Source organism: Pistacia vera, unplaced genomic scaffold (genome assembly GCF_008641045.1).
Source record: "Pistacia vera cultivar Batoury unplaced genomic scaffold, PisVer_v2 Contig171, whole genome shotgun sequence".
In the NCBI taxonomy this organism is placed as follows: domain Eukaryota; kingdom Viridiplantae; phylum Streptophyta; class Magnoliopsida; order Sapindales; family Anacardiaceae; genus Pistacia; species Pistacia vera.
Window position 1 is genome coordinate 308,658 of NW_022195801.1, and position 144,179 is coordinate 452,836.

Here is a 144,179-nt window from a genome sequence, read left to right on the forward strand (position 1 = left end):
GATCTGATAAGTCAAGAGATCATATTTCTTTCATGAAGGGATTATCTCCCAAAATAGCTTAGTGTCCTACTAAGATTCCAAATCTTATTTAAACTATTAAACTTAATCTGATAAGGTCAAGAAATCATATCTCTTTCATGATAGGGATTTACTCCCAAAATAGGACTTAGTGTCCTGCTAAGATTCCAACCCCTTGGGTTCACTATAAAAACAGAGCTTACCCTCCATTAGGGGGCAATCTCCCATAGTCAATCTACACTACTCAAACCATCTATTTGCTCCTAAGTTCTTGCTCCCAAGAACCCGATGCCTCCGCCGTAGTCCTAGCCTCTGACAAATTCTTGGTAATTCTTCATCTCCTTAATTCTTATCAAATAATCTCTTTCAACTTTGCTGACTTGAGCGTGAGTGCCTACAGCAAACCCCACCCGTTGTTTTTTGGAAGCTTCACATTTGCCTTTTTATGTGTGCAGGTCTAGCGGATTGTCAGTGGCCTCAACCTCACGAGATCACCCTATTTTCATGACAGTGATTTTTTGCATCTACAGTTTGGCACCCACTGTGGGCCCTTGTCAATCATCTGCCAACGACGACTTACAACATGGGAGGCGACACGAAACTCCTTTGGACTGACAATGTTGATCAAAATCCCACACACAATAAGAATTTTTTCTTTCTTTATTTGTTCGTTTGTTTTATCTATTCACATGTCATATTATATCTTTCGGCATATCGTAATATTATATCCATTCAGTGAGTAGTATAAGACCTTGAAGCTCATATTATGTCTAAATTAATATAGCTTCATATTATCGTTCTAAACTAATAATAGAATAATAATGTGTCAGAGTTTAAATGGTGTTCCTAAACCACTTGATTCATTGACTTGCTTCAACAATCTACTTCTCTAATTTTTGTTCAAATAAGGCAATAGCTTATGTCTCTAACCTCTCTACACGTGCCTTTTCACTTCAATCATCAAACCACCAGGTGGTCCGCCCCGTCATCAGAGTTTTGCAATGCATTACCCGCCACAAAACTAGTCAATTTGTTTTCATCAGAGATGACGCAATATGCCAGCCTCTCCAGGACCTCCGTCCATTAGAAGGTAACTCAAACTCAACCAGCCTTGATCCAATCCCAATTCAACTTCATGGAGATTTGCCACCACTTTAAACCCAAACCCGTCCATCTGCTCTCCTAAACGCCCTAACAGCTTCTCCATCATACAGTGAAATCCTAAAAACACAGCAGTAATCCTCTCAAAACACCTATAGTCATCTACTAAACACGAAGAGAAACCCCCCAACAAAACTTGCTTAGTGACACCACCCCACTCTCGCCTAATCTCCTTACCCCACCGTATTTTGAAACTCCAAACTCGAACCATTGCCCCTTCCCAACCATACATATCAACTCAAACCACCTTCACATCACAATCTCCACACACCTGTCACAAAAGCCCTCACGCTCCCCGCTATTTACAACTTTCCACTCCCCACTACAACTCAGTACCATTAAAACAACAAGAGTAGTCCAGTCAATGATCTTTGGGTCTCACATACGATATTACGTGCCCATTCAGATCAGCCCAAAAGTGAATCACGTGCCCACTCAATTTCAACTGGTTCAGCCCAACATAGAAAGTAATACCCCTCTCTCCACTCGGTCCAGCAAGCATGGGTGGCAGCACTTGAAGGGGAAGGATGTGTTCATTGTCTCCTTTTAACTACCACTCTATTTGGTTAAATCTTTCTCTATTCGGCCCTTACTTAAATACATGCAGCCCATTTTTTCATTTAGCTCACTCTTTATTCAGTCCATAAACACTGCATATTAACTCTCCATTCGACTATTGCTTAAAACATGTGTCACTGCTCCAGCTTCATCAAAGTTTTCAACTACAAAATCGGTCACGCCGACTGGGCCACTAGCCCTCAAGGTTTCAACTACAAGTCGATCAACTAACTCGACTGCAAGCTCCATACAAGCTCTACTTGGCATACACCATCGGATCGTGCCCGATTCACGATTTACACATTCGGATCGACCGCTCTATCCACTGATTTACACTTTTGGATCAGCCTTGCCCGATCCCAATTTACACCTTCGGATCGCCCTGCTCGATTCATGGATTTACACCTTCTGATCGACCCTGCTCTATCCACAGATTTACACCTTCGGTACGGATTTCACCTTCAGATCGGCCTTGCCCAATTCTGGATTTACACCTTCGGATCGCCCCTACTCGATCCACGAATTTACACCTTTGGATCGACCCTACTCGATCAATGGATTTATACCTTCGGATCGACCCTGCTCGATCCATGGATTTACACTTCGGATCGACCCTGCCCATCCACAGATTTACACCTTCGTTCGGCCCACTTGATCCACGGATTTACACCTTCGGATCGACCCTACCCGATTCACGAGTTTACACCTTCAATCGACTCTGTCCGATTCACGAGTTTACACCTCGGATCGGCCCTACCGATTCACGAGTTTACACCTTCAGATCGGCCTAGCCCTTCACGAGTTTACAGCTTCGATCGGCCCAGACGCTGAAGGACTTGCACCTCAAATCGACAAGTCATCGACCCAATCCACACAACGATCCATCCGACCTAATGCTGCTATCACTAATCCGCTCAGTCTACACTCATTCGATTAATCTACTCTCTAAGCTAAATACTCTTTAACTTAGAGAGTAGAGAGCTACCTGTTAGGGCCAAAAATCGTCTTGGGCTTGACGATGCCCAATAATGAAATAAAACATGTCACGGCCCAAGGCCTCAGCCCAATCCCGATTGGGCCTACGCTTAAAACCACCTTGCGAACTACCCACTCTATGAGTTGGGTTATCCTATAAGTTATGCTAAACTAGGTTTCAGTCCATTAGCCTGCAACAGTCTATAAATAGGAAATCGAATCTCATTCTATTTCCTCTTCTACTAAGATTCCAATAACTCAACTATTAACTGATCTGATAAGGTCAAGAAATCATATCTCTTTCATGATTGGGATTATCTCCAAAATAGACTTAGTATCTAACTAAGATTCCAATCTTATTTAAACTATTAAACTTAATCTGATAAGGTCAAGAAATCATATCTCTTTCATGATAAGGATTATCTCCCAAAATAGAACTTAGTGTCCTTCTAAGATTCCAACCCCTTGGGTTCACTATAAAAACAGAGACTTGCCCTCTCATTAGGGGGCAATCTCCCATAGTCAATCTATACTACTCAAAACCATCTATTTGCTCCTAAAGTTCTTGCTCCCAATAACCCGACGCCTCCGCCGTAGTCCTAGCCTCTGACAAGATTCCTGGTAATTCTTCATCTCCTTAATTCTTATCAAATAATCTCTTTCAGCCTCGCTGACTTGAGCGTCGGAGTGCCTACAGCAAACACCACCCCGGTGTTTTCTGGAAGCTTCACGCTTGCCCTTTCATGTGTGCAGGTCTAACAAATTGTCGGTGGCCTCAACCTTACAGGATCAAACCCTATTTCACGACGGTAGATTTTTTGCATATATATATATATGACTAGTTTTTTTACTTGTAATCTTACTTCATGGAATATTAGATGATGTAGTAGCTTATAAAGAATGAGATAAAATCAAAATGGATCCAAAGATTTGACTTTTTCTTTATTAAGAATAACATAATAACTTGATTAATTAAATGCTAAGTGGGTAATTAAAATATGTAATCCGTAACTCTTCGTTGTACATTATATGTACCTCCAGAAGTACAGTGATTAATTTAATGATTCCCTTGAACATGACTGATTAATTAGTAGAGCTGGGCAAGGGACCGGTCCCTTGCGGGCCCAAGCCTGGGCCCGTTTGGGACTGGTCCCAAATGGGACCAGTCACTCATGGGCCTAGGACCGGTCCCAGGCCCATGAGAAAAACCAGGACCCGGACCAGGCCTTAGGCCTGGTCGGGACTGGTCCCATGGGACCAGGACCGGTCCCATGGGCTTTAGACAATTTTATTTTCCCCCCTCAATTTTTTTATATTTTGGGGGCAAAACAAAATTTTATAGGGGGTTTTTAGTATTTTTTAGGGGTAAAATTTATAAATTTTATAAATTTTTTAGACCTGGAAGATTTTTTTTATAAAATTTCATTTTAGCCCTCGTAATTTATATCTATTTAAAATTAATAGGGGGTTTTATGTAATTTGGTAGGAGACTACATTGAAAAAATACAAATTTTTTTGGGCCTAGATCTGGGACCGGTCCCAGGCCCTGGCCTTGGGGGAGGGCCCAGTGGAGGGCCCGGGCCCTCCTCCTTAGGCCTGGTCCCGTTTTGGGACCAGGCCTCCTAGGTCCGGTCCTCTCAAGGACCGGTCCTAGGACCGGGCTTTAGAGCTGGGCTTTTGGGCCCGGTCCCAAATGCCCAGCTCTATTAATTAGCATATAATTAAAATTTTCTAACTGGTTCAATACCAAAATAATATTAACATCCTTATCCATAATCCACACTTATCAAACAATAAATTTAAATAAAAATTCTTATATGTTAATTAAAAATAAGAAATTACTTCTAAAATAAAATCAAACAAACAGGATGAATATTGCCGTTATTTATTTTTATTTTTCCAATTCTTACGTATGAATATTTGACTATTTTCATTTATAATCCAATATCTTCTCCTTGACAAATTCAAACAGGATTTTTTAACTAAATTGTAATTACTACTTCAATTAATAAGCATCATTTTTATTCTTTGCATATTCTTAAAGTGACTTTTTGCTCTAAGAAATATTATCACTATCTCGTATATTATTCAGTTTCTCTTACAAGCATCTTGAATTTTATAAAATTATGCATTTTAAGTTTACACTTGAGAATTTTTGTTTGTATATTAACTTTGTAGAATTTGTCTTGGTATTATTGTTTTGGTTCCGTACTTAATATTCTCTATAGTCGCTTTTAATTATATTATTAATATCGACTATATGTAGTTTGATTATTTGTTCAAAAATAAGTACATATAATGAAAAAGAAAGAGAAATTTTCTTATTTTGATTCATAAATTTCAATATTGCATAGTTAATAATATATATACGTAATTTGATAATTTGATACATAATAATTTGATTTAAATATCTTTTATTAATATACAGTATTATTTTATTTTTCTTTTTTCTTTAAGAGTACAAAATGCCAAGTTAGTACCACTAGTTCCATTTATTCCAGATTTCCACCCTTAAAGTAACAGTGTTATAAATTTTTAGGGTTTAGAGGGTGCAATTACCATAATGCCCTTTACCCTAAATTAATAAATTATGTTTTAACCCCTAAATTAGTAGAATTACAAACTTACCATTTTATTTTCAAATTATATCAAAAACACCCTCGGTCACTATACACCCTCGCCGGAAACAGCCCGATCTGGGCTGTTTCCGACGACGTCGAACCCCCTAATCACCTCCATCACCTTCCCCGTAGTCCGTCGTCCAAAACTCCTCTGGTTCCCGACTCATTTGCCCCTCCAATCGTCGGCACCGTTAGGCTTAGGGTTTCGGTGTTCTTCACCGGATTTCGGTTGATTTCGGTGGTCAAAATCCAATTGGACGCCACCAAAGCAACCATCGTCCCCAAATCTATAAAACCCCTATGTCCCCAGCAACCGTTTCGTCGTCATTCGCCAACCAAGAGTTCGTGTTCATCGGCCGTTTTTCATTGTCGTGGCTGGAGATCGGCGAGTGATGAGGGGTTGTGAATGGTATGGTTTTGTAGAGGGGAGGATGGGGGTTCAAATGATGGTGACAAGGGTGATTTTGGGTGGAAGAATTGCCGGAAAAGAGTGAAAAACATCAAGAACGACAGCTGCTAATGTGCGCCAGAGGACTGTTAGAGGCGGTGGTCTACTAAGGTGCGCCGCCCATGTAAAATGACCAATTTATCCCTTTACCGTTACATCAAATGTTTTTCCATCACTTTAAGGGTGGGAATCTGGAATAAATGGAACCAGGGACTAACTTGGGATTTCATCAAACCTTGGGTGGGAACATGTCGTTTACTCTTTCTTTAATCCGTATTTACTTGATGTACTTATGAGAGTACAGGCTGAATTTACTGAAAATGACTAATCAAAATATATATTTATTTACTGGTGTAATATGCCAAAATAATATGTCAAACAAAATAGCAGGATGAATATTGCTATTCTGTGTTTTTTTTCTATTGTTTTTTTGTTTTTTATTTTCTGTCTTTTTCCTGCATTGCTGTCTAAAGAAAATGATATATGATCAAATGGAATCCTTCGGAATAAATAGATTTTGGCTCACAATTTTGTTGGTTTATGATCAAAATTAAAAAGATACATCACACAAAATATGTAGAATAATATTACCATTCTCAAATGATATCTCAAATTTCCTATCATAAGTGATACGTTCTCTTATGTGACTTTAATGTGTAAATAAGTTGAGGTGTTAAATAATTATTGTCAATAAATAAATTTGAATTAATTAAATTGAAAGTAGTTAGTTAATATTAACTTGCCATCTTAATTTTCTTGTTACTGGCCCCTAAGTTTGAAAAAAAAAAAAATACCAAGATAATTTTGCTAAGAAAAGTAATTAAGGTTCATAAGTAGTTAAATATAAAGTAATTAAAACATTGAAAGTTTTCAATTAGTTGCCTAATAATTAGATCTAGCAAAACGGGTTTAGACTCGCAGGTCAGCCCGTACCTGGATAAAAAATATACGATACAGGTCCAATATATTAAACCCGTTTTTTTATACCCGTACCTGTACCCAGCCCGTATACTAACGGGTTATATGGGTGAACCCGTGGGCACCCGCGAGTACCCGTTTTTCAAATCCCTAACCCTAACCCCCCTAAGTCTAACTCAGTAACTCTCTATGCCGCCTCTCATCTCTCTCAATCTTCAACATAACAATTCGTCCTCTCAATCTCAATCTCTTTGCCATCTTCTTCATACCTCCCTCTTTGCCATCTTCTTCGTGCCTCAACTCCCTCTTCGATTAATCGTCACTCGTCAGTCATCTGTACCTCACCTGATTCATTCATCCAGTCTGTCATTCCCATTCCCAGTACCACAGTCGCCGGTCACCCTCGCTCATCCTCGTCGGCTGGTCATCTCCTCTCTCTCACGTCGTCGGGACTGGGGCATCGGCTCGTCTTCTCCTAAACTCCAGTTCTTGGAGCTCCTATTACCTTAGTAAGCTCATTTTCTCTTGAATGTGTTTCAGCTCGTAGATCTGTGACGGAGAATGTGTTTCTACACATTTCTTGTATTTTGCCTTGGTTTTTCCGTTTTTTCTTTCAAATTTTATGTGTTTGTTTTTGTTTTTTTGACACATTTTGTGTTTTCTTTTTTGTTTGAACGATTAATGTAGGTTACTGCATATTTTTGCTCTCATTTGATTTTGTATTTATTGAAGAATTGGATGCTAAAAGTTGAAGAATTATTCTATTTATTGATTTTGTATTTTAATTTTTGTTTGTGAGATTAAAATTGTTTACACTTATATTGTTGTTTGGTTGAGCTTTCCCTGTACATCGATCTGTGTAGAGTTGTTTTCGTTGAGTGTGTTTGTGTTGGGTTGCATTTGCAGGTGTGGAATACCGGTGTGCATTCGTTGAGTTTCTTGAATGTGTTTCAGCTCGTAGATCTGTGTAATGATTATCTGATAGCAATTTTTTTCCCAGCTCATGATATTTTATTATGCCTGTTTTGGTAAAATCATGAAATAATTTCCTCAAAGAATTTGCTAAGATAGTATGATATTTTATTATATAAGTTTGCTTATTTTAAGTCTGCTAGAGTGGAAATACTATGTTAAGAACTTAAAGCTTACATTTTTGTCTTTCTTCAAACCAATGTGCTAGTATAGCAAAGGGTAGTTTCATGTTTGCTTAGCTTATTATTATATCATGCTTTCTTACTTAAAATTAGCAAGTTCGTTTTTCCCTGTTAAGTTGTTTTAATGTGCAATAATCCGATTTGTTTTTCTACCAGCATTGGCGGGACTTCTTTGCTGTCATGTGTAGCAGGTTCAGATGAAATTGTGTCCTGCTTTAGTCTGTGACCAAAAACTCTTCATTAGCATGTAATTGCCTGCAAAAGCTATGAGCCTAAAGCAATAGGCAAATTATACTGTATGAGGTATGTTGTACACGTTTCATCAGGTTTTTCTCCAAGTTCTGCTTATCCTGAAGCTCAGTCTCTTGATTTGTAAATTATTTGTTTTTAAATTGCATTATTGATTGACTACTGAATGTTTATCAATATATAAAGCCTGCAAGTTTATCTCGAGCGACCTTAATTCCTCCATATTTTTATTGGTTCTGAATATATTTGAAGTTAGATCAGGAACATCATATTTCCTCACATTATCAAGTATACTTGTACTGTTTGATTGCAATATAATAATAACAATGTGCCCATCTTTTACATCCTTTTTTTTGCCTACATTTTTACAAGTATACTTGTATTGTATCTGACCGTGATGTTTGCGGATCTATTATGATTCTTTGGTGTATTTCTTCTTTAGCAGTAATGATTATCTGATAGCAAATTTTTCTCAGCTCATGATATTTATTATGCTTGTTTTGGTAAAATCATGAAATAATTTCCTCTAAAGAACTTGCTGAGATAGTATGATTTATTGCTGTTTTTCAGATTTCGTGACAAAAATTAAAGCTGAGAATTAGGACCAACTCCAAATAGCATGGGATTTGCTGTTTTTTTCCTGCGATTCGAGCATGTAACAACAGCTGTTTTTGGTGGCAAAAATTTGAATTAATGCGAGAGTTTAAAACAAATGACAAATCTCCTTTGAAGCAGAGTAGTGAAAATTTTGCAGAGGCGATTTTTGTTGTTATGTTGAGTGTACATACGTCATCGCTCCATTTGGCAGATCTACGTTTCATTTGATTTGTGTATGACATAAGGTACACTACCCACAAGAACAAGAAAAACAGTAGAAAAAGCTTGGCATATCTGGGTGTGGTGGGGATGGAATTTTGTGCACATGTGCAGAGAAAAAGCCAAAGAGGAAGTTGCCTTATCTTGTTTTCTCTTTTGACATTTACTATTCCAATGTAAACATTTAATCTCATTTCCTAGTTGATCACAATGTAATTATCAACATCCATCTCATAGCTTGTGTAAATATTTATGTACAGTACATTGGTTTTTATACAGAAGGAAACAAGCAACCCTTTGGTTGTAGTTGTACCTTCTAGTAAGCTGCTTTGGAGGTAAAGGCTGTATCAGATTCATGTTCCTCGCCACCATCTCATTTGGCCTAGAGGCTACCGTTTCTAATTTATTTGAAAACTGTTTTGCAGCAACAAGATTACTATTATTCTGGCTTGCTGAAGGTGGCAAATTCAATTCAACTTGCTTTGAGACCTTATTTTGTATTTTGTATTCAATTCAATTGATTAGTGATTTTATATTTGTTTATTTTGGTTGGTATTTGTAGTTTTGTATTATATGTTATTGTTTGTTTATGTGTTATTTGTTTGTTTTGGTTCTTATTTGTTTATATTTAAATTGAATTAAATTTAGAGTACTTGATTTAGCGGGTGTAAATGTAAAAAATTAAAACTGCAGGAATTTTGGGGGTGTAACTGTTATAATTGAAAACTGTTATGGGTGAAAGTAAAAACTAAAATCTGGAGAGAGAAAAAACGGGTCCACCCATACCCGTATAAGGTAAGGCACGGGTCCAATATTTTAGACCTGTATAAGGACTCGTATCCGTTTGGTCCGGCCCGTACCCGGCCCACCCACCCGTTTTGCCAGGTCTCCTAATAATCCTATGAATTGATTAAGTATAGCACAAAGTCTATAAGACCTATTACATATTTTTGTGTGTTTTATTTTTATAAATGAAGAATTGTACAACAATTATCATACGTGAACATCGACGATATATATTTTTATTTAAATGTAAATATTACTTAAGCACCACTAAAAAGGGTTGGTTTAGGTTGCTTTGAACCGTAGCATATATGTCATATTCGATGCGATGGTAAACATAGTTACATATTTGATTTCCAACACAATTAAAAAAAAATTTACGACTTGCATTGACGTTCTGCATTAGTGTAACAACATATCCTAACGTTATTACACTGTATCAATGAAAGTGGCATCGATAGAACTCAATTTTCCTGTAGTGAAATAATTGTTTATTATCATTTGTAAACAATATCCGTACTTTTTTTTCAAACAAACAAATCTACATTCACAACAAAGACAAACACATAAAGAGCTAAATACCTTATGATCCATGTAAATAAGTCAATTAATTGTTTATCATGTTATAAATTAATGTTATAGTGTCTAAATACACCCCTGACTAGGTTTTTTTTTTTTTTTTTTTTTTTTTTTTTTTTTTTTTTTTTTTTTTTTTTTTTTTTTTTTTTTTTACTTATAATCTTACTTCTTGGAATATTAGATGATGTATAGTAGTTTATTAAGAATGAGATAAAATCAAAATGGATCCAAAGATTTGACTTTTTGTTTATTAAGAATGACATAATAACTTGATTAATTAAGATCTAGATAAATTAATTAAATGCTAAGTGGGTATTTAAAATATGTAATCCGTAACTGTACTCGTTGTACAATATATGTAAATCCAGAAGTGCAGTAATACATTTAATGATTCCATTGAAAATGACTAATTAATTATCATATAATTAATTTTAAATAAAAGTTCTAAAATAAGGTAATCCATAATCCACTCTTATCATACATTAAAATTAAATAAAAGTTCTAAAATAAAGTCAAACAGACAGGACGATTATTGCCGTTACTTATTTATTTATTTTTATTTTTATAATTCTTACGTATGAATATTTGATTATAAAATGTTTTCGCCTTGACAAATTCAAACAGGATTATTTAATTAAATTGTAATTAATATTTCAATTAATAAGCATCGTTTTTATTCTTAGCACATTCTTAAAGAAACTTTTTGCTCCAAGAAATATTGTCACTTTATAGGATATCAGTCAGTTTTTCTTACAAACATCTTGAATTTCATAAAATCTAAAATTAAAGTCCGCATTTTAAGTTTACATTTAAGAATTTTTGTTCGTATATTAACTTTGTATAATTTGTCTTGGTATTATAGTTTTGGTTACATACTTAATTTTCTCTATAGTCACTTTTAATTATATTATTAATATCGACTACATGTAGTTTGATTATTTGTTTAAAAGTAAATATATATAAAAAAAAGGGAGAGAATTTTACTAGTTTTGATTCATGAATTTCAATATTGTATAGTTAATAATATATATAATTTTATAATTTTATACATAATAATGTGATTTAAATATCTTTTAGTAATATATATTTTTTTTCTTTAGTAATATTGTATAGTAATATTCTGATCCATTCTATCTTTGTAATTTAATATACAAAGTTGTTGGGTTAATTAAAAATTAAAATAATAAGTCAAACAAAATAGCAGGATGAATATTGCTATTCTGTATTTTTTTATGTTGTTTTTGGCTTTTATTTTCTGTCTTTTTCCTACATTGCTATCTAGAAGAAAATGCTATATGATCAAATGGAATCCTTCGGAATAAATAGATTTTGGCTCACAATTTCCTATGTTTATGATCAAAATTAAAAAGATACATCACACAAAATAGGTAGAATAATATTGCTATTCTCAAATGATATCTCAAATTTCTCATCACAAAATGATGCGTTCTCTTATGTGACTTTAATGTGTAAATAAGTTGAGATGTTAAATGATATGTTAGCATCACATGCGATTTGGGAATTATTTAGGATACATATTAAATTTTCTGAAGTGTTGAAGGTTGCATTTTTTTTTTTTTTTTTTTTCATATCCAAATTCTAGTTAAATAGCGTCAGAAAATATTAAACACAAAATTTGGTAGTATTCAATAAGAACAAATTTTAATGGATTTCTGTTTTTTTTTTTTTTAATGTTCTCTAAAGTTAATAAATACATGAAATATATATAGAATAAGGACAATACTTTATATATAAACTAGTTCACTCATACGGTCATACCAATTGATTTTTTTTCAAGACAATTAGGTGATTTTAAAGTAAAAATAAATTAAATTAATAAAGAAGATTACATAGCAAATATGCAGAGTTGGCAGATCAATTTGTAGGGAATAATTTTATTTTGTAACATTATACATCAAATAATTCTCTAATTAGAATTTTTTCATATTAATTTGTTAAAACCATATATATATAATTGGATTAATCAAAAAATAAATTTTAACTAACATTCCATATTTTTATTATAATTATACGTGTAAGGTACCATTAAATGGTTATGCTTAGATAAATTCATTGACTTACAAGTTGCTGAGATTTCAAATTCCTCTTAAAATTTAATAATACATAAAAAAATATTTAGTGTCCCAATCAAAATTAAATATTTAAATTACTTTAATTTGTATATTAACAAAAAAATAATAATAATAATCTAATAATCACTGAAAAATAAATAGAAGTTTTTGTACGGTAAGTACTCAATAGGACATTTGTGAGTGTCTTAATTAGATATTGAATAATGTGACCTCAAAGATAATGAAATTAATAAGCAAAGTCACATCTACATAATTAATTAAAACTGAAGCCAATTGCATGGAGCCACAAGCATTACACACTTGGCGAGCAATTATCAATCTTGGTTATGGCATGTAAAAGAGAGGTCACATATTTCAATTACAATAATGTTACGGACACCGATATTTTTACACCGAAATCTTGTATCGGTCTACATATCCTGTGATTCACACCAGCAAATCAGACATGTTTCATGTTATTAAATTTTTTTCCATTAAACGGCCGTTCATCAAATATGGAAGGTCGTTCACTTACATGGACTCCCATCCATATTATATGGACGGGGGTCTATTTACTACGGACGAACGTCCCCATTTAAAGGACGTCCGTTCATCAGTAAAATGAAATAAAAAAATATAAACAAAATTAAAAGACGGTCGTTCATAATTTGGGGACAATCGTCCCAAAAAATGGATGCGCATCCACATATAATGGACGGACGTTCATATGGTAATGGACGTCCGTCCATTAACAATGCTTTTAAAAAAATATATATATATTTGGACGCGAGTCCATAAGGAATGGACGGTAGTCCCTCATGTGCCATCAGTTTGATACAACAAAGAGAGTCAGAATTCCTAAGGATTTTTGACAGCATCTAGGGAAGTAAGGTCGTTTCTGACAGCATTTTTGAGACAGAAATTGATAAAAGAAAAATTACAGATTTTTGACAACATCTAGGGGATGAGGCGAGTGCTGAGGTGGTAGAGTTGAAGAAGAGTCTGGGAGAGAAGTGAGTGAAATTGGAGGGATTAGAGAAAGAAATTGATGGGTTGAAGAGTGAGAAAGTTGATAGTGAGAGGAAAGTGAGGGAGTTGGAAAGAAAAGTTGGGACTTTGGAAGTGGGGGAATTGGAAGAGAAGAGTAAAAGCGTGAGAGTTGAAGAGGAAATGAGAGAAAAAATTAATGACAAAGAGAAGGAAATTAGTGGGTTTAAGAAGAAAGTTAATGTTATGGAGTCTGAATTGGATAAGTGGATAGCTGAGAAGAAGTCAGTGGAGGGAAGTTTGAAGGAATCAGAGAGCAAATCCAAGGAAATGGAGGCCAAGATTACTGAGTTGGAGAAAGAGATTGATGAGGCGAAGACGTGATTAGTGGACTCAAGGAGAAGATAATTTCCAATTTTGATTAACGGACGGCCGTCCAAAAATGGTGAACGACTGTCCCTTTATTTTATTTAAAATTTTATTTTTTTAAGTATGGACGCCAGTTCACACGTTAGGGACGCCCGTCCACAAGTTATGGATGAGCGTCCAATTTTTTTTTTTTTTTTATATTTACATTATGGATGAGCGTCCTTTAAATAACAATGTCCGTCCGTAGTAAATAGACCCCCATCCATATAATATGGACCGGAGTCTATAGTAAGTGAACGGCCGTCCATAGTTGATGAACAGCCGCTCACTAGAAAAAAAATTAATAACGTGAAACGTGTCTGATTTACTTGTGTGAATCACAAAACGCGTAAGCCGGTATAACATTTCGATGTAAAAATGCCGGTGTCTATAGCATAATTGTTTCAAATAAGAGTCAAAGGAATAATTTATAATTGATGCCCCAAAAATTGGGAGTTGTTTAAGAAGAAGAGGAAGAAATAAAACATTGTCATTCATTTACTTTGGAAATTTTATCTTTGGATTTTATCCCGATTTCAAACAGAAGTCTTCTACATCCATTGAAAACTCAGAATACAAGTTTAGGGTTGATCTCAATAAAAAAAAATTATATATCTATAACAGTTAACCGTATTTCGTTAAGAACGATGTTTATAGATTAAGACAACATGATTTCTATCAATGTAATAGTGTTGGGTGTTAAGAGATTGTGAGTTAATATTAAATACGTAAATTGATCTACATACTAATGAGTGGGGGCTGGTGACCCCACTCAAATCATTTAAGTTAAAAATTTAAAGTACAACATATGGATCCTATAAAATAAAATCTTATTTCTAATAAGCACTTGTTAGATAACAAATGTCTCTTGCATCTACTTGAAAGTAATATAAGTTTAACGTAATTATATGGCATGTAAAATGAAGGTGCCATATTTCAATAAGGGAAACGAATAATTTACAATTAATGACCAAAAAGATTGGAAGTTGTATAATAAAGTGAAAGAGAAAGGATGAACATATTTTGAATAATGAGAATTGACTTCCTACAACACTATTTTAGTAATTCACTATAACACCAACCTAAAAGTAAAGGTAAATATCTATAAATATATTATAAAATAAAATAGTTTTTAAAAAATACAATTAAACAACGAGGAAAGTAAAAGCAAGAGGCGTTCTAGATCATATGCCTCTGATTTAACACCTAATTATCAAATAAACTTGAATTAATGTAAGGATGCATATTAAGATAATTAATATTAAAAAAATACATAGTATCTTTTTTCTTTTACATATTTATTAAACCATGAAAAAGATTTCCAAATAATTATGGTTTTTAATATAACCCTCGATATACAAAATTTTACTAGATATTAATAATAACAGCCATATTTTTATAAAATAAAATAAAAATTCTAAGTAGGATTTAATAGAGATTTTCTCGAGGAAAAAATTACGGTTTTGAACAAATAAAATAAAATAAAACGTATGTAAATATTTACTTGAGGTTTGCCTTAATGACACTTTTATACTCAAAAAGTTCCAAAATACCATTTTTCCACCAAAAATTTATATTCCATTAATATCTAAAATACACTTTACTTTCTCAATCGATGTTCGACAAGTTATAAGGAGTCAGGACAAGAGGGTTTTGTAGAGTGAAGGCCGATAGATCTAATAGTGGTGACCTGTCAGAATCATTCAAAAATTATCTAAGAACAGGAAATCCTAGCTTTATGGTGGCCAATAATCGATGAGAAATCAAGTGTTTGGGTAAGAGAGTTTTTGTAGAAAAGAAACCGAAGGTTCAAATGGTGGTAGTGAAGAGGATTTTTATCGTCAGAATCGGTTTTAGGTGTTAGCAGAATATAAACTTTGGGTGAAAAAATGGTATTTTAAAATTTTTTGAGTGAAAAAGTACAAAGGCAAATCTTGGGTGGGAAAGAGTTTTATCATATTTAATAGGATAAAACATCCACTTGTGCAATAAAAAATCCATCCCCGAAACACATATAATAAAATAATAATACTGCCATGTGAGAAAGATTTTGATATATATATATATATAGTTGGATCAATCACAAAATAAATTTTAACTAACATTCAATATTTTTATTATAATCAATAATCATACGTGTAAGGTACCATTAAATGGTTATGCTTAGATCAATTCGTTGACTTACAAGTTGCTGAAATTTCAAATTCCTCTTAAAATTTAATAATACATAAAAAATATATTTATTACGTTTGTTTTATTATTTTAAAAATATCCTACTCCTATCCTTAAAAAAAAAAAAAAAAAAAAGCATATTTGTTTCCCTATTTTCAAAATCCTATCCAATACTATTTAATTATTTTTGAACCCCCATAAGTATGTTAATTTAACTAAACACTCCAATTAAAAAGTTTTATAAATTATAAAAACACCCCCACCCACCCACGATTGCCAGATTCCAACCACTATCATCGAAATTTGGCCAAAATCTGGTGTCATTGTGCACAACCAACCAAATTTGGCTAGTCGTGCGTTGTTATAGCCTTTTTCAATCAAATCCACCACGAATCTGATCATAAAATGCCCGATCAACGGCCAAAGATCTGGCTGTTGACGTAACAGATCTGATCGATGTGCGCAATGACACCAAATTCTGGCCAGATTCTTGCAGTGATTGCCAGAATCTGATAATTGTGGGTGGATGGGAGTATTTTTGTCAATTTATAATTTTTTTATTATTGAGTGTGTTTAGTTAAATTAAAAAATCTATGGGTTTTTTTTAATTAATTTTTATATTCTACTTCGTAATAATAATCCAACCCGATTTAAGTTAATAATAATATTTCAAAAATACAACTCAAAATAATAACACAATTACATTAGTGTCCCAATCAAAATTAAATATTTAAATACTTTAATTTGTATATACTAATCACTGAAAAATAAGTAGAAGTTTTTGTACGATAAGCACTCGAGAGGACATTTGTGAGTGTCATAATTAAATATTGAAAAATGTGACCTCACAAATAATGAAATCAATTAGCAAAGTCAAGCCAATTGCATGGAGCCACAAGCATGATACACTTGGCAGGCAATTATTAAACTTGGTTATGGCAGGTAAAATGGAGATCTGATGTTTCAAATAAGCGTCAAAGTAATAATTTTAACTTGATGCCCCAAAAAATTCGAAGTTGAGAAATAAGCATCTATATGTCATTCATTTACTTTGGAAATTTATCTCGATTTCAAACAGAAGTCTTATTTCTAATAAGCACTTGTTTATAACAACGAGGAAAGTAAACGTAAGAGGCGTTCTAGATCATATGCCTTGGATTTAACACCTAATTATCAAATAAACTTGTATTAATGTAAGGATGCATATTAAGATAATTAATATTAAAAAAAATACATAATATCGTTTTGCAAATATTTTTTAAACAATGACAAAGATTTCCAAATAATAATGGTTTTTAATATAACCCTTGATATAAACAAAATTTTACTGGAAATTAATAATAACAGCATATTTTTATATAAAAAAAAAATTGTAAATAGGATTTAATAGAGATTTTCTCAGGAAAAAATTACGGTTTTAAACAAATAAAATAAAATAAAACATATGTAAATATTTACTTTAGGTTTGCCTTAATGACACTTTTCTACCCAAAAAGTTTCAAAATATCATTTTTCTATCAAAAAATTATATTCCGCTAATATCTAAAATACGTTTTACTTTCTCAATCGATGATCAGCGAGTTACAAGGAGTCAGGATAAGAGGGGTTTTGTAGAGTAGAGGCCAGTGGACCAATTGAATATTCACCGTCAGAATCATTCGAAAATTATCTAAGAATAGGAAATCCTAGCTTTGTAGTGGTCGAGAATCAACAAGAAATCAAATGCCTAGATGAGAGGGTTTTTGTAGAGAAGAAACCAGAGGTTCAAATGGTGATAACAAAGAGAATTTTCGCAGCCAAAATCGATCGGAATCGGCTTTAGGTATTAACAGAATATAAACTTTGGGTGAAAAAGTGGTATTTTGAAACTTTTTAGGTGGAAAAATTCATTAAGGCAAACCTTGGGATGGAAAAAGTTGTTTGCTCATATTTAATAAGATAAAACTTACACTCGTGCCATAAAAAATCAATCTCCACAACACTTATAATAAAGTAATAATACTGCCATGTGAGAAAGATTATATATATATATATATATATATATATATTATATATATATATATATACGATAGGTCATTGTCTGTATCGATTATTATAAGTCTAATTTCTATACTGTTTATAAAGATATCTCTACCATCTATTTGAAATTAACAATTACATTAGAAGTCTACACAACCTTCGTCATAGAAAATATTAAGAAAACATAATCTCACAACACCAAATTCCTATATAAGAAGATACACATCAAAAATGGATCTCCAAAACACAATCAAACTTGAATCAAAAATAAATTAATTAACACTCTAAAAATGGCCCCAGGCCCACCACACCCTCATCTCCAATAATTTTCATCTCTCTCTCCTATCCTCTCCATCTTCACTTCCCAAGCTCTTTCTCAATCAAACGATGAATGCACCACTGCCTCCTCTCCTGCAACGACAAAGCTGCAGCTTTGCCGCTCAAGATCATCGCCATCGTTACAATTTAATCACCAGCTTGATCGGCGTTTCTGCGCCGCTTTTCACTCGTTCGGTCAAAGCTCTCCACCCTGATCGGAATTTGTTCGTTGTTGTGAAGTCTTTTGCCGCCGGGATCATTCTGGCGACCGGGTTCATGCACGTGCTGCCAGACTCTTTTGACATGTTGTCGTCAAGTTGTTTGGAGGATAATCCATGGCATAAGTTTCCTTTTACGGGGTTCGTGGCGATGTTGTCTGCGATTGTGACGCTCATGGTGGACTCTTTGGCAACGAGTATTTATAGCCAGAAGTGTATTGCTGGTGGTGGTGGTGTTGTTATTCCGGAGGGTGAAAGGGACGAAGAGCTGGCTGCAGCACCTCCGAGCTTCGGACATATGCATGGCCACAGCCACCATCTCGATCAAACAAAGACAGCAGGGAGTGGTGGTTCCCAGCTGATGCGGTATCGTGTTATTGCTATGGTAATGTTTGACCTTTTTTAGTAGACATGTCAAAATAAAATATGTTAAATTATCTCTTTTGGTCAAACAAATAGTGGAATATAGAATTAAAACTTAAATACAATTTTTTATTTTTGAAAACAAATTTAGTAGAAATGAGTTAAAATGCTTTTTAAATTTGGACTGAATTTTAGTTTCTCAAAATTATTTTTAAATCACAAATCCATCAAACCTAAAAAACTATCGCAAATTTGTTTTATCATCGGTAAATAAGGATGTAGTCAATTGTTTTATTTTGTTGAATTGATTTGATTAATAGTGAAGATGACATATGTTACATTGCTTATATATTTAGGTATTAGAATTGGGAATTGTAGTACATTCAATTGTGATAGGGCTTTCTGTTGGAGCCTCAAACAATACTTGCAGCATCAAAGGTCTTATTGCAGCTCTTTGCTTCCACCAAATGTTTGAAGGAATGGGCCTCGGTGGTTGCATTCTCCAGGTATAATTTCTTTTAAAATACAAATCTTGTTTACCGACCTTAGATGACAGTTTCCTATCATCAAAAAATTGTGAAAATGAAAAATTAATCAAACTTTTCGTATTAAAAATTTTGTGGTTTACAACTAACCAATGCTCGTCAAGTCTGTCTAACAATAAAAGATAAAAATCCCAGTTGAACTTTCAAACATTTAAAAAATCATTGAACACCATCTAATTATTATTTTTTTTTTTTTTAAATGTAGACATACTTGAAAATTTTCGTGTACATAAATATATAGCCCATCTCTTGCGAAGGTCAATATATCACTAAAATACGAATCTCATTAGATAGTGTTATTAGTAACGGTTTACAAACACTAACACTAAAAAAAATATCTAAGTTTTTATGACATTGAATAACCGAAGCCCAAATTTTGAAACAAATACTTATATCAAAACCTAAGAATTTTTTTCATATATATTTATATAGGCTTTGACTATCATACAACACAGTACAAATGGAAATTATAAGTTCTACATTACGAGTTTAAAAATTTTACATTAATATCTTGATACAGCGTTGTACTATAACAAAACCCTAGTTATATATTTCTTTTTACAAATTTCCACTTTCTCTACTATGTATCAACCAGGCCGAGTACAAGCTATTCAAGAAGATGGTAATGGTGTTCTTCTTCGCCGTAACGACGCCGTTCGGCATTGCCCTAGGGATCGCATTGTCAAACACATACAAAGAGAACAGTCCAACAGCATTGATCTCAGTAGGGTTGTTGAATGCTTCATCAGCCGGGCTTCTAATCTACATGGCTCTAGTTGATCTTCTTGCTGCTGACTTCATGGGCCAAAAGTTGCAGGGAAGCATCAAGCTTCAGCTTAAATCTTATGCTGCTGTTCTTCTTGGTGCTGGTGGCATGTCCCTAATGGCAAAATGGGCTTGAGATTTTGATTGTATCATAATGTAATAAATTTTGTTTTTCTTGTGTTTTTGTCGTCGTTGTACAATACTATTAAACTTAAATCTTAATGTTGAACCTTTGCACATCGTACAATGTTGTTAAAGTTAAATCTTAACATTGAACCTTTAAATCGAATAGTTTTGTTAAACTTAAATCTTAATATATATTTATTTCCTGGTGAGTGTGTTTGTTTTAGTATTTTGGATAGTATTTTGGAATATGGAATTAGAACTTAAATACAATTTTTTTATTTTTGAAAACAAATAATGCTTTTTGAATAGTTTCAAGATAAAATACTAAAAAGTAATATTATCTTGTTATTGCCATGGTATATTTTTTTAAGTAGACAAATAGAATGAACTATGTATTAACAAGTTAGTTATACTCATACATATAGTAAGTATAGATAAGGTTAGAGTATAAAAAGAAGGAATAAAATGGTCTAATGTCGAATATAAAATACAGTTTTTTGTTTTTCAAAATAAGAGATTCAACAAATCTCATGAAAACATGTTTGACAGAAATGAATCATTTTCAAAAACTGTATTCGGATACAATCTTTAAAAATTAATATAAAATAAAAAAACCATTAAAAATCAGTTTCTTAATTCTTTATACTTTTTAATTTGAAAAAAGAATATTATATAAACACATTTAACATACAACTATAAAATTTGGACTGAATTTTACTTTCTCAATTTTTTTTTTTAAATCACAAATCCATCTAACATAAATAACTATCACAGTTTTTTATTTTATTTTATTTTTTTATCATCAATAAACAAGAATGTGATTAGAAATTATGGCACTTGTATTTAGTCAATTGTTTTGTTTTGTTGAATTGATTTGATTAGGAGTAAATGACATATTCCCACCCAAGGTTTGACGAAATCTCAAGTTGGTATCCCATGTTACATTTATTCCAGATTCTCACCCTTAAAGTGATGGAAAAACATTTGATATAACGATAAAGGGGTAAATTGGTCATTTTATATGGGCGGTGCACGTTAGCAGACCACCGCCTCTAACAGTCCTCCAGCGCACGTTAGCAGACGGCATCCCCGACGTTTTTTGCTCTTTTTCTAGCAATTCTTCCACCCAAAATCACCCTTGTCACCACCATTAGACCCCCATCCTCCCCTCTACAAAACCATACCCTTCACAACCCTTCATCACTAGTCGATCGCCGCCCACGGTAGTAGCGGCAGGGCACTGGTTTTTGTCGGTTTCCAACTGTTTTGAAAGGCGACAACCCCAACCACCACCACAATTTGACTCTTCGCATCCTCTCATACAAAACCCCTAACCTTTCTAGCCATAACAGCTCAATGTTTGCTGTCCATCACTTCACCAAAAAACGGCAGATGAACACAAACTCTCAGCTGACGAATGGCGACGAAACGGTTGCTGGGGACATAGCGGCTTTCTAGATTTGGAGATGGTGGTTGCAATGGTGGTGTCCAATTGGATTTTCGCCGCCGGAATCGATTGGAATTCGGCGAAGAACACCAAAACCCTAAGCCTAATGGCACCGGTGATTGGAGGGGCCAATGAGTCGGGAACCAGAGGGATTTTGGACAGCGGACTATAGGGAAGGTGATGGAGGTGACTCGGGGGTTAGACGTCTTCGAAAACAGCCCAGATCGGGCTGTTTTCGACGAGGGTGTGTAGTGACCGTGGGTGTTTTTGACATAATTTGAAAATAAAATGGTAAGTTTTATAATTCCACTAATTTAGGGGTTAAAACATAATTTATTAATTTAGGGTTAAGGGCATTATGGTAATTGCACTCTTTAAACCCTAAAAATTGATAACACTGTTATTTTAAGGGTGGGAATCTGGAATAAATATAACCTGGGGTACTAACTTAGTATTTCGTCAAACCTTGCGTGGGAATATGTTGTTTACTCTTTGATTAATAGTAAAGTTAAACCAAATTTGTTGGATGCAGGAATTAGAATTGGGAATTGGAGTACATTCAATTGTGATAAGGCCTTCTGTTGGAACCTTAAACAATACTTGCAGCATCAAAGGTCTTATTGCAGCTCTTTGCTTCCACCAAATGTTTGAAGGAATGGGCCTCGATGGTTGCATTCTCTAGGTATAATTTCTTTTAAAATACAAATCTTGTTTACCGACCTTAGATGATAGTTTCCTATCATCAAAAGATTGTGAAAATGAAAAATTAATCAAACTTTTTCGTATTAAAAACTATAAATTTTGTGGTTTACAGCTAACCAATACTCGTCAAGTCTGTCTAACAATAAAAGATAAAAATCCCAGTTGAACTTTCAAATATTTAAAAAATCATTGAACACCATCTAATTATTTCTTTTATTTTTTAAATGTAGACATACTTGAAAATTTTCGTGTACATAAATATATAGCCCATCTCTTGCGAAGGTCAATGTATCACTAAAATACAAATCTCATTAGATGGTGTTATTAATAACGGTTTACAAACACTGACACTAAAAAAAATATCCAAGTTTTTATGATGTTGAATAACCGAAGCCCAAATTTTGAAACAAATACTTATATCAAAACCTAAGAACTTTTTTTCATATATATTTATATAGGCTTTGACTATCATACAACACAGTACAAATGGAAATTATATGGTGTGTTTGTTTTGTTATTTTGGGAATAATATTGGGCAGTTGAATAGGGTGAGTATTACGAGGTAAAATTTACAAATTAACAAAAAAAACCCCTAGGTTTGCTAATTTAACTAAACACCCCAATATATAAAAATTTTGTAAAATGACAAAAACACTCCCCCTCACCCACAATGCCAGATTCCTGCCACCACCACCTGAATCTAGCTGAAAAATAGTGTTACGATGCAGACCAGTCAGATCTAGCCGATAGGGCGTCAATATGGCCTTTTTCGGCCAGATCCACCACAGATCTGGCCGGAAAAAGCCAGATCTACAGCCAGATTTGGTCGTCAGCAATGGCTAAAGATATGGTCATCATTGTTGGTCAACGATGGCCATGATTTGGCCGTCGTTGACTGTCAACGACGGCCATTTCTTTGGCCACCATTTGGCCTTTTCCGGCCAGATCTACTGTGGATCTGACTGGAAAAGGCCATATCATCAAACTATTTGTTGTTTCTATGCTGTTGTGATAGATTTCGGCAACCTTTGGCAACTATGGGTGGGTGGGGGTGTTTTTATTAATTTTTAAACTTTTTTTGTTAGGGTGTTTAATTAAATTAATAAACTTAAGGGGTCTAAAAGTAATTAAAAAATAGAATAGTATTTCCCAAATATTTAAACAAACAAGTGTTTTGGGAATAGGATAGGGAATAGGGTATGAAATAATAAAACAAACGGACCCATAAGTTTTACTTTACGAGTTTACAAATTTTACATTGTACTATAGCAAAAGCCTAGTTATATATTTCTTCTTACAAATTTCCACTTTCTCTACTATGTATCAACCAGGCTGAGTACAAGCTATCCAAGAAGATGGTAATGGTGTTCTTCTTCTCTGTAACGACGCTGTTTGGCATTGCCCTAGGGATTGCATTGTCAAACACATACAAAGAGAACAGTCCAACGGCATTGATCTCAGTAGGGTTGTTGAATGCTTCATCAGCCGGGCTTCTAATCTACATCGCTCTAGTTGATCTTCTTGCTGCTGACTTCATGGGCCAAAAGTTGCAGGGAAGCATTAAGCTTCAGCTTAAATCTTATGCTGCTGTTCTTCTTGGTGCTGGTGGCATGTCCCTCATGGCAAAATGGGCTTGAGATTTTGATTGTCATAAATATTCGATGTATCATAATGTAATAAATTTTGTTTTGCTTGTGTTTTTGTCGTCGTACAATACTATTAAACTTAAATCTTGTAGATGTAAAAATCTACTTGTATGGAAGGGGGGGTCTGATCAAGTGAGGTTGAGGCTACTAGCGATCTGCTGCACCTGCACACGTAGAGAAATAAGTGCGTGAAGAGAACGAAAAACACCAGGGTGGTGTTTGCTATAGGCACTGTGACGCTCAAGTCAGCAAGGCTGAAAGAGGCTAATTTAGTGAGGGCTAAGGAGTAGAAAGGTTACCGGAAGTCTAGTCGGGGACTGTGACTACGGCAGTGATGTATAGCTCTCAAGTAGGAGCTTCGGGTGAGAAGATGTAATGTAATCTGTCTTCTGAGAGTGCTAGTCACTGCTTATATAGTGACTGTCTAGTCTCCCAATCCTGGTAGGAGTAGGAGTCCTAGTGTGACTCTGATATGAACCCTAGAGGAGTTAGGGCGGTGGTGAGCTGTCTTACCAGTGTTTGAATAGGAAGGTGATCTCGAACAGGAAAGTAACTTCGAGTAGGAAAGTAATCTGAACAGGAAAGTGACCTCGAATAGGAGGTTGATTTGGAATAAGAAAGTGATCTGTGGGGGCCGTGGGCTCTGAACTCGCTCATAGGTCCAGGAAGTGAGCTGGGATTGGGAGGCTTGTGCCTAGATGATTTTGGCCGGCTGTATCTTGAATCAAATGGGCCTGCACCGGGATTGGATTTGGGCTCTTCCACACAATCAAGCCTATTTTCCTATTTGGGCCAAGGGCGATTTTTGGCCTTAACGGTTTGCCCCCCACTCTCTGAGTTAAGAATTTTTTAAGTCAGAGAGTAGGAAGCGAATGAGGCATGCTCGGTCTCCCTTCCTAGATGACCGATCGTCGGTGTAACTAAAGAGTTTAAGGTAGCTGGTTTGTAGTCCTGCGTCGTTTTACCGAGCCGAAGTATGCCATCATCCTAAGAGGGTGTGCTCAATCGGCGTGAAGGGCCGAAGGGATTGAGAACGATTTCTGGGACTCATGTGCTCGTTTGGTGTGTCTTGTCGACTGGAGGAGTGAGTTAGCATCCCATGGTGGGGGTGTCCGCTCGGTATGCCGAATTGAGTAATGTAGAGATAGTATCGGGCTGAAGGCTCATTCGGTCGGGGAGCTCAGGTGGTCGAGTGGGTGAGATGCGAGAGCTTCGACCTTTGGTTGTCCATTCGTCCACTATGGATGACCAAAAGAGCGAGGCATCCTGGTTTGATCGTCTGGAGAGTGAGCGCGAGCTAGGCTATTCCAAGCTGATCGACCAGTCGGGAGGACCTCCTGGGCTTGTGAAGCCTGGGAGCATGTCGGGTCCAGTTCGGAAGTCACGAGCTGAGTCAGTTGGGAGGACAGGATGGCTGAGCCGTAGCTTTCGTACTGTGCTACGGTTTCCTAGGTACCCTGGATCGCTGCCACGTGTACGATAGCGATTGACCCGTCATTTTGAGAGCGGGAAAATGAAAAGATGCCCTGATCATTGACCAATTGCAAGCTGCCACATGTCTACTTTTTTCTTATAAAATTTGAGGAACGGATTGTTCATCTTCCATTTGCATTTTCCTTCTATTTTCCTAAAAATAATTTCTTTCCTTTTCCTTCCTTCCTTTTCGTTCCAGTTTCTTGAGCGAAAGAGGTTTCTCTTTCTGCAGTCTTTTGAGGTAAACATTCTTCTCTTTGGGCTGATTTTCTGCTTTATTTTGGTTGTTTGCTAAATTTTTGGAAGATAGGATGAAGTTTTTGAAGTTTTGAGTAGGTTTTGGTTGGGTTTTGAAGTGTTTTAGAATAAGGTTTCTTAGAATAGGCATAGATTTGGGTTTTCCGGTGGATTTCCAACAAGTTGCCAGCAGTTTTGGTATTTTCAGGTTTTTGGACGGCACAGGGGAGATGCCGGGTTACGTAACACTTTGGCTCGATTGGTCTATCCGACAAATCGAGTGACGGGCTGACAGTTGTAATCTAAGTGGTCTAGGTCGGTCGTCTGTCCCATCCGACCGAGTAGGAAAGATATCGTATGATTGATTCAGTCGAACAGGGCTCGGTTGGTCTGAATGATCGAATAGTAGGATAACCTGAGGGTTTAGTAGGACAGGTAGGTCGTTCGGTCCATCCGACCAAGTGGCGAGTTGATTGTGGGAAGGGTCGACTTGGACAAGGGATCAGTAACCTAGGTCAAGTAGGTGGTACGGTGAGTGTTTGGATTGGCGAGTCGGTGACCAAGGACGGGTTGATTCAGGGGTAAGCCTAAAGATAGGTCGATTGCTTGGGGTGAGCGAGAAAAAGCTTTGCTGAATCTGGGACACAGTCGGTCGGTAGAGAAGGTCAAGCAAAGTTTAGGAGTTGACAATTTTGTCGATGACAGGTTGACCGGTTCTGAAGGACGAGTAATTACTGGGTGTTGTAGACTTACTCGGTCGGTAGGTCGGGGCGAGTGGTCGCTTGATACTTTAGGTTTTAGAGTTTTGGAACTGGGATCGAGTCAGTCGGGTCGGACGAGTAGGTCGATATGTCCGACTCTAAGTCGGCTAGTTATAGCAGGGTTGTGGCAGATACTGGTGACAAGTACGAATGTGCCCCTACCATAGTGATGATGCCCGAGGGGGGCGTTCCGATGGGAGTACCGACTGGAGTTAGTGTAGCTGCCCCAGGGACGAGTGCTGCCGGCCCGAGCGGTTTGGGCAGGCATGGGGAAGTGGGGAAGACTCTGGAGTGGCTGGCAGTCCGTCTTCATCTAGTAGTGGCTCTGAGGAAGAGCCGAGCCAACAAGGCAGTGGGATCTTGACCAAGGATTATCCTCCCGTGCTTAAAGACAGCGATGTTTGGCGCATCCAGACTTTGTATCACATTCCGACTTTGATTGAGATTTGGGCACCACGGTCGTACGAGCGGGTCGACTGGGAGGCACAAGGCTGGGTTAATGTTTACGAGAAGTGGTTTCACGATGGGTTGAGGTTGCATGTTCCTCACCTCGTCTGGGAGGTGTTGAACCACTTCATGATTGCCCCATCTTAGCTCATGTCGAATGGTTGGAGGTTGCTTATGGCCTTGAAGGACCTCTGTATCTGCACCAGGTGATGTTTGGGCTACACGAGTTGTTGTACTCATACTTTCTGAAGGAGAATGATAAAGAGAAAGGCAGATATCTGATTAACCTGAGGCATGACCGGTCTCACTTGGTGACCGACCTGCGGTCCAGCGACAAGAACTAGAAGGACCGATACTTCTTTGTGAAGGGTCAAACTGTTTTTGGGGAGAGAGGACAGGGCGACATCCCGAGCAGTTGGCGAGCTACTAGTGAGAACTTTGTTGTTTTTTGCACTTTGATTACTAAATCTTGATTGTGTTTTTTTGCTTGCAGAACTTGAGTACAATTAGGCTAGGCAGAGCGGAGACGGCATGGATGCAGTGACCCAGCGAGTGCTAGCCATTCCAAAGGTGCAGAGGGATTGGCAGGTAGTATTGGCAGAGTCCAACTTCAGGACCAGCCATCTTTAGGCCGGAGTAGAGGCGATTCAGCGAGGTATTCCCTTTCCTTCGTTGAAGCAGACTTGGGACGTGCTTCTAGCTCGGTACTGCAATCATATCATTTTTGGTGAGTCAAGGCTGAACCCACTAACCGTTGGAGAGTTTGTGCTTGCAGAGACACTAATAAAGAAGTTGTCTGTCCCTAGTGTAAGTGAGTCCATCATCCGGCATCGAGAGAAGAGGAGGAGGGAATCCTCGACCAGGGAGGATAGGAGAGTGGAGGATGTGTTGGAGACACTGCCGAGTTAGCAGCCCGCGGCCGGAGCTGGAGCGTCCTAAACGGTGGTCATGGATGAGGAGGCCGAGACAATTACTTTCAAGATTTTGGCTACCGCATCGACCTATTCTGACGCGACTTCCATGAGTAAGCTGCCGACTCGTTCTTATTCCCAAAAGATGAGGCGCATTTAAACCAGATGGGCGCAGTTGCCGCTGCTGACTGGGGGGTATCCCACGCCTTTCAGGTATGGCAGGACTTTTGTTTCATTTTGCTTCTAACTTTGGTATTGATGACGGTGTATTATTGTGCAGGCCTTCACAAGCAGTCTTCATCTGAGGAAGTCTGTGGTGGCGCAGGAGAAGAGGATACAAGATGTGTCCAAGGCGAATACTAACTTGCGCCAGAGAGAGGCAGCAGCCCAAAAGGCTGAGCAAGAGAGTTAGCAACATCTGAGGGATTACGAGCAGCGGCTGCAGGATTACGAGCAGCGGCTGTAGGATTACGAGCGTGAGTTGGAGAGAGTAAGGGGTGAGTTGGCCGAGAGGACCGCAGAGGTCGAGTCTCTCAGGGAGCAATGCCTTTCCATTGCAGATGATACTATTATCAAGGCCCGGGGAGAACTCATGCTTGAATTCAAGGAAAGGAAGACCTCTCACTGGGATCCGGACGAAGACATCCAGCTAATGCGAGAGTTGCTGGAAGAGGGAGACGGTCATCCGGGGGGATAGGTCGAGGAGTAGATGCTTGACGTTGCTGGTCTGCCAGGGCCGTCGAGTGAAGGGGATACGAGCGACCAGGCTGCGGGGACGGGTGGTGCAGACAGGGCGACCGAATCGGAGATGGAGGAGACGACTCGTACTGAAGATACTTAGCTTAGCTTTTTTTGTTTATGTATTTTAGGGCCTGTGATGCCCTTTTCATTGGCGTGTGTGCCCCCTCTTTTATGTTTTTCGTACTCTGAACTGAGCCGTTTGAGGCTATATGTATTACACTTGACTGTTTTAACTTTTGATCCTTTCTTCATGGATGAATGAGTTTTTGATTGCTTCTCTACTTGTTGATGTTTTATGTAGTTTTTGTGGTTTTAGTGCGGCCTAATGACTAAGGCATGTAGGCCTTTTGTTGGGCTCTGTTGGTTATATTTCCTGATCGAGGGTATATGAATATAAAGCTCGGTCTGGCCGACCGAGTATGTGGCTTCGTGGATTGAGCGGGGTCGACCCAACGGTATGGGTTTTTAGATTGGGTAGGACTGATCCAAAAGTATAACTTCGTGGATCAAGGTCTATCTGAGCGCGTGATTTCGTGAATCGAGTAGGGTCGATTCGAAGGTGTTTTCGTGAACCAAGCAGGGTCGATTCGAAGGTGTTATCATGAATCGAGCAGGGTCAATTCGAAGGTGTTATCGTGAACCGAGCAGGGTCAATTCAAAGGTGTTATCGTGAATCATGTGGGGTTGATTCTAAAGTGGTTTCGTGAACCGAGCAGGGTCAATTTGAAGGTGTTTGTAGTGAATCGAGCAGGGTCGATTCGAAGGTGTTTTCGTGAACCGAGCAAGGTCGATTCGAAGGTGTGACAAACCATTGATCGAACAAAGTCGATACGAAGATGGCAAAATTTTCTGAATAATACTTCATTAATACTTAGCCATGAGGCCGACTATTTGTGAGGAGGTGGATAGGCCCACTCATCCTTTTTAAATGAAAACAAGGGAAAACAGAGAAACCAAAAAGAAACAAGTTCACCTAGAAGTAATAGCGTTTGAGGTGAACGACATTCCAGGTGTTGCTGATGTCTTTGCCCTCGGGGGTTTGGAGTTTATAAGCGCCCTTCCCTGCTTCTTTGGTAATCTTGTATGGACCTACCCAGGTGGGGCCGAGTTTGCCAGAGTTGATCTCCTTGGTGTTTTGGAAGACCTTGCGGAGGACCCAGTCACCTATCTTGAAAGTTCGGATCCTCACGTTGCGATTGTAGTGTCAGGCGACCTGTTGCTGATAGACTGCGTTGCGGATGCTTGCCCATTCACATAGCTCGTCGAGGGTGTCCAAGTTCTGGAAAAGGTTCTGGTTATTCTTTTCTTCCTCTGACCATTGGAGCCTGGTGGACGAGACTAATACTTCAGCTGGGATAACTGCTTCAGAACCGTATGTGAGGGAGAAGGGGGTCTCGCCTGTTGACGAGCGAGTTGTGGTTCGATATGACCATAGGACTCCCGGTAGTTCATCTGCCCATGCGCCCTTCGCTTTCTGTAATCACTTCTTTAAAGTCTGAATGATGGTCTTGTTGGACGAATCGGCCTAGCCGTTAGACTGGGGGTTGCGGCGGGTTGAGAAGCTCAGTTTTATTCCCCACATGTCACAGAAATCCCTGAAACCTGAACTGATGAACTGGGATCCATTGTCGGTGACGATTTCTTTCGGTATCCGAACCTGCAGATGACATTCTTCCACGTGAAAGCTTTTACCTCTCGGTCTCTGACTTGAGCAAAGGCTTCAGCTTCGATCCATTTAGTAAAGTAGTCTGTCACAGCTAACATGAAGACTCGTTACCTGAGTGCAGTAGGTAGTTTTCCCACTATGTCTATTCCCCACTTCATAAAGGGCTAGGGTGTGAGGATGGAATGGAGTCGCTCCGGTGGGAGGTGTGAGATATGAGCAAACCTCTGACAACTATCACACTTCTTCACATAAGCGGCCGAATCGGTGCGCATTCGGCCAGTAATACCTAGCAGTGATCACCCGATGTGCGAGGCTGCGTCCCCCAGCATGGTTTCCACATTCGCCTTCATGTAATTCAGCGAGTACACGTTAGGCCTCTTCTGGGCTTGTACACTTGAGATAAGGACCTGAGAATGATTTTCTTAGGAGTTGGCCCTCATATATGGTGAATCTGGCAGCTCTTGCCTTCAGTCAACGTGCTTCGTTCTTGTCAGCTGGGAGTTCATTGTGTTCCATGTATCTCACTATCGGTGTCATCCAGCAGTCGGCTAGTTCAACACCCATGGCTTCCCCAGGCGACTTGTTTGGTGGTTGCTCCTTCTAGTTGGCCGGCCACTGCATGAATAATAGAGGGATGGATGACTGGGAAGAACATTTGAGCGCTAAGCCAAGGTTGGCAAGGGCGTCAGCGTGAGAGTTCTTCGCTCTGGGGACTTGGACAATAGAGAACTCCTCGAATTGGGCCTGCAGCTCTTTGACCATGTTCAAGTAGGATGTCATCTTCAAGTCATGTGCTTGATATGTGCCTTGCAGTTGATTGACCACGAGTTGGGAATCGGACTTTAATTTCAGTCTCTTTGCTCCAATTTCTTTAGCTAAGGAAAGTCCAGCGATGAGGGCCTCGTATTCGGCTTCGTTGTTCATGCACTTGAACCCGCACCATATTGCTCATTGGTTGATGTTTCCCTCTGGCACAATCAATACTAAACCAAGTCCGCTTCCATTCACGTTACTCGAGCCATCCACTAAAAGAGTCCATTTGGAGGGTGGTCAGCCGTTCATGCATAACAGCTCTTTTTCTGCATGGGTGGTGCTACTCGGGGTGAAGTCAACAATGAAGTCTGCTAGTGCTTGGGACTTGATGGCGGTGCGAGGTTGGTATGATATGTCGAACTCTCTGAGCTCTACTGTCCATTGCATGAGTTGGCCTGATAGCTCTGGTTTGTGCAGTATTTTCTTGAGTGGGAAGGAGGTGAGTACAACTATGGAGTGACACTAAAAGTACAACTTGAGCTTCCTAGATGCATGGATGAGGGCGAGAGCCAGTTTCTCCAACTGACTGTATCGTGTTTCGGCGTCGAGGAGTGACTTGCTAACATAATAGACCGGTAGCTGCTTCGTCTCTTCTTCCCAAACTAGCACTGTTAAGATTGCTGTCTCTAAGACCGTCAGATAAGAGTAAAGCTTCTCCCCGTCCACAAGCTTGGAAAGGAGCGGAGGAGAGGTCAGGTATCTTTTCAACTGTTTTAGGGCTTCCTCGCAGGAGGTGGTCCACTCGAACTTCTTGGATTTCTTGAGGGCATGAAAGAAGAGATGGCACTTATCGGCAGATCTGGAGATGAAGCGGCTCAAGGCAGCTACCCGTCCTGCTAGGCAATGGACGTCTTTGATGCAAGCTGGAGATGGTATGCTGAGGATTGCTCTGATCTGGTCAGGGTTGGTTTCTATCCCTCGCTGAGTCACCATGTATCCCAAGAACTTACCTGATGAGACACTGAATGAGCATTTGGCTAGGTTCAGCTTCATATTATACTTTCTGAGGACGGCGAACGTCTGGCTGAGGTGGTCAATATGTTGTTCGGCCATCAAGGACTTGACGAGCATGTCATCTATGTAAACTTCCATAGTGTCCCCGAGGTGCTCGGCAAACATCTTGTTGACTAGCCGCTGGTAGGTGGCCCCGGCGTTCTTGAGACCGAATGGCATCACCTTGTAGCAATAGGTTCCCTTTTCTGTGATGAAAGCTATCTTCTCTTGGTCGTCCGGGTGCATCAAGATCTAGTTATACCCTGAGAAGGCGTCCATGAAACTAAGGAGCTCGTGGCCTGCGGTCGCATCAACCATCATGTCAATATGCGAGAGTGGGAAGGAGTCTTTGGGGTAGGCTTTGTTCAAGTCCGTGAAGTCGATGCATACTCTCCATTTCCCATTCTTCTTCTTTACCACCACGACGTTTGCCAACCTTTAGGGGTAGTGGACTTCTCTGATCATTCCATTGCTCAAGAGCTTTTCTATCTCTTCATTGATGATCCGATTACGCTCTGGTGCAAATTTCCTTCTCCTCTGCTTCACTAGTGGGTGATCCAGATCTACCTTGAGTTGGTGGACCATTGTCTCTGGACTGACTCCGGTCATGTCGGCGTGGGACCAGGCGAAACAGTCTTGGTTCTGCCTGAGAAATTCTATCAGCTTCTCTCTTGTATCGGGCTTGAGGCGGGAACCTATGTGGGTCTTTCTCTCGGGGTCGTCCAGATGTATCTGCACTTCATCCAACTCCTCCATAAATGGTTGGTCCGGCTCTGTCGGAAGGGTTGGATGGGACTGTAATTGCTATGAAGTGTTACCTTTACCCTTGAAGGCATTCTTGTAACAGTCTCTGGAAGCTTTAGGGCCGCCCTTGATCTCTCATACTCCCCATTTGGTAGGAAACCTGATCGTCTGATGGAAAGTTGATAGGATCGCTCACATGTCATGGATCCAAAGTCGGCCCAAGATGACATTGTACGGTGAAGGGCAGTCGATCACCATGAAGACGATCTATTTGTTCACTCCGCTAGCGCAAATAGGGAGGATGATCTCTCCGATGGTGTACTTCTGCTCTGAACTAAAACCAACCAGCAGTGTCGGCAGTATGTTGATGTTTGCTTCTTTTAGACCCGTAGCCTTCACTACTTCAAGGAATAGGATGTTTGCTGAGGAGCCTCCATCTATGAATACCCTCTTCACTAAGATGTTGGCGATCTGCAGGGAGACGACTAGAGCATCGTGATGAGGAGCGGCCAAGGTGACTGGCTGATCATCTTCAAACTAAATTACCTGATGGGTATGGGATCTTGAAACTAGATGGATGGACTGGACTTGATGGTGGCGGTTGGCTCTAGCATATCGCTTGGCTGACGAGTAACTGACCCCGCTGATCTCTGATCCCCCGGAGATGAGCGAACAGAGTCCTTTCGGTATGGGTTCCCGCTGAGGTGGTGATGTTTCTTTAGAGGTTCACTGGCTAATGGTGTTCTTCCCCTTATCTGTCAGTAGAACTCGGAGATGTCCCCTCTTCAGAAGTGCAGCGACCTCTAGCCGCAAGGCGATGCAGTCTGCGATATTGTGCCCATGATTGCCGTGAAACTCGCACCACTTGGTGGTATCTCTCCTTGCCTCGGGGTTGAGCTTATCTGGCCACTTAACAGTGGATCCCATTCATTTTATTATTACGACGACTTGGGTCGGTTTGATATTGAGGTTATACTCTGGTATTTTATACCGGTTCAATTTCAACTGTCTGTTGTCCGTTCTCGTTGGTTGGCGATCATACGGCTTCCTAACTCTACTCGTATTACGCGTTGGGGGTTGGTAGCGGTGTTCCACCGATCTGTACTCTGGCTTCCTGTCATTTCGTCTCACGTCGTATCTAGCGTGAGTTGCTCGGTTTATCTTATCTTCCTTCTATCTTATCTGAATCACTGCTCGAGCCAGAGCATCCTCCATCGTGGTGCAACCCAGCTTTGTAAGTTCTTTGTAAAGTTCTCCGTCCAGGAGGAGGCCTTTCACGAAGGCGTCCACAGTTGTCTCAGGGTTGCACGAAGGGATGGAGATCTTCTCTTTGTTGAACCTGCTGACATACTCTCTCAATGGCTCTCTCTTTCTCTGGTATACTCTGTATAGGTCGGCCGACAGCTTCTCAAGCTTTTTGCTGCTAGCGAACTACTCTACAAAGGTGTCAGTAAGTTAGGCAAATAAGTCGATGGATCTGTTCGAAAGATTCGTGTACCATTGGAGTGTTGGACCAGACAAGCTTGAACCAAAACTCTTGCATATGCAGACTTCCCTTAGCGATCGGGATATTAAGACGATGAACATCCGCTGCTTCTACGAGGCTATGTGATCATTTGGGTCGGTCGTGTCATTATAGGGTTTCATGCTAGGGATAGTAAACTTCTGGGGCATGTTGGCGAGGGCGATCTCCTCCACAAAGGGTGAATCCGCGTAACAGTAATGTCTGCTCTTCCTAGTTGGGACCGGCATTCCTAGGATGCGTCTCATCACTGCTTCTACATCAGCCAACCTCTTTGCCAGTACCTATTCCATAGGGGAGGGGGATACCACTAGGTCATCCCGTGTGGCTGGATCAGCCATCCTATTCGTCCTCAGCATATTCTGTTGGCTCATGCTGCGCGGTGTAGTCTGGTGGATTATTCCTTCGTGTATACCCTGGTAGCCTGGTTCTCCATCCATTCCCTCTAGTCGGATGACTCCTATGGTTACTGATCTGGTGTTTTGCCCTACATGGATGGTCAAGGGAGTTGTTTGATAGTCATTCGATCCGTCAGGATGGGTGGGCTCGATTGTTGTAGTCAGGTTGGGTTGGTCGAGCCGAATGGCGTTTGTGTGGGGATGGTTGACTGGAGGTGAGACTGGATGGTAAGAAGGGATTGGTCTTGCGGGTGCGGGCTTTCTGTCACTAGGGCGCCTTGATCCCGAGACTGAGATGGATCAACTGAATAGGGTTCTGTTGGCATATCTTTTTCTCTATGAGTCAAGACCGAATCGTCGACCACCGATGAACTTAATGGACGCGACCTTTTACCAGAGGCCGAGGGTCTATGTTCTGGGGTTTGGAGAGGCTACATGGATGGAACTGGGGCGCGGAAACAATTGGGAGGTACTGGCTAGGAAAAAGCTCCAGATCGTAAAACTGACTCACCTTCTCTTTTAGAGACTGATTCTTGGCCTTGATGGAGGCGTTTTCGGTCCGGATTGCATTGTTCTCGGCTTCCAGTGCAGTCACCTTGTCTGAATTCTGTTGCATGAGAGCGGTCAGAGCCTCCAGTCTGGCCTCGAGGCCGGAGTTAGCGTTGTCCGAATTGTCAGCCATGGAATGTTCCTCTACGTAGCAAGGTTCGTCAAGCCAAATAATTGCTAGAGGTCCCACAGTGGGTGTCAAACTGTAGACGTAAAAATCTACCTGTACGGAAGGGGGGTCTAATCTCGTGAGGTTGAGGCCACTAGCGATCCGCTGCACCTGCACACGTAGAGAAACAAGCACGTGAAGCGAACAGAAAACACCGGGGTGGTGATTGTTGTAGGCACTCCGATGCTCAACTCAGCAAGGCTAAAAGAGGCTAATTTAGTGAGGGCTAGGGAGTAGAGAGGTTACTGGAAGTCTAGTCGGGGACTGTGACTACGGCAGTGATGTATAGCTCTCAAGTAGGAGCTTCAAGTGAGAAGGTGTAATGTAATCTGTCTTCTGAGAGGTTTGGCCCCTTTTTATATATTGATTGTCTGGTCTCCCCATCCTGGTGGGAGTAGGAGTCCTAGTGTGACTCTGATACGAACCCTAGAGGAGTTACGGCGGTGGTGAGCTATCTTACCAGCGTTCGAATAGGAAGGTGATCTCGAACAGGAAAGTAACTTCGAGTAGGAAAGTGATCTGAACAGGAAAGTGACCTCGAATAGGAGGTTGATTTGGAATAGGAAAGTGATCTGTGGAGGTTGTGGGCTCTGAACTCGCTCATAGGTCCAGGAAGTGAGCTGTGATTGAGAGGCTTGTGCCCAAATGATTTGGGCCGGCTATATCTCGAATCAAATGGGCTTGCACCGGGATTGGGTCTGGCCTCTTCCACACAATCAAGCCCATTTTCTTATTTGGGCCAAGGGCGATTTTTGGCCCTAACAAATCTTAATGTTGAAACTTTACACATCGTACAATGTTGTTAAAGTTAAATCTTAACATTGAACCTTTAAATCGAATAGTTTTGTTAAACTTAAATCTTAATATATATTTATCTACTGGTGTAATATGCCAAAATAATATGAATATTCTTATCCACTGTATCTTTCAAATTAAAAGTTAAAATAATAAGTTAAACAAAATAGCAGGATGAACACTGTATTTTTTATGTTATTTTTTGTTTTTTATTTTCCGTCTTTTTCCTACATTGCCGTCTAAAAGAAAATGACAAATGATCAAATAGAATTCTTCGGAACTCAATAGATTTTGACTCACAATTTCCACGATTAAACCCTTGTACGTTTGGCAAGTTTATGATAAAAAAATAAAAAGATACATCACACAAAATATGTAGAATAATACTCTTCTCAAATGACATCCCAAGTTTACTATTCTAATTGATGTGTGTTCTTTTATGTGATTTTAATGTGTAATAAGGAGTTGAGGTATTAAATGATATGTCACCGCCACATGCAACGACACATCATTTAGGAATTCATTTGGGATACATATTAAATCTCCTAATTGTTGAAAGCTGCATTTTTCTCATATCCAAATTCTCGTTATATAACATCAGAAAATATTAAAGACAAAATTTCATAGTATTCAATAAGAACAAATTTAAATGGGTTTTTTTATGTATATATACCTGTTATGTAAAGGTGATAAATACGTAAAATATATATAGAATAAGGATAATACTTCATTTACAAACTAACTTTCTCATACAAACTGATGGATTTCAAGATAATTAAATCGTTTTAAATTAAAAATAAATTAAATGAATAAATGAGACTACATGGCAAGCATGTAGGGTTGTCATATCAGTTTATGGGAATAATTTATATATGTAGAATTACAAGAATAATTCTCTAGTCAAAACATTTTAATATTAATTTGTTAGAACCATGTATATATACCATTGGATCAATAAAAAAATTAAATTATAGCATAATTGTAACTAAACATTCAATATATCTATCATAACGGTCATGCTCAAGGACGTAACCAGAATTCTGAGTCAATAGGTTCAAAATATCAAAGTTGATAAATTCATAATAAAATATATACTGAAATAATAAGCATAAAAATATAATTTTAAAAATTATACATACCAAATTATCAATTCTATAATTGTTCTTCATGATTTTTTATATTCTGAAAACGTTATATAATCTCCAAATCTCTACAACTTAGGGTTACATCAATTCTTTAAACCATTCAAAATAAATTCAATAACTAACCAAAATTTATCAAACCCAATTTAAAACAACAACTAATTAACACATACCTCAACATGAACAAAATTAAATAAAAACCCACATAAAAATATAGTAATTTAATCTTCCAATTTCAAACTTATTTATTAAACTCAACAAAAACTTATGGCTTATGATCTTTCATCAATTAAGAAAGCTAAAAGAAAAGAATTTTAAGTCAAAAAAATAAAAATAAAATAAGCATCATTTTACCTTATAATCCAAAAAAGTAGTCTTTCTTGAATATCCAACCAAAATGAAAAATATAATTTGAGAGAAAATGAGAGGAAACGAAAAGAAGAGAAAAGTTAAAAAAATGTTAATTAATAATTTATTTTGTGGGGTCAACATGAAATTAACTGGAGATTGAAATTGTAAAATCTATAAAATATTAATATTGTTTTAATGCTTTTTAAAAGTTGAGTGGGTTCAATTGAATCCACAAATCTCTATGTGGCTACGTGCCTTATTATGCTTATATCAATTCATTGACTTACATAATACACACTCATAATTAATTAAAACTCAAGCCAAATGCATGGAGCCACAAGCATTACACACTCGGCAAACAATTATTAATATATGTTTAAATCCCTCTAAAATTGCAAAAAGATATGGTTATCAGCAAAATTGATGATAAATATGAATTAAAAATAAAGGGAAGATGGTGATTGGCTAATAATGTTCATAAATTGTTGGACACGAAGAAACAATTATTAATAATATATGTTTAAATCCCTCTAAAATAGCAAAAAGATATGGTTATCAGCAAAATTCATGATAAATATTAATTAAAAATAAAGGGAAAATGGTGATTGGTTAATGTTCATAAATTGTTGGATAGGAAGAAAGTACGTATTCAAGATTTAGTGGTTGGTAATTAACTTGGTATTAGATGCGCTTGGCCAATTTCTTGTGATAAAGTATAGTATTACTCTATCTCTATCATCTACTTCAGATTAAAAATTACATTAAAACTATACTTGAATCTCACAAAATTCCTATATTAAACCAATCTCACAACATTCGCCATAAAAAAATATTAAGAAAACATTAATCTCACAACACAAAATTCTTATATAAGAAGATCACATCAAAAATGAATCTCCAAAACATGATCAAACGTGAATCAAAAATAAATTCACACTCTCAAAAATGGCCACCACCACCCCTTCATTTCTCAATCTTTTCTCCATCTCCTTCTTCCTCATCCTCTCCATCTTCACTCCCCAAGCTCTTTCTCAATCAAACAATGAATGCACCACCGCCTCCTCCTCCTCCTGCAACGACAAAGCTGCAGCTTTGCCGCTCAAGATCATCGCCATCGTTACAATCTAAATCACCAGCTTGATCGGCGTTTCTGCGCCGCTTTTCACTCGTTCGGTCAAAGCTCTGCACCCTGATCGGAATTTGTTCGTTGTTGTGAAGTCTTTTGCCGCCGGGATCATTCTGGCGACCGGGTTCATGCACGTGCTGCCAGACTCTTTTGACATGTTGTCGTCAAGTTGTTTGGAGGATAATCCATGGCATAAGTTTCCTTTTACGGGATTCGTGGCGATGTTGTCTGCGATTGTGACGCTCATGGTGGACTCTTTGGCGACGAGTATTTATAGAGTGTAATGCTGGTGGTGGTGTCCTTATTCCTGAGGGGGGTGAAAGGGACGAAGAGCTGGCGGCAGCACCTCAGAGCTTCGGACATATGCATGGCAAGATACAATACTAAAAAAGTAACATTATTTTGTTATTGCCATGGTACATTTTTTTAAGTAAACAAATAGAATGAACTATGTATTAACAAGTTAGTCATATGTATAGTATGTATAAATAAGGTTAGAATATAAAAAGAAGGAATAAAATGGTCTAATGTCAAATATCAAATACAGTTTTTTGTTTTTCAAAATAAGAGATTAAAAAAAAAATCCTATGAAAACATGTTTGATAGAAATAAATTAAAATATTTGTTTCTTAATTCTTTATGCTTTTTAATTCGAAAAAAAAAGAAAAAAAGTGAAGTATTATATCAAACACATTTTAAAATATCAAAAATTTAACATACAACTAAAAAATTTGGACTGAATTTTAGTTTCTCAAAATTATTTTTAAATCACAGATCCATCAAACCTAAAAAACTATCACAATTTTGTTTTATCATCGGTAAATAAGGATGTAGTCAATTGATTTGATTAATGGTGAAGATGACATGTGTTACATTGCTTATATATTTAGGTATTAGAATTGGGAATTGTAGTACATTCAATTGTGATAGGGCTTTCTGTTGGAGCCTCAAACAATACTTGCAGCATCAAAGGTTTTATTGCAGCTCTTTGCTTCCTCAAATGTTTGAAGGAATGGGCCTCGGTGGTTGTATTCTCCAGGTATAATTTCTTTTAAAATACAAATCTTGTTTACGGACCTTAGATGATAGTTTCCTATCATCAAAAAATTGTGACAATGAAAAATTAATCAAACTTCTTCGTATTAAAAACTATAAATTTTGTGGTTTACAGCTAACCAATACTCGTCAAGTCCGTCTAACAATAAAAGATATTTAAGTTTTTATGACGTTGAATAATCGAAGCCCAAATTTTGAAACAAATACTTATATCAAAACCTAAGAATTTTTTTCATATACATTTATGTAGGCTTTGACTATCATACAACACAGTACAAATGGAAATTATAAGTTTTACATTATGAGTTTACAAATTTTACATTAATGTCTTGATACAGGGTTGTACTATGACAAAACCCTAGTTATATATTTCTTCTTACAAATTTCCACTTTCTCTACTATGTAACAACCAGGTTGAGTACAAGCTATTCAAGGAGATGGTAATGGTGTTCTTCTTTGCCGTAACGACGCCTTTCGGCATTGCCCTAGGAATCGCATTGTCAAACACATACAAAGAGAATAGTCCAACAGCATTGATCTCAGTAGGGTTGTTGAATGCTTCATCAGCCGGGCTTCTAATCTACATGGCTCTAGTTGATCTTCTTGCTGCTGACTTCATGGGCCAAAAGTTGCAGGGAAGCATCAGGCTTCAGCTTAAATCTTATGTTGCTGTTCTTCTTAGGACTGGTGGCATGTCTCTTAAGGCAAAATGGGCTTGAAATTTTTGGTTTTTTTTTTTTTTTTTTATATATGATAAATACGTGGAATATACATAGAATAGGGATAATATTTCATATATAAACTAACTGGTTGACACAAACTAATGCGTCACAAGATAGTTAGGTGATTTTAAATTAAAAATAAATTAAATGAATAAAGAAGATTATGTGGCAAACATACAATGTTGCTACAACAGTTTATAGGAAATAGTTTGTAAACTTTATATATGTAGTATTACACTGAATAATTCTCTAATCAAAACATTTCGATATTAATTTATTAGAACCATATACATATATATATATATATACACACCATTAGATCAATTATTGATATATGTTTAACTTGGTTATAACATGTAAAATGGAGGTCTCATATTTCAATGGGAAACAAAGAAATAATTTTGGTGAATTTTTAAATCTTATGCTGTTGTTAAACTTAAATCTTAACATTGAACCGTTACTTGAAAGCTTAAGCTTTATTTTTATTTTATTTTTTCTGCATAACGTTAAAGTTTTAGCAATGAATTTTCGGTTTTCTTTTTTCATTTTTCCGATTCTTAATTAACTACTATAATTAATCTCAAAAATCATAATTATAATGCATCTATTTCTTATTTTATAAGTTATCGAAAGTTATTATTTTATATTATTGGTTTACAAAATAGGAGTTATGGAGTATTCTTAGAGTAAATGAAGAATTCAAATAGCAATCCAAAAACTCAATTGTCCTACAAAAACTCTTATTTATTTGTTTTTTTCGAATAGGGATCAAGATCATTTTCTCATCTTATTTTTCTTTATATTTTTATTATAATTCACCATATTTTTTTTTTTTTCTAATTAGCCATAAATCTCATTTCCTTTCTATTTTTGAGTTGGAGAAGAATAATTATGACAAATATATGTATTTTATTTTTATTTGTTTTTTAAAAGGCAAATGGAAAGTAATTGAACTCGTTTTTTGGGCTTCCCAAATAATAAAAGCCCAATTTCCCTTTTATCAATTTCGGCCCAATAGTTGGTAAAAACAATTCCAATTTTTTAATTTGCCAATCATTTAATCTGACATCTACCATAATAGAAGATGCACATGGCCTCTACAACTTACACATTTCTCAATCATTATTTAATTGCTTCATCTAACTCTAATTTAATTATTTTAATTAGTTGTGCCACCTGCCTACTTATGAAAATGACAAAATTTCCCAATTGGTGCATTATTTTAGGTCATGGAAGGTGCATCTCTTTTGACCTTTTGTGACTATATAATTAATAGATAATTAAGTTAATATAAATGTCGATTAGGTTGTGGATACTAAAATTATCTGGGAAAAAAAACTAGCAAAAATAACAAAAACCCCTTAGTTGGAGGTATATAATGTATCTAATGATATATGTGGATATTAAAAAAAAAAAAAAAAAAAATTACCCTTGTGGTAAGATGGAAAACCCTTGAATTATTAGGGTTAGCTATATCAAGGGTCTTATCTTCTAATAGTGGGAGAGGTAATTACCGGGTTTACCTAAAAAAAAAAAATTTGAAAAATAATATTTATCTAATTAGAAATAGAGATTTCTCATTAAAGAAGGTTTAAAAAATGTCTATAAATTATAAAAATGTTCTCAAAGTGAACAAACAAATGTTAAGAAAGATTTATTATGATTTTCAAGATTTTAGAGTTGATTTTGTTTGTTAAAAAATAAAATCAATAACACATCTATCTATAGTTTAACCAAATTCTAGAAAAGATTAATGCAATTTTCTTTTTTCAATAATTTATCTTTTAACCTTTGAAAAGTAAAATAACAAGATAAAATTTCTCTATCCCTTGAATGTGAAGATTTTATTTTGCTTTTTTTTTTTTTTTTCAAAAAAAATTGCATTTATTTTTCTAAATACATTTGGTTGGGGAATGCAATTGTGGGAGCCTTGTCTCCATCTTCAATACTTTGTTTTGTGTTGAATGTTGTAACTAATTAAACTACCAACCATACCCACTCTACCAAAAAAATATTTATTCACAAATTAGGCCATCTATATCAACAAAAACATTTTTATAATTTTTATTTTAAGAAAGCATATATCAATATTAAAAAATGGTTAGTTAATTCAATATAAAAAGTGTTAAATGGTTGAAGGAATATGCAAAGTTAACAACCTATAAAAATATACTTTCATGAAGAAAAAAATTTGGTTTTTGGTTAAATAAATGTTTTTTTTTTTTTTAAGTTTTAAATTACCAAAAATGTTATAATATATAAGACAAAATCGAAAGAAAATTATTAAATAGAACGATGATATTTTTAAAATTTTAACACTTTAAATAAACTCAAATTTTAAGCTTCTCAATGAAGACGTAAAACAACTTATTAAATAACTCATAAACTCTTTTCTCCATTGCTACCAAACAATACAAAATTTTTGAAAAAGAGTTTGTGATATTGAAAAAGTAAATTTTAAGTAATAAAATTATAATACTTTTTTAAATAACATTACTATAAATATTAATTAATTAATGTCAATTATATAAATGACAAATTAATTGTCTTGATAATGTAATTAATAATTAATTAATTGGAACTTTTTAAATGAAGAAATAAAACGTTTAATTTGGTGTCAATGTGAAGAATACCTACCACCGAATTGGTGATTGAGACATCTCAATTATTTGGAATAAAAACAAAGACTGGATGAAAATCATTTCCAACCCATTCCATTAAAAAATAACATCCCCACCCGCCCCCCCGCACCCACCCCACCATCCCCCCGGCGCACCAAAGTTTTAGAAACATCTATATTATCCCCATTTTTTGAAATTTAGACGTTAAAATTTAATCATGAATTTGTAATAATATTAGATTAGGTTTTTGGTCTCCATAATATTTATACTTGTGAGGTGAAAGGACAGGATTGCCCTTTTCATAATTAAGTTTTAATGATTGAATTGGAAAAGAGTAATGAGGGTAATATAGACATTTCTCTAATCAAGGGGTCAAAATGTGATTCCGCCCGAAAACAAATCATAAGTCAAATTATAATAAAGTAATTGCACCACATATTCACATTCATAAGTTATTAAAAAATCTGATCAACTCTCAACGGTAGAAAGTGTCTTATTACCTCTCTAGTCTCAGTGAACACTTTCTCTTAATGTTATTTGTTGTCTAGTAAACTACATGATGTTTGGTTTGAAAAATGAAAACTTGTATTGTCTGTTGTTTCAATGAATGACTTTCTCTTATTGTCGGTTAGTAATCTATTGATATTAGGGCGTTTGACTCAGGAATATTAGATTACTGAGAATGTTAGATTACTAGAAAGATAGATTACCTTGGAAGATTATTGAGAATTTTTAGAAAAATATGTTTGGTTAGTTGGTGGATATGTTATATTAATATATTTGGTTATCGTGGGTATGTTATTTAAATTACTAAATTGTCCCCTTTTCAAATATTAATATAATATTATTTTTATTATTAATTTTTGAATAATTTTTTTAACCCCCAATATTTCAAATTTAGTTAAAACACCCCCGCTTATATAAAACTTTAATTTATTACGAAATCACCCCCACCACCTACCGCCACAGCAGACCACCGTCGGAAGTCTCCAAAAGTCCCCATCAACAGCTGAACGTGACCAAGAGACTTTGATATGGCCGTTTCTGACCATATTGATGGCAGAAAACGGCCAAATCAGGCCATATCTATTCTGGCATTTCCGGCCAAATCTGGCCTGATATGGCCGTTTTCGGCCATCAATATGGCCAGAAACGGCCATATCGAAGCCTCCCGGAGTCTCCCACCGAGTCTCGTTCTTTTTTAGGGACTCCGGTGATTTTCCGGTGACGGCCCATGGTGGTTGGCCCACTGTCGGCGGTGGTGACTAGGTGGCAGTGGAGGTGGTGGTTGGGTGGCAGTGATGGTCTGTAAATTATTTTAAATATAAAGGCATTATTGTCCAAAATTTTAATTAAACAAGTGTAAAATTGAAATAGGATATTATTGTAAATTTGTTTTAAAGTAGGGGTATTATTGTCCAAGATTTTTATTAATAAGAGATAAAATTGTAACAAAAAAAGATAACCCTAGTAATCTCAGAATACCTAAGAAAATGAAGGTAATCAGATTACCTCCGATATTATCTATAATAACTGCTATTGGTATTTGAAGATTACCGATATCTTATATTACTTGACAACCAAACATGGTAATCAAGTAATATAAGATGACATTACCCTAATAATCTTATATAACCCCCAACCAAACGCCCCCTTATTTGTAAAAGGGGTTAATTCTAAGGACAATATTATATTTCCAACCTAAACTCATAATTTTTTTTTTTATAATTCTAACATGATATCTTGCAATTAATTTCTTATGAATTTTTCCATCTAACCAATTGTGAATTGTTACGTCGAGAGTTATGAAAGAAAGTTTGTGAGATTGAGTTATGAATCAATTTTTATTGTAATTCTAATAGATTGATAATAGAAATTAAAGGATTTTATATTAATATAGACTTATTATTTTTAGTTGAATTTGTGATATTTACAAAATATGAGTTTTTTTTTTTTTTTTGTATGGTAATGCTCTCTAATATTAGAGACTTTTAAATATATAAAAAATTGAGAGATATTCTCCAATATCCCATCATCTTTTTATTTTTTAAATGCAAAGGAAAAGAGAATAATTTATATATTATTTTATTTAATTGGTAACAAAAGCCAAAGCCAAAAATTTTGTGATATCAATTTGTAGAAATTAGAATTGTTGGCATCATCCTCACCAAAAAAAAAAAAAAATCCTAATTAATAAAAAATAAAATATTATCTCGAAAAAGATGAAAAGTGAAGATGAAAGATGGTAATCATTATTGTCTCATTTATCAACTCTAATCTAGTACAAATTTGCAGAGTATTTTATATTATTTCAATAAAATTATTAATTAATTAATTAAATTGTAGTGGCTTTGAAAAAGTCAAAGAGAGACAAATACCCATGTGCATAGGTTTCTTAAACCAGGCTTTCTGTTCAGAATCTTGATTACTGTTTTAATGCCCTTTTTTTTTTTTTTTTTTTTCCTTAGGATTAAAGAAGAAGTTTTATATGTATTTTAGTATTTATCATTGAATATATAATGTTTATCTACAAATTAAAAATAGATTTTATTTAAATTAAGAATAATTCTTATTTGATACAAATTAAAAAGATGAAGAATCAATTTTGATGGGTTTCAATTTTCTGCTCAAATAATTCCAATTTAAGAGCAAATAAAAATACCTAATTTTTATTTTTTTGTGAATGACGTGTTCAAGCCTGCTCGCATACATCTCAATTAATCCTCGAAGTTTATTGACCACCCTAAAAATTTAATATTTTAGGGTAAACCACAAATTTGATAAGTGACTTTAAGGTTGTTCGAACCCAAAAAGTTAATAAATTGAACAAACCTTCTTGACCACCATACCGATGCCTTAAGGTTAAATACCTAATATTATTGATACTACCATTTCTAATCAAGAAAACTAATTTGATAATGAAGTAGAGCTTATATTAACCATAAATAATTCAAGAAATTTCCTTAAAAATTGGGTGACAAATCTGATATCTATATTGAATAATGCTACATTATATTTATAAAATTTATGAAAGTAAGATTATGAATCATGTTGTAATACAATCAAAGCCCGTCATAAAAAATTAAGTGTGTTTCTCTTGTTCTAATATAACATTCTCCCGATGATGGGTTATGATATTTATAATGACATATTGATATTAATTTTGTCACGATCGTACTTAAATACCATTAGATTTATCATTATTAAACTATATTGATATTTTATGGTTGAATTCAATAATATTTAAGTATCTTCTAATAAAATTAATGTCACCTTGTTCTATCTTGAATTTCTATTTATTCCAAATAATGTTATTATGTTATGTAAATAAACTATTAACATAGGTTAGTTTTTATTAATTTTGAAATTCGGGCATACTTGATATAGAATTTAAATATAGTTTTTAGTTTATAAGAACAAGGGATACAACAAAATCTTATGAAAATATATTTAGTAGAAATGAATTAAAATGTTTCTAAAACTAATGTTTAGATACAGTTGTAAAAACTAGTGTAAAATCATAAAATATATAAAAATCAATTTTATAGTGTTCTATAATCTTTAATTTGAAAATAGTTTTAAATATCATATGAAATAAAAAACAAAACAAAACAAAATTTAAAAATTTGAATCGTATTTTATTTTTTAAAATTATTTTTAGATTATAAATCAAACCGATTAATACAATAACATCTTGTACTCGTAATGTATGCAAATAAATAAATAACATTTAAGACAACAAATACCTTGTACAGAAATGGAATTTTCTTTAATTATTTAATATTATTACATTATAGTAAAGTGAAGTGCTTCAGAAAAGCCAAGCTTGAACAAGTTAAACGAAGCAAGCAACAAGCCAGAATGAATGCCAGCACATCCAAAGTTCCAAATCCGAACCCCAAAAGTTGCTTCCTTTAATCTTACGCCATATCCCAATCCCATTGACAGCAAATAGTAACTGATCTTCCTCTCTCTCCACATCACCTTCTCCCTCTAATCTTAGTAAATTTTTATTCTTTTTCCCCTGTCAGACGCGCGCCTCCGTCATTAGGGTTTTCTCTCACCTTCACCCCCCTAAATTCCCTCCACTTCCAGGCCTAACTACCACTTCATCCCATGGAACCTTCACTTCTGCTCTCTCTGTTCATACCCTTTTCTTCTTTTTTGTTCTCCCTTGGAGGTTTCTGAAATCTTGGCTTGGTTTGGAGGGTTCAAGGTCATATTTTTACTGATTGTGGCTCCTGAATTTTTTCTCTTTTTGGAGGTTTTTGAATTGATCTGTTGGTGGGTATTTGTTAAATTTTGGTTTTAGATTAGGAGGTGAAAGATCAGATTTTGGGGGTGTTGTTTCTCTTTTGGTCTTTGTTTGCATAGTTGTGTGTTGGTTTTGTTTGAGGAATTGGTGTGAAAAATGGAGGATCAAGAGGCAGTTGGTGTGGAATCTTGTGTGAATACAGTGAGGGAAGTGAGATTAGAGGAAGATGAGGAGGAATTCAGGAGCTGTTGTGAGGATGATGAGGTGTGGAAGGAGAGTGAAGAAGTGGTGGTGGTGGTGGTGAAGGAAGAAGAAGCAAAGGAAGATCTTGATGAATTTTCAGTGAAGATGTTCTTCAAAGGCATGTCAATAGCTCACGCTGGAGAGTCTAGTTCTGGCTTCTCTGGAATTGGTGTTGTGATGGAGAGATCGATTAATCTTCCTGTTATTCAGGTGCAGAAAAAGCTTGATTTCTATGTGGAGGAATCTGTGGCTGATTATTTAGCTTTAATGGATGGTCTGGCTGAGGCTATGCAGAATAAAGTTCGCAGTGTGTATGCTTTTACCGATTCCGAGTTGTTGTATGAGCAGGTTTATGTCTTTATCCTTTAAGTTTTGTGATTCAAAGTTGTGCTGAAGCTTTTTAGAATGTCAAAACTTAGAACTCTGCGATGGAATTTTGTTGCGAGAGCTTTCGTTATTGTTTCTGCATTTGTAGCTTATATAAACTTGGAAGTGTACTAAAATTCGATATTGAGATTCTTGTGAGTTTAATATTGGTTCGAATTAAAATTGGACACAGTTTCACTGGTTTGAATGTTTAGTTCTGATGGAAAAGAATAAAAGCTTGCTTTATGTTATGCGTTTTTGAATTGTCTGTAATAACAAGGAGTAGATCTATTTTGATTTTCTGATGAGCGTTTCAATTTTTTTGGTTAAGGAAAACATGGAATCTAATGAAGAATTTTTGGAAAATGGGTGATGTGGTGTTAAATAATGTATAATGTATTGAATGCTGTCTTTAACATATGAATTTTTGGCAGATTACAAATGAGGAGAGACTTGACATTCCGCTTCTTGTGGCTCTGAGGCAAAGAATCCTAGAACATACAAGCAATCTTGAAACGTTTGTTTTAACACTTGTTCCGAGTGTTGATCTTGAGAGGCCATTGCGACTAGCACAAATAGCTATCGGGGTTGTCTCTTCTCCTGCCAAAGGAGATAAATCAGTTGAAAACTGTTCTATCTGCTGCGAGGACAAGCTGTCTCCGATGATGATTACAATGAAATGCTCCCACAAGTTCTGTTCGCATTGTATGAGGACCTACGTCGATGGGAAAGTGCACTCGTCTCAGGTTCCAATCAGATGTCCACAGTTGAAATGCAAATATTGCATCTCTACTGCAGAGTGCAAATCATTTCTTCCACTTATTTCGTATGAATCACTGGAGAGAGCCCTTGAAGAAGCAAATGTTCTCCACTCGGATAGAATCTACTGCCCGTTTCCAAATTGTTCAGTCCTGCTTGATCCTCAGGAATCTTTGTCAGCTAGGGCAAGTTCATCAAGTCAGTCTGATAACAGCTGTGTTGAGTGCCCGGTTTGTCAAAGATTTATTTGTGTGGATTGTGGGGTTCCTTGGCATTCTTCAATGAACTGTGAGGAGTACCAGAATCTTCCCTTGGAGGAGAGAGATGCGTCAGACATTTCCTTGCATCAGTTAGCACAAAATAAAAGATGGAGGCGTTGCCAGCAATGTCGTAGGATGATTGAACTCAGTCAAGGTTGCTATCACATGACTTGCCGGTAAGATATATCTTTCTCTGCATAAATAATTGTGTTGCTTTTCATAAATTAAGTGGATTGGATGGATTTTAAAGTAAAGAAGCCATATTGTATCCCTCTCACCTTTTAAATTTTAATTTCCATTGTAAATAATTATGTGGAAGCAACGATCTTCCAGTTCAGAGCAGTCAGCATTCATGAGAATTTGGGTGATATAGGTCCTTGAATTTTGTATCAAATTGTTTTAGGACTTTGAGGTTTTAGGAATTATAAATCCAAGAATTTACAGTCCATGAAATTTAAAGTTCCTTGCTCGCTTTGCTCTTGAAATGCAATTAATTCTCTTTCTAATTTTGTAATGAAATTCTGGTCTGTTAGATTCAAATATGTGTGAAATGAGAGTAATGAAAATGGAAGCTGCAACTGTTAAGATGGCCATTGTCATGACAAATTGTTGTGGTGGGGAAACTCTGGGTGGCAATGTTAGTAATGGTAGGCTGGTAGCTCTATGGCTACTTTGATAGTGATGGTGGGGACGGTAACATTCATGATGGAATTAGTTATGGTGAGGAGGTGGTATGTTTGTAGAGCTGCCAGCGTTAAAGCTTGTGGTGGTGGTGGCAGTGATGATGATGGTAATAATTGATAGTTTGAATGGTGGTTGCCACCGTGTGGAAGTCCTGGTGGTGGTTCTAGAAAGTGAAAAAAGGAATACTTTCAGGTAAAAAATCAATTAAGGTGTTGAAATAAAAGGTGCTAGATCTTTTATTGTAAAAGAACGGTATTGATCTTTTCAGAGCAGGTGGCATGCAGGTGGTCCTATTGAGGTGGGTTTCTTTGTCTAGACAAAAATGTCGGGAAGAATTCCTGAGTTGAAGATTTAAGGAGAAATAATTTTTTTTATCACTCGGCATTTCTCTTGTCAATGCTTTTTCCAGTTGCTCATGAACATATGTCTTTTATCCTTTCCCGTTTGAACATGGTTTTATGGCCAGAACTGGAAAGATACGAAAAGACATCTGTGCTTAAGATATAATGTAGTATGTGTCTAGCTATTGTTGAATGGTGAGAAAATGTCCATTTAATGAGTGTAATTGGTTAGAACTGAGGATTGTTGAATTAGTTGTAATTTTGAGTCTAGTTAACACTTGACAAAATGCAATAGAAAGATCCAAGCTCTATTGAAGCATAGTCTAACTATTATTATGTCAAGGCCGTAGCATGGAACCATTTTTTATTTCATCATTTGACATTCTTGTTTCATGCACTTGTTGTCCATGTGTGAATTAGTCTTATTTAACTTTCTTATATTGCCATGGTTTAAAGTTTGTGAAACTAAACCTGCTTCCATGTCTGATTTCCAGGTGCGGACACGAGTTTTGTTATTCTTGTGGTGCCGAATATAGAGAAAGCCAGCAGACTTGCCAATGTGCCTTCTGGGATGAAGACAATTCCGACGACTTAGTCTCCCAATCTGCCCAGGAATCAGATCAATGGGCTTGGGAAACTTTCAATTCTCTCCCCATGATCATGGATGCATACTCCGACCAAGAGAGATCTCAGCTGGCCCTCATCCAAAGATTCCTTGCTGGGGGTTTCAGCCTGAGTGATCACCATCCATACCAATCGCCGCCACGCTGTACAGACTCTTATGTAGATGCTATGAAGGATCTTCATCAACTGCCTTGGCTCGAAAGGTTTGTCTCAGTCATAAGCGACAATTACTATGAAGATTATATGCAGTGATGCCGATATAAAGACTAGTCTCTGATACTTGGAATAAGTTGATATGATAAGCAATATGCAACAATGCGTTCAGGGAAAGTGTTGAGTTTCTCGCTCTATTCACTCCATAATTTTTTTCTTTATAGGGGCATGTAAAAACAAAAACGCTCTTCATTACAATGTGTAATTTTCTTGATCATTATATGCTGGAAAATTTGTGGCCCAGATGATCCTTTCCTTGCATAAGATGATGGTTGCTTCTTCTTGAAAGAAACTGAGAGAAAAGAAAAAAAAAAAAAAAAAAAAAAAATCCCCGGACAGAGAAACACTCTTATGTTTATTGAACTTCAAACAACACATCAAGGAAATCATTTTCATTTTCCTATTCTATTTGTTTCTCTTCTTAATAGAGATGAGCTATGCTGCGTAAAATATACATGTTTGTGTGTAATTATCATATGGCTTTGCATATGCTTAAAAGGGTATAATCGATTGAGATTGATTAGTATTAAACGTGCTTACAATTATGAAAGAGTATTATATTATTTTATCAATTTTTTTCAAAATCCTTTTGATATTATTAAAATCTCTCCTGTAAAATTATCAAGCTTGTTTCGCAAATTATTTGAAAAATGTTATTATGAAAAAGTATTTTAGGTTGAGTTGAGTGGAATTAAATCGAATTAGATCAAATTACAAAAATATCTTTGGTAAAATATTTGAAAAGTATATTCGGAGTTTGATAAAATATTGAATAGTTGTTTGGTACATTTTTTTAAAAAAAAATTAGATTTGTTTTTTCAACACCTCTATATTTGTTAATTTAACTAAACACTTTTACAATAAAAGTTTAAAAATTAACGAATGCATCCCAACCATCCAAAAGGACAGTCAGCCACCGTCACCAGACGATAACTGGTAGTCATCAAAACCACGCATGATTGGCTAGATCTAGTCGATTGTTCGCCAATATGACCATTTTTGCCAGATCTACAGTCAGTTAGATTTGACCGTTTATAATTGGATCTCGCTAGAATCTGGCTGTCAATAGTTATATCTTTGGTCGTAGTTCTGTTCAGAAAGGACAAGATCGGCTACATTCAATCGATTGTGCGTTGTTTTGGCCACGATAGCCTGCGACGGTTGCTAGCAAACAGTAGTTGTCTTGGGTGGATTAATTTTCAAATTAGAATGAGTGAAAGATAACTGTTTTTAGTTGAATAAAGTTGAAAAAATATTTTGAACCGAATAGAGTAAGATAATAGAAAACAAGTTTCACCTATTTTTCATTTTGAGATAAAAAATCTTATTTGAGTTGGATTAATTTTTTGAATGAATTTGACAAAATAAACAAATAAACACATATTCTGTTTTTTATTCTAAATAGGACAATAGAATAATGATTCAAATTAATATAGGGAACAAGGGCATAAAATATTCAAAATTTCGTAATAGGGATTTTAATACTTTTCAACAATTTTGTGATGCTTTTTGATAATTGTTTGATCATATAATAATATGAATATTGATGATTTGGAGGGAATAGTGGGGAAGAGAAGCTCCATTGTCAACGTTTCGGCCTGGATCTTAGGCTTTATCTGTATTGACAGTCAAGTCAATGAGTTCCCACCATCATTTAAAATTTTTCTTTCCAAAAATCACACGCGATTGAGTAGCTGGCCTCCCCACCTACCGGCCGGAGTATTCATGTGAAAGGAAACTACTCTGATAATGATGTCGGTGAGAGACACCGATCGATCACTTCCGTCGACGACAGACTATCGGTTTCCAAAATCGTTCTATTAAAAAGAAAATTCCTGATTGATAACATTATCTGTTCAATATAATAGGACTCATATTTTGAGCGACAGTCGAGGTTTATTGGGCGACAAAAAGAGTAATACTATACGTATACCATTTTTATATAACATTTCTCATACAATATTATATAACAAGATATGATTGGCTAATTTAAAATTAAAATTAAACTTTCACCCAATCACATTTTGTCACATAATATTGTATGAAAAAAGCTGTATGAGAATGATATATGTGTAATATTATTCTGACAAAAAACATATAGCCTAAAACGTTCTTCCAACTAACAATGGGTTTGTCAAGTGGTAAAGGCCTGGAGCCAAAAAATTTGCTCCCTCTATGATCTCAAGTCCGAATAACAAAAATAAATGCTAATATTATTGGCCACAGACTATAGAATTTATCCTCTTTCGAAACCTTTGTTTGAGATCGAAGAACTAATTGAGGTGTTTGTAAGCTACCATCAACACCCTTGATAACAAAAATAAAAAATCAAAACTAAGCAAGTGTTGCACTCGTGTTGACGTACCATACTCCGGTTGTCGTTGGCTTATTATATTACATCAGATGTTAAAAAACTCCTACAAATCAGAGTGAAAGAACATATATAATGCAAAGCAGTCTAGCTGTAAAGGGGAAAACACATAAGAGTGCAGTCAACTTTAAGAAATGGTAATCTTTTCCTGTTCCTTTTTACTTTTCCCTGAAACAATAGGTGAGGATTCTGAAATTGTTTTCTGAAAACACTTTCAATTAAAATTGGAAAAGGGAATCCCCATCAGGCCTAGAATTAGGACCACAAAGGGGCCAAAAAAAGATTCCTGGATTGTTTTGGAGGCAATAAAATGAAAGAAACTTGAGTGTGGATGATCCTTGAATTGCGGAAACAGCTGTTTGAGAAGAGCTTTAGTTTTTGACAAAATGCAAAAGATAGGATCAAAAAGAGGATAAAGCAAAATATGGAATATGAAAAATAAGCTACATGTGAAGCTCAACTTATCTTGACCAAACAAACAACTTCACCAGAGCTCCACCGAACCCTACAATCTTTCATAAGCAAGAAGCATGAAACTTACAGACCGTCCATGTGGGCGCAAACCATTGTGGACCACTCAACTAATCCCTAAGGGGTTAGAAATACTTCATTGTCAAGCAGACATATGGGATGCGATATTAAAGTGAGACTAAAGACTGTTGAGTCTGCGATAGGATTGGGGTCTAATGGCATGGAAAGAGTTCAAGCTTCTCATTACCATGGACCAATTGAGGACATGGTCAGGTCCTCACAGAGATTTAAGATTCCTGAAGACAACTGTAACAAATACTAAAGAGAAGAAGTACAACTTTCGGAAAATTGAAAATCCAGACATTTTATAATTCATTTCAAGGGAATAAACAAATGAACTAATGAAGGCACTAAAGCGAATGTTATCTATAAATACATGATATGAACAAAATGAGAGAGTTCAAAAGCTGCAAAATTGAAAACTGTACCTATTCTGGTATTGACTGCTATCTTGTCTTTACAAAATATTCATATTGTGAATTGGAGGAACCGGAACCGTGTGTCACGACGTTGAGCACGAGATTGCATTAGAGCCATAGCTAATGGCTTGAAGGCTCGAATCAGACATATTTGTCATCCATCTCTTGGGACCATTTGACTCTCCTAATATGTTATATGCATAAGAAGGCCACATTACATTTCTCCCACATGAATTAGCCATGCCGGTTCTGATCATCTTTTGTGTTCTCTCAAGAACAATGAGGTTTGAAAATGTGGAGAAACTGTTCCCCACGAAGACATCAGCCCTCAAGCACACTTCATAGTCTATCGCCGATTGAATGAGATACGGGTACTTCTTGTAAATACCATCAACACCTAATTTCTGTTTCTCAAATGGAACTAAGCCTTCTTTCCAGCCACTAAGTATAGAAGAGTTTCCAAGCAGTTTATCAGCCACCGCGAGATAAACAATTGACGGTGTTTTTAGGCCTTCAATGTTCCCCACTCTCTCCATAATCTCCTCCTTGCTACTACAAATCTCACTTATCTTCGATCTCTGCTCTAACTTTTTACAATGAATCATCCAGTCTATCTCTATCCTCATGTGGACTGCTACATAAGGAACCTGTTTCAACGATGAGCCGTCTGAATCCACGCCATTTTGGGTACTTCTAATGTCTCTTCCTACCTCCCTAATTCTAGACACAACTTTATCGGCTTCTTTCGTGAATTCATCAACTAAGACTAAACATTCAAGCACTCTTGCATAGTCCTTAACAGGCCAATGATCATGCCACAAAAAGGGATTCTTCCCAACAATTCGGACCACCTCAAACTCATCCGTCAACGGTTTCTCTCTAGCCTCCCTCAACTGATCCAAATCTCTCTCAATTGTCCACCTCCTTCCACTTCCTTTATGAACCTCAAAAACTCTGCTCCGATTCGAAACATCCAAATACCGACCCAATTGAACAAACCCTTTACAAAGTGAATTAAACTTTTCAAATTGAAACACCTTATCAAATGAAATAGGCTGCAAGAGATCAATTTCCTTGTAGAACAAAGAAGCACTTAAACTAGGCATCAAAAGAGTCCTATTAAGCAATCTAGCAGTTAAACAAGCCCTTGCAAATGCAATTTTTTGATTGTTTAATCCCCACGCAATTTGAGGAACCTGCAAAAACTTATCTCTCCTAATTCCATAATCAGAATCCAAATCCAAAGATTGGCTTTGAATCAAATCAATCTTTGTCTCTTCAACACTAACCCCTCCATATCCAGAAATTGAAGGCATACAAACAGTTCTAAAAACCAGAAAAATAGCAACCAAAACAAGACATTTACATGCCAAAGAACTCAAATGGAACCCAAACAATCTGGAACTCTTACAATTCAAAGAAAAGTCCATCTCAAAAAAGATAAAAAAAAAAAAAACTAACACATACCCAGATGGATAATCTCTTCAAAGATGAAAACTTTCAAGCAGAAAATCTGCATGGCTGAGAAAACAAAGCCGCCGCCACCAACATCCTCATCAAAGAACCATTAAAGGTAATTATCCAATTTTTAGAGGGAATTCTGTGAGCAAAGAGACATCACAAAATTCAAAAAGAAATTATTTATGTTGTTTATATTAGAGTAGAGGAAGAAGACAAAAGGAAAGAGTGAGAAAATCTGAATATGAATCCAAATTGTGATTATGATGAAAGGAATCTGAATTCTGACGCAAAACCAGAAGGCAAAAGAACAAGAAAGTGCTGACTATGCATGACAAAAAAAGGAATCCAGAACAAGAGAAAGAGCCAGAAGGCTTCACGTAAGCCAAAAGCAAAACAACTGAAGATGATGATGATGATGATGATGGTGATGGCAAGGAAGAAAAACTTAAAACTTCTATAATGAAGAAAGAGAGATGATGAAAAACCAGTTGAATTATGGGTTTAAAAATTTTCCTCCTCAAGGTTTGAGGGAAAGGAGTTTGAGAAAGTAACAAATACACCCAAATGATTGATTACTGTTCATTATAAAGACTATAATACCCTTTATCTATTCTTTTTTATTTTTTTATTTCATCTATATAAAAATTTGAAGAAATAAAAGCAAAAAAAAAAAAAAAAAGGATCTAAAACTTTGCTTCGAAAAGACTTCAATATCCATTATCTTATTATTCTTCTCTCTTCTAGTTTATTTAATTCATTTTTTTAAGTATGTAATTTATTTAAAACTAGTTAATAATTTAACTATTTATATGTTTATTTTTAATTATAATTTATTCTATAAAATTGGTTAATAAATATTATTATTTCTATAGTTAAAATAAAAAATGAAGGAATAAAAATTGAAAAGAACATAAACTTAAACAAAGGGTATTAGTTTTTATATAGTAAGCTCTTTAATTTTTTTAGGTGTATTTGTCACTTTCCGAAACCTTTGGGGTGTCTTGACTTTACTCAAATCTTGAGGAAAAAATTGTTATAAACCCATTGAATTATATGACATTGAATAGGCGAAGATTGGTGGACAGGGGTATTATTGGAAATTCATGAAAGGACTGAAGCAGGAAGCGAAAAGGAGTCAGAGATGAATGTCTTTTTATGATGAAGGAGGCTTTAACTGTCAAACTAGGGGATAATATAAAGGACAAATAAGATCTCTTTGTTCGGAGTCAGAACTCTGTTCCATCCCAAACCAAAGTAGAGTGAGTAATGGTATGTTATCCAATTTATTTACCGTAACAAAATCTTAATAATAAATTATAATTATAAAAGAATGTATTTTGATTATTGATTAATTATTAATTAATATTAATTGATCATCAAGATTATATTACGTTATTTGATGTATAAATTTAGTATATCATTTGATAACTATATTATTTTTTAAGTAGAATAGCCTTAAACTCAGGGTGAATTATTTAAAATCATTGAAAATAATTGTAAAGTTAGATGGGATGAATAACTGAACATTATTTAAAATAATTATAAGGTGAATGGACTTAAAACAATTTATAAAAATGTATGATAAGTTGATTCATTACAATTTAAAGATTTTCTCTTAAATTTTTATCAATAAAATGTCGTACCTTACTTGATTTTAAATAGGTGGATAGATCGTTACGAAAAGATTTTGTCGGTATTATTGATGTTGTTTAACGAACTAATACTAGATAAACTGATAAATTGATAAATTGATAAACTAATGCACTGACATTGAATTTTAGTGACTTTGATGATTTTTTAAAATTTATTATAGGTTGATTTCTTAACAATCTGAGGATTACTACTCGTTTTTAATATGTGTAGATATTTCATCAATGATCTTATAGTTATTGTTAATGTTACTCAGTGAGTTGATGCTACGTTAATGACATATAGATTATCAGAAGACAATTTTGTTCATTTCGTTAGACGTTTTGGCGTTGAATTTAGAAAATTTTGTTAATTTCTTTTAGTAATAATTATTTTTTATGTGAATTAAGTTTTTGAAATATAAATGTTTATGAAATACTAAATATTTATCAAAACCCTTAAAACGTATAAAATTACATTCTTACCCTTGCATAAAATTAAATGCAAATTGGTATTAAAGAAAATTAAAAGTTGTAAAATGAGACAAATTTAGAAAAAGTACTTTTCCGACAGTGAGGAGCTGGGGCAGGTAAGTCAGGGCTTCTCGTGAGCTGGCGAAGCACTTTTTTCAAATGTAGATTATTTTAATACCTAAAATACCCCTGGTGGCACTACATTTGCCTATCCCCACTCTACCCTTTTTGTAATTAATAAGTAGGGTTTGTTGCGTGTTTCTTTTTAGGTTGTCAAGTTGGGATTTATTAATTAATTAATTATTTATTTATTTTTCTTTAAATTACAACTTTAATCAGGCTAAATTATTATATAATTACCAACTTGATTAGTGACACTACAGCTTGGATTTCAAATAAATTAATAATTATGTCTTTATTTTATTAATTAAATCATTACATGTTCTTCCCTTTTTCTTTTAAGTTGTTCTTTTTTTATAGATTTTCTTAGAGATATCATCATTTAGAGAATACTTATTTTAAAACATAAATAAAAGAAGACATAAACCATTTTTTTTTATCAATAAATAGATAATTTATCGATCAATAGAAACTTTTTTTTTGAAAAAAAATATATTTTTTATCGTAAGTTTTAATATAAGTGTCCTTCAAATGATAATATCCTATTTTTTACTGAGATCGTGGATTAGTGTGAGATTACTCCTCCTAATAATTAGTGTGGGCATGAACTGACCCATACATTTCAGTTATAAAATAATAATAAAAAAAATATATCCCCTTTTTTATAAAATATGTAAGAATTAAGTTATATAAAATGTTTTATCTAATTTGCTCATAAATAAGTGTTTTATTATATTTTTTTTCTATTTTTAAAGGATATTATTTGTTTAATTAGTAAAATGGGGTTATAAATAGCATTTTTTAACTTAATAAATAGGACTTTATAAACATAATTTACGGAAATTAGTTAAAGTTTAACTAATTTCATCAACTAAATCTTTCCATTTAAATCTTACAATTTAATGCTAATTAAATCCACATTGATTATGAGCAAAATAGAAAAAGCATCAAGGGTTATATATAGTTTAAATTTCTTATTTATTTTATTTCATTAAATTAAGTCTAAATAAATAAATAAAACCTAGAAGAATTAATTAATTATATCCAAATTCTCCATTTTCTATGCAAACATTCTTGTCTCGTAAGTCATTTTCACCTCAAAATGTTAACCATTTCAACTCATCATATTTCAAACAAATCTCAAGAAATATAACAAACGTGGATTAATTTCAACTCATAATAATAATAATATTATATATAAACAAGGATTATTTTTATCCAAAGAATAATAAATCTCAACCATTTTCTCAAAGATTTTTTTATAATATATAAAAATTTCAACCATTATTGAGCATAACAAGGTACATATTAAGTACCCCACCACCAACAGAAGAGGTGAGTAAATGTTGAAAGGGTAGATGCTTTAGGGGTGAAGACACATGAATGAAATGGGCATATTCATTTTTGGTAAAGGTTTCAAGTGCCCACGTGTGAATAGAATAAGGAAAGTTGTAGGGTATGTTCCTGTTAATTTCTGACACAATGAATCCCATTTGTTACTTCCTGATAAGGTTTAACTCTGTTTTGAATAATGGCCCCAAAAATTGGCTCATTTTCCTATGCTATTACTTGCGTTTTCCTTTGGTGTTTTTTGCACTAGATGTGGGTAGAAGTGAGCACGGGTAATGGATAGAACCAGAACTGGAGGATAGAATCAGAATCAAAATCAGAATCAAAATCAGAATCTACCTAGAGTCGATATTGTATGTTTCTGATTCCGGTTCTTGTGTGTAGAGAAACCGGAACTGGAATCGGAACCTGTAAAAAGGGTATCCTGTTTGGAACCTGTAAGGGGNCACAAATACTGAAGATAAAACTACTGAAGAAGCAACACAAATACACAGGAAGGAGAGACCACTTTGATGATGACCAATCCATTTTTTTTATTTTTATTTTGGATTTAATTTATATATAATATTATCCCATGCAGATGCTTAGAAATGTCTTAGAGGAGAGAGCTTTAACGTGACTAGTGTCTGATCCTCTATTGGATATTGATAATTTGTTCAGATATTCATTTGAGTTCAGAATGTGCATGCAATGATAAACAAGGAAGTAGCTGCTGGAACAGATCCAAAAAATGTGTTTGTATGTGGATTTAGTCAAGGAGGTCTCTCTCTCTCTCTTTCTTCCAGACGTTCACAGAGACACACATAAATAAGACATTACTGGTTTTGCTATTTTTTGTGCAACTTGATCATGGCGTTGAAGAATCCGTGCTATTTCAACCATGGAGATTTCAGAGCATGTTTGGTATCTGAGCTGGTAGACTGCTGCAGAGAGTTGGAAAAAGGGCATCGTGCTTGGGCAGCACAGAAGAAGGAAGCAGCATGGAGGTTGAGAAGGGTTGAGTTGCAGCTGGAATCGGAGAAGGCATCGTCCAAAGTTTTTCTTTAATTTGTAGAAACCAAAATAATGGACTAATGGGCGCCCGTCCAAACATTTTTTTTGTTTTTTTTTTAAGTATGGACGGGCGTCCATTAGGAATGGACGCCCGTCCAAACGTAAGGGACGGCCGTCCATAATTTATGGATTGTCGTCCCCAAAGTTTTACAAATTTTTTAATTTTATTTTAATAGGGACGGGCCATATGAGTGAACGGCTGTCCAAATTTGATGGACGGCCATTCACTAGAAAAAAATTGTAAAAAAATGAAAAGACGTATCACACGTAGGCCGGTACAGAAATTCGGTGCTAATATTTCGGTGTCCGTAGTGTTATTGAGGATCTAATAGCCAAATCAAACACCAAGTTGATAAAAATAAGGAAGAGGATTTACCAGAAGAAACAATATTCAATTCTTAATTAAATATATAGGGATTGTTGACTTACAATCCAGATATAATTCTTTGTAGAAAACAAGAGACACAGAAAGTTAAGAAAATATGTTTAGTTGAAAGTTTTCAAAAATGGCTTTCAAATAAAATCCTAAAAATTAGTTATAATTTTAAAACAAACCAAAGTTGTCTTTGCTGTTCTTTTGTGAACCCTGCTTCGGGAAATGGGAAATAATAGCCTTCGGCCTTATAGTTGCCCATGAGGGAGCTTGAATCCCAGACATTGTGGGAGCAAACCACAACCCTGACATCTGGCTAAATCCTTATGGGTATTCTAATTTTTAAAATATTGTTCATGAAATTTGTTTACTAAATGCCCTTTATTCTTCTCGAGATCAAAATTTATATTATATGAAAGACTTTCTAGTACATCACAATGAAAACAAAATGCAAGACCCCTAATATGATTTTGTTTCTCTAATAAGTAAAATCTGGTTTTTATAAAAACCAATGTTTTCTGCCCCATTTTTATTGTTTCAACCTTCTGAGGGATAGGGCTGGATTAGGAGAAGCAGCTAAAAAGTTGTTTTTCACATGCGGATGCAGAAATACAAAATCATCACTTACAAGGTTGCACCTTATAGTCCCCTACCATGCATTAATTAGTCCTGATTTTTCTATTATATAAGAACATAGAATTCGAATCCATGTCTCCAATAAAGGGGAATCATATCAACTATGCAACACAGTTAACTGATTAACCAATAAATAAATTTATGATATCCAGGTCACATACTTGATAAATGAAAAAATAGAAAAAGGGAAAAAGTTAAGCACAAAGAAAAAAGTCCACACGGACATGTCTCAGAATATGAATTTTACCAGTTTATCACTCCACCAAGAATTAGGGTGTGGTTTTGCTCCACTACCTCACTTCTTCCTTTCCTTAGTGAGTCAAGCTTCTCAGATATTGAATCAGAAACAAGCCCAAGCATCGTTGCAAATATAATCATCCCGCCGAAACTTATGGAAACTGAAACTAGTCTTGGACCAATACCTTCTGAGCTCGCATGGCTGCCAGAATCAGCAACGTACGTCCAAGACAACCAAAGACAATCTGCTAAGCCGTCATCTGTCACAAAAGAGAGTGCCAAACCACCAAAACAAATAAGTAGTAGAGATGCAAGCAACAATGCCAGTGGCTTAGCATATGAATAGATTGATAAAACTATGTCCAGCCGATAAGCAAGCTGCTTAGTTAGAGAAAATTCTTCTGGAATGTTATCCGATGATCTTGATCTGGAGACATAGTCAGTGTACTTCAAAATAAGAACCGGGATTGATAAAAGTGTCAGTAAGAGAATTATAGCCAAGTTTTTTAGGCCTTTTCTCGGGAGCTGGTCACTCGCATCTGATATGGAGCTACTGACATCGATGGAATCCGACAAATTGCAAGCTTGTAATCTAGTATTCAGCTTCGACACATGCTCCTGCAAATGCAAAACAATTACCGCGACAGATGATTAAAAAAATATCCATTTTCAGCAAAAGAATTATACAAAAAATACATGATTTAATCACTCAACCATTAAAAGCCAGAAAACATCTCACTTTTATCTTATAGATTAACCATGAATGGCGCAAAAGGTTAATCAACTTTAAAAATATTATTTGGTTCTATCTCGAATGTTGTTTTTCCCTTTTGAAAATAAAAAGGCAACATTTTGTTACACAATCAAAGCAAAAATACCTTTGTTTTGAAAAATAAAAGCAGAATTCTTACTTTCTGAACCATCGTAGAAACATTCATGAAACTATTAAACATCATAAAAAAACAAATCCAAAACAACCAATGGCCAATCAAATTAACCCCCGGCAAATTTGATTCATAAATATAACCAAATCATTTATTCATTATTACGTTAAACGTAAAGAATTATATTAACACGTGTCCGTCGAGAATCTTGAAATATTATGAGTATTCCTTATGAATCTTAAAAAATGAATAAATAAATCTTACCTGTAAAGAGAAATTCTTGTGCACCAAAGAACTAAAAGATGCGATCACAATCTGCACTACATCAAGCAACATTAATTCAACCTAAATATTTCATCTTTCAACAGAACTACCAAAACGCCCTAAACTTTCAATAGTTTACAAACCGAGCCCACACCTACCGCCAAGGAAATCACCACAAGCCACCGGACCTTGACCCGTGGACCCGAAAACCAAGCATTCTCCTCACCGGTTTTTTCACCCGAAATGCCAGCGTTTCCATCCGAAACAGCACCGATTTCTTCACGTTTCGGCGGCTCCGCGGGGCGCTCGGAATACGACGCTCTTTTTCGAAGCCCGGCATAGTTGGAGTGCATGAAGGAAGAGTCGGAGGAAGAAACGGAACGAAAAAGTGACGCCGTTTTTGGGGGGTTTCAAATGAGGTTGACCGTAACAGTGACAGTCTAGGATTTGTGGAGAGTCCACAAGGGCATTTTTGGTATTTCGGTGAGGAGTGAATGAAGGAGTTGTGAAGGGAAGAATATTACGTCATAACTAGAATTTGTTAGTTTATTAGTTAGTTTTCTGTAATTGTTATGTGTTAGCTGGTCAGTTATAACTAACTCACCTAACTAACTCAGCTATGTATAGCCGGTACCTTTTGTATTCTGACTGGACTTTCAGGAAAATGTTATACCCACGATTCAAGGTGGGCATTTGCAACTAGGTTCAAAAACCTAATTTTAGGATCGGTTTTAGAAAGTTTGGTCCTAAAACGGGACTAGGCTTGAGGAGGAGGGCTCGGTCCCTCCACTGGGCCCTCCTTCAAGACCCAGGCCTGGACCCAAATTTTTTATAAATTTTTGTTTTAGTCCTTTATATAATTACATAAAACCTCTTATAAATTTTAAAATAAACATAAATTATAGGGGTTAAAAGAAAAGTTTACAAAATTTATTAAAAAAAAATCTGCCAGGCCCAAAATAATTTATAAATTTTACCCCTGAAAAATAGTAAAAACTCCTTGCAAAATTTCTTTCGCCCTAAATTATAGGGGTTAAAAGAAAATTTTACAAACGGGACCAAGCCTGCTTGAGACTAGATCAACACTACCCACAACCTCTTCTCACAACCCAGATATAGCAATTCGTAATTGGTCAAGTCATAATAGATCTTACCTGATAAATTATGATTGATCAATTATTATCTGTCATATCAGGATTGTATATTGTCTAGGTTTTTAGGAAAAAATTATATACACATTCTCTTCTCATAAACATTCTCTCACAACCCCAATATGATAGTTTATAATTGGTCAACTCGTAATGGATCCCACTTAAATCTCATCTAATAAATTATGATTGACTAATTATAAACTGTTACGTCAAAGTTATAAGAGAAAATTTATAAGACGAGATTGTGAGTTTAGTATTACTATTTGTTTTTTCATCCCATGAATGAAAAAGTATCTTTCACTCAATTACAAACAAACAATCCCGGCCGGTTGAGGAAGAAGGAGACTAGCGGCGGGTTCTGAACCGAACGGCATCGTTTTGAAACTTTTTTCAAAACTTCAGGGTGAGAGAGTTCAACATAAAAAGCTTCAAAATTGGATAAATCAATAGAAAACCCATGTGGCCATGCAGAGAAGAAGCTTAAAGTATTCTTCATGTAAATAAAAAAAGAGGACATGAATAGAAAGAAAGAAATGTGACACTTCATTTATATTCAAGATTTGTAATACAACATGATCAATCTATATTCACAATACGAACAAAAAAGGCAGTAATTCAGTAATCGGAAAGGAGCTGCTTTCCAATGTGCTTTTGAGATCGATTTCTGGCGTAAGTGATCGGGAAGGTGGTGCTCGTTGTTTGGATTAAATTCAGTCAGATCGAGATGGTGATGTTATTTATATCTTACAGAGTAAACCATGATTGACAAAAAAGCTTAATCAACGGTGAAAATGCTTTTTGGTTGTATCTAAACATTAAATTTTCGCTTTTGAAAACAAAAGAGCAACAATTTGTTATGAGTGATGCTATGGGTACTAACGGATGGGTACTAATCTGTGTACTAACTAAAGCATAGTACCCGTACTATGTGTATAGTACCCGTACTATGCTTTAGTTAGTACACAGATTAGTACCCATCCGTTAGTACCCAAAGTATTATTCATTTGTTATACATTCAAATCAAAAGTACCATTGTTGAAAGAATAATACTTTGGGTACTAATGGATGAGTACTAATTTGTGTACTAACTAAAGCATAGTACCTGTACTATGGTACTAATGGATGAGTACTAATTTGTGTACTAACTAAAGCATAGTACCTGTACTATGCGCATAGTACGGATACTATACTTTAGTTAGTACACAAATTAGTACTCATCCATTAGTACCCATAGCATCACTCTTGTTGAAATAGCAAAAGCAAAACTTTATCATTGCTTTCAAAAGCAGAGTTTTTACTTTCTAAAATGTAGTGGCAAAATTCATCAAACGTTGCACAACTAAATTAACCGCCATAACTTTGATTCATAAATTCAACCAAATTTAAAATTAAAAATAAACAAAAATAAATAAATATTTTTTTCCTGCAATTTATTTACTTAAACTCAAAGCTGTGAGCACAGCCTGCAATTATTTCAAACAATATTATTTCAACCTAAAAATTTTCATCTTTCAAACAAAATTAGAGGAAGGCCCAAAACTTTGAAGAATTATACACACAAAACCCACGCCTACCGCTAAGCAAATCGCCAAATGCCATCGGACCTTCACCCGTTGACCCGAAAACCCAACATTCTTCTCGCCGGTTTTTTCGTCCAAAATGCCGGCATTTCGGTCCAATTCGGCGCCGATTTCTTCGGGTTTCGGAGGTTGCTCCGCGCGGCGCGTGGAGTACAACGCTCTTTTTCTAAACCTGCATAGTTGGAGTCTCTGAAGTAGTTGGAGGATGAAACAGAGCGAAACGAGGGTCTTCTGGGGGGTTTCGAATCGGGCTGACGTGGCTGGGATAGTCTAGTATTCTTGGAGAACTGACGAGGGTGTTTTTGGTATTTCGGCGTGGACTGATGAGAGGAGTGAACGAAGGAGTGTGAAGGGAAGAACCAATCGCGGCTGCGTCGGGAAGAAGGGGAAGGTTCTGGGTCGAGGGACATGATTTGAATGTTTGAAATGTGTTGGGGTTTGTTAATGATAACGTAAAACTTTAGGGTTTTATGAGTTGTTTGTAATTTAGAGGTAGAATAAATGAGTCGGGTTAAACAGGTCAACCCTAACCCGGCCCGTCTCAGCCTATGTTCAACTCGACCCAAGTATACCCCGTCGAATAGGCTAGGCTTTCATAGGCCAACTCGATGACCCAGCAAGTTATTTAATTTTTTTTCAAAACCCGTCCAACCCGTCGGGTTGGGGGTTTTCAACCCAACGGCCAACTTGTCGGGTTGACCCGCGAGTTGAAAACCCCCAACTCAGTGGGTTGGGGGTTTAAAAAAAAGGCTATTATATATATAGAAATAAAAATAAAAACACAAATCCGTAAATTTGTGTTTTAAGTTGTTTTGACAGCAAATATATATCATTTTCACTAAGGTCTTGGTTAGTATCGTTATTGACATATAAAAAAAGAACCATACTATACTTACTCACCATCTTACTAACCATCTTACTATCCTTTGTAAATATAACGCATAGTACTGGTACTATATGCATAGTACGGGTACTATGTAAAATTTTAACACAGGTTGTATGACAGTTAGTACAAGTGGTGAGTAAGCATAGTGTTTTTCATAAAAAAAGGCTTAATATCCCTTGTGTCCCTTAAGGTTTGGGTTTCAGTCGCTCACACCTCCAAAGGGATAAATAACTATCTCTCACCTCCCTTCACATTTCAAAAACTGTCACTTACCTCCTTAAAGAGAATTTGTTAAACAAATTTAATTAGAAATGTTAAAAGACATAAAATACCTCTTTTTAAATAATTAATATTAAGGGTAATTTGGATATTTTGAAAAGTGCATTAGATGATGTTTTATATGATTTTATGAAGGGAAAAAATCAAATAAGGACATTTGTTCATGAAAACAATTAAAGGGACACAAGTTTATTAAAAGACAAAAATAGGACAATAAACGGTATAAGACCGTTTAACTTTATAGATGGTATAAATGTAAATCTATTTTATTACTAACATAAAAGTCAAAAGAGACATTAAAAATATAAATAGCCATTGAGAGATAAACATGTGTCAAATGACTCAAATGCCCAAACACATAAGGACAAAACAAAAAACGTGAAAAAATAAAATAAAATAAAAAAATCAAGAGATAACCTAAGCCTAACCTTTTATATTTGCCTAATTTTTTTTCCATGTTCTTTGGTTAAAAAATGATTTTGTTTTTACTTTGATAATAAAATATTAATTATATGATAATAATAAAATATAAAATCTCACAATGTCTTACTAAAAAGGAAATAAGGAGCCATTAGCCATGCTAGAATACAAATCAAAGTAAAATCAATTAATTTTAATAGATTTTAATTTATTTTTTGAAATTTTATTATTTTATATATTTTCAAACCATGTCATAATAATCAATATCACAGAAAATAATATATGAGGGTATAATTGACTTTTCTCATATCATTATTGATTTTGATAAATGAATAAATCTAATTTTTTCTTATATTACAATTTAATTGCATTAAAATTGAATTAATATTTGAAATGTTAACAAAAAAATTAATTTAATTTAATTATAGATATTTGAAAAGTTAACTAAAAAATATTACACAAAAGAAAAATAGAAAAAACAAAAATAAATTTGGGCCGGCCTGCAAAAAAATCCGCTAGGTTAGGGTTGGCGGGATGGGTTGGGCCAACCCTTTTGGCCAAAGAAGCAAGCCTAAACCGACCTGTTAACAATGGCGGGCCGGGTTAGGCCTGGTCCGCAATTTAGCTTAACCTGCCATGGGTTGGGCCGAGCGGGTTAATTTTCCACCGTTAGTTTGAATGTAGTGTTTGTCAAGTGAAATGACTTGTTCTTGAGCTTAGTTTTTCTCTGCCTAAATTTGACAACAAATTGGCATTTGAACTATCGATTTCACATTGCTTATGAAGCTAAAGTTAAGCTTTAGCTCGATTTTGATGGTTGTCTACACTTCAGAACTTATAAAAAGTTGTTTTATACATGTGGTGATGTGGCATTTGCTTAGCCACATCAGCTGAGGTTGAAAAGTCAAAGAAACCCAAATATGAAAAGTGACATCGTTTTGAATATGAGTACCACTTCTATTTTGTTTTGCTTCGTGTCACTTGCTCAACTAAAAGAACACTCTCCATTCCTTCTTCTCTTGGTTCATGGTGATGAAAATGAATGGTAAGATCTCGTGTGATTATCATCTCACGGCTAGAAGAAAATATAAATCCAGGTTGAGGCTGATAAAGGGGTTATCTCTTATTGTATAAATTCTTACTCTTGAGTTTACAAAGGGCATAGTTAAAACAACAAGGGAGGCTAGGGTTTCATGAGTGATTTTTCTTGATTGTTTAATATTGAGGTTAACATATACTCTGTAATCAATTAACTTTGGTGATTGAATGAAATCATTATTTGCCTTGGAGAGTGGATGTAGGCTTTGAGTGTCGAACAACTAAATATCGTTGTGTCTCTTATTTTCGTTGAAGTCTGTTTTGAATTTATTGTTTATTTTCTATTGTAGTTGTTTGTTTATTCTCATCTAGATTTTAGATTATAGTCTTGACAATACACTAATAGCTACGTTGGAGAGATCGATTCGAAGGCTGAGTTTTTTGGAGTATGTTAGTAGGGCAACAAGTAATTTTGGCGAAGATAGTGTCGTTGGGATGGGACAAATTGGGACAATGTACAAAGTAACTCTCTTAATTGGTATGTCCCTTGCAGTAAAGAAGTTACATGACTCTCATGAGGAGTTTGGTTAGGGGTAATATCAGATTACTGGGGTTATGTCATTTTATAATACTTTGATTACCACGTTTGGTTGTCAAGTAATATAAGATTCTAGTAATCTTTCAATATCAATAGTAGTTACTGTTGGTATTTGAGGTAATTTGATTACCTCAATCTTCTTAGGTATTGTATGATTACCAAGGTAATCTTATTTTTGTTACAATTCTATCCCTTATTAATAAAAAATTTAGACAATAATGCCCTTATTTTAAAATCAATTTACATTAATCCACCATTACAATTTTACCCTTGTTGAATTAAGTTCTTGGACAATAATGCCCTCATATTTAAAAAAAATTACAGACCAACCACTGCGGACCACTGCTAGAAAGTCACCGGAGTCGCTAAAAATGACTGGGAGGCTCCGATATGGCTGTTTTTGGCAATATTGATGGCCAAAAAGGGCCATATCAGACTAGATTTGGTCGAAAATGGCCAGATCTATTCTGGCCCTTTTCGGCTAGATAGGATCTGGCCAATAATGGCTAGGGATTTGGTCAAAAATGGCTAGAATAGATCTGGCCATTTCTAGCCAGATCTAATTTGATATGACCATTTTCGGTCATCAATATGATTAGAAACGACCATATTGGAGCCTCTCAGTCACGGTTGACTACTCACAGCGACTCCAAGCGACTTCTGGTAACTTCCAGTGGTGGTTTGCCGTGGCGACAGGCGGTGGCAGGGTGGTGGGGGTGATTTTGTTATAAATTAAAGTTTGATATAAGCAGAGGTGTTTTAGCTAAATCTGAAATATTGGGGGTTAAAAGAAAATATTCAAAAATTAATAATAAAAATAATATTATATTAATATTTAAAAAGAGGGTAATTTAGTAATTTAAATAACATACCCACCAATTTATTCCTTCTAATCAAACATATTAATATAACATACTCACCTATTTATTCTAACTAACCAAACACATTTTCTTAAAGATATCCAGTAATCTTTAAGGTAATATAAGATTCTAGTAATCCAATATTTCCTAAACTAAACGCATGCTCGGTACTTAGAAGAGCAATTTATGTTGGAATTAAAGACTCTGGTGAGACTGAGACAATCTGATAAAATAGTTCAAGTGCTTTGTTTCTGCATGGAATCGAACAAAAGGCTTCTAGAATAGTACATGACAAATGGCAACCTCTATGACCGGCTTCATCCAGCGGAAAGTGATCCAGTTCACAACATGGAGAGGCCTTTGAGGGTTAAAATTGCAATTGAAGTTGCAAAAGGCTTGTCTTGGCTCCACCACAAGTTTGGAATTGTCCATCTTGGCATGAACTCCAACTCCATCTTACTGGATCAGAATTTAGAGCCCAAGTTGTTGAATTTCACTCAGTCGATGCACTTGAACCCAAATGATTATGGTGATTCAATAAAGAAATTTTGTGCCAATAGAGAGTTTTGGCAGTTGGTTTTTATTGAGGAGGATCTCCACAACTTTGGACTCGTGCTTCTTGAGCATGTCACCGGAAAGGAGCCTAGTGAAATTGATGAAATGACTCATCTTTCAGAGGGCTCTTCTATGTTTCTTGGTTATGACATTGATAAGTCTCTAATCGGTCAAGGATATGGTGAAATCCTTCTATTATGCCTAAAAAATCAAGGATGACGTATATTCACGTCAGTAAGGGTTAATCAGAGTTCAGGAAGTCATTGTACCGTCTAGACACTATCACGTTGTCCAAGGACAAAAGAAGTAAGACTGTCATCAACTTGGCAGGTAAGGGTATGGCTAGTAAATAGATGGAAGTCATCCATTTGCCTGATCCTTGTGCAATTTAAGGATACCTACCGCACAGCCAGCCAATAGGAAGCAAGGTAGGAACTGTACGGTACCTGCCTATTGACAGACCCGTAATCCTTGCCTAGGAATCTCTTGCTATAAATAGAGAGCTCTCCTCTCTTCATCAGGATTTGGCTTCGAATAATATAAACATTCTCTCTCCCTCTTTGTATTTATTTTTTGATCGCTATTTGCGACCTGATTGTAACTTTTCTTCTATAAAAAGATAATGGACATACGCATTCGCTTTGAGCATATAAACTACTTTAAAAATAGTCTTCTTTTATTTATTTATTTCCATTCCTAGTTCACATTTAATTTTTAAGTCCGCTTGACACTTTGTATGTGCGAATAATTGATGTTAAAATCCAGCATCAACGCCTTCAATTCCTTACTCGCATGTCAATGTGTTCAGCCCTTCTGTGATCAAAAGCCGAGAATGCTTGAAGTTTACAAAACACTGCATGCTATGGTCATGGAAGTTGAAGTTGTTGAAGTTGACATGAAACAGAAATACGATAAAGAAAATTACATGTACAATCAACCAGTGGCGGATCCAGCCACTTTTTGGGTGGGCCATGGCCCATCCTCAAATTCTTTTTTTTTAATATTAATATGTATAATTTATATATTTTGGTCCACCCTAACAAAAATATTAATGGACAAAAATAGTAATGTATAATAAATTTTTATTTTGGTCCACCCTAAAAGAAATTCCTGGATCCGCTACTGCAATCAACCAATTATGAGATGCGTACATGTCAATCTTTTCATTGACAGATTGTGCATTGCAAATTTGCAATGGATGTATTTGCCGAAGCTCATCACTTTCACTTTGTGGACCGAATACTCAGGGTGATCATTACAGTTTCTGTATGTAATTTCACAGCGATTTTCATTTGACCTTTTGGTTCGAGTAATAACTTAATGAATCCTTCAGTAAAACACCCCTTGTATTTGCATATTGATGGTGAAATTTCTTCTGATCAATAATGTTCATAATTATCAAGACCTGTATCCTTCGTAGGGTTCTTCAGGTGTTGCCGGTTTCTGTCAAGTGATTCCAGAGCAGGTTGAGGACGATGCTCTTTTAACTGTTGTTCCTTCTTTTGAGGAAGTTCGTGGAAGAACAAGATTGTAGTTAAAACTTAAAACCATACCTTCTAAGGAATCAAAGCATTCTGAAAATTAAAAAAAAAAAAAAAAACACAAATGAATACTTGTATGGATTGATGGTAATCCGAGGAATGGATAGAGGTCTTACAAACAGGCGTCTTATGTGAAGAAGAACAGACAAAGAACTGCGAAGAAGAACAAGATTACAGTTAAAACAAAAAACGCAAATGAATAGAATTATAAAGACAGGAATGGATAGAGGAATCAAATATGCAGTTTATATATAAGCATTCTTGAGAGGAATGGACAACTGGTGGCTTCCAATTCGCTTTTCACTTCTCTGGTCGGTTTCTGTTCCATTTTGTCGTATCAAAGGTAGCAGTGAAAAAAGCGGGATTTAAGGTGGTGTTAGTAAAAGCTTATAAGTTAGACATGTTTATCATCTCTAAAATTAGGTTGATATGTTTGTTTATAACTTTTTCAAGTTTATAAGTAAAAAAAAAAAAAAAACAAGTTAGGAGAGGTACTTTTTTTTTTTTTTTTTAAAACATCTGTTTATAAACTAGTTTGATCAATATATTTATCATATTACTCTGTTTAATTTTAAAATCTATAGTAACTCTTGTTTAATGTAGTATCATTTTTAGTTATTTTATAATAAAATGTACTTATAAATTATATTTTACCAAACACGTCAACTACTTATTACTACTTATAAGTACTTTAAGGCATCTCCACTCACGCTAAAATGGCACAAAAACACCAAATTGGCATGGGTTGGTATCCAACCCCGCCAAACACTGCGCGATTTGGTACAGTGCTACATTGGCGCAGTACTGTAGCACTGCGCCAAAATGGCGCAGCACTGTAGAATAAAATATATATATATTTTTGAAATTTTGCTTTTTTTTGTTTTTGATTTTTTTGTAAGTTAATTTGAGTATTAAATTTTACACCAAAAATCACATCAAATTTGAGTATTTGTATTAATTTAATTATTATTTATAATACTGATATAATTTAAAAAATGATGAAAAATTAAAAATAGAACTTTATTCAATGCAAATATTAAATTACAATAACTCAAAATAAAAATTAACACTAATTTAAAAACACTAAAATTAAAAAAAAATACAACATAAACTCAAATAACAATTTAGTATTCCGGTAGATTAATTCCGGATAAGATCATCAAAATATTGAAAAGAACTAGAGTTATTACAATAAAAGAAATAGATTAATTGTTATTTAATATTGAAAAGAACTAGAGTCATCAAAATAATTATTATTTAATAAAAATATCATTCCTAATATTTAGTTAATATATACAAAAATAATGAGTGAAATAGATTAATTGTTGATTATTACAATAAAATAAAAAAAAAAGAATATTCTTTTTGGTGTAATATTTGGTGTGGTGGGTTGGAGATGAAATAGTGTTTTGCATCAAAATTTACACTAATTTGGTGCAATTTTGCACCAAATTGGTGCAATGAGTTGGAGATGGTCTAACTAAACACGTAATTGTTTAAAATTTTAAATATTTATAAACTAATTTTCATAAAAATTAAAAAATATTATGTTATGACTTGTGATTGTGCTTTGTGAGCGAGTTAAAATGAGAGAGACAAAGAGGAAATAAACAATTCAGATTCAGACGCCTTCATTCGATGGCGACCATCTCATTCTCACTGTCACCTTCCATTAAATTTCAAAAGGCTTTTAATCATGATCATCACAATTCAAACCCAAACTGAGAATAGTATTAATTTCAGCAGAGAGACTTATGATAAAGTCAGATTAACTCTTAATCTTAGGAAAATAATAGGATTATTGAAAAATACAAATTAAATTTATATATCAAATAACTTCATAAAATTTTAACTATTAATTAATATTAATTTATAATAAATAAACAATCAGAGATGTTCAAATAAGATTACTCTCTTAATCTTAATGACGTGTTGTCACTCCTAATCTGATTTGACTGGCTGCAGAAAGTCGACTGAGCACTAAAGTTAAAATACAGGTTGAGTGATCCAATTCAGACACTTACGACATTTAATATCAAAAGTGAGATGGACGTTCGAGTTCTATATAAAGCAACTCATTCTTGCTCTCAAATTATACACTTCACATTTATATGCCAGCTTCTGACTTCTGAGAGCTAGCTTCAGTGCAAAAATGGCCTTTAGCTTCAGGTTTTTGTTGTGCCTTTTCTTGGTTTCGGGTCTCTTCTTAACCTGTCTAACTCGTCCTCTTGATAGCGATACAGCATTTTCAGAGAGCCTGCAAGAAGTTTCCAGGACGAGTTTGCTGAAACAGAAGATCATTGAGAGGCATTTTGAATCCCAACAATATTCAAACGATGAGGGTCGTGTGTTGATGGAGAACGCCAAGGAAATGCTCAAAGATGGTGTAAAAAGACAAGAAATTCTGGGAAAGTTTTTTGATTCCAAGCGACTGAGTCCTGGAGGCCCTGATCCCCGTCACCATTAATAACCTTTTCAAGAAATTAGCAACTTAATAATTTGTATTAAAAATTTCAATAATATAATTAAATATAATTTGAAAAATATCATTGAACTTTTATTATTAAATTAAACTTGGTCCATTGTCATATAAACCTCATTTCCTTTATTTTTATGTTTTAACTTTATCCAACTTTAATATATATATATATATATATATATTTTTTTTTTTTTTTCTTGGTAATCATGGTGTTCGGGTCAAGCTTGCGTTTACCTTAATTAATCTTCGGGGTTTATTGAATATCCTATAAACCGAAATAATAAATAAGTCATAATACTATTATGATAAGTAACCCTAAAGTTTAAACTCAAAATCTTAAAAATTCTATAGTATACTCTTATTTAATGTAATACTCTTTTAGTCATTTTATAATAAAATGTATTTATAAGCCACATTTTACCAAACACGTCAACTACTTATCAGTCACTTATAAATACTTTAACCAAACACGTAATTGCTTAAAATTTTAAATGCTTATAAGCTAAAATTAGCTTATAAATACTTGTTACTTATAAGCTCAAAAAAATACTCCCTTAAACTCAAAATTAAAAAAAATGGAACAAACCTATTTAACTGCCTCAAGCTAACCCCTTTGGGTTTAACTAATTTGCATATATTGTTCTCTATTATCACACAAGTTCGTGTAATTGCCAAATGCTTGCAACTTACTGTTGACAGGAATGAAGAGTTGGACCTTTGTTTTGTCATCGGATTGACGCTCGGCGGTTCTCACTGGCGCCGCGGATTGGCGATTTTGCCGTATAAAACTTCGACGAAACTAAATTTACAGATTCCGAACATAATTGACTAGTGGCTTCAAACTCAAGTTCCCAGAAAGTTGCCATTTCTTCGGGAACTGAGATTGAAGGGAGGCTGCATGTTGGAAACTTTGAACATTTCTTCGTCGATGCTGAAATGTTTGTGGTTGGTTAAATGTCATCGTTTAAAGGAGATTAAGCTTGAGACTTCCGTCTCTGGAATGGTTTGTGTTCGTGGGTTGTAATGTTAATTTCTTTCTCGTTGACTATATTTACTGCCGATTGGAGTCATCTCCCTTCAGTCATGGCAATGACTTTCAAGTCAGTGTTAACTGCGTTGACACTCAACCCGCCATGGAAGAATTCTTGATGCTCCATCCATCACTGTTAACTTACCATTTAGAGATTTTAATATATTATTTGAGAATTCCTGAAGAATGGAGAGGCCTTCGTCCTTCACTGGTTAGTGCTAAAGGATTGGCATTGGATGTAACTGTCAAACAATCCACTTTCAAAGAATTCGTGGCTTTCCATGTTTCTCTGATTGTTTACACATGATATCAAACAACGACAATCAATCCATAGAGGTATTAATTAATAGTAATTACTTTTCTAATTTCTATACAACTCACTGATTAGTTTTCTAACCATCTAACTCAAATTAATTACAGTATTTACGTGATGAGATTTGGCACAGAGAAACACATTTAACTGGTTTCATATTGCATTAATTCTTAATTTGGTGATCATATGAATTAATTTGACACAATTTTTCAAGGAAATCAGAACCACAGATACCAACCCATGCTAGAATATAGTAATCCTGTCTCACACCCCTCACACATGCCACCTGCACAGGCTTACTTTGCAACCTCACAGTCTGCATATCCTTCATTTTATACAAACCAGCCATCAAGATCTCAAACACAAATGTTTCCGGACCATTCTACTCAAATTAAACTTCAGTCCAATACACCTAACCTATATTCAAGATTTGTAATACAACAAGATCAATCTATATTCACAATACGAACAAAAAAAAGGCAGCCATTCAGTAATCGGAAAGGAGCCGTGTTTCAATGCTTTTGAGATCGATTTCTAGTGTAAGTGATCGGGAAGGTGGTGCTCGTTGTTTGGATTAAATTCAGTCAGATCGAGATGGTGATGTTCGTTCTTTTGATCAGTGCAGGATGTTCGAGATTTCACCAGTTGCAGAAGGATATTCTTCCTTTTCCAGGAATGAGGGATTATTCCTTCTCTGCAATTACCACAAAGACATCCTTCAGAGACCATCTCTTTGTCTCATTTTTGGAAGGTGGATTGATGACAGCTCTCTCGGCATTAGCCAAGCGATAACCAATAAGGATCTCTCTCCTCTTTCGAGCTCGTAATAATATTTCAAAGAAACTCAATTCCTCACCTTCGCGGAGGTAGAGATCTGCTTGCCTTATTTGTAACTCATTTCCCTGTTAAATCCAAAACAACGTATTAGTTACTCAGAGGCTAAGATCAATCTTTAGTAGTTCATCGGAGGGGAAAGACTACCTCTTCTGCAAACAGCTCTTCCAAGACATCATTTATCTGTCGATCCTCCGCAACCATGGCTAACGCCATGCTGACAAGTTCATTTGACAAAACATAATCACTGATCTTTGACATGGATAATAAATTCTTAGTCCTAGGATCCAGAATTTCACTTATTATCACTGATTTATCAGAAGCTTGCTGCATCTCTCCAATCCAAGAACCTGGTGAGAAGTTACCTCTGTTAGCTTGGGTTACCATAGCCTCTCTACATGGAAGACGCTTAGCCTGCAAGGACCGGAATGATGGAAAAGAACAGCTCAATCTCATGGTCAGTATGCAAATATACCATCAAACATTGTCATATTCCATAAAGGATCTACTATTTATAATGAAAAATGTTCCTCCAAGTAGAAATATCAGGCAAAACCAATGTCTTGTGTTAGAAGAAGCAGATATGTGAAATGGATAGTATTTGATTGACAATAATCATAGGAACTGGTTACTAAATTGACACAAGCAATCAGAAGACGGCAGCTAAGAATGACTTGAACACGTCAAAAGCTCTTTCTACTCATAATTTTCCTCATGGTCGTATTTCAACTTACCTGAATATCACGAATCAGAAGTAATGAGGCAAGAGATCTGGAATCTGCTTGAATGGCAGAATCTTCAACCGACTCATCAGCCAAAATTAGAATCTGTGAAACAAGATACCACATTGAAATATATTTAGTCTTAAGACTTGAAAATTTTCACTTCTAAGTATATGAAAATTTCTTAAAGCCTGCCGGCTGGAGAAACACACTTACTGAGTGAGCACCTAATTCATGATGATTATCAATTATAGTTTTCTTCCTATAACATATAATAATCATAAATACACCAGACATGATGCTACTCACCGAGTCAAACGATTCCAAGGGAAGGCTTTCCAAATGACGTCGTATAACAGCATTCCCCTCACGATTAACTAGTGTTATATTCTCCAACCTGCTGAGATCTAGACCACCATCAATAAGCTTCTTTTCCCTATCATTTTCAAGTACCTCATTGAACATCCAAAGTTCTGAACCAGGCGCTAGGAAGGCATCTAACACCTAAAACAACAGAAATGATTAAACAATACCATTACATCGTGCATACAAAATTGAGTTGTCTGTTTTGCGCCTAAATAGATGAACTGAAAGTTTCAGAATATTTGAAGACTTATTGCCAGTAAGAGCAAAACTGAGAAATGGTTTACTGGTGGCAGACAAATTCCAAAGTACCACCACTTTGTCTACATTCAAGATTGCACCCCAGAAGTCTTGGGAGCACAAATGTAGCTTCCTAGTAACTTTACCATAATCATATCTTCCATATCTCTTCGCCAGCCACAAAAAAGTATCCTTTCTGTAGACTGTGGAACAATAAAGTCCTTGGGCAGTTTTCCCCTCCTTACCTGCAGCATTAGGTGAAAAAGAGAAAGAATTAGGGGCTACAGCAGAAAGAACTTACCACAATCATATCATCAATGTCCCTCCTCCATCCACAAAGTAGAATCTTCTGTGGCTTTCTTGCTGGTCGGGCAATATGTATGAATGATGCTTCTTTGACCTGAATGATCAAATTGATTATACTTATGTAAGTTTTATGATTATGGTATGCCCCACTTAGTTAAATTCCATGGAAGGCATCATCCTAGCCGGCAAAACTAAAACTTTCTTTATACGAATGACTCCCCTAATTGTGATTCATTGTTTTGTTGATCCTTTCTTCTTCTTCTTTATCTTTTTTAACAAACTTTAGTTTTGAAGCCATATTTCCAATTACTTAGATATGTATCACATGTACAAAACTAGGTGACTCACAAAGAGAGAGAGAGATAAAGGGAGGGAAGGGGCAAATTAATCAATTGATAACTATTTTCAACTTGCACAATCTTTAAGCCAGGATATTGCTTTGGCCAGCAAATCAATGGCCTGGAACATCCACATTCCACAACATCTAGATGACAGGACCTTAGGTTCTACTACTTAAATATTTGACAATTCCTGTCCGACAAATACATCCCGCATTGAATTATTTTTAAACAAAATCATTTCTAACATGAACATGAGGAGGAAAATTATCTGTCAGAGTCTTAAAATGCATCTGCTTATGATTGGAATAACAAAATCAAATGAAATTCAAGCATCCCAATGCATAATATGATTGCTTCAGACAAAGCAAATATAACTAATGTCTTTAGAAAAAATGGTGAAATGCCTGATGAAATGGTGACAAGTAAATCAAGTCCATTCATAAATTACTTGCCAATTCACACAATAGTTTTCTTTCTTGCATTTATTTCTCTTTTAATTTAATCCTTCCATCTGCTTAAATGAAGTCTGATTTAGGTGAAGTGCAAGTCAAATCTCTTATCATGCACGTACCGTGTTTGACCATGCAATTGATGGAAAAAACAGGGCAGTGTAGACCAAGCAATTTATTGGAAATTTTTATTTTATAAAGGAAAATGAAAGCACCGTAGGCAATGCTGCTGGAGCATAGCTGTCATCATCTACAGCAATGACAAGAACTTCATCACCTTCTTGCAGCATGTATGAGTCATCAGGATTCAGAATAATCTTACCACCACAGTATGCAACCTTGACTCCACAAGGTATAGCATCAGGAAAACTGATCAAAACATCCTCAAATGACATGCCATCCAACATCGGCCATCTTTTTTTGTAGAACTTACAATTTTCAGACCCAAGAATATCTTCCCAGATCTGTCACATCCAGTCCATGAGCAAAAAACAACTGAATGACAATTGCATAATGTAACAGTAATAAGCAATAAAAAGAATGAACCATAAAAATTAATTTTTCCACTGACATAAAGACAATGCCACCAAACTTAATATGAAGACCATAGTGCCTAAAATCGCAAAAATGAACCTGTGCAAGTCCAGGCTGCCGAGCACATTGAATCATCAAGCGCCCAATGACATCATGAGCTACAACGGTTTCAACAAGTTCTCCTCCAACAAGTTTAACTAGGACCTCATTGTCAAGATCACTTAGTTCTACCACAATGTGCCCTCTCAACCCTTCTTTTACTCCTGTTAGACTTAAGACTGTTCTTAGAGCACGAGCATCACTCTGTAAGACCGTGAATGAATTAACAGTGATCAATATTATGAATATCAAAGATGAGGCACATTAAATATCTTCACTCAAGTAGACCTGATCAGCATTTCCATCTTCAGCCAGGACAATTATGGCACGAGCCTTGGAGACAGATACCTGAGAACATTCATATTAGCAAAACAGATAAAAGTACATGGTTTTCAGCATCACCTAACCATCATCCATTATAGATTAGATAATTAGTTGAACCAGGTTAAATGACTGCAAATGCTAGCCACAAAAACTGCTTAGAAGAACCAAACTCAACTCAGAAGTAAGCAAATTAGATGCAAAATCCAAGTCCTGGAAAACCCTTGTTTCCTTCTAATTCAATTTTATTTTTCTTGAAACAGCTTCTTGGACAATCATAAAATTGTGTCCAACAAATGGCGTCTCCTTAGAGAAGTAGAGAACAGGATTTTAAAAATCTATAAAGAGAAAATAACAATTATGACATGAACCAAGAAAAGAAAGTATGCACACCTTTTTAAGGTCAGCCAGAATAAGAGGGCTACCACTTCTGCATATTACAGATGTCCCTTTGAAATCAAACTCCATTTTCGCAATGTCAAGTTCCATCTCCTCTTTGCCACGTTCAGCCATCACCACAACCACAACTCCACCCAAGCCCTCATTGGCTATTGCTAGTTGATTCAGTAGTGATCCCTGATTTCACCACAAAATAATTGGTGAGCAGGAAAATGATTAACCAAGCGGACACAATCTCCAATCATGGAATGTGGAGCATATAACTTGAAAATCTGATGCAGGATTTGATAGCCAAATCAAACACTAAGTTGACAAATATAAAAATTACATACCAGAGTAACTAAAAAGAAAAAAAAAGCAATAGAATATTTTAGGGATTGTTTGATTTGAAATCTGGAAATAATTCTTCCTCGAAAACAAGGGATACATAAAAGTTAAGAAAATACGTTTAGTTGAAAGTTTTAAAAACGACTCTCAAATAAAATCCTAAGAAGTAGTTAAAATCTTAAACAAATCAATTATTTATTTATTTTCGCTGTTCTTTTGTAATTGATTCCATGTTAATTTAAAACTTGAAGTGTATCATAATTTTCAAATAATTGTACATGAATAGTGTACCAAATAGCCCTCTTATTCATCTCGAGATCAGTCTTTATATTATATGATAGACTTTCCAGTACATAATAATCAAAATAAAATACACGACCCTTAATACGATTTATTCTTCTAATATGTACCATCTAATTTTTCAAAAAATCAGTGCTTTCATCCATTTTTATTGTTTCATCCCTTTTGAGAGGAAGGGTTGGGTTGGAAGAAGCAGCTATAAAGTGGGTTTACATGTGGACTCCATAATATGAAATTCCCATTTATAATGTTGAACATTATGTACCCTAAAATGCATTGGCTAGTCCTGATTTTTCTTTGGTCTGAAATATAAGAACACAGAATTCAAATCCATGCCTCCAGTTAAGGCAGAATCATATCGAATAAGCAACAAATTTACTGATTAAAGATGAATAAATTTAAGATATCGAGCCATATACTTGATAAAATAAAATAAATAAAAAATGCAAAAATTAAGCACAAGAAAAAAAGTTTCGCATGGACAGTCTCTGTGTATGAACTTTACCAGTTTATCACTCCAACAAGAATTAGGGTGTGATTTCGCTCAACTACCCACTTCTTCCTTTCCTTAGTGAGTCAAACTTCTCAGAAATTGCATCAGAAACAAGTCCAAGCATCATCGCGAATATAAGCATCCACCAAAACTAATGGAAACGGAAACTAGCCTTGGACCAATCCCTTCAGAGTTTGCATGGTTGCCCGAATCAGCAACGTATGTCCAGGATAACCAAAGGCAATCTGCTAAGCCATCATCGGTCACACCATAGAGTGCCAAACCCCCAAGACAAATAAGAAGTAGTGTTGCAAGCAACAATGCCAATGGCTTCGCATATGGATGGACTGATAAAAATATGTCCACCTGGTATGCAAGCTGCTTATTAGAACTTCTTCTGAAATATTTCTGATGACTTGATCTAGAGACATAATCAATGTACTTCAAAATAAGAACCGGGATTGTAAAAGTGTCAGCGAGAAAATTAGAGCCAGATTTTTAAGCCTTTGCTAGGTGTTCATCACTTCCTCTGATATGGAGCTAATGACATGGATAGAATCCAACAATTGCAAGCTCGTAACTAATGTTCAGTTTTGAGACCTGTTCCTGCAAATGCAAAGCAAGCACCATGATAGATGACAACAAAACATATCATTTTCAGTTTTAAACAATTAATTTAATCGCTCAACTATAAAAGCCGAAAAAATCTTATTTATATCTTGTAGATTAAACCATGATTCACAGAAAAGCTTAATCAATGGTGAAAATGCTGTTTGGTCGATCTAAAGATAAATTTTCGCTTTTGAAAACAAAAGAAACAATAATTGTTACATTTAAATCAAAGTACCATTGTTGAAATAGCAAAAGCAAAACTTTATCATTGCTTTCAAAAGCAGAATTTTTACTTTCTTAAATGTAGTGGCAAAATTCATGAAACGTTGCACAACTAAATTAACCGCCATAACTTTGATTAATAAATTCAACCAAATTTAAAATTTAACAATTAACAAAAATAAATAAATAAAATATACCTGCAATTCATTTATTTGGTTATGTAAGTAGAAATTCTTGTGCACCAAAGAACTAAAAGCTGTGAGCACAACCTGCAATTATTTCAAACAATACTAATTCAACCTAAAATTTTCGTCTTTCAAACAAAATTAAAAGAAAGCCCAAAACTTTCAAGAATTTTACACACAGAAGCCACACCTACCGCTAAGCAAATCGCCATCTGCCATCGGACCTTGACCCGTTGACCCGAAAACCCAACATTCTTCTCGCCGGTTTTTTCGCCCGAAATGCCGGCATTTCGGTCCGATTCGGCGCCGATTTCTTCGAGCTTCGGCGGCTGCTCCGCGCGGCGCGTGGAGTACAACGCTCTTTTTCTAACCCCTGCATAGTTGGAGTCTCTTAAGGAGGAGTTGGAGGACGAAACAGAGCGAAACGACGGTGTTCTGGGGGGTTTCGAATCGGGCTGACGTGGCTGGGACAGTCTAGTATTCGTGGAGAACCGACGAGGGTGTTTTTGGTATTTCGGCGTGGACTGATGAGAGGAGTGAACAAAGGAGTGTGAAGGGAAGAACCAATCGCGGCTGCTTGAGGAAGAAGGGGGAGGCTCTGGATCGAGGGACATGATTTGAATTTTTGAAATGTGTTGGGGTATTTTAAATAGCGTAAAACTTTAGGGTTCTGTGAGATTAACTTTTTTGAATTTGATTACCAAGTTTGGAGAGTATTTAAGGGCTTGTTTGGATGGTTTATGTTATGTAATTATTAATTAATTAGAGTAATAATTAATAATTAAGAGTTGTTGATTGAAAGTGAAACCCATATATTTTTAATTATGCATTGACCCAAAAACAAAAGAATAAATGAAAGAACAAAATGATTAAAAAAATTTGGGAATTAAGGTTTAGCCTAATTCTTGTGTATAATCTATAGTGAAAGGAAAATTTTAAGATATTTTTGTTCTAGAGGAAGTCTTTTTCTATACCAAGTCCATCGTTCACAATTTTGTTATTAGGTTTTCCACGTCCTCTGGTAGAAACTAAGCCTAAACTATTATGTTATCATCGTGCACAATTTTTCTATTAGTTTCCCACGTCATCTTGTGGAAACTAAGCGTAAACTAGTTTGTTTTCATCTTGTATGATTTTGCTATTAAGCTTCTCACATCCTCCTGTGAGAACTAAGGCTAAACTATTATGTTTTCATCTTGCACGATTTTGCTATTTGGCTTCCCACATCCTATAGTTAAAACGAGACCTAAACCATTATGTTTTTCATCTTATGCGATTTTGCTATTTGGCTTCCCACATCCTATAGCTAAAACGAGACTTAAACTATTATGTTTTTCATCTTACGCGATTTTGCTAATAAAAAGACATTAAAGTCGATTGTTTTGAATATCAACTAAACAATTTTTAAAGCATTAAATTGCGTTCGAATGAATGCAAATAATTTATATCATATGTTTGAGCTAAAAGTTGTGTAACAATAGCTTTGACACTTAAGTTAGTTAACTAAATTGAGATGTCTTAATGGTAAAGGATGTTAAAGTCAAATTTTGAAACTAAGTGGATAATTGATATTTCACAGACCTCCAGGGGAAATTGAAGATATTTTCCCTTGGAGGTTCCATTATCGTAAACGACGTCGTTTTCCTATACAACTGAACTAAAGCGTCAAGGAAATTTCGACAGTGGTGTATTTGCAGTTTTGCACGATCTCATTCACAAAGAACCCTCTAGGGTTTACCAGAACCAGGTATTTTCTCTCTTCCATTACCTCTTTGTGCCTTAAAAATTCATTGAATTGCAGTAAGTGTAGTGAAAATGAAGCTTAATGAACGAATAAAATAGAGAGAACTGGACTGGAAATTGTGGGTCAGTAGCAAGAGCTTTTGTTAACTTTGAATTGCACGTTTTAGAGATTCCTGTGCTTATTTTTTGAACTCTTCCGATTGAAATGTTTGGTTTTGTTTTATTAGAGTTTCTTTAGGTGCCCATTTGATTGGTGGAGAAATTATTTTAGAAATTAGGGTTTTCATGCCTAATTTGTGCGCAAATGTGTGTTTTTTTTTTTTTTTCTTACTTTCTAAATTAGGGTAGTTAGTTCATTGACAATGAAGCTTAAAGAATGAAAAAAAAAAAATGATTGAAAATTGTGGATTAGTACCAAAGCTTTTGTTAACATTGAATTGCTAGTTGTACAGATTCTTGTAGCTTAGTTTTTTAATTTCACTGATGCAAAAGCTTTGTTTTGGTTTCATTTTATGTTTTATCGTTACCCATTTGGTTAGGGAAAGAATTATTTGAGAAATTAGGGTTTTTTTTTTTCATGCCTAATAGATGCAGAAATGTGGGTTAATTTGATGTTAGTGACACTCAGGGTTGGTTGTAGTTTCTGTTGTGAATTCAAGTTTTGTTCTGATATGAATCTGATTAGTTTTCTTTTTTCTTGTTCTATCTGAGTCAACATAGCTGTTGGTTTTGATTGTATACTAGTTAATAATTAGATGTGCAATGTAACTTGTACTTCGGCTACCTAATGTAGATTTTGGTTTCAGTTTAATGTGCATTTAATGGTTTTTTTTTTTTTTTTTTTTTTTTTTATTTTTGTGTTTTTTTTTTTTCTTCTTTTGGTTTTAGGTATCTTGTCCACATCAACACACGATTTGCTTAGCCTCTTTGTGAAAATAATTGTAGCCTGCAACATGTAAAGATTATATCACATCTCTTTTGCATTTCATGACTGCATAATTTGATGTTCCGATTCCACTTTGGATTTTGTTTAATGTTTATTCTGGTATTGAGGTAGGAATTTATGTAAATTGTTTATGCCACCATATAAAAGATGCTAGATTGAATAGCAAATGATATATGTGTGAAACAAGTTATGATGAGTGTCCATAACTAGATTTTTGGGGAGCTGGAATGCCTAATGGACAATATTGAGGTTTCAGCATTTGTACCTCAAGTGATTTGTGTAGTTTCAAAACTTAAAATTGTTACTGGTGTGTAGATGATATGAGTGACTCTGACTTTTGTTAGTGTCAGATGTAGTTAGATGGTTCCATAATGCTTGATTCCCAAATGCTTGTTGGTTTCTTTAAGTCCATATTTCCTTAATCATGAATCGAGTTTTCATGGTAATTAAGCTAACTTTTTAAGTTCAAAGAGGACAAAGATAGGGGATTGTCCTGGGATGTATTTATGAATCTGCTTTGCAAAGTCTTGACTTAAAGATATTTGGCGTGTGTAATCTCTTCTTTATTGTTTAATTATTTTGGCTAATTTCTTTCACGGTTCTTCTGTATTGTAGATCATTGTAGTGAGCCTTTACTGTTGGGACATCAAGCAGAGGGAAAGATGGAAGTTGTTACACCTCCAAGAGAGAATGAAAATGCTTTGTCTACGGTTGGTCCGAGGCCAATGGAGTGGTCTACTGTTCCTTATAATCCTTCCCAAGCACCAGGGCCAAATGGGAAACAACGGACATCAAGTTTGGAATCGCCAATCATGTTGTTGACTGGTCACCAGAGTGCTGTATATACAGTGAAGTTCAATCCTGCTGGAACAGTCATTGCTTCTGGTTCCCATGACAGAGACATCTTCCTTTGGTATGTGCATGGAGATTGCAAAAATTTCATGGTTCTTAGAGGACACAAGAATGCAATTCTGGATCTTCACTGGACAACTGATGGGTCCCAGATAATATCAGCCAGCCCTGACAAAACTTTGAGGGCATGGGATGTTGAAACAGGGAAACAAGTTAAAAAGATGGCAGAACATAACTCTTTTGTGAATTCTTGTTGCCCTTCTCGGAGAGGACCACCTCTTGTTGTTAGTGGATCTGATGATGGAACTGCTAAACTGTGGGATATGCGTCAGAGAGGTGCTATCCAAACATTTCCAGATAAATACCAAATCACAGCTGTCAGTTTCTCTGATGCTTCCGATAAGATCTTCACTGGTGGCATTGACAATGATGTCAAGGTTTGGGACTTGCGTAAAGGTGAAGTAACCATGACGCTTCAAGGCCATCAAGATATGATAACAGGCATGAGTTTGAGTCCTGACGGTTCCTATCTCCTTACTAATGGCATGGACTGCAAGCTCTGCATATGGGATATGCGTCCATATGCGCCACAAAATCGCTGTGTGAAGATCTTGGAAGGGCACCAACACAACTTCGAAAAGAATTTGCTGAAATGTAGTTGGTCACCTGATGGAAGCAAGGTCACAGCTGGTAGTTCAGATAGGATGGTTTACATATGGGACACAACTTCACGGCGCATCTTGTATAAGCTCCCTGGCCATACTGGATCCGTCAATGAGTGTGTCTTCCATCCAAATGAACCCGTTATTGGATCGTGCAGTAGTGATAAACAGATTTATCTAGGAGAAATCTGAAGTAGGCATTTATCAACATCTCTCTGAATCGGTTTTACAGACTGTAATTACTTCATGGTTCTGGTCTTACCTTGTATACTACATGGTGGGCATTTTTCAAGAGTTTGTATTTTTCATGTAGTTTATCAGCTGAATTTGGAATCTTTAGAGACACTGTAACACATTTTGCTGAAATGCATTCCATATTTGAATTTTGGTCTCAGAATTTTTGAATTCAGGCTCACTTCTTATTCCTTCCGAAGAAAAAGATGTTATGGTGCTGTTTAGTTGGAACCTTTATACATGGATGAGCATTTTTATGCCATGCTCTTATTGAATGTTCATTTTGTTATAAAATTATGTATGTTTTTCTCTACTGCTTTCTCATACACAAAATAACAGGATTCTGCTCAAGTTGAAATTGGAAGATGTTGGCAATTTAGATAATTTCATTGTGTAATGAAGCTTACTTTCCTCTTATCACAGTCACAGTTACCAATTCTGGTAAGACTAGTCTATTAGGTAATGTTTTACATACTCTCTTGAGTCCTAAGTCTTAATCATTTTCGTTTAATGTCATCTAATTATGTGATGTTCTCATCAAATATAGTACTATCGTTAAATTGTCCGACGCATCTTTTGGTTGGTTTGAGAAACTTATACGGTAAATTAGAATTTGAGTATGTTCTCGTACCACTTGTCATTGATTGAATGTTAAATGATTTTATCAACTTTTATGCCTATAGATCTAGACGATATTCATGAAATATGAAGGGGAAACGAATACCATAAGATCCATTCACTCTTTTCTTTGATGGACGTTGAAACTTTATTTGAATTCAAATCATACTAAAGATATATTAGAAATCTAACAGATGATCTGAACTTTATCTGAGTTCGAATCTTACTGGTTGAACAAAGAAGATAATATTCATTTTTTCGACAAATGGTGGAAACTTCATAAAAGAAGACCTTTCTTTTGTCCCTTTCTATCTATCACTAAATAAAGAAATAATTAATCCATTATTTTATATACCTTAACCATGTCTTTCTTTTCAAGAATAAACTAAGAAACCAAGCTATACATGTGGCGGCGCCACATATATTTATTCTATACATTATTATTCTGAATCTCCATTGTCACAATAGTGTCAAAAGCTGCACTAAAATTCAGTCAAGTATGAGCTTTATTTTGTTCTGATTCCAAGTCTCAATGTTGAAGAGATGATGGTGACAGAGAGAAAGAACAACAGAGAAGAGAACCGGCCGGGCCTGCCAATTTAACATTGGGAAATCCGTTGAATGGTAGTGTGACATTTTACATGAAAGAGTGTTTGTTGGAGTATTCCATGTTCATATTATTGGCCACATAACATAACATCACTTTCTATTCTATATGTTCTTATTGTTTGGTTTGTATCTTCGTGTAAGCACATTTTATCCAAAACATAAATTGAGGGCATCGAAAGTTTATAACTGACTAAAACTTTCATTCGTCGATAACTAAATCTCACAATCTCGGACGTGACAGCTCATAAATGGATAGGTAAGACCAATAGTAAGTAGGCGAGATTCATTTGCGAATTGACCAATTACGAACTGTCACGTCAGAGATTGTGAGATTGGAGTGTGGACTTAACATTACTCTTATTTGAATAATGAGATTATATTTTTATCAGTTGTATTAATAGTTTTGATACAATACTTTTGAGACAATGTGCATAATTTTATTACTAATTATGTTAAATTTAATGAGAATTGAAATTTACCCAAGAAAATTAAAGTAAATCAATGCTATTTATTGGAGTATATATAAATCCTTCTTTCTTATGTAAGATTTTCATTTTTTATAAAATGGCCCAAAATTGCAGGCCTGAAATTAAAACTTCCAAGAGATTATAGAAGAAAAATAAAAGATAATTTAGATTCCATTTATATAATATTTGGGTACTTGGTTTTAGCAACAAAATTCCCACCATCACCAAACAAAATGCAAACTTCCAAACAAGTCAATAAGGGTAAATTCTTTTGTACCCTCGGGTTATTGAATATTAACATTTGCTTCCCATGATTCGGAACACGATCAACTAGTATTACTTCTTTTTTTCCATTAGTTTTTGCTGTTAACATTATTTATTTACTTAAAGTAATGCTCAAGTTACTTCTAAAAATTAAGGTTGTGGAAAATTTCCAACAAAAAAATTATGTTAAACCCAAAAATTTATGACCTAAGTGTAACTTTTTATAATCTAAGGGTGAAAAATGAATTTTACCCCAAGTAAATAAACAATGACTTGTAATTTGGACAGCACTGTGCACCATATAAGCACTTCTTTCTCAACTTAACAGTCTCACACCTAAAAAGCAAAAGCAGTTGAAAAGCGCTTTTGCAAAATGCCCAGAAGTGCTTTTCATTTCAAGCTCCAGCTGTTCATTACTTTCCTCACTTTCATACTTTCCCAATCTTCCTGTAGCTCTTGCCCCATCAATGTGTGGCCAAAACCAAGAACATTTTCATGGCCAAATCCTCAGGCCAATCCTCTCTCCCCAAGCTTCCAAATTATATCTCCAAGCCATTTCTATCTCTCCAAGGCCATCTCTCATTACTTGAACTTGATCAACACTGAGCACCATCTTCCCCTTGTGCGCCCTTTTGTCAACTTCTCCTCTTCGTCTCCTCCTCTCCGGGTAAGGGGTCCAGGATGGGCTTCTGCCCCTCCTGGACTGAATTTACATATATGATTTTTATTTTCTTTAAAGATTATTAATGGTGAAAAACTAGAATATCCCATTTTTTTGCTTTTGTTAAGGAAATTATTGTTTATTGATGAAGCTTTTTATTATTCTTATTGTGAATGTTAAAGAAGATTGTGGATATATAGAATTGAAATGTGATCAAATGTTTATTATTTTATTTATGGGGAAAATTTTATATTTTATTATTGTTTGATATTTGCCCCCACTGACTTTATTTTCTGGTAATTACAGGCTCTGCGTATCACTGTATATGACCTTGTTACACCACTGCAACATGGTGTTAATGAGACTTACACACTCACCATTCCTTCCAGTGGGGGCACCGCCAGTTTGGCAGCGCAGACGGCGTGGGGAGCCATCTGGGGACTCGAGACATTCTCGCAGCTGGTGTGGGGCAGCCCTTCGCGCGTGGCGGCGGGAGTTTTCATGTTGGACAAGCCACTGTTTCCACACAGAGGGCTGGTGCTTGACACCTCAAGAAATTACTATGGAGTTGAGGACATCAAGAGGACCATCATGGCAATGGGGGCAAATAAAATGAATGTGTTTCATTGGCACATCACTGACTCACATTCATTCCCTTTGGTGATTCCTTCTGAGCCTGAACTTTCTGCCAAGGGCTCTTATGGTTCTGAAATGGTGTATACTCCTGATGATGTGAAGGAGATTGTTGAATTTGGCCTGTCTCATGGTGTCAGGGTTGTCCCAGAAATCGACTCCCCAGGTGAGCTTCTTTTATGAACTCAATACAACAATAATGTTATCGGATCAGTAACAATTATGAGTTAGATTTGATATCATTCGTGTTTTCGTTGCAAGTTTGATGTTTAATGTTGCATTACTGGTGGGTTTTGGTAACCCTTGTTTTTTTTCATATTAAATTTGGAAATATGACTTGTTTGATTGATTAATATGACATTTTTCATATTATAACAAATCTGATAATGTTATCGAACTAGCAACGTTTAAGTCATATTTGATATTATTTGAGTTCTTGTACCAGTTTAATGTTTAATGTTGCATCACTGCTCGGTTTTGGTAACCCTTGTGTTTTTCCATGTTAAATTCACGGCGACATATGACTTGTTTGATTGATTTATATGACAATTTTTGTGTTTTACCTGATCTGATAATGTTATCAGACTAACAATGATTAAGTCATATTCGATATTATTTGTATTTTGTCACCAGTTTAATTTTTAATGTTGCACTACTGCCGGGTTCTGGTAACCCTTGTGTTTTTTCATGTTTAATTAGTAGGGAAATACGACTTGTTTGATTGATTAATATGACAATTATCAATGTTATAACTAATCTGATAAAATTATTGAACTAGGAGCGTTGACACAGGTATTGATCAGTAACAATTATAGGTCAGATTTGTTCTGTTAGCAGTTCGATGTTTAATGTTGCATAAGCAATATGATTTGACGGTTTCTAATCTGGAGCATTTCTTTTACTGCTGGGTTTTGCTAACCCTAGTGTTGTTTCATGCTAAATTCGTATTGAAATATGACTTTTTTGATTAATTAATATGATGATTTTCATGTTATATCTTATAACTAATCCGATAATGTTACTGGACTACGAGCGTTGACACAGGTATCGTTAAATGATTGTGAAATTGTTCTGAATATGAGAATTTTGTATTGGTATAGGTGTTTGATGAAATGACAATGGAATTGTTCTGTAATTTCAGGCCACACAGGATCATGGGCAGAAGCTTACCCAGAAATTGTTACATGTGCAAACATGTTTTGGTGGCCAGCAGGAAGTGACTCGGACAGGCTTGCAGCAGAGCCAGGAACTGGCCATCTAAACCCGTTGAATCCGAAGACTTACGAAGTTCTGAAAAATGTAATTGCTGATGTAGTCAAGCTATTCCCAGAACCATTCTACCACGGTGGAGCTGATGAGATCGTTCCCGGTTGCTGGAAAGCTGATCCCACCATCCAATCCTTCCTTTCGAATGGTGGAACGCTCAGTCAGGCCCTTGAAACATTCGTCAACTCGACCTTCCCTTTCATTGTGTCCCTCAACCGCACGGTGGTCTATTGGGAAGATGTTTTCTTGGATGACTTAATCAAGGTGAACTCCTCATGTCTTCCACCCGAGCATACAATCTTACAAACATGGAACAATGGCCCGAACAACACTAAAAAGCTCGTTGATGCTGGTTATAGAGTCATTGTTTCATCTGCAGAGTTCTATTATCTGGATTGTGGCCACGGCAGCTTTGTAGGAAATAACAGCCAGTATAATCAGCCTCCGGGTAGCGACCCAGGCAACGGGGGATCATGGTGTGGACCCTTTAAAACTTGGCAAACAATATATAATTACGATATAACATATGGATTAAGTGAGGAGGAAGCGAAGCTGGTGCTGGGAGGAGAAGTGGCATTGTGGTCAGAGCAGGCAGATCCAACAGTGCTGGATTCAAGGCTTTGGCCAAGGTCTTCTGCAATGGCTGAAGCATTGTGGTCAGGAAACAAGGATGAGAAAGGCGTGAAGAGGTATGCAGAGGCGACGGATCGTTTGAACGAGTGGCGGTACAGAATGGTAAGAAGAGGGATTGCAGCTGAACCAATTCAACCTCTTTGGTGTGTAAGAAATCCTGGAATGTGTAACACAGTTCATCCAATTTAGTTTACATATTCATATATATTTGCTTTTTGTGTGAGCTCTTTTTTTCACTTTATACCGTACTGAATTCTAATTGATTTTGCATGGAAGTTTGTCAATTATTCAAAGGAAGAAAAGTATGCGAAAGTTTCTCACTTGTTTTGTCACCTGTTTCAATTTTCAGAATCCAAGTTTCTTTTACAGTATGTACTCCATTTCTTTTGTATGCAATATAAAATCACTAGTTGAAACCAAAACTCTATTTATTAAGCTAAACTCTAAGTCTCTAACCCCGGGAGCAGCCTGCAGAAATCAATACAAATGCGAGTAGCATTAAGTTCTTGCATCCATGAATCCACCAGATTCTCTGTTGCATTACAAACTGCCATGTCTCGTTAAGTTTAATTGCAGCTTACAATGAAGTCCAAAGTCCTCAGTTACCACTTGCTTGACTGAAAAGTTTGTCTTTATTGAGCATTATTCTATAGCAGTCATCTGGGATAGTTCAGAAATCCATCGATATATCCACACATCGGGTCAAGTGCGAGTAGCATCATTTTTTTTTTTTTTGATTTTTTGGTATTTGGGAGTGTTTGGGTCAACTTACGCATACCTCAACTAGTTCTTCGGGGCCTTAAAGTTAATGGTCAAGTAAGTCTCCAGTGGCTCATGGAGATTTGAACTTAAAACCTCTTGATTAATACACTTGAGAGTTACAATCGAACCGTCAAACTATCTAGAGATAGTTTAGCATTGGGTTTTTTCTTCTTCCATTCATGATGTGCAAAATTCTCCATTGTTTCTGTACCACAAATTGCCATGTCCTTAACATATCAGCTCTATAGTTTAGAAGTTATTAGGTTGCAGTGCAGGCAGCTAGTCCAGTTTGTATTTGAAGCTTGCAATCTTGCATATTTTGATAGCTCACAAATGGCCTGCCACTTTGATCAAATCCCTCATCAAGCTAGCTCTAAACTCTACTCTCTGGAGATCATGAAGTCAGAAAACTTGTCACTCTGATTTTGGGGTTTGCTTCAGTACAACACTTTAACATGAAACTTGTCAATTCATGACATAAAACTTGTAAACCAAGAACGTAAAATTTATGATGTACACTTTTACATGGCTGTATTATAATTGCAACCCTTTGATCATGGGAGAAAAGAACCTTAAATTGATGAAATTTAGAAGAAAGGCAATTCTTATGCTATAATTCAGGACTATTATCAAGCCAAAGGCATTTTGCAAGTAAGAAGTTTGAGTAAAATTGGCGTATCATATTATTTGTATGCTTTATTTGAAAAACTTTTTCCGGAAAAAAGTTTAGTATAATGGAAATGATGTAATTTCACTTGTTTATAAAGGGTAAACTTGTAAATAATGCTACATTTGAACTCAATATAACATGGATTCAACGCAAAAAAAATGATTATAAAATAAAAATTGTAAAAGTGAATCCAATGTACGAGAATAAATCCGAAAAATAAAAGAAAAATGTCATGTTAGATTATATATGAAGTTTGTAAACGTAGCACTACTCTTGTAATTAACGTGTGTTACAGTGTTACTACATCAATTATTACATTAGTTTGCTCAAGGAGATATAAATTGAAGTAAAAGATACGTTCCCATCTAAGGTTTGGCAAAATGTCAAGTTTCCACACTTGATTTCATAAATTCTAGATTCCCACTCTTAAACCAATACTGTTAGCGATTTTTAGCCCCCAAATTAATAAATTACTTTTTAACCTTCAAAATAATAGAGAGCACATTTTAGCAGAAGGCAGTGCACGTTAGCAAATGTTGCCACCTGCTTTTTCCTCCTTTTTTTCGTCAATAGCAGCTTTCCCCATCACCACCAAACTTCTCCTTGAGTCTCACACACTAAACCTTGGCTGTAACAACTGCTGTAAACTAGTACAATGTATGCATAATAACAATAGAAAATGGGCTCAAAACTTTTCTTTTATTTATAAGTATTAAGTCTTTTATACATAAAGAGCATCATTTACAGAAAGCCATTTTAAAAGGCAAAAATAGGGGAAACAGTGTAGTTATTGCTCCTTGCTTGTCGACGCCCCTCCGACTGCATCATCACCTAGATCCTACATCCACAAAGGAAAATAACGGGGTGAGCACAAAATAATGCTCAGTAAGTAAAACCCTCTATCTGTTTATCCCCGTATGTATTTCTCTTAATTCTTTCCTCACATTTTCTGTTGTTTCCTACTAAACGTCATGGCCTCATCTTATCGGAGGCACAGCCGGATGGTGTTCACACAGCACCATCTCACCTTCATGACTGTCGGGTGGAGTTCACATAGCACCAACCCGTTCTTAGTGACTACCGAGTGGGGATCACAAAGCACCTACCCGGTTTTCATAACTATCGAGTGGAGACCACAAAGCACCAACCCGTTCCTAATCACTGTCGGGTGAGGATCACAAAGCATCATCCCACTTCTAATAAACGTCGGGTGATGACCACAAAGCATCAACCCCTTTCTAATAACTGACCGGGTGACGATCACAAAGCATCCACCCATTTTACTACCTACCGGGTGATGATCACAAAGCATCAACCCATTTCTAATGGTTAGTCGAGTGATGATCACAAAGCATCAACCCGATTCTTAAAATTTTCGGGTGATGATCACAAAGCATCAACCCATTTCTACTACTTTTCTCATTCATTCTACTTTAGCACTTCTCATTCTCTCTACCCTTAGAGTAGATGCATCCACAAAGTTCTCTACTCATAGAGCAAGTGCATACACAAAGTTTTCCACTCTTTCTTAGGTCACTTCTCAATGCACAATTAATGCCTATGGATGATTCATCTCCATTAATGCACTTATGAAATTCCAACATGCAATGTTGCAAGAATTAAGGTTCACTAATCATACTCAAACCTCTATTAGGCATTTCATCAAACAACTCAAGTGCATCATAAGACTCTACTATAACAATAATTCTAAATCTTTCTCTAACCATCCAAAATGGGGAGAAACCCCCTCACATAGCCACAATTCCTGCCAAAGAAAGACACTTCCAAAAAGGATTTCTCAATATCCTTTAATTCAATCTCAAACTACCTTTCCAACCCACATGTCATTTCTTATATTTGCAATGTATAAACAACCACAAAGCACTAGAAATCTCTATTTAAGCCTCAATAACATGGCATATAACATGTATATAACATACATACATAAGTGCTATCAAAACCCTAATCAAGAAAATTCTCAAATCTCAACTTGGGTTGGGATTTACTTACCTTGTTATGGAGAGATTTCACTAGCTCTTCCTTTCACTTGGTGTGCTTTACTTTTTCTCTACTCTTAAACAAAAGAACAAAAACCCTCAATAATCAAATATATTCAAAAACTCACTAAGCTTCACAACCAAAGCAAGAATTCTTACCTTAGGGTGCCTTAGATTGATTTTCTACCCCAAATCACTCCAAAAGCCCTTCAAAACTCCTTGATCGAAAGAAAGAGAAATTGAGAGGAAGCAAGAGAGGAGAGTGGCGATGGAGAAGAAGAATGAAGGGTTTTGCAATGACTTAATTCATTTTAATGAAATTTATACACAAGCCTTCCCATTTTGCCCTTACTCTTCTTTGGGAATTCTATCTATATCCTTTGATTCATTACAAACACACCCCCATAACAACATATTCTCCATGAAAATTCCTTACATTTTACTCACCACCTTTCCTGCTAATTAGGGGTAGAATGGTCAAATTGCCCTTAGGGAAGAAAATATCTAAAACTTAACAAACATTTTGGTTGGCACGTCGCCGTGGCGAGGAACCCTCTGTCGCTGCGGCGAAACCGTCCAGCAACTTCCCCCGTGGCTACAACACCTCTTCGCTGCGGCGAAGATTCTTCTTCGCCCCGGCGAAGACTGAAACACTAAACTTCTTCTATTTTCAACCAATATCAAGGCAAGTGTTCAACATAACACTCAATCAAAGGTCAACCAAACAATATTACCAAGAACCCAACTCAAATAAGAGCAAAAGAAGAAACAATAACTACGTACCTCAAGTGGGGCGTTACATTGGCGACCCTGACAATCGGCAAATTCCAACCGTTTTGTGATTCTCGCATCCATCCCTCATGTTCCGATCAATCTCGACTACTAAAATCCATACTCTCACCACCCATAGACTCATCGGCCTCTCATCTTCAAAAGCTCTAACAACCCTAAACCATGTTAGCTCTCTGATTGTCGCGACCTCCTTTAGGGTTTCTTGGGGGTTTTTGTGAATTTGGGTTTAAATTGGAGTTTTTTTGGGGTTGATTGCTTGAATTGGTTGTATTTTTGGAGTGGGTGATTGTTCTGAAGTGTTTTGTGCTGTTAGGGTGTTTTTTTTCTAGCTGATTTCCTCTCGCCAGCGACTCACCATTCCCCTTCCCTTATGTGCACACTAGGTGTTCGAGGATTTACCTCAATGAACGGTGCACCAGATTTTGATCAAAGGGGGGATGTGAGAGATTGAACGGTGCTGCGAGAGTGATTCCTATCGAGTTTGGTGGATTTTCCGACGAGGATGGTCAGGAATGATGTGAGGGTTGAGGAAGAGGGTAGATGTGGAGAGATCTTTAAGAGGTGGGGGTTGTTTTGACAATTTAATTTAAATTATAGTAGATGATCATTTTAATCATTAACTATTAAAAGAAACGAAACAGTGTTCATTTAAGCATAAGAATCTAAAATATGTGAAATCAGGAGTGAAAACATGCCATTTCGCTAATCTTTGGGTAGGAATATGTCATTTGTTCAATAAATTTATATGATATACATTATTGTGCTTTAGAACTAGAATTTCTAAACTTAATGTGGTTTTATAATTTTGTGAATCAATTTAAGATCGTAATTATAAGATATTAAAATATTTGTGAGATATACGAGTAGTATAACACATGTTGACACATTTCATATAATTTAACGTAAACGCATATGTCCATCTCATTTAAGAATTTTCTTTAAAAAAAATGAAAATTCAGATTTGACCTTATTTAAAATGAAATTACAATTTAGCCCTCTAGCAGTTTACTTAAGTTCACCACTTGAAGGGGGCGTTTGGTTGGGGTTATGTGGGATTACTAGAGTTAAGTCATCTTATATTAGTTGATTACCATGTTTGGTTGTCAAGTAATATAAGATACCAGTAATCTTCAAATACCAATAGTAGTTACTATTGGTAATATTGGAGGTAATCTGATTACCTCTATTTTCTTAGGTATTTTAAGATCACCAAGGTTATTTTATTTTATTTTTTTATAATTCCATCCCTTATTAATAAAATTTTAGGACAATAATATCTTTATTTTTAAATTTATTTATATGAATATGGCTTTTACTATTTCACCCCAATTAATTAACTTTTTGGACAAAATTACCCTTAAATTCAAAACAAATTGCAGCCCACCCAAGCCACCACCCCCACCCACTTGCCGCCGCCTTTCGCCGAAAACCATAGCCACGACCACCAGAACCGTGTACGGAAGGCCAAAAATGGCCGTCGTGTGCCAATATAGCCATTTTCGGCCAAATATTTGGCCGAACATGGCCAGATCGTGCCAAATCTGGTCGTTGACTGTCAGATTAGATTTAGCCGTAAACGATCAAATCTGTCACGTCAGGCCATTTCTGGCCAGATCCATACAGTGCATGGAGGCCATTTTTTGTCTTCCTTGCGCCGTTAGGTTGCCAGCTTCCGGCGACCTGCAGTGGTTGCCGGCGACCGATAGTGGTTGGGTTGGTGGGGGTGCTTTGTTGATTTTTCAAACTTTTATTATGGGGTTGTTTTTGCTAAGTTTTTAAATGTAGGGGGGATATAAGAATCCAAATAATAATCAATATTAAAAAATAATATAATAATAATATTTAATTGGAGGACAATTCAGTAATTTAAATAATATATCCATCAATTTATTCCTCCCAACCAAACATATTAATATAACATACCCACCAATTAACCAAACACATTTTCATAAAGATTCTCAATAATCTTCAAAGTAATCTAACTTTCTAGTAATCCAACATTCCTCTAACCAAACGCCCTTGAAGGGTTTTCTTCAACTCAACCAGAGATCTCAACAGCCTCCTCAAAAGCTAAACTAACCATTCACCACCGTCATCAACCGTCAACCCGATGGAAATCTCTACCGTCAGATCATGAGTTATCATCACCTTCAAAAAAATCCCAGGTCAGGTTCTTGTGAAAATCCACCCTCTTCTCAACCTCTTCTTCAACTCTTTCGCTTGACCCTGACCCACTAGATCTCCCCTCTCAGCTCTTTTCAATCCTCTCAATAAACCCTAAAAGCTTGCAAAAACAACCCTCAATGGAAAAGCTCATTCCTTTCATTAACACTTCTCATGTTTCTTAGTCGTATTCTTCTTTTGTAAATTTGTTAATTGGGAGTAATTTTTTTAAGGCGGGTGAAAAAAATGCTTCTTTTAAATCTTGTCATTCTATGGAAGATGTTGGCATTGCATTAGATTTTGTGAGGAAAATGAATGACAGCGATGGCGAGTCTAAGTTTAAGCTTAGTGTTAAGGGTTAGAACACATTGTTGATGTTGTTGGCGAAGTTTTGTTTGGTAGATGAAATGAAGTGTGTTTATGTCGAACCGGTCATCACGGCTACAAAATTAAACCTAAATATCATAGTTAGCGGTAAGCAGGGTCGAGTCCAAAGGGAGCAAAGACTGACAACCTAATGCAAATTTGAGTAGCGGAAATGAAATTGACAATTTGATTAATTAAACTAAACAAACTAAATGCAAATAATAAAAGATTGAAATTAAAACTAATGAAGACTTTATAATAAAAATATTGCCACTACGGTTTTGGTTCGACACGAGACCAACTCACACAATTCTCCTCCACCCTCTACGATCCCTAAACCTACAAGACAAGGTAGATCATTGGAATGACTTTCCGGCACTTTAGGTATAATTTATCATGTCTCACCCAATCACTCAAGTTCGATTGATTAAAGACTATCATTGAATGCCGACAAACACTATAAGACAATACCACTAGTTGGTACGTGATTAACAAATACAATTTGTCAACACGCATCATCCAATCAACCAACTTCACAATAAACGCAACAACAGTAGAAATGACATTCTCTATCCTAGAGAGCGTCCTATCTTGTTTCTGAAATGATTGTGTAACAGAATAGTCCGCTCGTTCTTCCTTTCCAGCCTTTCTAGTAGCTAGCAACTCCTTGAATGCACTCCCAGGCAGTTGAAGGAATTCTTAAACCCTCATCACAAATTATGCTCAAACTATATTAAAGTATAGAAATCAAACATGAAACGAAAACAAATATAATTTGAAACACAATACTACCAAATTTCCTACAATCGGGCTCATCCAACTAGTCGAGAGCTGATGAGGAGAGCAGTAGAGTCAATCTCAATCTTGCCTACGCCGTAACAGACAACCGAGAACTCAGCCACTCATGGTGGTGTTGACGGAGGCTGGAGTGGTGGAAACGAAGCTGGTCATGGTGGAAAGGAAGTAACCGAGAGTGAGATGATGCAAAGAAGGAGTTGAAACGACCAACGAACAACCCAGAATATGAATAGTCACAACTAGCTGGAATGTGTAAGTTTTTTGGTAGGTCTTTCGGCAAATGGTGGCACAAATGGGATTTGAAGGTACTAATGGAAAGCTCAAGTGATGGGGAGTTCGGATCAGGTCCTGGAGAGATGAAAGGTCACCAGAAAGTGAGTGAAATCGCGACTAGAAAGTGAAGAGGTATGGCGGCCGCGATGGCAGATTGTGGCATTTTTTGCGGTAACTGAAGCTTGGAATGGATAGATCTAAGTGTGGTGAAGGTAGATCGGCCACCAGGGAAGTGAAGAGTCATCGGAGGTCTTTGAAAAATGGCCCAACGATGGTCGAAATACGAAACGTCGCTAGCAAAACGCGTGAATCTCGGTGGTAAGTGCAGGATGATGATGATCGTGCAAGGGGAAGCTGGAACGTCACTGACGATCGTCGAAAATGGGAGAGGAAGAGTCGCCAGTGGTGGGTATTGTAGATGGGTGAACGATGCTCCCTGTTTGCGACTCTTCGCTTCCTTTTTATACAAAAAGTGGAAAATATTCCTTTGATCCCTGCATGATTGAAAAGTGACAAAGTCAACCCCTACAAATATGATAGTTTACCCCCTAAACAGAATAAATGAGACAAAATCACCCTTAATCCATAAACCACAACCTAATATCAACTCATACGCTTTCCAAAATCATTCCAAACATGTTAAATTCTTAAGAAAAATATTAGGATGCGATTTTCGTGAATAAATTCATAAATTCTTTAATTATCTCAATATGATTTCATTTTAATCACACATATGGTCTTTTTATCACCAAAATAGAGTCACTTTTATGACTCTAATAGTTTATCCTATGATGTTGAAGAACATGATTGTTTCCAATATATATGCTTTCAATACGATGGTTAATGGGTATTGTAAGGCGGGAAATGTTGTAGAGGCTTAGTTGTATGTGAGTAAGAATGTGCAGGTGGGTTTGAGTCCCATTATGTTTACTTTTATGTCTAGGAAAAATGATGTAGATAGCGCGTATAGGGTGTTTAGGTGATACCACAAAATGGTTGTCGAAGAAACGGGGTTTCATATAGAAATTCGATACATAGTCTTTGTTAGGCAAAATGGGTTGACAAGGCTATAGAGTTATTTAAGAAAATGAGTAAGGATGATTGTTGGTCTACTGTGAGGGCTTACACAATGAATATTTGTGGGTTTTACGGATTAGGTAGGAAATTAGAAGTATTGAGATTTTTTAATCAGATGTCCAAGAAAGGGTGTGAGTATGCACATTAGGCTCACACCCTTTCTCGGACATAAAAAATCTCAATGCTTCCTATTTCCTAGTAAATCAATGCTATTTATAATATTTTAATCCTTCTTTCTTATGCAAAATTTCTTCCATTTATATAAGATTTCATTTTTTATAAAATGACCCAAAATTGCAGGCCTGAAATTATAACTTCCAATAGATTATAGAAGAAAAATATAAGATAATTTGGGTACTTGGTTTTAGCAACAAAATTCCAACCATCACCAAACAAAATGCAAACTTCCAAACAAGTCAATAAGGGTAAATCCATTTTGCACCGTCTGGTTACTGAACATTAATATTCGCTCCCTGTGATTCGGAACACTATCAACTAGTATTACTTTTTTTTTTCCGCTAGTTTCTGCTGTTAACATTATTTATTTACTTAAAGTAATGGTCAAGTTACTTCTAAAAATTAAGGTTGTAGAAAATTTCAAAAAAAAAATTATGTTAAAGCCAAATATTTATGACCTAAGTGTAACTTTTTATAACCTAAGGGTGCAAAAGATTTTAACCCAAGTAAATAAACAATGACTTGTAATTTGGACAGCACTGTGCACCATATAAGCACTTCTTTCTCGACTTCACAATCTCACACCTAACAAGCAAAAGCAGTTGAAAAGCACTTTTGCAAAATGCCCACAAGTGCTTTTCATTTCAAGCTTCAGCTGTTCATTACTATCCTCACTTTCATACTTTACCAATCTTCCTGTAGTTCTTGCCCCATCAATGTGTGGCCAAAACCAAGATCATTTTCATGGCCAAATCCTCAGGCCAATCCCCTCTCCCCAAGCTTTCAAATTATATCTCCAAGTCATTTCTATCTCTCCAAGGCCATCTCTCATTACTTGAACTTGATCAACACCGAGCACCATGCCCCCCTTGTGCGCCCTTCTGTCAACTTCTCCTCCTCGTCTCCTCCTCTCCAGGTAAGGGATCCAGGATGGGCATCTGCCCCTCCTGGACGGAATTTACACATATGATTTTTATTTTCTTTAAAGATTATTCATTGTGAAAAACTAGAATATCCCATTTTTTGCTTTTGTAAAGGAAATGATTGTTTATTGATGCGGCTTTTATTATTCTTATTGTAAATGTTAAAGAAAATTGTGAATAGATAGAATTGAAATGTGATCAGATGTTTATTATTTTTATTTATGTTGAAAATTTTATATTTTATTATTGTTTGATATTTGCCCCCACTGACTTTATTTTCTGGTAATTACAGGCTCTGCATATCACTGTATATGACCTTGTTACACCACTGCAACATGGTGTTAATGAGACTTACACACTCACCATTCCTTCCAGTGGGGGCACCGCCAGTTTGGCAGCGCAGACGGCGTGGGGAGCCATCTGGGGACTCGAGACATTCTCACAGCTGGTGTGGGGCAGCCCTTCGCGCGTGGCGGCGGGAGTTTTCATGTTGGACAAGCCACTGTTTCCACACAGAGGGCTGGTGCTTGACACCTCAAGAAATTACTATGGAGTTGAGGACATCAAGAGGACCATCATGGCAATGGGGGCAAATAAAATGAATGTGTTTCATTGGCACATCACTGACTCACATTCATTCCCTTTGGTGATTCCTTCTGAGCCTGAACTTTCTGCCAAGGGCTCTTATGGTTCTGAAATGGTGTATACTCATGATGATGTGAAGGAGATTGTTGAATTTGGCCTGTCTCATGGTGTCAGGGTTGTCCCAGAAATCGACTCCCCAGGTGAGCTTCTTTTATGAACTCAATACAACAATAATGTTATGGGATCAGTAACAATTATGAGTTAGATTTGATATCATTCGTGTTTTCGTTGCAAGTTTGATGTTTAATGTTGCATTATTGGTGGGTTTTGGTAACCCTTGTTTTTTTTCATATTAAATTCGGAAATATGACTTGTTTGATTGATTAATATGACATTTTTCATATTATAACAAATCTGATAATGTTATCGAACTAGCAACGTTTAAGTCATATTTGATATTATTTGAGTTCTTGTACCAGTTTAATGTTTAATGTTGCATCACTGCTCGGTTTTGGTAACCCTTGTGTTTTTCCATGTTAAATTCACGGCGACATATGACTTGTTTGATTGATTTATATGACAATTTTTGTGTTTTACCTGATCTGATAATGTTATCAGACTAACAATGATTAAGTCATATTCGATATTATTTGTATTTTGTCACCAGTTTAATTTTTAATGTTGCACTACTGCTGGGTTCTGGTAACCCTTGTGTTTTTTCATGTTTAATTAGTAGGGAAATACGACTTGTTTGATTGATTAATATGACAATTATCAATGTTATAACTAATCTGATAAAATTATTGAACTAGGAGCGTTGACACAGGTATTGATCAGTAACAATTATAGGTCAGATTTGTTCTGTTAGCAGTTCGATGTTTAATGTTGCATAAGCAATATGATTTGACGGTTTCTAATCTGGAGCATTTCTTTTACTGTGGGTTTTGCTAACCCTAGTGTTGTTTCATGCTAAATTCGTATTGAAATATGACTTTTTTGATTAATTAATATGATGATTTTCATGTTATAACTTATAACTAATCCGATAACGTTACTGGACTACGAGCGTTGACACAGGTATCTGTTAAATGATTGTGAAATTGTTCTGAATATGAGAATTTTGTATTGGTATAGGTGTTTGATGAAATGACAATGGAATTGTTCTGTAATTTCAGGCCACACAGGATCATGGGCAGAAGCTTACCCAGAAATTGTTACATGTGCAAACATGTTTTGGTGGCCAGCAGGAAGTGACTCGGACAGGCTTGCAGCAGAGCCAGGAACTGGCCATCTAAACCCGTTGAATCCGAAGACTTACGAAGTTCTGAAAAATGTAATTGCTGATGTAGTCAAGCTATTCCCAGAACCATTCTACCACAGTGGAGCTGATGAGATCATTCCCGGTTGCTGGAAAGCTGATCCCACCATCCAATCCTTCCTTTCGAATGGTGGAACGCTCAGTCAAGCCCTTGAAACATTCGTCAACTCGACCTTCCCTTTAATTGTGTCCCTCAACCGCACGGTGGTCTATTGGGAAGATGTTTTCTTGGATGACTTAATCAAGGTGAACTCCTCATGTCTTCCACCCGAGCATACAATCTTACAAACATGGAACAATGGCCCGAACAACACTAAAAAGCTCGTTGATGCTGGTTATAGAGTCATTGTTTCATCTGCAGAGTTCTATTATCTGGATTGTGGCCATGGCGACTTTGTAGGAAATAACAGCCAGTATAATCAGCCTCCGGGTAGTGACCCAGGCAACGGGGGATCATGGTGTGGACCCTTTAAAACTTGGGAAACAATATATAATTACGATATAACATATGGATTAAGTGAGGAGGAAGCGAAGCTGGTGCTGGGAGGAGAAGTGGCATTGTGGTCAGAGCAGGCAGATCCAACAGTGCTGGATTCAAGGCTTTGGCCAAGGTCTTCTGCAATGGCTGAAGCATTGTGGTCAGGAAACAAGGATGAGAAAGGCGTGAAGAGGTATGCAGAGGCGACTGATCGTTTGAATGAGTGGCGGTACAGAATGGTAAGAAGAGGGATTGCAGCTGAGCCAATTCAACCTCTCTGGTGTGTAAGAAATCCTGGAATGTGTAACACAGTTCATCCAATTTAGTTTACATATTCATATATATTTGCTTCTTGTGTGAGCTCTTTTTTTCACTTTATACCGTACTGAATTCTAATTGATTTTGCATGGAAGTTTGTCAATTATTCAAAGGAACAAAAGTATGCGAAAGTTTCTCACTTGTTTTGTCACCTGTTTCAATTTTCAGAATCCAAGTTTCTTTTAGAGTATGTACTCCATTTCTTTTGTATGAAATATAAAATCACTAGTTGAAACCAAAACTCTATTTATTAAGCTATACTCTAAGTCTCTAACCCCGGGAGCAGCCTGCAGAAATCCAGGCGAACGCGAGTAGCATCAAGTTCTTGCATCCATGAATCCACCAGATTCTCTTGTCATTACAAACTGCCATGTCTCTTTTAAGTTTAATTGCAACTTACAATGAAGTCAAAAGTCCTCAGTTACCACTTGCTTGACTGAAAAATATGTCTTTATTGAGCATTATTCTATAGCAGCCATATGGGATAGTTCAGAAATCCATGAATATATCCACAAATCGGGTCAAGCGCAAGTAGCATCAGTTTTTGTTTTGTTGGTATCCGGGGGTGTCCGGGCCAACTTATGTGTACCTCAACTAGTCTTTCGGGGCCTTGAAGTTAATGGTCAAGTAAGTCTCCAGTGACTCGTGGAGATTTGAACTCATAACCTCTTGATTAATACACTTGAGAGTCCCAAGCGAACTGCCAAACTACTTAGAAATTGTTTAGCATTGGGTTTTTTCTTCTTCCATCCATGATGTGCAAAATTCTCCACTATTTCTGTACCACAGATTGCCATGTCTTTAATATATCAGCTCAATAGTTTAGAAGTTATTAGATTGCAGTGTAGGCAGCTAGTCCAGTTTGTATTTGAAGCTTGCAATCTTGCATATTTTGATAGCTCACAAATGACCATTGTTTTAAAACCCGGACCGGAGGGCAACCTGCTCTGCTCCCCGGGTCATGGGTTAACCGGTCCAACTGTTTGGATCGGTGATGTCATCACATAAAAACCCTTTTTATTATTATTATTATTTTTTTAAGGATTTCCATTTTTTTTAAAATAAGACAATAACAACTTAATTACTGTTCAACATAATTCAAAGTTTAAATTTAATAACAATCCCAACATAATTTAAGTATTTAACGACAATCCAAAGTCCAAATCCAAAACATGATGTTGTGTTCATCCATTGCATATTAAATGACAAAATACATAATAATTAATAACAAAACATTTGGTGCAAGTGTTTTTTCTTTGATCCATCTCCATGTTGATTGAGCTTCACACACTAGCATCAAAATTCATCATCATCATCATCATCATCACCATCATCATCATCATAACCATCACCATCATCTATGTAAATTTCAGTAAAAAATAGAAATCATCAGTTAAAACATGTAATTTAATTTAAAATAGATACTAAGTTGCTTAAATATTTGAAACCAACCTTCTGAACCATAGGTTGAATCATAAAAAGAAGGGTGATCAGCAACTCTAGTAGTAATAGATCCTTCTCCATATAACGTTTGTTTCAACTCCTCATAATTAAGTTCACTAACCTCCTCTTCATCGTCAACTATCCAACTTTCAGTTTTGTCAATACTTTCATAATCAATAGGATCGAAACTTATTCTCTTGTAACACCTTTTAAAATACCATAATGAAATATTAAAAGCATGACAAGTAAAATATCAAGGAAAATAATAGATAATAAGAATAAGAGTGATGCATAATTGAGTAACTAACAATGTTTTATACCTGTTTTGCAAACGCAAGTTATAGTGAACAAAAACAAGATCATTCAACCTTTGATGCTCCAATCTATTTCTTTTTTTAGTATGTATGCACTCAAAAACACTCCAATTTCGTTCACATCCCAAAGAGCTTGAAGTTTGGCTAAGCATTTTTATTGCAAACTTTTGCAAATTTGGAGTACTATACCCAAATGATCTCCACCATTCATCTAATTGAAAATTAAACATAATAAATAAATTAGACTTAAAAAATAAAAGAACTCATAAATTTTATAACTATTACGTATCAGGACGTGTGGTTTTGGAGGTTTCAAGAGCAAGCCACGAGAAAAGCTTTTCTCCCGGTTTGAATATAATCTACTCTCTTTCATTAACCTTGTCTTGTTCAAATTGAACGCACTTGCTTTACTATCAATAGTATTAAGGAAACCACTCATGACTTTTAGCTTGGCGCAAAAAGATTCTTCATTATATTTAAAGGCAGGATTAAAATAATAAGCCGCAGCATGGATATCACGGCGTAACGTCCTATCCCAACGTAGCTTAATGATTCGTGTATAAGGCTTGTACAATCTCTTTTTATTCTTAAACAACTTCTTAATTGCATTTTTTGCTCTGTACATGCCATCATACACATATCCTATTGCAGGCTTCTCATCCGAGTAAACAATCCATAACAAGCGCATCAATGTACTCACAACTTTGGATATCTTACCCATATCATTCCAAAAATTGTTATCTAGAATTATGTCAATAGCATGTTTGTCTTTATTACTTTTTGCATATCGAGAATCGACAAATGACTTATCTATCACCATGGCTTGCAAGCCATGTTTGTGCTCATGAAGGCTTCTCATTGCAATGAAAGTTGTAGCAAAACGGGTTGCGCTCGGACGAACAAGTTCTTTCCAACCCGGTTCAATTGATAAATAATAGATGCTAGTCAATTAAAAAAATGCATATTATGTTATGACTTGACAAGAACATTAGCTAAAGGTATATTACCTATTTTTTCCTCAACCAAGCTATCAAGAATGTATGATTATATGCAAACTTCGTCACCTCAAAAGCATGTCTCGCAAGAGAAACTATGTGATCCATCTCCGCTATGTCTTTTAACATCAAATTTATGCTATGTACTGCATAAGGTGACCAAGTAATACTCGAATATTTCTCAGACAACATTCTTCCAGCAGCTTTATAATTGGATCCATTGTCTAAGACAAAATGGACAATACTATTTGGTCCGATCCATAAAGTTACCTCCTCAAACATCTTCAACAATGTCCCAGCTTCACAACATTTGAAGCATAACTGATTTCACAAAACAAACTCCCTTAGGACAATACACCATAAAATTTATCAATGACTTATGTGAATTATCAGTCCAACCATCAGCCATTAAGGTACATCCAACATTTTCCCAAATATTTCTGTAACTATCAACAAGAAGCTGCACTTCCTTCTTAGCATCTCTTAACAAATTGACATGCAAACCATGATAATTTAGGTATTTATACCCAGGCCTAATTGCAGTTATAGCATCCACCAAAGGTTGAGGATAAATTGAATTTACAGCATTAATTGGGATGCAAGCATCGTAAAAGAATCTTGCAAAAGTCATGTCTGTTCTCCACGTTGCATCTCTTCCAGCTAAACAACTCCGAATTGATGGTTTAGATCCAACAGTTGTCCTTGGAGCAAAATAGTCACCAACCCCAATAGGTTTTTTTTTTTCTTTTTGATTTGTCTAGCATTGTACTTTGTTTTTTACTGTCAAACCTACTTCCATTTATGTGAATTTCTGATCTCTTCAATATCTTCATTTAACATATCTCCCTCAAATCTATATACGAGAGCACCGTAGGGAGTATTATACTTACTAGAATCAGCATTCTCTTTATTCTTTATCCCAATGTCTTTTAGTGATTCTGTCATCAAGTATAGAACATCAAAAGGAACTTTTAGACAAGCACCAACATCCCCCTTTGTTCCAGCTAGATGCTGTTTCATTCTAAAAATACCTCCTCCTCTAGTTACTTTTCCACAGTGAAGACATTTTAATGTCTTCCTTCCATTTGGATCTACACCCTCAATAACATGTGTCCATGTTATATCAGTCTTGCCTCTACTAGATTGTGAAGAAGACCCAGAGCCAGATGTTGACATTGTCTGTTTTTAATCTTTATATACTTATCACACAATAAAATTGCAAACAAAAGAATCACATAATCACGTATTGTTAAATGGGGAAGTATACAACAATTGCAAACAAAAGAATCACATAGCATTTTCTGTGTTTTTTACTACATCAATCATGCACTCAATTGGACTGTGCAAAATGTTAAAATGGTGGTTATTTAATAATTTTAGTCATATTAATTTGCATTTTTATAATAATTTTAGTCATATTAATTTGCATGTTTATAATAATAGCTTCCTAAGGTAAGAGTAGGAGTCACATATTCTTTGGAAATTAAGAAGTCAAAAACAGTATATTTTGGTTGCTAATTTTTTAAGTGACATGTATTTTAAGATCTTCAATAGTTTAGTAAAAATAAAGATTACGAGAATGATATTTTGGATTGTTTATTTTAAGCATAACCAAAGGAAGGACTGTAAACAATTTGCCTTGACGTTGTAATTTCTGATTTATTTTTCTAATTAGTCACCACCTTGCTTGGCATTCACAAGTCTTGTTTATTATTTATGCAACCATTTGTTTAAAATGATAATGGTGGATCACACATTTTCAGCAAATTAAAATCACTTTTCTTTTGGTTCAGCAAATTATAATCACATTTTCACGAAGCTTTTGAAAAAGTAAAACATATATTTTTAATTATGAGGCCCTAACTTGACAATATCACAGTACAAATTAGACTGTCTTGTATATCTAATATTTTCATCACTATATTCATGCCTAACAACCCGCTAGTCTCACCAGTTACAATATAGCTGAGATTTTTCACATAAATAGAGAACATCTTGGGATCAAATTTAGTTTAATACAGGAAAAATAAACGAATCTTATTTGTCAAAATGAGACTTTCAGTGGGGAAAGAAGAATCCAATAAATGCATGCATTCCGGTGATATAACAGAGTAAATATAAGAGATTCTATTTCATATTGAGCACCAACATTCTTTGGAAATAAACTATCTTCAGCAACTTGAGATGTACTACCCTTGCTATCAGAAAAATGCAAATATGCAGAAAAAGTTCATGAACATTTAATTCAACAAGCAAGCATTCCTCTGACGTGTTTATTAATTCTTGGAATAACAACAATGGGTTTTACTAATTAATGAGGGTTATAAAAATTAAAAACGAAATCATTATTGAAGATGAACCTGTGAATGGCATGTTTATTATCTAGATCGTTGAGGAATGGAGCTGTTGTCGACGAATGGAGTTGTCATCGTCGATTTCCAACAAGGAACAAAGCTGTCATCGTCATCGTCTAGGAATGGAGTTGTCGTCGTCGTCATCGATTTTTAGCAAGGAATGGAGCAGCCGTCGTCGTCGTCGATTTCCAGCAGGGAATGGAGCTGTTGTCGTTGATTTTTGGCGAGGGAGGAAGATGTTGTCGTCGATTTCAGAGAGTTCAGTTGCGATTTGGTGAATGGTTGCGATTTCAAACTTCAGGGAGTGGAGTTCATTGCGATTTGAGTGGGATTTCAGAGAGGAATTTGTGTAGAGAAGAAGCTGAGAAACAGAGAAATGAAATCAGAATGGAATGGGCTTGCGATTGCGTAGAGTTGGGATTTTTGCAACTTTCGATTGGTTTATCCGCCGATCCGGTTGGACCAGCAGTTCACATATTTTAATATTTTATCTGGTTTTTCAACGGTTTAAAGCGGGTTATTATATAGCAGCGGGTTCAGTGTTGACTCGAACCGAACACGTGACTGGGTGCCGGTCCAACTAGTTGGACCGGCCGGTCCGGTCCGGTTTTTAAAACAATGCAAATGGCCTGCCAGGTCCGGTCCGGTTTTTAAAACAATGCAAATGGCCTGCCACTTTGATCAAATCCCTCATCAAGTCAGTTCTAAACTCTACTCTCTGGAGATCATGAAGTCAAAAAACTTGTCACTCTGATTTTGGGTTTTGCTTCAGTACAACACTCTAACAATACATTAAGGTGAAACTTGTAAATTCATGAAATAAAACTTGTAAACCAAGAACGTAAAATTTATTATGTACACTTTTACATGGCTGCATTATAACTGCAACCCTTTGATCATGGGAAAAAAGAACCTTAAATTGATGAAATTTAGAAGAAAGGCAATTCTTATGCTATGATTCAGGACTATTATCAAGCCAAAAGCATTTTGCAAGTAAGAAGTTTGAGTAAAATTGGCGTATAGTATTATTTGTATGCTTTATTTGAAAAACTTTTTTCAGAAAAAATAACCTAGTATAATGGAAACGATGTAATTTCACATGTTTATATGGGGTAAACTTATAAATAATGCTATCATATAAACTCAACATAATATGGATTCGACGCAAAAAATGATTACAAAAATATAAGTGGTAATAAAAGTGAATCCAATGTACGAGAATAAATCCAAAAAATAAAAGAAAAATGTCCTGTTAGATTATATATGAAGTTTTTAAACGTAGCACTACTCTTATAATTAACGTGGTGTCACGGTGTTACTACATTAACTATTACATTAGTTTGCTCGAGGGGAAATAAATTAGAGTAAAAGACATGTTCCCACCTAAGGTTTGGCGAAATGTGAAGTTTCCACACATGGTTTTATAAATTCTAGATTCCCACTCTTAAACCAATACCGTTAGCGATTTTTAGCCCCTAAATTAATAAATTACTTTCTAACCTCCAAAACAATAGAGGGCACATTTTAGCAAGAGGTGGCGCATGTTAGCAAACGTCGCCACTTGCTTTTTCCTGCGATGGCGGCTTTCCTTGTCACCACCAAATTTCTCCTCTAGTCTTAGGCCCTACCAATTGGCGAATTCTGACCGTTTTGTGATTCACGCATCCATCCCTCCCATTCCGATCAATCACAACCACCAAAATCTACTCTCTCACCACCCATATACTTTTCTGCATCTCCTCTTCAAAAGCTCCAACAACCTAAACCGTGTTGGCTCTCCGATCACCAATGACCTCGTTTAGGGTTTCTTTTAGGTTTTTGTGAATTTGGGTTTAAATTGGAGTTTTTTTGGAGTTGACTAGGTGAATTGGTTGTGTCTTTGGAGCGGGTGATTGTTTTGAAGTGTTTTATGTTGTTTGAGTGTTTTTTTCCTAGCCAATTTCCTCCTGCCAGTAACTCACCATCCTCTTCCTTTTATGTGCACACTAGGTGTTTGACGATTTGCCTCAATGAACGGTGCATCAGATTTTGCTCAAAGGGAGGATGGGGGAGTACAAACAGTGCTGGAGGAGTGATTCCTGTCGCGTTTGGTGGATTTTCCGACAAGGATGGTTGGGGATGATGTGAAGGTTGAGGAAGAGGATAGAGGTGGAGGTGAGGAAAGGTGGAGAAAAATTTGAGATGTGGGGGTTATTTTGATATTTTAATTTAAATTATAGTAAATGACTATTTTAGCCATTAACCGTTAAAAAAACCAAAACGGTGTTAATTTAAGTATGAGAATCTGGAATATGCGAAACCAAGGGTGGAAACTTGCTATTTCGCTAATCTTTGGGTGAGAACATGTCATTTGCTCAATAAATTAAAATAATATATATTATTGTGCTTCGGAACCAGAATTTCTAGAATTAATATGGTTTGATAATTCTGTCAATCAATTTAAGATCGTAATCATAAGATATTAAAATATTTGTCTAATACTAGAGATAAACAAGTGGCACAAGTGCATAACACATGTTGACATATTTCATATAATTTAACTTGCTCAAGTATATACAAGTTTGAAGAATTTTGAAAATTTCCGATTTGATTTTATTTAAAATGAAATTACCATTTAGCCCTCCGCAGATTACTTAAGTTCACCACTTGAAAGGTTTTCTTCAACTCAGCCAGAGATCTCAGCAGCCTCTCAAAGGCGCTAAACTAATCAAACTCTTTACCAACGTCGGCAGCCGTCAACCCGACGGAAATCTCCGCTGTCAGATCATGAGAACCCCGACCGCCGCCGTTATTATCACTTTCAAAAAATCCCAGGTCAGTTTCTCTTGAAAACCCACCCTCTTCTCAACCTCTTCTTCAGCTCTTCCCCTCGACCCTGACCCACCGGATCTCCCCTCTCAGCTCTTCTCAATCCTCTCAATAAACCCTAAAAACTGGAAAAAACAACCCTCAGTGGAAAAGCTCATTCCTTTCATTAACGCTTCTCATGTTTCTTAGTAGTATTCTTCTTTTGTAAATTTGTTAATTGGGAGTAATTTTTTTAAGGCGGGGGAAAAAATTGCTTCTTTTATGTTTAAATCTTGTCATTCTATGGAAGATGTTGGTATCGCATTAGATTTTGTGAGGAAAATGAATGACGGCAATGGCGAGTTTAAGTTTAAACTTAGTGCTGAGGGTTAGAACACATTGTTGATGTTGTTGGCGAAGTTTGGTTTGGTTGATGAAATGAAGTGGGTTTATCCTGTGATGTTGAAGAACATGATTGTTTCCAACGTATATGCTTTCAATACGATGGTTAATGGGTATTGTAAGGTGGGAAATGTTGTAGAGGCTTAGTTGTATGTGAGTAAGAATGTGCAGGTGGGTTTGAGTCCCGTTATTTTTACTTTTATGTCTAGGAAAAATGATGTAGATGGCGCGTATAGGGTGTTTAGGTGATGCCACAAAATGGTTGTCGAAGAAATGGGGTTTCATATACAAATTTGATACATAGTCTTTGTTAGGCAAAATGGGTTGATGAGGCTATAGAGTTGTTTAAGAAAATGAGTGAGGATGATTGTTGGCCTACTGTGAGGGCTTACACAATGAATATTTGTGGGTTTTATGGATTAGGTGGGAAATTGGGAGCATTGAGATTTTTTAATGAGATGTCCAAGGAAGGGTGTGAGTCTCACACCCTTTCTCGGACATAAAACATCTCAATGCTTCCTATTTCCTACTTAATCCACATAACCCACAAATAATCACTGTGTAAGTCCTCACAGTAGACCAACAATCATCCTCGCTCATTTTCTTAAACAACTCTATGGCCTCGTCAACCCATTTCGCCTCTCAAAGACCATGTATCAAATTTGTATACAAAACCTCATTTCTTCGACAACCCTTTTGTGGCATCACACTATACGCGCTATCTACATCCTTTTTCCTACAATGCCCCAATATCAGCAACGTAAAAGTAAACGTATTTGGACTCAAACCCGCCTGCACAATCACTATGAGAGGGCAACCAGTGTTTGTGAATCATGAACACTTGAAGATTTTGAAAGCTGATTATAGAAGTGACACCATGCAAACTATGCAAATTGTAGCCACATCCAAAGGCAAGTGACAGCATCTGAAATCTTATTCTGCAAAATTTTATGCCATTTGTTTTGCTCTTTTCTCTCTAGCCTTTCTGGTTGATTTCATTCTTCATATACAGAATGAAATGTTGCTGTTGCATTGACCTTGAGTTTCTTGGTAATCTCTCTGTATCATTATGGTAAAGTTTGTGTATGAGGCTGAGCAAAGATTAGAAGATTTAGTGTGTTAATCTGCCTTGCACAATGAAATGTTGCTGATGCATAGACCGTGAATCACTTTGATAATCTCTCTGTATCAAAATGTAAAGTTTGTTTATAAGGGAGGCTGAGCAAAGTTTAGAAGATCCATTGTGTTATCTGCATTTAGGTAGTTGAATGAGGTGAAGGATCTTATCTGGAAGGAATCTTTTAGCGGCTTTTAATTTCGTTTTTGTAAGATTATTAGACCAGATTTTGTGAATCTTAAGTTGTCTAAAAATTTTTGCCGATGCATTACATTTTGGATTTCGTGCTCTTTTCAGTCTAGCTCTATTGATGGCCTTGATAATTTGGGGGAAAAAAAAAAAAAAAAAAACGATAGAAAATATTATTGGTGTATCTTGTTTTGATAACTTGCATACATACTACACCTCTTGCATTTGATCCAAAATCTGAATATAATTCAATTAGTTTCTATATATCTAATGTTCTGAGAAATGTACATATGAATAAAAGAACATAATAGGCTTAACAAAAGGGGAAATTTAAAAATAGCAGTTCAAAATGTCTGTCCTTCCCCAAGTTAAATCATGAAGCGAAATGTTTTTATATGCTCGGCATAAGTTTTGAACATTTTCTTTCCGCAGGTAGCAGTCATTAAGGAAGAGTTTGGCATTGACTTGCATGTTATGGGAATCACTGTTTTAAAACACAGCCTGGCCCAGCCGGTTTTACCGATTTAATCGGGAATCAGAAGCTTTTCTGGGTCAGGTTTATATTATTCCTATTCGCCCAAAATTCTAAAATTTGGGAAGATAATTGGCAAACAATTGAAGGTTGAGATGTTGGGGCTTTTGAAGAGAAAATGCCAATAAGTGTAATAGTGGCGACTGAGTTGCGTTTTGATGAGTAAATCAATTGAAAATCAAAAAACACTGGTGGCGGCAACAATCGACTTTTGCTGGTGATTGGCGAGGCTAAAGGGGGTGGGGTGAGGTGGGTTTCCGTCGTGAGGAAGAGGGGAGTATTTTCGGGTGATGGGGAGGGTTGTGGACGTCGATTCGATGAGATTTGGCCTGGAATGTCGATGCCAACATCGGCGAGATTTGGTCGAAATTGAACCGATATCGGGTAGATCTTGGGTTGATTTTTTGGAGAATGAGCTCAAGGGACGATTGGGGTTCATCTGGGGTGTTGCCAATTGATTTGTATTTGGGGTGTGTTTGTTAAATTTTAGACTTATAGGGACTTAACGAATTTTTAGGAATGTATTTGCTAAATTTTAAAAAATTTTGTCAGCCAGTTTGATAAGTGGTCAAACCACTTAAACTAGTCAACCTGGGATCGGCAACTTTGCCAGTTTTATCCCGGTTGGGTTTTAAAACATTAATGGGAATCACTGGCGGAATAAGCTTTTTAACTTCTTGGGCTTTTGCTTCACAGTTTCACTGAACCACTGAGAATCATGTTTGATACATGAAAAAGTTGCCATTCCTATAAGTTCTTGTTTCCTTGCTGTTAGATGATTAAGCTGATCACCTTTCAGTATCGAGCACTTTCAAACGTCTTAAGTTTTTAGCTTTATATGTATATTCCTCTTCATTTTTCCTTTCCCTCTTGATCTTTAGCTATTTATGCTTCTGGTAGCTTCCCTGTTCAATTTTACAAGTGCTTATGAGAAACGACTTCTGTATAGTGCTGAACTCAACAGAAGTCATGTTCTTTACATGTTAAATAGTTAATGGTTCCAAGGGAAGTGGGGAAGGGTAGAAATGCTTTATCTGCAACTATTCCAAAGCTATTGAGAAGGTATAATAGTATATGCTTCTTGAGGATCTGGGGTTAGTCGAAAACGCCAAACGTTTGAGTTCAAATCACCAAGTATGATGCTGATGTTTAAATATACGCATGGATTCGACACAAAATGACTGCAAAGTTAACAGAGGAAAAAGTGAATTCAATTAAAGATAATAAATCCAAGAAAATAAAAGAAAAATATCAACTATTATATTAATTTGGCTGTTCCTACTTACTATATCAACTATTACATTTGTTTGGTAGAGGAGAAACGAATTAATATAATTTATGTCATTGCGTTTTAGAGTTAGAATTGTTAGAATTAATACAAGATATTTCTTACACCTAAGGTTTGTCTTAATGACACTTTCCACCTAAAAAGTTTTTCGTCTGAGTTGACCAAAATCGGTTTTAGATAGTAACGAAAGTGATATTTTAAAACTTTTTCATAAAATATTTATTTAATCACCAAAGGTATACAAGTAGCATAACACATGTTGACACATTTCATGTACTTTAACGTAGTAATGAGAAACCAGTCAGGCAGTTTGCGAGTTACTCGAGCTCGGCTCGTGAAAAGCTTGAACTCGATTCAAAGTTAATCAAGTTGAGCTTGAACTTGAGTGGCTTGTTTAGAGGGTCAAGCCGACTTCGACTCGGATGAAGCTCGGATCAATAGGCTTGCGAGTCTCATTGCGCTCAAAGGGCCAAATTATAAGTTTTATAAGTTTTATTTTTTTTTTATTTTAAGTTTTTAAAATGATAAACAACTCTCTTCTCACAATAAACTTGAAGCTCGAGTATCCACCCATACTCACGAGCTTAGCGTGCAGTGCCGTGCACATACATGTGTCCGTCTCACGAAAGAATTTTCCGTTAAAAAGGAATTCTGATTTGACCCTTTTTAAAATGAAATTACCATTTAGCCCTCCAGCAGTTTACTTAAGTTCACCACCTGAAGGTTTACTTCAACTCTGCCAGAGATCTCAGCAGCCTCCTCAAAGGCTGAACTAATCAAACTCTTCACCACCTTTGGCAACCGTCAACCTGACGGAAATCTCCGCCGTCAGGTCATGAGAACCCCGACCACCGCCTTTATCATCACCTTTAAAAAAATCCCAGGTCAGTTTCTCTTCAAAACCCAATTCTCAACCTCTTCTTCAGCTCTTCCCCTCGACCCTGACCCACCGGATCTGCCCTCACAGCTCTTCTCAATTCTTTCAATAAACCCTAAAAGCTGGCAAAATAACCCCTCAATGAAAAAGCTCATTCCTTTCATTTCTGCTTCTCACGTTTCTTCCCTCTATAAATTGAACTTGAATCCCCAAATTGCGCTTGATTTTTCTTACTGGATTTCGCAGAAACCTGGGTTCAAGCATAGCGTAGAATCGTATTCTTCTTTGGTAAATTTATTAATTGGGAATAATTTTTTTAAGGCGGGTGAAAAAATTGCTTCTTTTATGTTTAAATCTTGTCATTCTGTGGAAGATGTTACAACGATATTCATAGTGAAAAACTAGCATGGGTATTCAGAATCTTATAGTTAGAATATCTTATTAAACCACGTCCAATGTGGCAAGAAAGAGCAATTCCAGCTCCCAAATAAACTAATTTTAGAGAGGCAATTCTAGAGCTCCAAATAAACAATTAAAAAAAAATCAATTTTACCCTATTGAAAATGAAATGACCTTTAACCTTTTCATCATTTGAAAGGTTACTTAAACTCAGCCAGAGCGGTCAGAAGCCTCCTCAAACGCAAAACAAATCAAATCTCACCCCGTCAACGCAGTTCTATTCAGAGCTGTCAATACGGTGGTGATTGACTGCATCAAATAGTGTATCAAGACTATGGTGGATTGACAGAGGATTCATCACTCCCGGGTACGGGAGAAGTTATCTCATGGCGCAATTCAGTATATGACAATGACATTAAAACTGTGGCCACAGTGGGATTGAGTTGTTGCTCTATCCGGATTATAGTACAGGTCATTGGTCCAGAAACTGAATACATAATATCGAGAGTAACCGAAGGTTGACACTCTTTCTATGCCTTCATCTCGTCGAGATAACGTATGATGAAAGGATTGAATTGTACGGTAACCATATCGTTGACAAGTAGCTACTTTGCTGAATCCAAATCTATCGGGTGGCCATGATGCCTTGCTAAGGGCCAATCTTGGTCTGTGTATTAGTGAGATGATTAATTGGTGTTAATCGCGATACTATACACTGTCAGTATGATGAGAAGCCTATGGGTCATACACATAGAAGATAACTTAAGACTCAGGAAGAAAAAAAGGGCATTTTCATCTTTTTAGGTGAAAGGGTATTTTGGTAATTTCACAGTGCAATTAAATTTGCTGAGGTCGTAGCCTTTATTTAATTTATTAGAAAAAATAAATAAGTGAAATTACATTTAAATATGTGTTCGCATATATTTAATTAAATCATCATTATTGTTAAATGTTAATATATAGATTAAATATATATTAATTGATTTTAATTGAGATAATAATGAAATAAAAAATAAATATCTAATTGGGAGTGTTTGGTAATATGGGGTGTTTGGGTTGGAGCCCAAGCCTATTCCATATGGGAATAGGGCAACTAAGTTTTCACTATAAAAGAAAATGGTTATTTGTAAAATGTGTGTCATTTTCATTTAGTTTATTTTCTTTGAAAAGGCACAAACACAGCAGCCCCTTAAACACTCTCCCACGGCAGAATTTATTTTTTGCCTAAAATCAATTTCATTGATTTTGCTTCTTGATCTTAAAGCTAAGGAGGATCTAGCAAATCCCTCCTTAGTTCTTTGTGATTGTCTTCGTGTGAACTATGTGGGTTCTATCCTACACTTGGGTCGGTAGCAAAACGTTCATTGACAAATTTGGAGGAGCCTCCAAGCGTGCGTATGTTTTTCTAAACTCATGATTAATTTCTGCAGATTTCTATTTTAACATAAACGGTAAAATTGTACCTTTGATCTTGGCTCAATGGGAACGATCCTTGTTATTATGATTTTGTTTTCCGCTGCATATATGGACTGTTTCCTAACACTTACCGAAGACTTAATAAACGCAACTTGGCACGAAACATGCTGGACATTGTATGAACATGGCAACCTTTTTCCCTGCAACCTAAAAATGAAATCAACAAAATCATCTAATTGACATTTTATACCGATCGGTCCGGAGAAGAGACGCACCGAATCAATGACTCTACCAAAAAAATAATAAGCACAAATCTTCATTTCCTTGAAAACAAACATAACAAAATGTAATCGATCTTCAAGTTAATATTGATAAGGAACAATTATCCATCTCTATAAAAACTGGTACCTAAAAAATGGAAACAACAAAAGTTAATTAATAGTCATGTTAAAAATATCAAGGAACACACTTACCGTTCGGCAGGACAAACACAATGAATCATTCAAATAAATTGGTTGAACAAAAACAATAATTCAATCTAATAAAAAACGTTTACATAATTGGGATACACACTTACAGTTTCGCATTAAAATACTTAGAAGATATACTTTCAGTTCAAAAAAACAAATCAAAATAACAACTCATCTAGCAGTACCAATTCGACATCTTCCCTTTATTCCATGCTAATTCATGAATCTCCAACCTGTAATCAACAACAAAAAAATACATAAATAAAAAGCCATCGATCAAGATGCACGTGAAGAACAGACATATTATTTTCACAAACTAAAATAACATATAAACAATTAACAAAAGACCAGACGTATCGTTGATGCCAACTAACAAATTGCGATGATACACAATTGAACATGAGCCCCTTTTATACCTTCCGAATACCAACGCAATTAAATACGATTTCAATATGAAGAAAGTTTTCTAATGTCAATACAATGCACCTACATAATTATAGACAACAATCCTAGACAAATATCATTAAATCATAATTAGTAATAGCAATCCAATACACTTGTATACTTATTATTACTGCACATCATTGGAATGCCAATGCAATGCACCTGTATAATAATAATAATAATTATTATTATTATTATTATTATTAAATACAAATCCAGCGTGTCAAGATAAAGCAATTTGATTGGCTTGTCAATCCAATATGTCAAAATTGAACAATTCTAGAGATTCCAAAACATGTCACATGACAAGATGCATCAATAAATACTAATCCAACATGTCATGATAGAGTAGTTTGATTGACTTGTCAATCCAATGAGTCAAAATTGAGCAATTCTAGAGCTTCCAAAATGTGCTACATGGCAAAAAACCCACACGATATTCATAGTGAACAACTAGCATGGGTATTCATGAATCTTATAGTTAGAATATCTTATTAAACCACGTCCAATGTGGCAAGAAAGAGCAATTCCAGAGCTCCCAAATAAACTAATTTTAGAGAGAGCAATTCTAGAGCTCCAAAATAAACAATTAAAAAAAAATCAATTTTACCCTATTGAAAATGAAATGACCATTTTAACCTTTTCATCATTTGAAAGGTTTACTTAAACTCAGCCAGAGCGGTCAGAAGCCTCCTCAAACGCAAAACAAATCAAACTCTTCACCACCGTCATCAACCCGCCGGAAATCTCTGCCGTCCGATCATGAGAACCCCACCACCACCGGTATCAGCACCTTTAAAAAAAAAAAAAACCAGGTCAGTTTCTCTTCAAAACCCTCTGCTCAACCTCTTCTTCAGCTCTTCCCCTCGACCCTGACCAGCCGGATCTCCCCTCTCAGCTCTTCTCAATCCTCTCGAGAAACCCTAAAAAATGGCAAAAAGACCTCTCAATGGAAAAGCTCATTCCTTTCATTTCCGCTTCTCATGTTTCTTCCCTCTATAAATTAAACTTGAATCCCCAGATTGCGCTTGACTTTTCTATCTGGATTTCGCAGAAACCTGGGTTCAAACATAGCGCAGAATCGTATTCTTCTTTGGTAAATTTGTTAATTGGGAGTAATTTTGTTAAGGCGGGTGAAAAAATTGCTTCTTTTATGTTTAAATCTTGTCAGTCTGTGGAAGATGTTGGTATTGCATTAGATTTTGTGAGGAAAATAAATGAGGGCGATGGCGAATCTAAGTTTAAGCTTAGTGTTAAGGGTTATAATACATTGTTGATGTTGTTGGCGAAGTTTTGTTTGGTTGATGAAATGAAGTGGGTTTATTCTGTAATGTTGAAGAACATGATTGTTCCCAATATATATACTTTTAATACGATGGTTAATGGGTATTGTAAGGTGGGAAATGTTCCTGAGGCTGAGTTGTATGTGAGTGAGATTGTGCAGGCGGGTTTGAGTCCTGATACGTTTACTTTTACGTCGTTGATATTGGGGCATTGTAGGAAAAATGATGTAGATGGCGCATACGGGGTGTTTAGGGTGAAGCCCAAAAAGGGTTGTCGAAGAAATGAGGTTTCGTATGCAAATTTGATACATGGTCTTTGTGAGGCAAAACGGGTTGACGACGCTATAGAGTTGTTTAAGAGAATGAGAGAGGATGATTGTTGGCCTACCGTGAGGACTTACACGGTGATTATATGTGGGTTATGTAAATTAGGTAGGAAATTGGAAGCACTGAGATTTTTTAATGAGATGTCCGAGAAAGGGTGTGAGCCTAATGTGCATACTCACACGGTGTTGATTGATTGTTTGTGTAAAGAGAATAAGCTTGATGATGCGAGGAGGTTGTTGAATGGGATGTTAAAGAATGGGTTGGTTCCAAGTGTGGTGTCATATAATGCAATGATTAATGGATATTGTAAGGAAGGATTGATGGAGGCTGCATTCGATATTTTGGATTTAATGGAGTCAAATAATATCAGTCCGAATGCTAGGACGTACAATGAATTGATTTCTGGGTTCTGTAAAAAGAAAGATGTACACAAGGCAATGGCACTACTTAATAAAATGCTTGAGCGCAAGTTGTCGCCAAGCTTGATTACCTATAATTTGTTAATTCATGGACAGTGTAGAGCGGGTCATTTTGATATTGCTTATAGGGTGTTTGGTATGATGAATGAGTGTGGTCTAGTTCCTGATCAGTTGACTTATAGCGTTTTCATAGACACTCTTTGTAAAAGAGGGAGTTTGGAAGAAGCTCATATAGTGTTCGAGTCTTTCAAAGAGAAAGGCATAAAGGCAAACGAAGTGATATATAACGCTTTGATCGACGGGTACTGTAAGGCTGGGAAAATAGAAAATGCGCATTCTTTGCTCGAGAGAATGCTTATTGATGACTGTTTTCCAAACTCGTACACTTATAATTCCTTGATACATGGGTTATGCAAAGAGAAGAAGGTGAAGGAAGCATTTTCATTGGTACAAAAGATGGTGAAGATGGGCGTGCATCCCGCAGTTTTTACCTACACAATTCTCATTCAAGAAGTATTGAAGGATGGAGACTTTGACCATGCTCATAGGCTTTTAGACCAAATGCTTTCCTCTGGATATAAACCTGACGCATTCACATATACTGCATTTATTCAGGCATATTGCAGCACAGGGAAATTAAATGAGGCCGAGGACTTGATGGTCAAAATGGATGAAGAAGGAATTGCGCCAAGTTCGGTGACTTTACTTTACTGATTCGTGCATATGCCAATTTAGGACTGGTGTATTCTGCATTTGATGTTCTCAAGCGCATGTTTGATGCTGGTTGCGAGCCTTCTCATCATACATATGCCTTTTTAATCAAGCATCTCTCAAAGGAAAAGTGGATGAAGGAAAACAGTGATGTAATGGGACCTTATTTGGTTTCAAATGTCACGTATGTTGAAGTTGCTGATGTGTGGGAGATGATGGAATTTGACACTGCAGTGGAGCTTTTTGAGACAATGCTCAAACATGGATGTGCACCTAACGTTAACACATATGGAAAGCTCATCATAGGCCTTTGCAAAGTAGGGCGCTTGGCTGTAGCCTAGAGGTTATTTGATTATATGAGAGGAAGAGGAATATCTCCGAATGCAGATATCTACAATTCTCTTCTCAAGTGTTGCTGTGGATTGGGAATGTATCAGGAAGCTGTGAGACTGGTGGATGCTATGATCGAACATGGTCACTTACCACTTCTGGAGTCCTATAAGCTGCTTCTTTGTGGGCTATATGATGAAGGGAACATAGAGAAGGCGAAAGCGGTTTTTCATAACTTGCTTGATTGCGGACATAATAATGATGAAGTAGCTTGGAAAATTCTCGTTGAAGGCTTACTTAAGAAGGGCTTTGGTAATGGATGTTCAGAACTGCTAAGCATCATGGGAAAGAAGGGTTGCCAGGTTCATCCTCAAACATATTCAATGTTAATTGAGGGACTTGATGGAATATAAGATGTCAATTTGAGATATTGTTTCTACTTCAACTCTCATTGTCTATTGGGAAAGGCTTTTGCCTTGTCCTTTTGCGTGGATGGTGTGGCTAATTGCAGTATTGCACATAGAAGTACACCGGATCATTTTGGAACACAATGTCTACGAGGGGGCAACCGTTCTATGTGAATCATGAACACTTGAAGATTTTGAAAGCGGGTTATACAAGTGACACCATGCGCTATGCAAATTGTAGCCACATCCGGGGGCAAGTGGCAGCATCTCAAATCTCATCCTGCAAAACTTTATGCCATTTGTTTTGGTCTTTTCTCTCTAACCTTTCTGATTGATTTCGTTCTTCATATACAGAATAAAATGTTGCTGATGCATTGACCTTGAGTTACTTGGTAATCTCTCCGTATCATTTGTGTATGAGGCAGAGCAAAGATTAGAAGATCTACTGTGTTAATCTGCCTAGCAGAATTGAAATGTTGCTGATGCATTGGCCTTGAATCAGTTTGATAATCTCTCTGTATCAAAATGTAAAGTTTGTGTATAAGGGAGGCTGACCAAAGATTAGAAGATCCGTTGTGTTATCTGCGTTTAGGTAGTTGAACGAGGTAAAGGATCTTATCTGGAAGGAATCTTTTTCTTTTACTTTTCCTTTTTTGTAAGATTATTGGACTAGATTTTGTGAATCTTTTAAGTAGTCTAAAAACTGTTGCTGATGCATTACATTTTGAATTTTGTGCACAGAAAACTTGTCACTCTGATTTTGGGTTTTGCTTCAGTACAACATTCTAACAATACGATTAATGTGAAACTTGTAAATTATGACATTAAACTTGTAAATCGAGAACGTGGTAAAATTTATAATATACACTCTTATATAGTTGTATTATAACTACAACTCTTTGATCATGAGAGAAGAGCTTTAAATTGATGAAATTTAGAAGAAAGGCAATTCTTATGCTACAATTTAGGAATCAGTTCAACTATTATCAAGCCAAAAGTATTGCAAGTAAGATGTCTGAGTAAAATTGGCGTATCATATTATTTGTATGGTTTATTTGGTGAATATTTTTTGGGGGAAAAAAGGGTAATGGAAACGATGTAATTTCACGTGTTTATAAGGGGTAAACTTGTAAATAATGCTATCTTATAAACTTGTAAATAATGCTATCTTATAAACTTGATATACACAAGGATTCGATACACAAATTGATTATTAAAAAAAAAAAAAAAAAAGTGGAAAAGTGAATCACCAATGGACGAGAATAGATCTGTGAAAATAAAAGAAAAATGTCATGTTAGATTATTTATGAAGTTCGTAAAACATAACATCACAATTCTTGTAATTAACGTGGTGTTACTTTTACATCAACAATTATATTAGTTTGCGCGAAGAGAAATGAATAAATATAATATATGTTATCGCCTTTTAGAACTAGAATTACAATAATTAATGTGGTTTTATAATTTTACCGATCAGTTGCGATCGTGATTTATAAGAGGTTTCTCACGATAAAATATTTGTGTAGTCACCACTGACTAAACAAATATTTTATCGTGAAAAACCTCTTATACATTACGATCCCAACACCTATTGACATAAAAAGTAGCACAACACCTATTGACATATTTCATTTATTTTAACATCCACACTTATGTGGCCGTCTCACCGAAGAACTGTCCGTTTAAAAAAAAATAAAAATTTGATTTTATCCTATTGAAAATGAAATGACCATTTTAACCCTTTCATCATTTGGAAGGTTTACTTCAACTCAGCCAGATCGGGGGGGATTTTATTAAAAGACCATTTTAAGTTAAAATTTGATTAAAAGGACATATAGTTTGTAAATGTTAACTAAATGGCCTTGTTTTTTATTAAGCTTAATTTAACAAGATTAGGGGTTAATTAGGATTAATGAATAATTGTGTAATCTTTTAAAAATTATAATATGTCCCCAAAGAGTCGAAATTGTTGCAAACAAACCCAAACACCTTCTTCTTCTTCCTCCCGCCACATTAACGCATTCCTCCGCCATTAACATGTTCTCCAAAACAGATCCTCTTCCTCCTCCTCCTCCTGACATTTCATCTAGGTATGTGTATCTCCCCTTTCGATTTACAAAGATTTAATGATGGATTAGGTTTGGGTTATGATTTTGATTTAGTTGTTTAGGTTGTTGGGTTGTGTTTGATGTAATGGAAGTTGAAAAGAGTGAAATTTGTTGAAAATTTTCTTGCATTGTGGGTAGCTGGGGGTGGTAGCACCGATTGTAGGTGGAGATGACTGAAAATGTATTCTGGATATAATGGATCGCTTAAGCTATCTGGTACGTCTGATAATGCAGCAGATAGATCGCTTAAGCGATCAGGTATGTGGCATAAAATTGCCTAAGCGATCCGCTAAAAGTCTGGTGTATAGCGGTAGATCGCTTAAGCGATTAGTAAATGGCATAAGATCGGATCGCTAAATAAGCATGATCGCTTAAGCGATCCAATAATGGATCACTTAAACGATACACCAGATCTGTCAAGCGACTGTGTAGATGCTTTTTAAAATATTTCAACCCTTAGTACATGAGTTAAGAATATTTTTTTTCTTGCATTATAGGTAGTTGGCTATTATTAGACATGGGGCAAGTTGTTTTGGGTGTTGAATATTTTGGTGAGTGGGTGGAGGAAGAAAGTAGTTGGAAGTGGATTGGGAAAAGCAACGAAGTTATACCAATTGCTGTGAGCACAGAGGTTAGTTTTGATGAGTTGATTGATGAAATAATTAGAAGATATGATTTGAGTTGCTCACGTAGTGATATAGTTATGAAGTATGTTTTAAGCAGAGTTCTTGAACATTATAAGGTACCTCCTGCTATATTAAAGTCGAATGAAAGTGTGAAGTTATATATGATTGATGTGGCCAATAATGGTTCGAGGCCAATTTCAAGTCGAATAAAATGCCTTTTATTGATTAATTAATGAACATTATTACAAAGAGTCAATTCCACAATAATTGATTGGCTCTAGGGCACCTACTCCAATAGTCTCCCACTTGCACTATAGCCAATCATTCATGCACTCAACACTGAATGACCCAAGTGCGTGCACTATAGCCAGTCATTCATGCACTCAACATTGAATGACCCAAGTGCCCATCATGCTTCTGCTACAATAGAAACTTCAATAGTGGGTTAGTAGGTATTCTACAATTCTGCACGTTCCTTTTCTTATCGATCCTTCAGATTAGATTGAATCAACTAAGTAAATGTTTGGATTACTGGTGAGACCGTGATTCCTCAGCCACAATAATGGCTCCATTGTTATCACAATACAACTATACTGGATTGCAATGCTTGGAATCACGTCAAGTTCAGTAATGAACTTCTTGATCCAAACCGCCTACACGGTAGCATAAAAATGCGATACACTTAGCATCAATTGTAGAGTTCGCTGCAGTACACTAATTTGAGCTCTTCCAGCTCACTGCAATTACATTAAGACAAATTGTGTAATCCCAAATTGCGAACTATAATCATCCTTTTCCCATTTGGAAATAACATCACTGTATTCTCTTACAGTGAGCTCATCTTTCCTCTATAATCCAAGAATATATATTCTTAAGCCCTTTTCAAGTACTTAAGAATGTCCATTGACACTCACCTAGTGTCATTCACTTGGATTTAGTTGATATCTTCTACTAATGCTGAATGCACATAAGACATCAATCTAAGTACATAACATATTGCTCACTTGAGCCTGATTGATATCCACTACAAGTGCTGAATGCACATTAGATATCAATCTTAGCATACAAGATGGATCCACTTGCTAAAGCATGTGGGATCCTCTTCATTCTATCTCTCTCATTGTGTAGTTAAAGATACATATCCTTACAGAGATAGACACCATATGCCTTTAGAAGAAATCCCTTCTTGGAATTTTTCTATATTGAATGTGTTCAGTACCTTGTCTATGTACTTTGACTTAGTTTGAGCAACCTACACGATCTATCATGATAGATCTTTATTCCAAGGATATAGGCTGCTGCCCCTAAGTCCTTCATGGAGAAGCACTTGGATAACCAAGTCTTTACTGACTGTAAGTTTGGTATATCATTCCCGATTAGAAGTATGTCATCGACATACAACACAAGGAATGCTACTGCGCCCCCACTCACTTTCTTGTAAACACAGGGCTCATCTTCGTTTTTGATAAAACCGAATTCTTTTACGGCTTCATCAAAATGAATGTTCCAGCTCCTTGAAGCTTGCTTGAGTCCATAAATGGATCTCTGCAACTTGCATACCTTATTAGCTTGACTATCAAGAACGAAACCATCAGGTTGTGTCATATACACATCCTCCTCAAGGTTTCTATTCAGGAAAGAAGTTTTGACATCCATTTGCCAAATCTTATAGTCAAGATATGCAACAATTGCAAGCATAATCCAGATAGATTTAATCATGGCAACCGGCGAAAAGGTTTCTTCATAGTGAATGCCATGAATTTGTTTGAAACCTTTGGTAACCAGCCGTGCTTTATAAGTATGCACGTTGTCATCCATGTTAGTCTTCTTCTTGAAGACCCATTTACACCCTATGGGTTTTACCCCTTCAGGTGGTTCCACCAGAGACCACACTTGGTTCTGGTACATGGAGTCCATCTCAGATTTCATGGCTTCAAGCCATTTAACGGAATCTGGATCCGATATAGCGTCTTCGTAGGTTCTGGGTTCATCGTCTTGGTAGACTAGTACGTCACCATGTTGAGTCACGAGATAACCGTATCTCTCGGGCTCATGGCGTACTCTCCCAGATCTACGTAGCTCCTGTGCTACTTGAGGTAGTTCACTTTGATCCACAAGTTGTGGAGTAACCTCCTCATGATGCTCAACCACTTCTTGTGGCACATCATCCCGTCCTTCGTCTAGTATATCTTGTGGTTCTAGAACTTCATCGAGTTCTACTTTTCTCCCACTAGTACTTCTTAGAAAATATTCCTTTTCTAGGAAGACACCAGATCGAGCAACAAAAATTTTGCGCTCTTCTGGGTGGTAGAAATAGTATCCTTTGGTCTCCTTTGGATACCCCACAAATATACATTTACAGGATTTTGGGCCCAGCTTGTTCGAAGTCAATTTCTTAACATAAGCTTCGCAACCCCAAATCCTTAGATAAGACAAGTTGGGCTTTCGCCCACTCCATAGCTCATATGGAGTCTTATCTACAGACTTTGACGGCACACGGTTCAAAACGTGAGTCGCAGTCTCTAGGGCATAACCCCAGAACGATGCAGGTAAATCACTAAAACTCATCATGGACCTAACCATGTCAAGTAAGGTCTTGTTCCTCCTTTCCGACACTCCTTTGTGTTGGGGTGTATAAGGAGGAGTGAGTTGTGATACTATCCCACATTCCTTCAGGTATGTTTAGCTCAACTTGCCAAAGTTGGCATAGTAGTCATTTTGAGATTATCCTTGTTGTCTTTCTTAAGAACATATTATTATGAAACAGTTCCATAAAGAATATTATTTATACTCAAGGACAATAATCCATTAGTAAACTAATATTCTCATTTGTCCTATGTGGACACAGAAATATAATTTCTAGAAACTGAAGAAAAACCATAATAATCCACAAGTTCCAAGAAACAAGTCCATCGGCTAAATCAGATGATAAGATCCTACAGCAAATGCAGCAGCACGTGCTTCATTTCCAACTGGTAGGTCCACCTCTCCCTTGGCGAGCAATCTACTCTACCGTAGTTCTTGCACATCAATCAAATGTGAGAAGCACATCTTGTGTCAACTAGATGTTTACAAGAGAAGTTAATCTCAAAACGTACCTGACGAAGAAGTGACATTCTTCCTCTGTTTTGCTAGGAAGGCCTTACAATTTTTCCTTTAGTGGCTGGGATTCCCACAGTGAGGACAAACGCCTTTCCTTTCTACAACAGTTCTTTCCAATGACTTCTGAGCCCTTTCATTTTCACTTGAGTTGGCTTCAACCAACGTCAATGTTTCTGACATTTTCATGCCTGACTTAGTAGCCTTCAACAAATTCAGAAGCTCGAAAAGGGTATTCTTCTTATCTTTCTCAATAAAGTCATAGACAAATTGAGAATAAGAATCTGGTAATGACTGTAATATTAGGTTTATTGCTAAACCTTCTTTAAGTCCACATCCCAAAATCTCAAGCTTGTTCATATACTCGGTCTACTTGAGTATATGATCGCTAATTTTGCTACCCTCTTCCATCCTACATCTGAATAATGACCGAGACACCATATGCTTCTCATTTCTTTGAAGAAAATAAAGAATAGAAGCTAAATCCATTTTCTGGCACTACTGTCGCAGTAATGGTGCCATTGATGCAAGCACAATGTATCTAGTCATTTCTGCTTTTGCAACATGTGTATGCTTCACATATACATACCCAGTCTCATGGATAGAACTATCAATAGGCTCTGGTGATAGAGCTTGCTCAATGGTGTATAATCTATCGCTTGACTGAAGTATATTATTTATACTTCTATACCAGTCAACGAATTTTTCACCATTCCATTTCTCTCCTAGTTCAATGATTTGTCGCAGTGATGTTGGGATCATTTTGCTCAATTTTAAGTGAATCTACAAGTGCAGAATAAGTAACCGTTATTACCATGTTCATTTTCATTGTTTAATATGGTCTTTTATTAAACGAAGCTCCCACTATTTTACTCAAGTCAATAGCCCTCACCATTAACTCGGGAAAGCCCATTGGCTTTCCTAGTGGACTGAGATTCCATCCTGCCTATTTCAAACATTCACTTTGGCGAACAAGCCAAAATGAGTTGATTAGGTAGGCCAACAAACTTAATCCACACTAGTTGATAGCTCCTACTATCAACCTCAAATGTGAAAAAGCTAACAAGCCAATCACACAATCCAATGGTCACTATATGCCATCATCCTTAAGTGTGATTCTCAGTATCAGTAGAGTGGACACTACATGTCACCACGTACACAGTATATGTGTACTGCTCTACTATGCCTATGATGCACGTTTATCAACCTTTGCTTTGGCGAACAAGCAAAACCGTCATTTTAAGTCGACCCATCACCATTAAGGAAAACTCCAATGCATTTTAACCTCCCACTGGTAGAAGTGTACCCTTCGCTTTGGCGAACAAGGTTTCGACGAACAGTGGTTTGATTAAAACCATGGTGATGGAAGGCTTACTTGACTTAATATACTTTAATTGAGGGTTTGTTATTTAATGTCTCACCAGATTATTATCTTTGTTAGAATGACATTGTTTGGCATGTTATTAAACATTCAACCTTAGCATGCATTCTAAACAAAAATTAAAATTGCCGGTACATGGCCCAACTAAAACCGATTTCCTCGAGCCTAGAGGAATCGGTGGGTCACCTAGGGGTCTTGTAATAAGCATCTTGAGTCTTCAAGTATGGTTGCCTCGTTCTTTGCTCCATCTTTAAGTACGTTACAAAACTTTTAAATTTACAAAAGAATAATAATACAAAATTCTTTACATCAATAAATTTAGAAACCTCGATTTACATTCGAGGGGAGTTAGATGAGAAGAGAATGTACATTAAGAAAGAGGATAAAGGCAGGACACGCAAGCCCTATTTAATAAAATACAACCATACATACCCAAAAATATTTAAAACATTCACCCTTAGGTCTAAGGCTCATGTATCGGGCACCATGCAATATACAAACAAGTACAAAGCATACATTTAAAAAACAATCAATTTTTGAAATTAGTGGGTTAATTACAATTTACCCCCTGACAATTTGCAGTCTACGTTTGGTCTAAAAATTTTGAAACTTTGCATTTTAGCCCCTACACACTTGGAAGTGTGCTCTCTGCAGCGATGAGTTAGATCGCCGCGGCGTGCGTTGGTTATACTGACGTCCACACTCTATGTAGCCGCGACGATTTGGTATAGCGCACGTCTAAAGGATGATTGTAGCGGCGATGGGTTATATCGCCGCGGCGAGCGGTGTTTTCATACAGTGCTCGTCCAGAGGACGATTGTCGCGGCGATGGTATATATCGCCACGACAAGCGTTGGTTTTGTCGCCAGTGCCAGTTTGGACAACGCTCGTTGTGGCAATGGGTTATATCGCCGCGGCAAGCATACATATATCTGTAGTTCCAGATCTGTTCATACAATAACCATGCACACTCAAGCAGATTTTCAATCAATCAAACACACTGATTTCAACCAAAAATCCATCATGCATTAAACCAAATGTGCAGTTCATCAACAAATCAAATTAATTGATTAATCAATTTCTCAAAAACATGATTTAAGGCAGATTTTATAAGGCAACATTATATCATCGAATACATGTTATCAACCATCCAAATAAAAATTGCAAAATTCAGTACCCTAGGCTTTTGATACCACTGTAAGTAAACGGTCCCATATACGCAGCGGACACAAAATAAATATAATATAGAGATCGTTTACATGAGCCAAGATCAAGGGTATAATTTTACAATTCATATTAAATAAAATCTGCAGAAAAATAAATCTGAGTTTAAAGAAAACAAACGCACGTTGGAGGCTCCTCCAAATTTGTCAACAAATGTTTTGCTACCGATCCAAGGGTAGGATCGAACCCACGTAGTCTACACGAAGACAATCTTAAAAGAGCCGAAGAGGGATTTGCTAGATCCTCTTTGGCTTCAAGATTAAGAAGAAAGCAAATCAATTGAATTGATTTTAGGCTTAAAGTGTTTCTTCCGTGGGAGTGAAAGAGAGGGGCTGTGTGTGTTTTAATTTCAAAGGAAATCAATTCATTAAAAAACAATCAACACACACTTTTCTTTTTATAGTTAATTAAGTTGCTGTAATCCCATATGGAATAGGCTTGGGCTCCAACCCAAACGCCCCATGTTGCCAAACACTCCCAATTTGATATTTTTATTTTCCATCATTATCTCAATTAAAATCAATTAATATATATTTAAATATATATTAACATTTAACAATAATGATAATATATTTAAATATGTGCGAACACACATTTAAACGTAATTTCACTTATTTAATTTTTCTAACAAATTAAATAAAGGCTATGACCTCAGCAAATTTAATTGCACTGTGAAATTACCAAAATACCCTTTCACCTTAAAAGATGAAAACGCCCTTCTTTCTTCTTGGATCTTAAATTAACTTCTATGTGTGTGACCCATAGGCTCCTTATCATATCAGTAGTGTATAGTATCGCGATTAACACCAATCAATCGTCTCACTAATACACAGACCAAGATTGGCCCCTATCAAGACATCATGGCCAGCCGATAGATTTAGATTCAGCAAAGTAGCTACCTGTCAACGATATGGTTACCGTGTAATTCGATCCTTTCATCATATGTTATCTCGACGAGATGAAGGCATAGAAATAGTGTCAACTTCGGTTACTCTCGATATTATGTATTCAATTTCTGGACCAATTACTCGTATTATAAACTAGATAGAGCAACAACTCAATCCCACTGTGGCCAAAGTTTTAGTGTCATTGCCATATACTGAATTGCGCCGTGAGATAACTTCTCTCGAATCCGGGAGTGATGAATCCTCTATCAATCCACTATAGTCTTGATACACTCCTTGATGCAGCCAATCACCACCGTTTTGACAGCTCTGAAAAGAATTGCATTAGGCTAGTGTCAAACTACACCAATCAATGCACAAGGCGCTCCAGTGATCTCAAGTCTAAGGATCACATGTACCATCATTCGTTAGAGGATTTGTTCCATAGACACTGGGGTTACCATCCATATGGAATCCTCTGGTGGGTCAGTCTAGTGAACTTGCTGCGGTGTAATCGCCTACAGCAAGCACCCATGTGTTGCACCAGGTTGTCACCAAACAACCTTGACAAGTGAGATCAGTCACTGCCTTTCGACAGAGTCGTTCAACACTATGATAGCCTTACCGTATTATCTGTGCCCTTACTTCAGAATAATATTGGGGCTACGGACGTTTCTAGATGGCCACCATATGTGCTCATAGGGTTCTCACTATCAAGATTTGAAACACTTGATACCCTCGTCACGGCTCTACCATTCTAAGGACATATATCAATACATATTGCAATAATAATGATTTACGTGATATAGAATAAAATTCATTTTATTGATTAATTAATGAATATTATTACAAATAGTCAATTCCACAATAATTGATTGGCTCTAGGGCACCTACTCTAACAGGTTATAATACATAGTTGATGTTGTTGGCTAATCTAAGTTTAAGCTTAGTGTTAATGCAATGATTAACGGATATTGTAAGGAAGGATTGATGGAGGCTGCATTCGATATTTTGGGTTTAATGGAGTCAAATAATATTAGTCCAAATGCTAGGAGTACAATGATTTGATTTTTGGGTTCTGTAAAAAGAAAGATGTACACAAGGCAATGGCACTACTTAATAAAATGCTTGAGCGCAAGTTGTTGCCAAGCTTGATTACCTATAATTTGTTAATTCATGGACAGTGTAGAGTGGGTCATTTTGATACGCTTATAGGGTGTTTGGTATGATGAATGAGTGTGGTCTAGTTCCTAATCAGTGGACTTATAGCGTTTTCATAGACACTCTTTGTAAAAGAGGGAGTTTGGAAGAATACATTGTTGATGTTGTTGGCGAAGTTTTGTTTGGTTGAACATGATTGTTCCCAGTATATATATATTTAATACGATGGTTAATCAGTATTGTAAGGTGGGAAATGTTCCAGAGGGTGAGTTGTATGTGAGTGAGATTGTGTAGGCGGTTTGAGTCCTGATACGTTTACTTTTACGTCATTGATATTGAGGCATTGTCAGAAAAATGATGTAGATAGAGCATACAGGTTTAATTACAACAATACATTAATAATCAGTTAGTAATCATAAGAATTAGTTATCTTAAATCTTAAACTTTAACAACCAGAAGTTTATTCTTTAGGCTATTTTCCATCCATTTCTCAAATGAATTGGCTCTTGGCCTAAACACAAAAGTTATAGGGCTATGTTTTAACTTTCTAATGCTTCAAAAATCATCTAATTTTGATTGTATAACTCAAGTTACAGTCGAAATACTGGAGCATGTTTAACATAACCCCTAAACTTACCAAATCCGAATTTTTCATATGAAACCATGTCGTATCAACATCTATTGACAATTAACAAATACATCAACTTATGGATCAATTAAACCTCCCCTTAATAGTCTTTAACATTTTAAAGGAAGTGTAAAACCTCATTCCCATGATCTACCATCATTGCTATAACATTATAAGTTAATGCAAACAACACATCAACACTTCTAATAGCAACTATTCAACACCGTGTGGCCTTCAATACTACAAGTTTTGCCACAATCAATGTCAATAATTCATCTTCTTCAATTAAAAACAACAACTCATAAAACATAAATGGAAATAACTTCATGTATAATGAATTCAAGGCAATAAATAACATTAATGAGTTCAACTACACTTGCCATCAACTAATTCTATGCCTTAAAGCCTTAACTTAAGTTTTCATTAAAATCTACAAACCCTAGCATAATCCCTAAGTCATGGGAGGTTCTTCCTTACCTTTTTGAAGAAATTTCCCCAAAATTCTTTCTCCTTTGAAGTAAATTAGGCCAATCTTCTTTGATCTCTAGAGAGAGAAAACTTGGATTAGCGAAGTTATGGTGGAATTTGAGAGAAAATGGTGAAAGGTTGAAGAAAATGGTTCCCTCTTCTCCCTTGAACCAAATTTATGGATAAAATTTATTGAATTTTCATTTTCATCTTCCTTATAACATGTAATTACCTTATTGGGCCAACTATTTTAATTATCTTACTCATAAGTCCTTAAGTTCTCATATCAGGGCAATTTAGTCATTTGGCACTAAACATAATTATTACTTAATTAATGCCATTAAATACAATTAAGCTACTTATCCTTGACTTTTTGCAACGCTTATCCATAGGTAAAATGACTATTTTGCCCCTAATACCTTTTTATGGATAATTGATTCATACCGTTCCAAATGAATTGACTATTTTGCCCTTAGTTAGATTTTATGCTTTTTAACATAAAATTAACATTTGAAGGACTATTTTGAGTTGGGAACATGCCTTTGACATGTTAGGTATTACACTGAAATTATGTTCTTCGAAACCAAAGATACATAATAACAATTTATGAGTTCTAAACTAATGCCTGAAGGCAACGATAATTGATAAACTCTTACAGTTAATGCAGCAACTCTAGCTCTATTCCTTACACGTAGGTCCACCTTCCCTTGGCCAAGTGATCTGCTATGTCGCAGTCCCTACACATTAGTACAAATGTGAGATCCACATCCAGTGTCAATGACACAAGATGTAATAGGAGATAGGTTAATTTCAATCATGAATATACCTTTAGAAGAAGAGGCAGCAGACTTCTTCTTGCTCGCTAGAAAGGCCTTGCAGTGTTTCTTCCAATGGCCAAGTTTGCCACAATGGAAGCAAACCGCCTTCCCATCCTTGCTTACACCACCAACAGGTTTCAAGGAATTTGAGGCTTATACTTAGGGTTGGGTTTGGTCTTAGCCTTTCCTTTTCCTTTTCCTTTGCCTCTTCCAAGGGTAGCATCAACTAGTAGCAGTAGCTTTGACTTCTTCATGTCTTGCTATACTATCTTGAGCATACTCAAGAGTTCAGAGAGGGATTTCTCCATTCCATTCATATTGAAGTTCAATATGAATCGTGAGAAGGATTCAGGCAGGGATTTTAGAACAAGGCCCACTGATAGTTCTACATCCATGATAATACCCAATGTTTCAAGCTTTTGTATGTACCCAATCATCTTGAGTACATGTTGCCCAACTTGGGCTCCCTTAACCATTCGACATCTAAATAAAGCCTTAGACACATCGTATCAATTGTGTCTAGCACGCTTTTGAAAGAGCTCTTTGAGATGCGTTAGGATAACTCCAGCATCCAAGTGTTCATGTTGTTCTTCCAGTTCTACCGTCATCGATGCTAACATTATACATTGTACATTGTTAGCATCATCAAGATACTTTGCATAAGTATCTCTCTCCTCCTATGTAGCCTTAGGACTAGGCAAATCCTGAATAGGCTCATTAAGGACGTACAACTTCTTCTTGGATTTTAGTACAATCTAAAGATTTTGGTACCAATTTGTTAAGTTAGTACCATCAAGCTTGTTTTCTTTTTCGATAATTGATCCCAATGATAGTGCGTTGGTAGTCATTTTGTGAGTCTACAAGTACAAAATAAATAGAGTTAATATCATGTTATAAATCTAATTAATCAAGATTCAAGGTCTTTTAATTAATTAAATGCTCCCACTATTTTACTCAAGATTTAATAGACCTCACTATTAAAATCCGAAAACCCTGTTGGTCTTCCTAGTAGGCCAAGATCCTATCAATTCCATTTTAAACCTTTGTTGATCGAAAAGCCAAAATGGGTTAAATTAGGTAGGTCAAACAAACTCAATTTATACCAGCTAATGGCACCAACCATTAATCCTCAAATATAAATTAGGCCATAAGACCAATAATACAATGGCACCAACCATTGACCTCAAGTGTAACTATTGGATCCGTAAAGTAGATACTACATATCAACCTGTGTATCATTAGATTACACTTCTCTACTATGCCTCTAGTACATTTTTAACCTTCATTGATTGAACAAGTCAAAACTTACTAGCTAAGTCTTTACCCAACACCATTAAGGAAAAACTACAATGTGATTAGCCTCCCACTGGTAGAATTGTAACGTTCGTTAATCAAACAAGGTTACGATTGGTAATGGTTTGACTAGGCCCATGGTGTTGGAAGGCGTGAATTAGACTTAATATTTGTAATGAGGGTTTTGTATTTAGTCTCATCATTTTATTATCTTGGTTAACATTTTATAATCATAACATCCACCCTTAGCATGCATACTAAGCAATAAAGGTAAACGTGCTAGTACATGGCCTAACTAAAACTGATTTCCTCGAGCCTAGAGGAATCAGTAAGTCAACCTAGGTTCAAAACAAAAACTTGGGTCTTCAAGTTTACTCACCTCATCATTGCTCCATCGTTTCTTCGTCATGTACATTACAACCTCACGTTACATACGAGTGGAGTGAGATGAGAGCAGGAATTACATAAAGAATTTAGAGGGAGGCAAGACAACAGGTCCGATTTATTTAAAAATAAAAACATACCCAAAATTAAACAAACCATAGGTGTAAGACTCATGTACGAGGCACCATGCAATTTTCAAACAAGAATCATTGCATACATTCAAAACAGTCAATTTTGAATTGAGTGGGTGATATTAAAAATTACCCTCTTGATTTGTAGAATTATATATTGTTGCAACAATTTTAAAATACTACACATAAGTCCCATTGTGCGACAATGCGATACAAGACAAACAGTTGCTCGCTCGCCATGACAAAGCTTTGCTTCGCTGTGGCATGAGTTGGATATTTATGATCTTACATTGCTCTCGCGCTGCTGTGAAGTTTTATTTTGTCGCAATGTGAGTAGGATTTTCGCGATCTCACCTCGCTTTTGCGCTGCGTTGAAGTTTTATTTTGCTGCAATGTGCATAGGTTTTTATCGTTGCTTTGATTCCAGAAACAGGTGCCATGGGAAAGATTTATTTTTCCAGTGTGAGATAGTTTTTGAACACTACTACATGTTTACAGAGCTTGCCGTCGCTGCATAGCCAATTTGCGCCTTGGTGAGAATCACAGTTTCGCAAAAAATAATTCGCGATCAAACCTGTTTACGCACAACAACGCGCAACCGAAATGAATCATGTACAACAACACGTGACAAGAATCGGAACACTCACAACAATCACGTCCAAGAACAACGTTTTGCCAAAACAACAAAAACATTAATTTAAATTCATATTAAACCAATAAATATGCATCCACAAAATTTAAAATCTTGATTAATCAAAATGATTTACCTAATCATGCGATTCTATCAAAATTACAGATTATCAAAACAATCAATTTACACACAAACAAGTAATCAAACTAATCACATGTTTTAAAAACATATATTAAACAATACAATCAGATATAAGAGGCTCAAATACTACTGTTGGGTTCTAATCGAAATATACGCTATCGAATTTAAAATTTTATTTTGATTTTTAAACCCTAATCCCATTGATCCTTATACCAATTCTATTATTTACCTGTAAATCAATTAATTAGAATTGATTTATTATACCTATGTTTATCGGCTCCTTCTGTGGATTAATTCGATTTCCCTTCACTCCAAGTGTAGGAATGAACTTATGATAATCCACACGAAGACAAGAAGTTCACTCAATTAATTTTGCTAGAATTAATTGCGTGATTCAAAGAAGTTGGGGCTGAAATTTTTAGAGAAACTTACTTTACACTAAGGGAAAAAACAGCTCTATGTTATGAGTTCTCTCTTTTAAAAATAATTTTAGTTGCCTTTTTATAGTTCTATTCCTTTTAGGAATAGTTTAAAAACTATTCCTTAATTGGAATAGCCATCGATTCTTATTTGGAACAGATATTCCCTTTTTCCCAAACAAGCATTAATGGTATTTAATAATTAATTACCTAATATATATATTAAATAGATATATACATCAATATTAATTATAATAATAATAATTTATTTATAAATATATTTACACCAATAAATATATAAATAAATATCTAATGTAAAACCCCTCCCCAGTCAGGTACCCTCTGAATATCCCTTAATGAGAATCCAGAGAATTCATGTCTGGGGAACGAGTTGTATTTAGAAAACCTATGCAAGGATAATGATAATGTCCAAAACATTACTATAAGATGTACCGCATGATCAAAATTTGTACCTACAAAAATAAAATAAAAATAAAAACTTGAATTCATTTGGGCACCAATCAGTCAAAACATATTAATGCCATTTTCATTCAAATGGTAGAAGCTTTAAAAAGGTGTTTCAAAAACATTTGTCATTTACATTATTTACATCAAGATAAAACGCCAGGATGACAATAAATTATCTTCCCTCACGCATAGCCTTGCTATCTCCAACATCCTTCGCTTCTGGATTACTATAAAACATTCAACTATGAAAGGGTGAATGCTAATCGCTCAGTAAGGAATGATCCATTTAATACCAAGTATGTTATTTGACATTCATTCAAACACATTCATTCACATACCACACCTCTTTTGCATCTAACTATGGTTCCTTTCTTTACTAACTCATATACTTTTCATCATCTTCCCCATGGTCATATAAAACATCAAATGTATACATACAAACAAGTATGTAAACATAGTGCACACACATCACATGTCATGACATTACATCTGAATATCATCTAACATGAGTACAAATCATCTCATGATGTAAATAACATCATAACTCATGTAATGCAACTAAATGTATATGCATCATTTAACGTCTAGCCGATCGAACTTTTCTTAGCGTCCTAAGCATATATTCATCTTTCCTTTCATCTAGCCTTAAATTCATCTAGAGCTCATATCATCGGGAGGTGTGCTTATGCGTTATTTAACATCTAAAGCATATATTCATCCTTCCTCAACCGGTATACGAGGATATGCTTACGCGTTTTCCATCTTATCTATATGCATCTCTAACATTTTAGGGCATGTAAATACATGTTTTAGTGAGCTTAATACTTTTGATTCATCTATGGATTATCAATCCATTTACATTACCTCTTGCTCACATTTATCATCTTGAAACATATATTACATTGCATCTTCATGCCATTTCATAAGATTAATCATGCATTCGCATCCATGACCATGTATATCTTTCAAAGATCATCTAACTAATGGTTAAACATTAGTACATGGCTTAATTACAACAATATATTAATAATCAATTCATAATCATAAGAATTGATCATGTTAAATCTTAAACTTTAATAACCAGAAGTTTATTCTTCAGGCCATTTTCCATCCATTTCTCAAACGAATTGGCTCTTGGCATAAACATAAATGTTATAGGGATATGTCTTAACTAATGCTTCAAGAATCATGTCATTTCGAGTTTTATAACTCAAGTTATGGTTGAAATACTGAAGCATGTTTAATATAACCCCTAAAATTGTCAAATCCAAATCTTTCATATTAAGCCATGCCATATCAATTTCTATTGACAATTAACAAATGCGTCAACTTATGGATCAATTAAAACTCCCCTTACTAGTCTTTAACATCTTAAAGGAAGTGTAAAAACTCATTCCCATGATCATCCATCATAGCTCATCCATCATAGCTATAACATTGTAAGTTAATGTAAACAATGCATCAACACTCCTAATAGCAACCATTCAACACCATGTGGCCTCCAATACTACAAGTTTTGCCACAATCAACATCAATACTTCATTTTCTTCAATTAAACATAACAACTCATAAAACATAAATGGCAATAACTTCATGTATAATGAATTCAAGACAATAGATAACATTAATGAGTTCAACTACACATGCCATTAACTAATTCTATGCCTCAAAGCCTTAATTTAAGGTTTCATTAAAAATCTACAAACCCTAGCATAATCCCTAAAGTCATGGGAGGTTCTTCCTTACCTTTTTAAAGAATTCCCCCACCAAATCCTTTGCCTTTATCTTCTTTAACACCTTAATCCTACAGATATAACATTATACCTCAACAACTACCTCAAATCTTCAAATCACATCAAAATTAGGGGTTTTAATCCTTACCTTAAACCTTTCAATTTGAAGATTCAAAGCTCTTATCTTGTTCTCCTTGAAAAATTATGCAATATTCCTTTAAAACTTAGAGAGAGAAAGCTTGTTTCATGGAAGATTTGAGAGAAAATGGAAGAAAGGCTGAAGAAATGATATCTCATTTGGCTTGAATGAATTTCCTCTCATTTGCAGGAAAATATTTCATTAATTTTCCAAAATTATGCTATTGGCCCAATTATTTTAATTGTATAACTCATAAGTCCTTAATTCTTCATATAAGGGCATTTTAGTCATTTGGCACTAAACATAGATATTACTTAATTAATGTCATTAAATGCAATTAAGCCTGCTCATCCTTTACTTTTGCAATGCTTATCCATAGGCAAAATAATTATTTTGCCCCTCATACCGTTTTATGGATAATTGATTCATATCGTTCCAAATGAATTGACTATTTTGCCATTTGTTCGATTTTATGCTTTTTAACATAAAATTAACATCCAAAAGACTATTTTGAGTAAGGAACATACCTTTGAAATCTTGGGTATTACATCTAACCTTACAAATCAAATTCCAATATAAATTTGGACATAGGCAACGGCTTTTCAACAAATTTAATTGCACTGTAAGATTACCAAAGTACCCTTTCATCATAAAATGAAGAAACCACCCTTTTATTTAATCTTCCTTAAATTGTCTTCTAAGTGTGTAACCCGTAGGCTCCTTATCATATCAATAGTGAGTAATATTACGATTAACATCCTATTAATCGTCTCATTACACACATGACAAGATTAGCCTCTAGTAAGGCATAATGGCCACCCGATAAATTCAGATTCAGCAAAATAGCTAACTATTAGTGGTATGGTTGCCATGCAGTTCAATCTTTTCATCATCTATTATCTCATCAAGGTTTGAAGCACATATATAGTGTTAGCTTCAAGTATGAATCTCCTTGACATATTTGTATTCGGTCATCAAACTAATGGCTAAACGAGTAATAACTCGATTTCACTATGCCTATAGATTTAAGGTTGTTTCCTTTTATAGAATATCTCACCAAGATAATTTCTCCTTGTAATACTTTCTTTCTAGCTATATACTTATAAAATAATCAATAAAACTCATTAAAAATATATATAAGAAAATACACATATAAACGAGTAATAAAGTTTGGGCCCATATTTAATTTTTCTTTATATACAAATATTTACAAAATATACTCAAAATAGCAACTTGACAGTGTAGCCCAACCCTTCCACTGCGTGATGTTCCAAGTGACCACAACTCACTTATTACCTGCAAAAACGTTGAAAACAACGGAGTGAGCACCAATTGCTCAGTAAGTAAACCGGCTATGCTACAGTGAAGAAATTGAGAGGATTTGGAGGAGAAGGTGGTGTGAAAATGGGTTGAAAAGTGGCTAGGGTTTCACTCTTCAATCCTTGATATAACATAAAATTATATATAGTTTCCCATTTTGCCCTTGCACTTTCTTTAAAATTCCATCTATATCCTTTAGTCAACTACCATAATGCCCTCATTTTTATTGCATTTTACATGAAATTCTATCTCTTTTCACTCCTCACTTTTTCAACTAATTTTGAGTGAAAAGACCATTTTACCCTTAATGCAAGTTTAAGGCATTTTCTTCACATTTTCTCAAAATAACTTTAGCAAAAATCAACTAAAGGTATAAGAGCATAAATTAAATTACGTACCTCCATGTGGGCGTTACACTCCTGTACCTAGGATTGTGAATCCTTTGTCAACCCACCATGGCCATAGTGTACTTCTCAAATGTAGCCAATCACTACCGTACTGATAACCCTAAATAGGATTACGTTTGGCTAGTATCAAACTACACCAATATTTACACATAACACTCTAGTGATCTCAAGTTTAAGGATCATATGCACTACCATCCGTTAGATGATGTATTCCATAGACATTGGGGTTACCATCTATATGGAATCCTCTAAATGGGCCAATCCAATGAACTCGTGAATAACAAGCACTTATGCGTTGCACCAAGTTGTCACCAAACAACTTTGACATGCGAGATCTGTCACTACAATTCGGTAGGGTCGTTCAATGCTATGATAGCCTTATTATATTATCTATGCCCTAGGTCAGAATAATACTAAGGCTATGGACGTTTCTAGAATGGTTACCTTATGTGCTCATAGGGATTTCACAATAAAGATTATAGCTATTTGATTCCCTTGTCACGGTTCCACCACTCTAAGGACATATATTATTACATATAGAATATGATTTACATAATATAAATAATTCCTTTTATTAATAGAATAATACAATATATAGAGTCAATTTACAATATACGATTGGCTCTAGGGCACCTACTCTAACAGTATGCCCAAACTTCATTTGCAAGATCAGTTGTTGGCAAGCTGGTTACAGCTCTGGTGAAATGCAATTGCTGATCCATGAATGGACGAGCATATTGTATTTGTTCCAATGGCAGTGAGAGTGATCGTCGGTGGGTGGTGGTGTGGTTGCACTATCTATAAAGCTTTCTTTATCTTTTGTGGTAAGAGCACGACGAAAATCTTTCACCCAAGTGGCATAATTCTTAGATCTCATCAAATTTTTTTTGATGAGAATTATGTCAAGGCCATCAGAGGCTGGCGCATACAGTACATTGCCTGGTTCAGGGCAGCGGCTGGCAGTTAGAAGCATTTGGATGTTGAAAGGAAATTGTGTCGAGTAGGGATTTAAACCTACTTGAGGATCCTGATCTAGTATGTGACCTAAAAATCCAAACGGGTAGGAAGAGTAATTGGGTTGAGATATCAGGTTTGGGCCAGTTTGATTTGGTGGGGTTAGGCCTGTTTGATTTGGTGGAGTTGGGCCTGTCCACAGTGGGGTTTGATGTATTTGGGCAATGAGGGGGTTGGTATGTGGGGTTTGAAAGTGTGCCGTTTGTGGTTTGATTATTTGCCACTGTATTGAACTAAAAGAATGAAAAGAAACCAAGTTTTCTTTTTGAATTTTAGGGTAGAAAGATTGGTTGATTGAGCAGAAGCTTAACAAGAGGGCTTTGATACCATGTCAAAGATTGAAGAAGAAGAAGAAATAAAGAAGAAAGAGGCAAAAGTAGTAGAGTGTCTGCCAGAGAATGCCTAAGATTGAAGAGAAGAATTCCAGAACTAAGTCTATATATTGTATTTGTATATTTTATATGATTTGTAGAAAGGCTATTTATACATAAGGAATGAGCTATAAAAGGCAATGCACATATTCTGCCTTAATGTCATAATCCATACAATTAGGGATGTAATGAGCACACAATCAACAAATGTAAT

At 35.8% G+C, this 144,179-nt stretch overlaps 9 protein-coding genes and 3 pseudogenes across 9 annotated transcripts; 9 read left to right on the forward strand and 3 right to left on the reverse strand.

The window, feature by feature from the left end:
• Positions 1-18,285: 18,285 nt before the first annotated feature.
• On the forward strand, positions 18,286-20,411 carry LOC116125791 (annotated as a pseudogene).
• Positions 20,412-22,246: 1,835 nt separating this feature from the next.
• On the forward strand, positions 22,247-24,059 carry LOC116125756 (probable zinc transporter 10). The gene is given in 2 exon segments (XM_031411472.1): positions 22,247-22,402; positions 23,754-24,059. Coding segments are annotated over 2 exon segments (462 nt in total).
• Positions 24,060-38,701: 14,642 nt separating this feature from the next.
• Positions 38,702-40,681, forward strand: LOC116125779 (annotated as a pseudogene).
• A 6,592-nt stretch (positions 40,682-47,273) lies between these two features.
• On the forward strand, positions 47,274-51,388 carry LOC116125754 (E3 ubiquitin-protein ligase dbl4-like). Its single transcript, XM_031411469.1, has 3 exons — positions 47,274-48,151; positions 48,604-49,364; positions 50,708-51,388. The coding sequence occupies exons 1-3, from the start codon at positions 47,717-47,719 to the stop codon at positions 51,087-51,089; spliced, it is 1,578 nt and encodes a 525-aa protein (XP_031267329.1). The 5' UTR covers positions 47,274-47,716; the 3' UTR covers positions 51,090-51,388.
• A 3,044-nt stretch (positions 51,389-54,432) lies between these two features.
• On the reverse strand, positions 54,433-56,344 carry LOC116125755 (O-fucosyltransferase 23). The gene has a single exon (XM_031411471.1). It carries the CDS (start codon positions 55,799-55,801, stop codon positions 54,455-54,457), a length of 1,347 nt encoding a protein of 448 aa, XP_031267331.1. The 5' UTR covers positions 55,802-56,344; the 3' UTR covers positions 54,433-54,454.
• Positions 56,345-61,709: 5,365 nt separating this feature from the next.
• Positions 61,710-63,382, reverse strand: LOC116125792 (ion channel CASTOR-like). The gene is made up of 3 exons (XM_031411505.1): positions 63,010-63,382; positions 62,852-62,902; positions 61,710-62,321 (listed from the first exon to the last, which is right to left on the reverse strand). Exons 1-3 carry the CDS (start codon positions 63,202-63,204, stop codon positions 61,710-61,712), a joined length of 858 nt encoding a protein of 285 aa, XP_031267365.1. The 5' UTR covers positions 63,205-63,382.
• Positions 63,383-73,911: 10,529 nt separating this feature from the next.
• LOC116125793 (CLAVATA3/ESR (CLE)-related protein 3-like) lies at positions 73,912-74,226 on the forward strand. Its single transcript, XM_031411506.1, has one exon. It carries the CDS (start codon positions 73,912-73,914, stop codon positions 74,224-74,226), a length of 315 nt encoding a protein of 104 aa, XP_031267366.1.
• A 1,618-nt stretch (positions 74,227-75,844) lies between these two features.
• LOC116125766 (ion channel CASTOR-like) lies at positions 75,845-83,017 on the reverse strand. Its single transcript, XM_031411482.1, is given in 17 exon segments — positions 75,845-76,483; positions 76,563-76,829; positions 77,150-77,242; positions 77,447-77,641; positions 78,042-78,140; positions 79,052-79,300; positions 79,470-79,673; positions 79,758-79,817; positions 80,184-80,366; positions 81,322-81,338; positions 81,341-81,370; positions 81,373-81,450; positions 81,453-81,773; positions 81,776-81,891; positions 81,893-81,915; positions 82,341-82,412; positions 82,523-83,017. Coding segments are annotated over 17 exon segments (2,646 nt in total). The 5' UTR covers positions 82,943-83,017; the 3' UTR covers positions 75,845-76,264.
• A 936-nt stretch (positions 83,018-83,953) lies between these two features.
• LOC116125761 (U5 small nuclear ribonucleoprotein 40 kDa protein) lies at positions 83,954-86,970 on the forward strand. The gene is made up of 2 exons (XM_031411475.1): positions 83,954-84,075; positions 85,633-86,970. Exon 2 carries the CDS (start codon positions 85,680-85,682, stop codon positions 86,721-86,723), a length of 1,044 nt encoding a protein of 347 aa, XP_031267335.1. The 5' UTR covers positions 83,954-84,075; positions 85,633-85,679; the 3' UTR covers positions 86,724-86,970.
• A 2,126-nt stretch (positions 86,971-89,096) lies between these two features.
• On the forward strand, positions 89,097-92,289 carry LOC116125794 (beta-hexosaminidase 2-like). Its single transcript, XM_031411507.1, has 3 exons — positions 89,097-89,390; positions 89,691-90,183; positions 91,159-92,289. The coding sequence occupies exons 1-3, from the start codon at positions 89,097-89,099 to the stop codon at positions 92,103-92,105; spliced, it is 1,734 nt and encodes a 577-aa protein (XP_031267367.1). The 3' UTR covers positions 92,106-92,289.
• Positions 92,290-101,578: 9,289 nt separating this feature from the next.
• Positions 101,579-104,668, forward strand: LOC116125770 (beta-hexosaminidase 2-like). The gene is made up of 3 exons (XM_031411486.1): positions 101,579-101,907; positions 102,207-102,699; positions 103,675-104,668. The coding sequence occupies exons 1-3, from the start codon at positions 101,614-101,616 to the stop codon at positions 104,619-104,621; spliced, it is 1,734 nt and encodes a 577-aa protein (XP_031267346.1). The 5' UTR covers positions 101,579-101,613; the 3' UTR covers positions 104,622-104,668.
• Positions 104,669-116,786: 12,118 nt separating this feature from the next.
• Positions 116,787-123,785, forward strand: LOC116125752 (annotated as a pseudogene).
• The last annotated feature ends 20,394 nt before the right edge of the window (positions 123,786-144,179 follow it).

Excerpts from the sequence above, each read along its gene's own strand:
- LOC116125754 (XM_031411469.1), top strand. The coding sequence starts at position 47,717 with ATGGAGGATCAAGAGGCAGTTGGTGTGGAATCTTGTGTGAATACAGTG. Across the intron at positions 48,152-48,603 it reads CCGAGTTGTTGTATGAGCAG|ATTACAAATGAGGAGAGACT; the intron begins GTTTATGTCTTT and ends AATTTTTGGCAG. Across the intron at positions 49,365-50,707 it reads TGCTATCACATGACTTGCCG|GTGCGGACACGAGTTTTGTT; the intron begins GTAAGATATATC and ends TCTGATTTCCAG.
- LOC116125755 (XM_031411471.1), bottom strand. The coding sequence starts at position 55,801 with ATGGACTTTTCTTTGAATTGTAAGAGTTCCAGATTGTTTGGGTTCCAT.
- LOC116125792 (XM_031411505.1), bottom strand. The coding sequence starts at position 63,204 with ATGCACTCCAACTATGCCGGGCTTCGAAAAAGAGCGTCGTATTCCGAG. Across the intron at positions 62,903-63,009 it reads TTGTGGTGATTTCCTTGGCG|ATTGTGATCGCATCTTTTAG; the intron begins GTAGGTGTGGGC and ends GATGTAGTGCAG. Across the intron at positions 62,322-62,851 it reads ACAAGAATTTCTCTTTACAG|GAGCATGTGTCGAAGCTGAA; the intron begins GTAAGATTTATT and ends TTGCATTTGCAG.
- LOC116125793 (XM_031411506.1), top strand. The coding sequence starts at position 73,912 with ATGGCCTTTAGCTTCAGGTTTTTGTTGTGCCTTTTCTTGGTTTCGGGT.
- LOC116125761 (XM_031411475.1), top strand. The coding sequence starts at position 85,680 with ATGGAAGTTGTTACACCTCCAAGAGAGAATGAAAATGCTTTGTCTACG.
- LOC116125794 (XM_031411507.1), top strand. The coding sequence starts at position 89,097 with ATGCCCAGAAGTGCTTTTCATTTCAAGCTCCAGCTGTTCATTACTTTC. Across the intron at positions 89,391-89,690 it reads CTTCGTCTCCTCCTCTCCGG|GCTCTGCGTATCACTGTATA; the intron begins GTAAGGGGTCCA and ends TGGTAATTACAG. Across the intron at positions 90,184-91,158 it reads CCCAGAAATCGACTCCCCAG|GCCACACAGGATCATGGGCA; the intron begins GTGAGCTTCTTT and ends CTGTAATTTCAG.
- LOC116125770 (XM_031411486.1), top strand. The coding sequence starts at position 101,614 with ATGCCCACAAGTGCTTTTCATTTCAAGCTTCAGCTGTTCATTACTATC. Across the intron at positions 101,908-102,206 it reads CCTCGTCTCCTCCTCTCCAG|GCTCTGCATATCACTGTATA; the intron begins GTAAGGGATCCA and ends TGGTAATTACAG. Across the intron at positions 102,700-103,674 it reads CCCAGAAATCGACTCCCCAG|GCCACACAGGATCATGGGCA; the intron begins GTGAGCTTCTTT and ends CTGTAATTTCAG.